The sequence below is a fragment of the Haliotis rubra genome, unplaced genomic scaffold (genome assembly GCF_003918875.1).
Source record: "Haliotis rubra isolate DU_JTF1 unplaced genomic scaffold, ASM391887v1 Scf679, whole genome shotgun sequence".
In the NCBI taxonomy this organism is placed as follows: Eukaryota; Metazoa; Mollusca; class Gastropoda; order Lepetellida; family Haliotidae; genus Haliotis; species Haliotis rubra.
In genome coordinates this window covers 425597-569775 of record NW_025767389.1, presented here as the reverse complement: position 1 = coordinate 569775, position 144179 = coordinate 425597, and the positions used below count along the sequence as shown (strand labels likewise).

The window sequence follows — 144179 nt, the reverse complement described above, 5'->3', positions numbered from 1 at the left end:
TAACAGGTAAACGCATAACAGCTCATTACTTTTAATAGCTAAAATGTTCCAGCATTTAGTGTACCTCATAGTCCTGTTTTACATCACGATCACTGGACCCTTCAGAGTTTTACCACTCCATATACCGGGAGGACAATAAAAGCAAATTATGTTATAGTGTGTGATGTCAAGACTGATCCCAGTCAATAGTAATTGCAGTTTTCATTGATTGCAGATTGATACGGACGTAAAGGCCTCTGAAGTTACACCTCTCCAATAAAGGACGATGGTCTTCATCTGAAAGACCAGCCTATTAAGTTAAGGTGGTCATCTCGATGCACCAACACAGACACAACGACACTTACATATGGGGATGAAATGGAGATGAAACAAAGTTGTTTCTAATCAATATTCTATGCTGAAGACGACACAATTCCTTATTTGTGATCAAGTGCGAGCAATTTGCAAGGATATCTCTCAGGAGGTTTGACCAATCGAGGCGAAGAGAGGACACTAGCGTCTGGAGGCGCATTTGATGGTTGACTGCCAAGCTATTAGATTAATCCATTATGTCCATCTTTTGTGAGGAGGGAACACAGAATGTCCAGATTCCATTACTTGCCACTGTAGCCCAATACTTTCATGGTATCATTGCCTTGTTTGTCTGTATGCATTGTAGCCTCGTCTGTCGTAAACGTTTGTATTCTGGAAAGTAAACGATCCAGCGTTTAACTTAAAAGTAAATTATCCATTCCTCATAATTATTCTAGCATTTGTTAGGTTTTATATGCTGTTCCGGTTTGTTTCTGCATATAAAAGTTATATCATAGTGGTATCACATGGTTAGCGGGCTAGAATGAGATTATCTAAAAACACTAACTTAACACAAGCACTTTTCTTTTTTGTGCAAATTGTTTTAGGATGCTATGTGTAGAGCAAGACATACTTATCCCTTTCTCGAACATCTGGTGTCATCACTCAATTTCAGTTATCCATTCATATATTTTCACCACTATCCTGTAAATAATCGATACTGGTTATTCTCTGGCGTTGACATTATTAACAGGAAAGCTGAATAGTTGCTTTCTAACAGAACTCATATTGAGATGATATGTGAAATGACACACAGAGTGCAATCTACAAGCATGATACCGCAGTCGGTATATCGCTCATATATTATACTGATGCCCCCCAAACCAATTCTCATGTCATGTTCGAGAATTTGGACGAAAACCCAGTGACGTACCAATGCGGTCGTGACATGAACCGTGAAGTGGTCACTCAAGACTGATATCGTAAACGTAAAGATTCAGTCCGTCATCTGACCCATCGGGTAAATGCCAGCTATCACCCACAGGCGAATAAGTGATAAATGAAAGCCGCATTCGGCTGATAGGTTCAGGATGAGAATGTGATCAGTGATTAGCAACAAGAGCACTGCTTATCACAAACGTCTCAGAGTGGAGTGGCACAGACGTCTGTCAGTTGCGCCTACATACCTCACCGTGTTCAGTGACAGCTCGAGGTTCCTCCTTGACTTTACAGCTGAATTGAGCCGGGTTTGGACAGCGGTGTATCATAGTACAGTAAAACAGATATTAATGGTGTATTCTGCCATGGAACTATATTCCATCCCGCCTTCAACGTAAAATCTTGCTTAAAGTGGAATGAAAACGTTTTCGTTTACTCAAAATAGGTTATTGGTGATACCTTGCTCCAGCACCCGGCCGGGGTGTGCCCGACAGTATTGACACATGTGCCTGAACGATGTTGTACTATTCTGAAGATTAGATGTTTGAATTCTTTCACTTTTCATTGAGGCTGTAATTTCAGCAACACATGCCCTTTCCATGGTTTTTGAAACCTCGATTTCTCAAACCAGAGGGTCTTACAATATATCACTCACCCCTGTTATCATTATTTCGTGTCTTCCTTTGATCGTATATACTTGTCCAAGGGCATCAGGATGAATGTAGACCCTGATTCTAAATACATTCAAAAGAGTCAGAATACTGATTGTTTCTCGCTGTGTCCCTTTTACGTTGATCGATGCTCTGGATGCTGATGACTGGATTGTCTGGTCCAGACTCGTTCATTTACAGACCGCCGCATATAGGGATATTATTGCTGAGTGCGACATTAACCAACCAACCAACCAACCAACCAACCAACCAACCAACCAACAAGTATTATTTTCTTTTTCTCGGTCAAGGGTCGATGGCCCCGTGGTCTGTGGTGTCCAAGGTCTGTACAGAGCGTGGCCACAGTCACATGTTGAAGTTTCTGCTGAATCAAACACCTATTATAACACAATAACACCATTGAATAGTAACATATGTTTCTTAGGTTACATGGTCAACAATGAACAAGTCTTTTTTTATCCGACTTGGAGTTGGGAATCGTGCCATACTGGAAACATATCTTAACCATACTAACATTTCTTGATGGTTCTAGACGTCACGAAAATGAGTGGCAAACAAACGAAGCGATATATCAGACTGGCACAATCTTGATTTTGTAAGGGAAGGTTCTCTGATTGAACCCTTCAGGATTCGGAAACCATATAGCAAACATGCCACCTCGCTTATGAAAGGTAGGGTTTTCATTCCCAGTACCAAGTTGTCAACATTGATCTTGGTGCCGCCTCACAGATTTGTTTCCTGACATTATTAGAATACCCTGGTTGGTTACCAATAACATAGCCCTTCTGACACCCTGATTATTGTAGAGTGTTGGGGTGGGGTTTGAGGGCGGTCACATTCTCTGAAAAGTTCTTGATGGCTTATACCAGGCAACGCTACCTGTGAGAAGTCCCATTCGCTGTATGTATCAGGGCCCTGAGCTGATAATGAGCTTAACTTAGCTGAAAGTGATCTGCCCAGTGACTACAGCTTTGAATGAGGTTGGAGTTGCTCCTTGAGAATCTCCAGCCTCTCAGTGAGTGGTCTGGCCCTGGCAATCTGCCATTGAGAAGTTTACTAGATTTTTTAATAGTCATGTATTCTATGCACGGCCTGATTACCACGGGGTGTAGTAGTCAGAGAGGTTCAGGAAACAATCCCCCATCATCTGGCTTCAACATGTTTTTTCACCTTCCTGCCTCACCTTCCTTTTGGGGGTGAGGGTAAGTGGCTGTGTGCTTGAAATATTAATTTCCTTCAAAAGGCTCAAAAGGCTTTAGGTATTCGCTACCTATCAGGGGAAACCTTTATGTAGTGGACCACTGAAAATGAGAAGGTTCCATCAAGTCAATTATATCTTCTCTGAAGTTGCAAAACTGACGCAGTGTGTGTTGGTAGTTCTACTTAGCAAGTTTTTTCCTTTTGGCAGCTCTGACCGTATGAGGCCAATGCATGTCACTTTCTCTCCTTGAAATGTTCCACACATGCACTGAACATATATTATATAGAATGATATCATGCCGCGCCACCCTTTTCTAGCATTTCTTACTTCAGGCGCTTTCAAAATCTATGAATTCTTTGTAAATGATCCTGACTTCCATCTTTGCTAACCCAATAAAAAATGACATAGAAACTCTCGTAGGGTCCTTTCTGATGACCTGGTAATGCTTGCATAATTCGTTTTTAGTCGTGTAGTGGATTGTGTTTCAAAGTAGTCCATGTTCCCAACAAGACGAACCACTTCATTCCCTAGGACATTAGGATTTACGGGTTTAAAGATCTGGCAATCGTGATGATATGTTAGTGTGGTTCGGTGAAGTCTGTATGAGATGATAAGCGACTCTAGTTTTTACGAAAAACATTCTGCGATCGAAATGGTGACATGTCAAAAGGCCTTAGCATGATCGTTTCTAGTACTGGTCATAATTTGCAGAAAATCTCATTTTGACACGAACACGAACAGGCGATCCAAAGCGAGAGATTGATACGTTGAAATCAATAATTATTACATTATATTACTTTATGTTATTATTATTCACCATGAATATGCAAAGCCCGAACTTGTTACAGAGTGGTGGTGTTGTATAGAGCGATATGCGCGTGTGTAGGGCGGAGTTGGGGGGGGGGGGGGAGAGACGAGAGGTCTATTTGCGCACAACACATTGACTTGACTTTATTAGAATTGCAAGGATTTATATTGCCAAAAGAATCGTTTAGATATCATAAAGTAGGCGTCAACATTATTAATATTCATTTGGATGCACATAAACATATATGATTACTGACAGCGGAAAGGAAAAGACGGAAGAATAACTTCTGCTCCGTGTTTGGGATTCAAAGCTTAAGTATACACTTTCATTACTGAAACATGAAATTCTATTCAGTAAAAAATAGATGAACATGACAGAACGTTAATATGATTTATAATCATAGAAATAATTGTGTCTCGGCTATTTGAGAGCCAATCTAAATTACATCATATATTCCAGATGGCGAGAAAAAATCTCAAACTGTTACAGGGGACAAACATACACATTCATTTCTCCTTCCTTTGTCGGTCGATTGAGTAAGTTTAAGCGTTTCCGCTTCCTGCAGTGGACCATTCCCCACATGGATGCAATGTGTGAAGCTCATTTTCGGGTGTCTCTCGACTCAAAGTTCGAAAAGTGCTTGCAGCAGCGTAAAATCAAACACACTCATTCACTGTTCCTGATCAAGCACCCCTTCACATCCCTATTCCCGTAGAACGCCCAAATAGTTGCTGGATATAGCAATTGTAATATGCATTGTGGTCACGAAGTGTAACTCTTTATTCGAAGGAATGTGGAAGAATCACTGTGTAACGTAAAAGTTATGAGAGACACATTACCTGACAATATTAAGTTGTTGATTTAGGATGTGTTTGTCTAACCAAGATCCACAAAACACAGCGGTCTGTTTGATGATGTTTGGGGAGCGGTGGGCGAGCTGTCTAAGGCGCCAGGCTAGTAATCCAGCGAGCTTGGAGGTGCCGGGATCGAACCCACCTATGACCGGGTGTAAAAAACCTTGGAGTCAACTTTGTGTGTTGTCACAAGCTCTAGTGTAGAGTACACAACCCTGTGCACTTAAAAGAACCCACGAATCCGTTGGTAGATGAATACGTGCAAACACCTAGTTGCCGGTACAGCAACGTGCAATGAACTTGGACAAAGTGCTGTGACTATGTGTCCCAGTCCACCCAGCTGTGAATGGGTACCTTGTAAGGATGGGAAAACCACATTTACTCGGTGCGCCTAGTAGGCAGCAAGAGTTGTATGCTCCCCAGGGAGTTGAGATTGAAAGACGATGTGCCGTTGTGATGGACATCCAATGATCTAGGGAAAACAAAGTGCCTTTGAGCAGTTGTACTGGATATCGGCGCTATACAAATGAATGTATGTATGTATGTATGTATGTATGTATGTATGTATGTATGTATGTATGTATGTATGTATGTATGTATGTATGTATGTATGTATGTATGTATGTATGTATGTATGTATGTATGTATGTATGTATGTATGTATGTATGTATGTATGTATGTATGTATGTATGTATGTATGTATGTATGTATGTATGTATGTATGTATGTATGTATGTATGTATGTATGTATGTATGTATGTATGTATGTATGTATGTATGTATGTATGTATGTATGTATGTATGTATGTATGTATGAAAGCATTTGAGCACCATTGAGCAGGGTCTCTACACTACTCTATCAAGGATTTTTATGCTTTCTCCCTCTTTGCACTAGAACTTCAGCATCAAGTTAACGATAATGCCCTCCTGTACATAGCAACAAGATGGAGGTCCTGGACATCTCCTATCTTCTAAAGACTCCCATGGTGTTCCAGGTTGTCACTCAGCACGACGTCCACTGAGAGTTTGGTATACATTTTGGGGGGAGCAATAATGCGGTTTCGTGGATGAGATGGTGACATCCAAATTGAACAGTGTGAGCTATGTTGAGGGGATGTCCCCATTGTAGTGTGGTCGAGCAAACCATATCCAGCAAGCTAACCTTTTGCTGGACATCCAATGTACAAGGGCCTGATGACAGTCATGATCAGTCATGCACACCAGTGACATGCACCATCAGGTTCCCCTCAACTTGAAGTCAATGCCTGTACTTCACGGACATATCAACAAGTTTTCCATGGACGCGTACGTTCTTTAACTCTTGCTTCATAAACAGTATCTGCTATTCGCCTCCATTTTTGCCTGATATCAGGTTAGTTTTCAGAAATTCATTTCCAATAATAATGACATGGATTTCAAACACAAACATTACAAGACGCATCTCATCAGACAGAGAGTTTGATCTTCATGTGACATTTGATAAGGGTTAAAAAAACCCACTATATTTCTCATTGATTCCAAATAGTTTCTGTGGCAATTACACAACGCTTTTGCATCAATACCAATGTTTTCACAGAAACCTAGGAATCAGTTGTATTAATTGTCAATCGTCATCTGGCATCTGTGGGATGCTTTTTCAAAGATATTTGTTTTTTCGGCGGTGTTTCCGCAAAGGATTCTAAACATGCTTCAATGCTTCAAGGTGATTCTGATGATCTCGATTTTAGACTGTTTAAAGGTAGATTGTGAACATATACAGAACATACTCTTATCACGTTCTATAGTCTCCAATGTACTATCTTTCAAACTCTCGTCTTAATGATAATGTTTTGGTGTATTTTTTAAGATAAAAAAATGTGACTGCAATCATTTAACAAGATTTTCCTAATATTTAACACCAGCCTTGCAAGCACTAAGTGCTTTGCATTAAATGTGTCCTTTCGGAGGTAGGAACCGCAGATGTTCCAGTGAGTGACTATGGCTAGTCCTGGGGCGGTGACGTAGCCTAATGGTTAAAGCATCCGCTCTTCACGCTGAAGACCTGGGTTCAATTCCCCACATGGGTACAATGTGTGAAGCCGATTTCTGTTGTCAACCGCCGTGATATTGCCGGAATAATGCTGAAAGTGGCATAAAACCATACTCACTCACTATGGCTAGTTCTGATACACATTCATGATGTTATATTGTATAATGTCCGCGTGCATGACTATCCCGTCCACATGTGTTCTGACAATGTATCTCGGTGCTGAGGAACAGTGATGCATAGGACAAAGCTCCAGTCCGAAGTTATTATCCGTGATGTGAGATCCAACTGTTGAGGGTTTACACCCCAAGAGTCACACAGAAACATAAGTGACTTCACAAGATAAATAGGTACCATGTAATTATATCGAAAATGATAATAGATGATTTTTAGCATTTTTATGAAATAGTTCATACACAACTGCACTTTTTCAGTTTGTGATAGATTTAAAAAGACATTAAAACAAGCTTATTTATTTCATATTAGAAATATTCAGTTCTTATTACTTCAAAGGCGTAATGCCTCAGTGGCTGAATTGGTAGCGGGCTCTAAATCGATAACGAAATGCCAAGCTATATTCAAATTCCATTCAAAGGATGAGGAAGTATTTTAAGAAATGTGTGGTATGTTATTGAGCGTTTTGGAGTTAGGACATGTTTCTTACCAGGGAGACAAAATAAAAGGGTTATAATTATCAGGAAGTTTGAAAAGACCATTTCCATTGGCGATCAGGCCATATAAACTGTGTTAGCAAGTATTTTTTTAGATAGATTAAATCGTATGTACCTCCAGCCAACCAGCAGATAGACCAGTGGCATAAAACCATACTCACTCACTATGGCTAGTTCTGATACACATTCATGATGTTATATTGTATAATGTCCGCGTGCATGACTATCCCGTCCACATGTGTTCTGACAATTGTGGCAGTGTTGTATATGTATATATTTGTATTTTACATATTTGTATATAGTCAATGTTGTAATGAAATAATGTACTAATTTTTACTGTGAAGTACAGAATAAAATAAACTTCTATTTAGCTCCTGGTTGACCTTTAATATTATTTAACTGCCTTTGGGTAGCTGTGGGGTTAGAATGCATAGCTTGGGTCACTCCTTTGTTTAAGACAGCGTACGCCTGATTGGCCTTGTTTAAAATACTAACGTTGAGCACTTCACCAGCACAGCACACAAGCCACTGTAGACTGAGACTGACCAGACATTCCTGCAGGTAAGTTATGTATTTTGTATTTCACAATTATGTACTTGCATATAGTGCTTAATCAGTTATAGTAAAATCATGTTTTAATAGTTTCTATATAATCAATATAGGTATAACCCCAAAAAGGTAATTTAACTAAAACAGTAAGTCTATACACAGTTTAATTCACCTAAACATCAGCTTTTCACTTTCCTATTTCTGTCCTTGAGAATGAGTGAGCGACTATATACTTTTTATCATTTATGCGTTTGTCTATAACTATGTATGTATGTTTTGAAGTGTTCCTAGGTATGTTGTGGGTCATACATGGTATGTGACCCGGTCTTTCAATAGTATCTATATTTGTATATTTATTTGTATTTAGATGCAGTTGACATAATCAACTGGTGCAGTCAGTCCGCGCCCTAGTACTAACCACAGGGTACGCTTATAACTATTTTTGTGTATTTATAAAAAAAACTAGTCTTTATGTATATCATATGTATACATAGTCAGTGTAGTTTACCCTTGAATATATTTGATAAATGTATTAGTTGACTACATTATACCACGTCATCCTAATGATTAAATTCAGAATATATATGAATATAAATATGAATTGTGATTATGATTGTGATTGTTATTGTAATGCACCCTTACATACGCATGTGTGTATATATCTATGTACTTATTGTTATGTATATGTTTCAGGGCGTTTGTTCTGACTTATACTCCTCCAATAAATCCTTAAAACTCAAACCCGACCCGTGTGTCATGATTGAACACCCCCGGTTACAAATGGAGCCCCCAGTGAGGATTTGGCAGTGAGTGAGCACCAACGTTGAACGAAGTACGCACCTACGCATCTCCGAGTTGGCGCTGAGCACGCGGTCTACAGTGTGCGGTACACTCAAGACTTCATGAACTGTTGAGTACAATGGCATTGTCTTCATCAGCTGTGTACATTACAAACGCGTAAATATCAGTTTACATACAGGCCTATCAACAACAGTGTAGACACTTGCATTTATGCATTTGTTAGCTAAAATGTGTATGCCGGCTTAGTTTTCCTCATGTACTACCTTTAGTTTATTTCAGTTTAACCCAGTATAGTTTAGTTTATTATAGTTTAGTTTAGTTTTGTTTACATTTTCAGGGTACCACACAAGAAAACGTTGTGATCAATCTGTCATCTTAATAAAAAGGCAATTGATGTTTATGTATGTACATGTGTTTGTGTGTATACTTTATCGTCCTTGATATATAAACATTTAGTTAGATACAATTTGCTGTTTATTTATTTCTTTAGTTTGAAAAGTTGAGTGTGAATATGTGGTCTGTGTGAATTATTCTCTACTTTGCCTTTTTGCACACTTTACCTAAAAGTAAGAGTAACTGCTTTAAATAATCTTTTCAACAAATCAACTTAGTCAACAGTTAAGTTAACTTAGGCACTCAAATTATCTGTTTAAACAGTTAGGCCAGTTGGTTACCAAGTAGTCTTTCTGACATCTTTCTGTAAATCTTGATGTGTGTGTGTGTGTGTGTGTGTGTATTGTGTGTGTGTGTGTGTGTGTTGTGTGGTGTGTGTGTGTGTGGTTTGTTAGGTTTCTGACCAGTTGACGAGCACTTTACCCTGCCACTCACCATCGTTTAATCCCTCCCGCATACTCACTAACCCAATATGCATGTCACACTGACTTATAGCCTCACTGCAGTGTAGCTTACCAAACATCATTGTTAGGGAGTAATACAATCCGTCCGTGCGCGTATATTATTATTTCTGTTCGCATTTACGCGTGCATTACACATCCATGACCAACCAATATAAAACTTGCGTTGATTATTTCGTTGCTTTACATTAATGGTAACCCGTTCACAGGCTTACCAATGTAAGGTACTTTTCGATTCTACATCTCCCTTCCTTCGTTTTCATTCGTTAACCTGCCTACTTTAACTATACTGTTACTCGTGGATCCTGTTCTCTGGGATCATGGAGTTTAAGGAAGAGGAATAGGAGTCTGTAGCTAATCTATTCCGGAAGCTTGGTATGGATCCAAAGGATCAATCACCGGAGGACCTCAAGGCATGGATCCAAGGAATGGCTCAGCAACCTGCTCCCTTATTAAAGCAAGCAAGACAGAACCACCTGCTCCAGTTGAAAGCAAAGCCCAGGCTGTGGCTTATCACCAATTTCCCAAACTACCTCTGTTTAGCGGGGATGAAACAGGAAAGGATGCTCCTTTTGACCTCTGGTCCTATGAAGTTGATTGTTTATTTCAGTCAAAAGGTTATACCTTAGACGTTATGAATCAGGCTGTCCGCAGATCTCTTAAAGGGGAGGCGGCTAGAGTGGCCATGAGACTTGGATCTACAGCTTCTACCACAGATTTACTATCCAAGCTTCCGAGCATCTATGGTACAGCTAGGCGTCGGGAAGCCCATATGGCACAATTCTATAGTGCAACCCAGAGGGAGGATGAAGATGTTGCTAATTGGGACTGTCGCCTAGAACATTTATTATCACAGAACATCATACTATAACCATGAAAGAACAGGATGAAATGCTAAGGAACATGTTCTGGAGTGGCCTGTAGCCAACAATGAAAGCTGTATCTGGACACAAGTTCGACTCACAAGCTAGCTTTGATGAGCTACGAATCTCATTGCGTGAAATAGCGTATGACATGAAGCGGGAACTAACCACGTCTGAGACAAAGAAGTGCCATGCTTCTGCTAAGATGGCCGTACAAGATGAATCAGTTTCCAAGCGTGATCTTGAGACTTTGACATCTGCAATAGACCAGCTACGAGAGGAACTGTCGGACATCAGGAAACGACAGGACACAGTTCATGTATATCAACATCAGACATCCCAAGCCAAGACGAGACAAGTCTTTTGGATGCCAACAGCGATGGAGGAGCCGAGCCCAGTCATCTCATCACTTAGATCTGCCTGGTAACTCCGCTCCTACCAACAGTCCTTACACAGAACATAGACTAAGGGATAAATCGAGGAATGATTCTTACCAGCCCGGTAGGTATGGGAGCAGCAAACTAAGATATGAGGATAGAAACTCATCTGGAGATTACCCAAATTATGCCAAGGACACTCGCAACAGCCAGGGAACAACGGCCTGTCCTACACCACCATATTGGGATCAGGAGGACCACCATGAACCGGTATGCTTTAGATGTGGATACCCTGGACACATAGCACTTGGATGTAGAGTGAGGCTTGACCACCTTCGTCGACCTTTAAACTGGCGAGGGCCTATGGGAAGGGGTCACCCTTAGGTTTATCACAGTGCCCCAGGGACACGCTACCAGAGGGACTTGTTGGTCAGGCTAATGAAGCAAGCATTACAGTTGACAATGTTAAGACCCGAGCCTTGTTGGACACTGGGGCTACCGTCTCGGTAATTTCAGAATCATTTTATGACAAGTATTTGCAACACATTCCCTTGGAGTCCCTCGGCAGTATGTTTGGACATTGAATGTGCTGGAGGAGAAAACCTACCCTACAAAGGTTTTATTGAAGTTGGAGTTAGGTCCATTGCGGTGGAACGGATAATGCAGAACCAGTACCATGTCTTTTCCTAATTGTACCTGTCACCAGATATAGTGCACAAGTACCAGTACTGTTAGGAACAAACATACTGAACTGTCTAAAGGAAAACTGTAAGCAAGTCCATGGAGTTAAGTACTTACAACAGGCAGCCTTACAAACCCCTTGGTATCTTACTTACAGTCATGAGCTTACAGGAACGGGAATTGCAACGCAATGACTGGAGATTAGGTTTCATTAAGAGTGTGAAGGACAAGAACATCTTGATACCATCTAACAGCACTGCATCAGTTAGAGGACAAGTTGCCAGAGTAGTTAGAAAGCCCACACTTTGTGCTTTGATGCAGCCTACTCCAAAGTCACGTATCAGCAAAGACATTGACATTGCCCCAACCGTTATTTCTTATGATGGTCATCCAGATGTAGTAGAGGTTCATCTCTTCAACGTGACAACCCGTCCCATAGTTGTTCCTCCACATGCTCTGTTGTGTGAGCTTCAACCCGTAACGCTTCAGGACCCACACTGTGAAACAGCTATGGACTCTGCTTCTATATTGAAGAATATTGAGATGGAGCGAGAAGGACTCTCATCTGATGAAATTGGTTTGGGACTTGATTTAATAACCAGGTTTAAAGATGTGTTTTCCAAGAATGATGAGGACCTCGGACATACTTCCCTTGTTTGCCATCGAATTGAGCTAGATGATGAGCGGCCATTCAAGCAAAGACGTCGTCGGATACCCCCCTCTATGTTTGATGAAGTTCGGACACATTTGCATCAACTGTTATCAGATGGAGTAATTCAAAAGTCGCATAGCCCTTGGGCATCTAATGTGGTATAAGCTCGCAGGAAGGACGGCAGAAACTAGTCAGTGTAGTTTACCCTTGAATATATTTGATAAATGTATTAGTTGACTACATTATACCACGTCATCCTAATGATTAAATTCGGAATATATATGAATATAAATATGAATTGTGATTATGATTGTGATTGTTATTGTAATGTACCCTTACATACGCATGTGTGTATATATCTATGTACTTATTGTTATGTATATGTTTCAGGGCGTTTGTTCTGACTTATCCTCTCCTTGAAACTCAAACCCGACCCGTGTGTCATGATTGAACAGCCCGGTTACACAATGTATCTCGGTGCTGATGCCCACTGAGGAACAGTGATGCGTAGGACAAAGCTCCACTCCGAAGTTATTATCCGTGATGTGAGATCCAACTGCTGAGGGTTTACATCCCAAGAGTTACACAGAAACATAACTGACTTCACAAGACAAATACGTACCATGTAACTATATCGAAAATGATAATAGATGACTTTTAGCATTTTTATGAAATAGTTCATACACAACTGCACTTTTTCAGTTTGTGATAAGTTTAAAACAAGCTTATTTATTTCATATTAGAAATATTAAGATCTTATTACTTCAAAGGCGTAAGGCCCCAGTGGCTGAATTGGTAGCGGGCTCTAAATCAATAACGAAATGCCAAGCTGTATTCAAATTCCATTCAAAGGATGAAGTATTTTAAGAAATGTGTGGCATGTTATTGAGCGTTTTGGAGTTAGGACATGTTTCTTACCAGGGAGACAAAATAAACGGGTTATAATTATCAGGAAGTTTGAAAAGACCTTTTCCGTTGGCGATCAGGCCATATAAACTGTGTTAGCAAGTATTTTTTTAGATAGATTTAATCGTATGTACCTCCAGCCAACCAGCAGATAGACCCATTGTGAATGAAACACGATGTTTCACAGACAGGCCCTTCCTTAATACCAATCTACGCAGACATAAAGATATGAAAATCATTTACGCTTATGAAATAGCCTACAGCAAGTAAGGACGTTTTTGTAGGTAGGTGCAATGAGGGAGATGTTTCAACTCCTCTGGAAGAAGAGGACATTTAATTTGATTTAAACATATGTTTATTAAATAAATGAATAGGGATTGGTGAACAAGTTGTTGTAGCTTATATCAACACTGCTCCCATACAACATATTACAGACATATAAACTCAGAACATGATATACATTTAGCTGGTGGTGGTGGATTTGGGTTTAACGTCGTCCTTGAGAATATTTCGCTCATATGACAACGTGCATGCGTGTGTATGTGTATGTGTATGCGGCTGCTTGTACTAGCCCAGACTGAAGCTGGTTTTATAGTGCTAGCCCACTGATATACCATGCCGCAGTGAAGCATGAATACCCCACTCGGACACATTATACTGACTCCGAGCCGACCAGTCTTTGTTTTACCCATTAATGCCGAGCGCCAGGCAGGGACCAACAAGTACCATATTTTAACGTCTTTTGGTATGACGCGGTCGGGGATCGAACCCGCGACCTTCCGCTCTCCGGGCGGACGCTCTAACCACTACACCACGGAGGCGGTCTACATTTAGCTGGACCTACCTAAATACTTCGAGTTATCCAAGGTTCGACACAACCATTTTACTTTGATACGTCAAAGTGTGACACAGTGGAGTTTGTCTGTACATGTATATTGTATACGTGGTGTCTATTAAGCGCTCCCATAATGGTATTGTCTTCCAAATAGCCTATGAAGGCATCATCTTTCTTAACATAGTCTTGAACGATGTTAGGAACTAGACGGACATGCAAAATCGTTATTTATATATATGTCATCCGACAATACTATTTTGGTTCCAAATGTCGAAGCTGTTGAATGTCCGTGTCCACTTGACCAAATGAGTTCTCTAAGTCTCTCCGTAAGCAGATAAGCGTGTCATTGGTTTAATAATGCAGAATCTAAAATTGGCCAGGAGAATCTGCGCTAATGTCAATTATCATTGTGTATCGTCCCAGACAGTAACCCATCGGCTTCTAGCAACAGTGCAAACGAGGGGAAACCAGCTACTGATTTGCGATGGAACAGGTTTAATGTGTACTACATCATGTGTTCTTTGCCTTGATGAGTCTTTTCTTTCCACTGACCATGTTCTCCCATTGTTAGATGTCCCAATCAGAATAGGACAAATTTGATGAGTTCCAACACATTGTATTTCACTGGAACTAATCTCGTTGCATATATTTACATACACGAAATATTTTGTAAACACAAAGAAGGAATTATATGGATATATGTTGCCATCGTAACAAATCAAAGAAAACATGAATTCTTCGTCTATTAGAAACCAAGATAAACTGCCAAACGTTGACATCGGAAATTTCATAGGAAAAGTGGATTCTTCGTCAGCTGAAATAGCATGATCAACGGACAAACTACGTTCACATCGGAACTTTGTAACAGTACACGCATCTCTATCAGAACGCATGATAAAAAAGTCTATGTAATATACCACTTCGTATCATATCATATTATGTTATCAAAATATAAAACTGAATGTATGTAAATAGTTTTGCATCTGCATCCAGAACTTGCAATGATAAGCCGACGAACGTCCAGTCTGGATTAAAACTAATGCACCGTTTGGAGGATACTGTCTGCAAGATATATTTCTGGGATTTTTCAAGTATCCCTTCATCAGAATAGTGCGTGTATACACAGTGTACACGAGCCATGCAACAAAACGTGAACAGGGGTCTGAAATGTCGGTAATGCTTTAAAAACTTGTTAGTGGGGCCATCAAGAATTGCATGGACCAGTAGAGACATATTTCTACTGGGATTTTCAAGGATTTTCAAGGACGTATAGGGCAGTTGTTTCGCCCGGCGGTAACAGTGTGTCCTGGTTAGATGTCCTTCCTGAGAAGGAATAGATCGTACAATCAAAATGCCTTGTGAATATTGAAAGGGTTTGTAGTATTTACTGACAGTGTTTGATTCTTCATGTTTCATGTCTATGTTTTCCCCGACAAGCAATATCCAAAATTCGGCTGAAGGTTTCACGAATACTAATTCATTCTTAGTATTAATAAGCAATCTGTTCTTAAAAATATTTAGTTATACTTGTTTATACTTCTCGATGCATTTCAATTACACATATCAACAGTAAGTTCAGATCAAACTGTCTCAGTCTGAAGTTGAAGTTGCATGCGAAAAAGCATTCCAGTCCATGACAGCTAACGTTTTACGTGTTAGAAGATCTTGCTACATGCTACTGTATAATTCACTAAGAACTTCACACACAATGCCATAATCAATACTTAGCAGGCGTGTATGTAGAAATTCCCAACTCTTGCAAGTGAGCATTGCACCAAAGATTGATGATGAATTATTAAAAACCCTACAATCTACGTTCAAGCTGCACCGGATATCAGGGCCTTATATTTATGAGCTTCGTCCCAAAAGACAGGATATAGTCTTTCATCTTCGCAGGCTTCTATCCTAACATAAAAACATGCGCAAAATAATTAACCCTTTTAGCAATATTCCAGCAAAATCAAAGAAAGGGACACCCGGAATAGGCTTCACGTATAATTGTATCCAACACTAAACACGATCGGCCATTTCTGCTGAAAACAGCCCTCTGAGGTGGCTCGTAGCCCTTGTTAGATTATACTAAACTTGATCTGAGCGCAATAGCACCACGTGATGAGAGGCTTGGCTGCTTGGTTGGTTTGTTGTTTAACGCCGCACTCAGCAACATTCCAGCGGTCGGTTAATAATCGAATCTGTACCAGGCAATCTGGTGATCAACAGCATGAACAACAATCTACGCGAGCCTGACCACTCGATCGCGTTAGTCACGTCTTACGACAAGCAAGGGCTACTAAAGACCAGTTCTAACCCGGATATTCACGGGTCTGATGAGAGGCAGAGCGAGAGGTACGTGTTGTGCTTGCAGTCACCTAGTAGGAACTATATTTTCAAGAAGAAAACAAAGTTTTCCTCCACCCCTAGGCACATTAGAATTATATTTGTTCATAAAATAGAAATGAATACTATTGAAGTAAATGTGAAACATTTTCAAGGCCCCTTCACTTGAAAGAAAATATTTTATGGCACTATTTTTCTACCAGTCTTGTGTTACTGTACATAACTTTGGAACTTTATAGGATAGAAAAAACGTGTATGAAGGGAAGTAACTCTTGAAAATATATGTGGCACCAATTTCCGAAATCAGCCTTGATAACTATCTCTTAGATAACATGCAACTTTTGTTAAATTTAATTTCAGTACTTAGAAAACCCCTATATCACACAGTTTGCACTTTGTTGGAAAGCAAGGTACAAACACCATAAGTTAAGGACACCATTTTTCGAACTCATTTTAGAGTTATTTTTAACTCATTCATGACCAGTAACATCTGTGTAAGTTTTGAGTTCTCTCATTTAAATAATTTTTGAGAAACCTTCACTTCATTTCACAGAATGTGCATTAATCATAAAAGATGGAGCAAGGGCCACAACGTTTTTAAAAAAAGATTGTGATTGGCTATCTTCAGACATATAACATAAAATCAAAATGTTATCAAATAAATGAAAATATGTAACAATTCAAAATATGCCTCTTAATCCCCATTTCATGTACCATGGCACTCGTCCCAAGCAGAAAGCAATCAAAGTACTAAACGATTCATCATAGCTATCTCATAGCTATTGATCATTATTGCAGACAAACATCACCGTAATGATGGTTCCAGTCTATGTATTTCATCTTATTGCTCTGTATCAGATTGCCCCGTATCACTACACAACTCAAATCTCTTCAAAGGGACACAGTATTAATGTAGTTAACAGACCACGGGCTCTGTGATGATATCTGACCTAAATCTGAATGCTTATATTCCCTATTGCCAGACTGCCCCATAGTGTAAGCCTTTTGGACACTATGGTCGTCTAAATGAACGTTCTCGAAAGGGCGTTGAGGGACTCTAATAGACTCAGGATTGGTTTGAGCACATGCCGTTGCCTGTAGCAGATCACGAAGGGGTAAATCTGATTTCGACTGATTTAGTCAATATTAATTCGGTTTGCAGCCCGATAGGCTGACCACGTGTAAGTGCAGGTCCCATTTCAACCTAGAAGACGAGATGCTGAAATACAGATGTAGATGTCAACAAGGACTATAAGAGGTAACCGCATAACAGCTCATTACTATTAGTAGATAGAATGTTCCAGCATTTAGTGTAGCTCATAATCCTGTTTTACATCACGATCACTGGACCCTTCAGACTTTTACAGCTCCATATACCGGGAGGACAATAAAAGCAAATTGGCGATTCCCCACAGTGTTAAAGTGTGTGATGTCAAGACTGATCCCAGTCAATAGTAATTACAGTGTTCATTGATTGCAGATTGATACGGACGTAAAGGCCTCTGAAGTTACACCTCTCCAATAAAGGACGACGGTCTTCATCTGAAAGACCAGTCTATTAAGAAGGTGCTCATCTCAATGCACCAACACAGACACAAAGACACTTACATATGGGGATGATATGGAGATGAAACAAAGTTGTTTCTAATCAATATTCTATGCTGAAGACGACACAATTCCTTATTTGTGATCAAGTGCGAGCAATTTGCAAGGATATCTCTCAGGAGGTTTGACCGATCGAGGCGAAGAGAGGACACTAGCGTCTGGAGGCGCATTTGATGGTTGCCTGCCAAACTATTAGATTAATCCATTATGTCCATCTTTTGTGAGGAGGGAACTCAGAATGTCCAGATTCCATTACTTGTCACTGTAGCCCAATACTTTCATGGTATGTGTTCATTTCGCCTCTGATTGCCTTGTCTGTGGTATGGATTGTAGCCTCGAACCTCTCGGAAACGTTTTCTTCTGGAAAGTAAACGATCCAGCGTTTACGACTGTGCAATTTAGCTATTCCCCATAATTCAATTCTAGCATTTGTTAGGTTTTATATGCTGTTCAGGTTTGTTTCTACATTTGAAAGTTATATCATAGTGGTATCACATGGTTAGCAGTCTAGAATGTCTAAAAACACTAACTAACACAAGCATCTTCTCCTTTGTGCAAATTTTGTGAGAGTCGGTTGCTATCTGCAGAACAGGACATGGATGTCTCTTTGGTGTCAGCACTGATTTTCAGTTATCCATTCATATATTTTCACCATTATTCTTTGGATAATTGAGACTGGTTATTCTCTGGCGTTGACATTTAATATTAACGAGAAATCTGAGTAGTTGCTTTCGAACAGTACACGCATTGAGGCATGTGGAAATGACATATATATGGAAACTTCAGGCATGCTCAGTCGGTAAATCACTCCGATATTTTACTGATGGCCTCAAAAAGCAATTCCCATGTCATTTTAGAAAATTTGGACGAAAACGTACAAATGCGGTCGTCAGGAAAGACTGATACCATAAACTGATAAACGTAAAGATTCAGTCCGTCATCTGACACATCGGTTAAATGCCAGACATCACCCACAGGCGAATACGTGGTAAATGAAAGCCGCAATCGGCTAATAGGTTCAGGATGAGAATGTGATCAGTGATTAGCATCAAGAGCACTGCTTATCACAAGCGTCTCAGGGTGGAGTGGCCAAGACGTCTGTCAGTTGCGCCTAAACATGTACACCTCGCCGTGTTCAGTGACAAATCTGTGGTGTCTGCTGAACCAAACACCCATCAAAACACACCGCCACCATTGAATAGTAACATATTTTTCTTAGGTTACATGGTCAACAATGAACAAGTCTCTTTTCTATCCGACTTGGAATTGGGAATCGTGCCATACTGGAAACATATCTTAACCATACTAACATTTCTTGATGGTTCTAGACGGTACGGAAATGAGTGGCAAACAAACGAAGTGATATATCAGACTGGCACAATCTTGATTTTGTAAGGGAAGGTTCTCTGATTGAACTCTTCAGGATTCGGAAACATTATAGCAAACATGCCACCTCGCTTATGAAATGTAGGGTTTTCATTCCCAGTACCAAGTTGTCAATATTGATCTTGGTGCCTCACAGATTTGTTTCCTGACATTATTAGAATACCCTGGTTGGTTACCAATAACAAAGTCCCGAAACATTTAAAAGTAAATTTGAACTTACCAGATTCTTTAAACGTAGTTTTTTTGTGATTTTAATTTTTGGCTAAATTCGACTACAATCGCCAGCGGCTGAAGGGATGATATAAATCCAGCTGGGGTCCATGCAGGTAGCAAAAGAACTGTAAGTCCCCATGGTCCCTAGTATGGTGATCTCCCTTCAGTTGTTCGCGATCAATAGCCCATTTTTACATTGTATTTCTACTTTTAAAGATATATGCTAACTAGTTTTAACTCATTTTGTGATAGTCTAGTGGTTTTACTGTCCTTCGTTGACAGGGTTTTACATATTATATGTATGTATTATGAATTTGGAACTAGTTTTAGTCACGATATGGCTGAAATATTGCCGATGTGACTTTAAATCTTAACTCACTCACTCACTTACCAATAGCATAGCCCTTCTGACACCCTGATTAATGTAGAGTGTTGGGGTGGGGTTCGAGGGCGGTCACATTCTCTGAAAAGATGAATGTATGTCTCAGGGCCATGAGCTGCTAATGAGCTTAACTAGGCTGAAAGTGATCTGCCCAGTGACTACAGCTTTTATTGTGGTTGGAGTTACTCCCTGAGAATCTCCAGCTTCTCAGGGAGCGGTCCGGCGGTGACAATCTGCCACCCCGTGGTGTAGAGTGGCTCAGGAAACAATCCCCCATCATCTGGCTTCAACTTTTTTTTACACCTTCCTGCCTCACCTTCCTTTTGGGTGGTGAGGGTAAGTGGCTGTGTGCTTGAAATATTAATTTCCTTCAAAAGCTTCAAATGGCTTTAGGTATTCGATACCTATCAGGGGAAACCTTTTTGTTGTGGACCACTGAAAATGAGAAGGTGCCATCAAGTCAATTATAACGTCTTTGAAGTTGCAAAACTGACGCAGTGTGTGTTGGTAGTTCTACTTAGCAAGTTTATCCCCTTTTGACAGCTCTGACACTATGATGCCAGTGCATGTCACTGGCTCTCCTTGAAATGTTCCACACATGCACTAAACATATATTGAAAAGAATGATATCATGCCGCGCCACCCTTTTGTAGCATTTCTTACTTCAGGCGCTTTCAAAGTGTATGATTCTTTGTAAATGATCCTGACTTCCATCTTTGCTAACCCAATACAAATGACATAGAAACTCTCGTAGGGTCCTTTCTGATGACCTGGTAAGGCTTGCAGAATTCGTGTTTAATCGTGTAGTGGATTGTGTTTCAAAGTAGTCCATGTTCCCCACAAGACGAACCACTTCATTCCCTAGACCATTAGGATGTACGGGTTTAAAGATCTGGGCCAAGATTTTCGAAGCTCTCTTTTCGCTAAGATAGTTGAAAGTTAATGTTAATGTATGGCGTCTATTTGCACACTACACATTGACTTGATTTTTATAGAATTACAAGGAATTATGTTGCCAAAAAGAATCGTTTAGATATCATAAAGTAGGCGTCAACATTATTAATATTCATTGGATGCACATTAACATATATGATTGCTGACAGCGGAATGGAAAAGACGGAAGAATAACCTTTGCTCCGTGTTTGGGATTAAAAGCATAAGTATACACTTTCATTACTGAAACATGAAATACTATTCAATAAAAAAGCAGATGAACATGAGAGAACGTTAATATGATTTATAATCATAGAAATAAATGTGTCTCGGCTATTTGAGACCTTCCTTTGTCAGTCGATTGAGTAAGTTTAAGCTTCCTGCAGTGTACCATTCCCCACATGTGAAGCTCAATTTCGTGTCTCTCGACTCAAAGTTCGAAAAGTGCTCAAACACACTCATTCACTCACTCACTGTTCCTGATCAAGCACCCCTTCACATCCCTATTCCCGTAGAACGCCCACATAGTTGCTAGATGTAGCAGTTGTAATATGCATAACACGAAGGAATGTGGAAGAATCAATTTGTAACGTAAAGTTATGAGAGACACACCGCCTGACAATATTAAGTTGTTGATTAAGGATGTCTTTGTCTAACCAAGATCCACATAACACAGCGGTCTGTTTGATGAAAGCATTTGAGAACCATTGAGCAGTCTCTACTCTACTCAATCAATGATTTTTATGCTTTCTCCCTCTTTGCACTAGAACTTTGTCCATCAGCATCAAGTTAACGATAATGCCCTCCTGTACATAGCAACAAGCTGGAGGTCCCGGACATCTCCTATCTTCTAAAGACTCCCATGGTGTTCCAGGTTGTCACTCAGCACGACGTCCATTGAGAGTTTGGTATACATTGTTTGGGGCCAATAATGCGGTTTCGTGGATGAGATGATGACATCCAAATTGAACAGTGCCAGCTATTCTGAGGGTGTGTCCCCATTGTAGTGTGGTCGAGCAAACCATATCTAGCAAGTTATCCTTTTGCTGGATGTATCATGTGCAAGGGCCTGATGACAGTCATGATCCGTCAGCACACCAGTGAGATGCACCATCAGGTTCCCCTCAACTTGAAGTCAATGCCTGTACTTCACTTCATGACTTGATCACTTTATTCACAATTGAAGGCCATGTGGCCAAGAGTACAACAGGTAATACAACATTGTCATGGTGTGTAGAGTTGAAATATAATTCATACTACTATTATTTTAACGTAGGTTTTGCTTCAGGAATATACATATTCCTTTAAGAACGATGACACTGTGTATCTTCATAAGGGCTTGGAATTTGACAATTGAAGGTGGGCTGTAGAAAAAGGCTGGAATACATTGGGATCTGCATCGGTTATAAAATGGACATATTAGCAACAAGTGATATTCGTCTTCAAGCACGTTTAAAGTACATTTGTTACAAACCTTTTCTTTATATGGGACAATTATCTTTGAAAAACGTTGTTTTTGTATATTCAAGTTATGTAATTGGCATCGGAATTTGATCAACATTCGCATAAGATCTTTGTTGAATGCGCCACAGGAAATATACAGTTCAGGTTCAAGAAGTGACTTAAATGTACTACAGTTTACCAAAAATGATGAGTTTCTTATTTTACTATTCCAGTGTTGTATATTAATATCTATACAGCGTTGTTTGAACTCAAACATGAAGTGATTGACATCGCCACAATCTTGGGCTAACCAGACATAGGAGAAACCTGTAGTAAATAGAAGCATGGACATGTCAACAAGTTTTCCATGCAAGTTAATTAACTCTTGCTTCATTAACAGTATCTGCTATTCGCTCCCATTTTTGCCTGATTTCAGGTTAGTTTTCAGCAACTCATTCCCAATAATAATGACCTGGATGTCAAACAGAAACTTCTCATCATACAGAAAGTTTGATCTTCATGTGACATTTGATAAGGGTTCGAAAGAACCAACATTTCTCATTAGTTCCAAATGAATTCTGTGGAAATTACACAACGCTGTTGCATGCATACCGATGGTTTTCATAGAAACGTAGGCATCAGTTGTCCCTTTTATCAATTGTAAATCGTCATCTGGCATCTGTGCGATTCTTTTTCAAAGACATTTATGCTTTTCCGCAAAGGAATCTTAATACGCTTGAACGCTTCAAGGTGATTCCGATGATCTCGATGTCTTTAGACTGTTTTAAAGGTACAGTGTGAACATACACTTTTCACGTTCTATAAACAATCTCCAATGTGCTATCGTTCAAACTCGTTCTTTATGGCAATGTTTTGGTTAATAAAAAAGTGCGACCGTACTCATTTAACGTGATTTTCCTAATATTTAACACCAACCTTGCAAGCACTAAATGCTTTGCATCAAATGTGTCCTTTCGGAGGTTGGAACCACAGATGTTCCTGTGGAGTGACTATGGCTAGTTCTGGGGCGGTGGAGTAGGCTAATGGTAAAAGAGTCCGCTCGTCACGCTGAAGACCTGTGTTCGATTCCCCACATGGGTACAATATGTGAAACCCATTTCTGTTGTCCCCCGCCGTGATATTGCTGGAATATTGTTAAAAGCGGTGTAAAATCATACTCACTCACTTTGGCGATGCATGATGTTATATTATATAATGTCAGCATGCATGACTATCCCGCCCACATGTGTCCCGACGATGTTTTTCGGTGCTGAGGAACAGTGGTTCGTTGGGCAAAGCTCGACTTCGAAGTTATTATCCGTGATGTGAGATCTGAGTGTTCACCCCCAAGAATTACAAAGAAACAAAACTGGCTTCACAAGACAAATAAGTGCCACGTAAATGTGTCGTAATAATGATAGAAGACTTTCAGCAGTTTATGAAACAGTTCATACGCAACTGCACTTTTCAGTTTATGATAAGTTTACAAGGACAAAAAACAAGCTTATTTATTTCATTTTACTGGAAATATTAAGATGTTTTTACTTCAAAGGCGTAAGGCCTCAGTGGCTGAATTGGTAGCGGGCTCTAAATCAATAACGAAATGCCAAGCTATATTCAAGTTCCATTCAAAGGATGAGTATTTTAAGAATTGTGTGGCATGTTATTGACCGTATAGGAGTTAGAGCATGTTTGTTACCAGGGAGGCAAAAATAAACAGGTTATAATTATCAGGATGTTTGTAAAGAACTGTTTCAATTTAATAAACTGTGTTAACAAGTATTTGAGAGATAGATTAAATCGTGTGTACCTCCAGCCAACCGGCAGACCTTTGTGAATGGTAAATTATGTTTCACAGACAGAGGTCCTTCCGTGATACCAATCTACACAGACATAAATAGATGAAAATCACTTAGGCTTATTAAGGAACCTACAATCGTCCAAGAATAAGGACATTTAGTCGGTAGGTGCAATGCGGGAAACAGTTCAACTCCTCTGGATGAAGAGGATCGGTAAACAAGTTGTTATGGCTCATATCAACGCCGCTCCCATACAACATATAACAGAAACATGATATACATTGTCATGGTTACAGAGAAAAACAAAATTTAAGTATGCTGAAAACAAATTGGTTTTATATGTATTTGTAATTTTATCTAAATCTATCAGATAAACACATGCATGAGCAATTTTTCAGCTACAATTGGTGAACCTGGAGAGTTAAAGGAATAAGGAACATATGGAGATTAATTGGTGATACGTTGTTTTTTTGTATTTTAAATACAAATTTAAGTTAATTGGTTTTGAAAGTTTTGAAACGTGTTTGTTTTGGGATAAAATTGTGGATTGATTTTAAAATTTTCATATTTTCATTTCATTTCAAAGTGAATCCCGTACAATATGGTGAGGTAATATTACCAGATAAACACCTTTAGGTGATCGCATGAATGTCATATTTTGAATGTTATGCACTAGGTATAAATACATGACAGATTACCCTGTTTCCCTGGTAATTATTGTCCTCCTGAGAGGGTATGTAAGTCCCAAAACATTCGAAGTAAATTAAAACGTTCCACTTTTTAATCGTAGAATACCTGTTCTTTTAATGTATGGCTAGATTTGCTAAATTGCTAACGGCTGAAGGGATGGTGTAAATCAAGCTAGGGTCCATGCAGGAAGCAAATGTACTGTAAGTCCCCATGGTCCCTAGTATGGTGATCTACCTTCAGTTGTTGGCAATCTATAGCCGGTTTTTATATTGTATTGTCATTTAAAAGTAACATATTTTAGATATAATTACTAGTTTCACATACATATCTGTGATATTCTAGTTGTTTTACTGTCCTTCGTAGACAGGTTTTTTATAATATACATATATTTCATTTCAATATCGAATGTTCTCGTCACCATATGGCTGAAATATTGCCGATGTGACGTTAAATATAAACTCACTCACTCACTGTTTCCCTGGTCTGTTATCACAGATCCCTTTCGGAAGGATCCCATGATTGGCATTGTATCGTATCTCGGTTTTATTGTTTCCGTTTGTTCATTGACAAACGACATTAAGCGATCGTTAAGTGATATGTTTCGTGACACTTGCAATCATTGGAGCCGATCTATCAATTCAAACTATTTCAGTTTCACCCATTTACAAAGGTGCGACGCTAATACCGAGTGCGTACTTACATATCGTCAGTAGGAAACTCTCTTTAAAGGTTGTGAGATTTCAGGAAAACATTGATATTGTTAAAGTACAGATGTTAACACAAATGCTTGTATCTACATAACGCCAAGGTGGGAATAATTAGAGTATAAGAGTTCTTTATATAGCAGTACATTGTGAATCTGCTGATAGACGACCAACTTGAGTCTAAGTAAATTTAGTTTACCTCTACTTTCACTTTGACTTGTATGGTTCTCTCTTCAGTCAATCCCATCCGATTCGCTTCAGGAACCATATCTGTGTGTCGTTTCGTTAAGTCTGCCTATCCTTCAACGTTAGGGTCATACAATGTGAGTTGCACATGTGGCAAATTAAGGCCTAACATGGAATGCGTTAATGCTGGTATTTATCTGAGTCATCAGGACAAATAATTCGAATCCTGACGTGTGTACAATGTGTAAAGTACGGAGGCGCAGTTGTGCCTAAAGCTGGTATTTATCTGTCTCATCGGGGCAAATAATTCGAATCCTGACGTGTGTACATTTTGTAATGTACTGAAGCGCAGTTGTGCCTAAAGATGGTATTTGAATCCCGACGTGGGCACTGTACACAATGTATGTGAGGTACGGAAGAGAAGCTGTGCTTAAAGCTGGTCTTTATCAGATTCATCAACCCTAAAAATTCGAATCCCGACGAAGGCACTTTATGTGAAGTATGGAAGCGCAGTTGTGCCTAAAGCTGGTATTTATCCGACTCATCAACCCAAAAATTCGCATCCCGACAGTGAAGCCCATTTCTGTTGTCCGACTCTAATATTGTTGGATTTATTGCCAACAGCGGTTTAAAACTGAATACACTCACTCACTCACTCACTCACTCAAGACCATACATAAGCACACCCATGCCATCCACACTCTCACTCACGTAAGCGTTGAAGGATGCAGTATTCCAGTTACAAAGTTGGCTAAAGAGAGTTTACATCACTAGCAGTAAATATTTCAATAACTCAACAGCGTGTACTAAAACTATAATTATCCGTGTCAGCTACTTACAGTTTCACACCTTTCCATAAAATACCCTCAACACAATTTTTAATGTCAGGACTCAAACCATTAATCGTTGACAGGTTCATAATGTGCCTTCTACCAAAACCAGACACACGACGGAAATGTCTAGAAAGCATGAACCTCCCTCGGTTGGTATCCAGGTGCTCTTAACTGAAGATTATTTGTTGCGCTAAACATCTCAACATACTTCACGTTCAGCTCCTATATTACTTAACATCTGGAGATCAGCCGTTAGGTAATGTCAGACAGCTTTCTGTATCCCCCTCCTGCTGTTAACGCTGAAACCTTCTCCGTTAGGTCCCTAAACAGAGTGATCCTTTGATGCCTTGTTTCAGACTTCTTGTAGGAATCAGACCAATAATGGTCCTATATCTGTAGGGCGCCAGACTAAAGTCTTTTCTTTCTGCTAAGCAATCGGGTTTTCAGCATGGTTCCGGCTCACAAGGACGTGCGGATTTTAACTGATCTTCTTTCGTCTGACTGTGTTGATTTTCACCCATTCATACAACTAATTGGCCTTTTAAAGATGATTCGTTACATGTTTGGTATCGGAACTGTCAAGACAGACGAGCTGTCTCGTCATCGAGGGAAAATCCACGTTTACTTTCATACCGGATTGTGTGTTAGGTGCCATTACCACAAAAAGCAATTTCATTCCGTAGTATATAGATATTGCGGGGAAAATAAATGCTATGAAATATCACGAAAAGCATTGTAGACATGTTAGATTATGCAAAACGTTGTCTTTATAAACTGTGTGAAAATTAGCTCATGTTCATATTGTGTTCTTTGAGTGTTGATCTATTGAGAAATTGTCAATTTTAATGACTTCTTGACGCTGGGGTAGCCTAGTGGTTAAAGCGTTCGCTCGTCACGCCGAAGACCCGGGTTCGATTCCCCACATGGGTACAATGTGTGAAGCCCATTTCTGGTGTCCCCGCCGTGATATTGCTTGAAAGGGATAAAAGTGGCGTAAAACCAAACTCACTCACTCACCCAAATGACTTCTGCACGAAGGCCTCAACTGTAACAGACCCGTGAAGATCCGGGGTAGAATAGGTCTTCAGCAACCCATGCTTGCCAAAAAGGCAACTATGCTAGTCGTAAGAGGCGACTATCGTAAGAGGATCGGGTGGTCAGGCTCGCTGACTTGGTTGACCCATGTCATCGTATCCCAATTGCGCAGATCGATGCTCATGCTGTTGATGACTGGATTGTCTGGTCCAGACTCGATTATTTACAGACCGCCGCCATATAGCTGGAATATTGCTGAGTGCGGTGTAAAACTCAACTCACTCCCTCACTCAACTGTAATACTGGATTGAAATAATGCCGTGTTTAAATTTGATTTAAAGTTTATAAAGATGATGTGTTAAGAAGCTCCTATTCCAAGCGGGTCACTGTATATAGATTGAAACAGAATTAGAACTGAGAAATAAACAAATTGAAATAAAACCAGTCTTATCTTGGTTTTGACATGCGTAGCATACAGACTAGTTTTTCAAAGTAATACAGATACGGAAAACACATAAGTGAAGAACAGTATAGAATTTACACATTCAGCTGGTCCAACGGTATTTAAAACTTGTTGGCATTTGGAAAATTGACTGAAGTCCAAACCAAGTTATCAAGTACATATCGAGACAATTAGTAATCAAACAAATATACACTTTTATATACTTTATACACGTATTTCATTATGGTAACGTGTGTGACATTTGCCTTGGAACCTATTATTCCCCGAGAGATATCTTCGAAACACATGCACGATATTTACCAATTACCTTCCGGCTGGTCCTTCCCAATATTAGTTTATCAAACACGCTCATTGTCTACTGGTCATCTGCGAGTCTCGTTATACAGACTATCTGATTGCATGCTATTTAGTATGTAATGCAGATATCGGTTCTCGTTATATCAGAGTCCCGTTGGGACTCCTCTTGAACGTAAGCTTGTCGAAAGAGGCGACTAAATGGGTCGGGTTAGACTCACTGTCTCGGATGATTTTGTATTCTTGGACATCGATGACGTTGTACGTTCTTCATGATATCAGTCATTATTACAAGCTGTCAAATCTGAGTGATTGAGTGACTATGGTTTTACGCCGCTTTTAGCAATACTCCAGCAATATCACGGCGGGAGACACCAGAAATGGGCTTCACACATTGTAATGATGTGAGAAATCGAACCCGGGTCATCGGCCTGACAAGCCAACGCTTTAACCACTGCCTACCCCACCGACCCCGTCAAATCTGAACTATAACCGGGTACATCAAATAACAGTGTAGGAGGGGTGCCCAACCACACGCGGAACATTTGAAAAATATATTTGATAAAAAAACACACCCCAAAATAGATTAATAAACAAATTAACTGCATTAATATAAATACTTTTAAACGAATTTTTCATAATTTCAGATGAATATGTCCAAAACGCAGGGGCGATGAAAACTTTGCGTTCATCATTCATCCCGAACATTACCCTACGTATGTCAAAACAACGCTTTTACTTTAAGTTACATCAAGCGTTATTGATGTCATGCCTTACAAACCATCATTTATGGCGCGAAGGAAAGTGGTTGAGAGATACCATTAGCCCACGACAGCTGCGGCATGAGCAAAACAACTCGCAGACGGGAGTCCTCCGACTCCCACGTTAATGTCAGTAACAAGCACCTTACAAAGTTGTCAATACCTCGCCCTTCGCCCTCGATTCATGGCGTTAGTTGCCGACACAGGCCATAATGCCATTATCCTAGCAGTGAACGACAACAGGCAAATATTCGCCTTGATCCCGTCACCCTAAGGGGTGAAACAGAGTTTACTTTCAGAGGGGAAATGGAATTTACTTTAAGGCTGCGATGTGATTCGTTTTCAAAGGAGGTAACAGAAAGACACAACTATATTGGTTTCAAACCGGCATATTATTCACTGACACATAACCACAATCGTAACAACATTTGCAACATGAAAGTTCATTTTCTTCCGTGTAATCAATTGTCCTATACTGGGCTAGTCTTCAGAGACGATGGAAGGTGGTCATTATGTGACCAAACTACATTCTTGATTAGACTATGATCCATGATGTCAATCTTATGAACCTAAACCACTGTGGGCGTTTTTGAGTTTCTGTACACAGTATGCATTACTTTACAAGCTATACGTATTCGTATTTACATGAAATGCATTCATTTTGCATTAAAAATCGTTAAAGTGTCAAAACTGGTGTTAATCACATCTTGAAAATCAACATTACTGACACATTTACATAAGTACATTTACGTACATAGCGAATGGTCAGAACAGAATAATGATCCCGGAAACATACATAATGTAATACATTACACAGGTCGATTAGGGCCATGCTGTCAAACTTACCAGCCCTAATAGAGCAAGTAATCAGCCTAGTTTGTTTCTGGTTTATACCTAGAATTCTTTTCAGTATTTTAAGTTTTATCCTTGACTCTCATGTCAATATTTAATGCAATTTAACAGATTGATCAGAAGCGCTAACCCAATCTGAATTGTCTGAGTCTGTCAAATTCGTATTTGCATGTTTCTCTCATGACTTGGTGTAACGTGCAAGTATCGGCATGACTGTGCCAGCTTTGAAGTGACCTGCAATTGTGTTCAGTAATACCCAATAATGAAGCAATTACAGATGAAATATTCCAATTACTTACTCTCATGAAAATGTATGAGATATTACAACAAGAGGCCAGTCTATATCAGAAGTAATATTAGCACGAGAAAAGTTCCCCGTAACCGGACTCTCGAAAAATATAGATTGTCTCTCTAAGCAATGACTGCACTGACAATACACTACTACACCAGACTCGTTTGGTGATACGATATCAAAGCAATTGGTCATTGGTTCTCAACAATACTGAAGATATAGGATGGAACATTCTCCATACATTTACAAATTATAGTGAAGACCATTCTTACAGTGTTCCAAAGTGCGTGGTGCATGGGACATTAAATTATATCTAACAACATGTTTTATGAATACATAAGTTAGCCCTAAACATTTGACAACCTCCCAATATCCTGTTAATGTCAATATTCAGTTTACATTGGCTGCAGACAAATTCAGGACAAAAAGTCTCTGATGACATGATTCATGTCGATCTCACACCTTTGGAATAATTGTCTATCAAGAGTTCTTTCCGTTCTTCTTTTAGCGCCTCAGTCTATCCATGATCACAAACCGTAAGGTATTGTACACTTTCCAACACCACTGGTGGCAACTTTAGTATCACAGCTTCCTGATCTGATGAGATTTATAACAATTTAGAGACTTCGAGGCTTACGGAGACAATCATCGTGGCACTCGCTTGCCTATTATCCTTGGCACCAGACCCATTTCTTGCGTTTCATTTGCCACAATATCCGGGAGTTCAGAACTTTCAATGAGTAGGCAAATGCACAGCAGCATTTGCTGGGTAGTTAGACTGGAAACTTCTACGGCATCATGTTAGGTTTATGTACAGGATGCGGTTTCCGTGACGTACAAATACATCATGATCAGGTCGTTTGTGGCCAAATCACCTGACCAAATTGGTTCTTGCACAGAATGCACAATGGACAGATGATATCATCAATGCCGTTCTAATGTGCACAACAATACTTTTAAACCGTTAAACCATATTTTGTGTAATCCCACAAAACACAACACAATGTGCTGAGATGACAGGTGATGCAGTGAATCGTTTAACTATACAAGTCATGCTAAGCTAAACGTACAAGTCATACAATATCACATTCTTATACACCATTTGGAACTGATACAGACATATAATGAACATCCAAATAGTATATTCTCCATTGTGGCTGAAGATCAGAAAATATAATTTGCTTGATATTACAAATTTCTCAAAAAAGAAAAGCTCTCAATTTTGAATAGATTTGAAACACTGTGGCATGACATAGTGAGTCCAACAAATGTCCTCAGACAGGACTGTGGACTGAAACCTTCTGATATGTTATGATGTACCTACGGAGCATCCTCTGGTACCTGATCCTCACATGACCCTATCAGTCTCACCATTACTGAAATGCTGGTAGAATTAATTATCTTGAAGTGGTCACTTTAGTCTCATTGGCCTCCTGATATGGACAGATGGCACCGACGTGCAGAAATAACGCTTCTCACGTCTCACCGAGAATCACCATCCATTTGACCACTCATCAGAAAGACAATTGCTGCAAACCAGAGTGTCTGTCAGCGTGCGCCGAGGGTCTTTCGATAATAAAATCACATGTGGTAACAATGTAGTTAAAGGAATACTTTGTGATATTCAGATCACATAAATCAAGAGCGTTGTCGTCGCCTTAATAAAATCTAAATTTGGGAGCTCTTGCTTTGTTTAAATCTTTTCTGTTCCTGACATAGATCTTCAGATATATAGGTCATTCCGTGTCATCTGTTATTATTTGTCAATTTGTCTATTTCAGAATCAATATTTGCTCAGGGTCGGTAACTTTAAGCAATCGAATCTAACAAATAGCCCTAAGATTGAAAGAAGGTCTTCAAACGTTCTTGACGTACATCGCGACCCGTGGATGACTGTGTTACTGTGACTTTTTAATGTCAAGTCCGTCTTTGCATCATTCGAGAATCCGTAGAAATCTGGTTAAACATGAGTCGTGATAGTTGCTGATAATGCTGAAAAGCCGTCTTGGTGTCCACCTTGAAGTAGATTTTCTTGATTGGCTAGACGACTGAGCAGCAATTCGCTGAAACACACGCAAGTGTGTCCAACGATCTCTGCACACTAGCCATACAGACTACTCAGCCTGGAGTGGAACAGACTACACTTTGGTGATGTTTGTGGAGCTCTGGAAGGAGTCTACTCGAGATACCATTGTATTGTACCGATTCTTCCTCTCAATGCTTCGGAAAAGGAGCTGAAATCCTGAAATGAAATTGTATAATGATTAAAATGTATAGTGAAACAGATATGTTTTGGGTCTGTGCCTGCTCGATACGCCTATTGACATCATAAGATCTTTGGTAGTATACGCTGAATCAGGAGCACATTGCGTTGCTATACCAAGCTAAAATCTATTAAATCATCCACTCACAAATGAATACAAGCTAACTACATTCATTCCATATACCTTGTAAGGATTCTGTGGGGATCAAGACTAGGGTCTTTTTATCGGCAAGGTGAAATATCTGAGTATGATGATCTCCGAATTTTCACAAAAGGATAATTTTACGATATAAATGCAATATAATTGGATAATGTTTGTCGTGAAGGTATGCAGGGTTTTTCTTACAATTACGAATATTGAATAATGACACTGTAAACATAACACCTAACAATACCGTGAATCTGAAACAAAATGAACATTTACAACATAGGTTCCTGGAATTCATTGATCTGTGGGAAGTTGCAAAATGTATTTACAGTTCCTATTCACATTGGTGATGTTCAAATATGATATGTATCTGTTCTACACATGTCTAAATGGTAATATATACACAAACTATGGTCATATTACCCTGACCTATTACCCAATGCAATTACGTACATAGCAACCTTTTCACGTCTAGGCGAGACAAGGGTCTGTGTTATATCTCTTTAACATTGTAGAACTCAAATATACATACACAGACAGATAACATACAAAACAGCCCCACGTTTTGAACAATTGTTGACACTGTGAATGATTTTCATTGACGACAGACTTTGATAGTGGGCGGGAAGTATATGAGCACAGTCATTATTCTTTCATACCAATTTGGGAGGAATGGAAATGGAAATATTTAGTTAACGAATGAGAAAACGAAAAGAATTAAAATTTGGGTGGAGAACTTTTCAATGAGTTGACCCCTGCAAACATATTCCTGAAAAGGTTTCAAGTTCAATATTTGGCGAGCCCATTGGGGGAATCGAACCCCGGACTTTGGCGTGACGAGCAAACGTTTTAGCAATCCTATCACTAATAAAGACATTCAAACCAAGTCACACTCGTTACCCGATCATGGGTCATCGTACCATCATGGGATCATTTCTGAATGCATGCATTTATTTGCTACCCAGATGCCAGTGGTTTCAAATAACTGATTTATTAGGCGCTGTGAACATTACATTGTGTGCTTTGCTCTCACTTTAATTATATGATTAAAACCGTATCCAGGAGACTGGCTTATGAAGTGAATCAAATATTTCCCATTTCACAAGTACCTTTATGTCAATGATCAGTTCCACATGGAAAAAGTTCCACAAGTTTCGTTAGTATAGATGCTTCGTCGACCAAATAACTTCAGCATAAATGTATCGTGGAACAAATATTGCCAGTGTAGATGTATCATCGTACAAATATCGCCAGTATAGATGTATCGTCGAACACATATCGCCAGTATAGATGTATCGGTGAACAAATATCGCCGGTATAGATGTATCGGTGAACAAATATCGCCAGTATAGATGTATCGCCGTACAAATATCGCCAGTATAGATGTATCGTCGTACAAATATCATTAGTATAGATGTATCATCGTACAAATATTGTCAGTATAGATGTATCGTCGAACAAATATAGTCAGTATTAATGTATCGTCGAACATATGTCCTCAATTTCAAATGTATCGTCGACAGGTTTTCTTGAAAGAGATGTTCCAATGAATAATTACCCCACCCCCACAAAAAAAACAGTACAAAGGAAAAACCTATAAAAGACACTACTTGACACAACACGTTCACTGATATCTAATATTATACATTTACGTCATCAGGAATGATATCCCTCACCTAAACACACTCAGAGTACACGACATTGCCATCATTTAATAATACTTCAAGCAAGAATTACAGTAAAAGCAATACCTATGCCAGCTTTGTTCAAAAACGTGTAGACATTACACGCACAAATGTACATCTGTAATTCAATCTTTAACTGGGCTGAGCAAGTAACACGACTAGGTGAAAATCGGCTTCATGATGACTCACTTTCATGATGAATCTTACATATTGCATGCTGTTACGTGTCTTCATGACCGTTCTTCCTTCCATCAAAACTAAAGTTTCTAACTGTGACATTTTACATGCATGAAAACAGTGTCGGATAGCACTGGAAGACAAACCAATATTCCCAAGCTTGGAAAGAGCATGGAAATATTTGGAAAGAGAAATGTTTCTTCCACTGTTGCCTGGGAATGTTTTCCCTCAAACAACGGAGTCACCACGCTCTAACCGATTAGATTTGAGGGAAATGGCGCAGTTAATTCTTTTAAAACACGCAATGTTCCTTCTCCAAGCTGTCGACAGTTTTCTTTCTCAAGTGGCAAAAAATATCCTTTGGCAGGTGATTGACTGACTTTATTGACGTACGAGGTTGTGATAGCACAAGAGATTCACGCTGGGTTGTTCGACTACGTTCGTGCGTGGTGGATATCGCCCACCTTCGAATCCCTGCCCAATATCATTCAGTGGAGAAACAGTAGTTATATCACTTACAAAGTTCAAGATGTTTAAATTTGGTTACACAGGCTTGAGAGAAATGTGGCTATGAACTGGTATAGCGTTGACACTGCTAACAACAGGAAGGAATAACTGTGCTTGATAAAAAATAGTGTCAATATAAATTAATGTGATTAATATAAATGTTAGCATATGATTAAGTTGTTCGTCTGTTTTATGATTTTTCATAATAAATTCATTGACAAAACCCATCGTTGTGAGAGAAGACAGAGTCAATTTAATTAAGAATGCCCGTGGTGTGTGATACGGCGTGCAACGGCGGTGCATTGAATACAGCAGATGATTGAATTCTGCCAGTGGGATTTTGTTCCAAATATCAACAAAACACAGGCCCAGCCGAACTCTTGTTACAGGTTGGTTCTGGTCATGCTGTAAACGTTGTCACAGCTCATCCCAGACATCTTCCATGGGTGATTGTGTGGGTTTTGTTTTTTAGAACTGGAATCGAACCCGGGTCTTCGGCGTTATGAGCAAACGCTTTAACAGCTAAACGACCCCACCGCCTCTGCTCCATGGGACGTGATCTGGAGACACAGTCGGCTATGACAGTACAGTGGTGATATGGTGCCTCAAAATGTCTATTACAACGCTTAATGTTGGGTTGGCATACTCCTGCATTAGTAATAGGGTTAACTGCCATTAACACTTATAACCTGTGCGTTGTCATGTCACTTTATACCATTACACCAACACCCAAACTAAAGACCCGTAAAGATCCGGGTTAGAATTGTTGGTCTTCAGTAACCCATGCTTGTCGTAAGAGGCGACTAACGGGATGGGGTGGTCAGGCTCGCTGACTTGGTTGACACATGTCATCGTATCCCAATTGCGTAGATCAATGCTCATGATGTTGATCACTAGATTGTCTGGTCCAGACTCGATTATATGCAGACCGCTGCCATATAGCTGAAGTATTGCTGAGTTTGGCGTTAACAAACCCAAACTAACGACATTGGGTAACTCGGCACAGACATTGTCAAAGCTGTTAATGTGCAGTTAGGAACCGTTAACACAGATGCACCAGCCGAATATGGTTGTTTTGTCGGCGTGACGTCACATGTGGACGACCGACCTCTGGCAAGTGATGGTTGTTGTTACTCTGTAGATAACATGCAAAAAGAGAAAATATTATGTTTCTAGGAACATAAATACGTCTGCCATCACTGTTTGAAACATATGCATTGGCAAGTTACACCGTGTACGGTTTATTTATTGATGAACAAAAGTGTTATTACGAGCACCTGATAGCTACACATGGACTGGAAACTGTTCACAAAGTCGTACACATTCAAATTGTGCACCTTGCACTGACACGCACAAATAATAAATAACGACATCGAGGTGGTGTTTTTGAAAATGGTATGTTTCATTTCACAATAAATTTCTTCGATTTAACTTTATATATAACACAGTTACATCTTACATCTGTATAATGATGCTTTGCGTTGAAGCAGATTTCAGCGGATTAAGGATGATTCTTAATTGGCCTCAGGCACCAATTGAGTAAACTGTTTCTTGCACAACTGTGAACAGCATTTCATAAATGGCATCCCTAATGGACGACCACGAATCGTTTTGGATAAACATTTCCTAACTTCATTCAAACACGAGCATATGGAAATTTTGTAACTACGGGGATGTCAAGACTACGTCTATATATACCAGAAACATTTGTTTTGTTCTGAAATGGTGTAATTTAGTCGAAATGCGTATTACGAACAAACACCCCTTTGAATTCGTTATAACCGTTGTTGCCTGTAGGTCCAAATGCCAACCCGTCTGAAAACATATACACTACCAATAGTGGCGCGGTGGGCGAGCGATCTAAGGCACCAGAATAGTGATCCAGCGAGCTTCAGGTGCCGGGTGTGATCGGGTGTAAAAACCTTTGAATCAACTCTGTGTGCAGACTCTTTCAGTGTTGTCACAACCCCTAGTGTGCAGTACACAACTCCGTGTGCTTAAAAGATCACACGAATCCGTTGGTAAATGACCAGATGGGGGCCACATGAATACGTGCAAACACCTAGTTCCGGTACAGCAACATGCAGTATACCTGGACAAAGGACTGTGACTATGTGTCCAAATCCACCTAGCTGCGAACGGGTACCTCGTAAGGATGGGAAAGCCACATTATTAACCTGGTGCGCCTAAATGTCTGCAAGAGTTGTATACTCCCCAGGGAGCTGAGATTGAAAAATACGATGTGCCGTGGAGATTGACATCCTATGACCGAGGGAAAAATAAAGCGTCTTTGAACAGCTGAGCTGAGCTGGATATTGGCGCTATACAAACGTCATATATATGATAACTACCAAGGAACTATTTTCGAAGATATCGAGTGAAACGACTGAGTTACTTCTCGTAGATCAACATTTGCTTCGATTTAAGATTCGATCATTAACATAAGTTTGCAAGATTGAGTGATAATCGTAATCCTTTCACGACAGGCCATACATACCTCCCACCGAAGGACCTGACAGGCAATTTGCCTTTCTGCCAACAGAATAGACGCAGCGAATCTGTGTAAACCTCTTTAGTATTTGATGACTGTTTACAGTCTCCGGGGCACTGTCCGGCCGTGATACCAACTAACACTTGACCCTTGTCCAGATTTGCGTTTATCAAATTTTTATTCACACCCTTGCCCGTCGGTCAATGCAGTCTAGACTCATGCTGACCTTAATCTAAAGTGTGCAAATCTCTGACTGGTCAGTTGTTTCTTAAAGAGTGTTTCAAGGCTAATTAACATTAACGAGACATTGAAACTACGCGGTGTATTGTGTCCATATATTGAATTTTTTAATGTCACAGGATAAACTTTATTGTTTAAGTTAATGAAATGTAGGACACGATCGATACTGCCACTGTCAATACTGGGTTGAATTATATTTCTTCGGGATTCAGATGCCATTAAATGTAACAATAGTCTGTGTCTCCAATTTTCAGAAGAGAACTCAGAAAACTAAATTGAAATTTGATATGGATATCTTGTTAATCCACACCGAAGATGTCTTCAGTGAAACTTACAAGTCCCTATTGTGTTACGTCATGTTTACACCAAGGATGAAAACAGATGCATTATGACCAAGAAAGAATCAGAGGAAGCTTTTGTCCACATAATAAGGAGGTATTACCTTTACATGAGGATGACTTTCGGCTGGGTATTATAGAAGCTTTAATTCAACTAAATAAAAAATGTGAATGCATAATATTTCAAAATAAATTCCAAAGCTGCTTTTATACATTTAATTCGATGATTGTGGAAAATCAATGTAATTGTGATTGCCAAGTGTGGATCATTTATATAGGATCAACTGACACCGAATCTGGCTATTCCTGTGTTCAATACTCAGAAATAAACTTTCGAACTGAAGTTTATGCAAATCCATAATTATATTAAAAACCGGAAACGATGTCAAATAAAAATATATATATTTTTGGACAGGATTCCATTGAATGCATGAACTTTTGATATTCATGTACTTTAATGACACCAATGACTACATGTGCATGTAATAGACATATGATTATATACACAATCACACTGAAGTACGACACCATAACGTATTAGATATGCAGAACACGAAACACCTTTCAGTTGTAATATTAACGAGGTACATGGCTCCCGACAACTGTCAGTCCGATACAAGTTGAATCTATCTTTGAATCGCCACATTGTTTCCAGCTCCAATCATATTTATCCATCCACTAGTCGATTATCTCGAACAACCGGTTCGCAGTAGATATATTATCGGTAAGTTTGGTGCAGCCAGGATAATCGTTCAGTTATCCATGTGTCATTTAAAACGTCGCCTCTCAGACTATCAATCACAAACATCAATTGACAACCTCTTGCACTTTTACAGCACAGACAGTGTACGTATCCATTACAAGGAGTTATCTATCAGTACTTATTTTAAATCACTGCTAACCAGTTTAAGTATCTGTAAACTTTGTTTTAACGCTGCATTAAACAATATTCCAGTTAAATCCCGACACGTCAGCTTCATGTGTTAAGTGAGTGAGAAGCTTTTGAATTTATCCCGGCGGGGACTTTGGGTGACATTGTACCCATGTGGGGAATCGAACCCGGGTCTTCGGCGTGACGAGCAACATCTAGGGACGACTTGGGAACCATAATAGTTTCCTGGAGATCCCAACGGAGGTAACTCTGCACAGCCACTTGGACGACTTTGCCTCCCGCGCAATCAAACCTATTCCCCACTCTTACACATATACACCACATGAAAAACGTTTAACATTTATTGTAAATCAAAAGGCGATGTTTTGTATTGTATGTGGAATACTTTGTGTTTGAAATGTATGCAGATGTTAGATTGAGAGCTATCTTTTACAGCAGAAAACCAGTTCAACTGGATTCATAAACACATGTGGGACATAGAGTTTAAATTAAACTATTCACACAAATCTATGGGTTTTTAAAATTTGTAAATAAATTCAGAAATACTTTTTGTGTGTGTGAGCCAAGTGACATGAGCTTGTGTCTCCGTGAATATATTATATTTGCGCTTTAAACGACGACCAAGAGTATCCATTTTGAGTCAATGGTTTTAAAATAGACATTAATGTAGTATGTAGCCTCACTGTCCAAATACATATAGAAATTCTTTAAAATGACAACACAGTTTGCAGTGACCAAACCATGGACCAAAACACCTTATTCATCATTTACACATATGCAGGAGGAGCAACGCAATATGGTAAAAGACGAATCGAATCAGGGATAAACAGTATATAACACCATGCTATTTCGGACAAGAGTATAATACGGAGATACCGTGTTACTTCACATGTTTGTGAAAGACGGGAGGAAACAACATATATAATGTTTACTTTTGTAAACTAAGCTTAACAGGTAAATTCTATGTCCAAATTTCACCTTATTTCAAATGACAACTGTTCAGGTTTATCCCCCTTCGCCCAGCTGCTCCGAAAACCCTATCAGATGTTGAGTTGAATATGAAACATATAGTCTTGTTTCTATTAATTGACAAAGGTGGAACAATCCATCTGGAATGGGATAGATATATGGTGTCAGGAATTTGTCTTAATTTGATATTTTTATCCAGTCGCATCTTCTGTTCTGCATCAGCAGCTGATCCAGACAGATATACGTCGTCCACATGGACACTGTAATCTTTTCGCGTACAACCTGTCTTTATGTTAATGTACGTCACTACATTCTGTTATAGATAACGACAGCCTATCACTTAGCATGCATAGCAGCCTACACCTATCAAGAGCAGTACTTTCGATTTTTCGTTTGTTTGTTTAATGCCACACTCGTCAATATTCCAGCTATATGGCGGCGGTCTGTAAATAATCGAGTCTGGACCAGACAATCCAGTGAACATCATGATGAGCATCGATTTACGCAATTGGGAACTTATGATATGTGTCAACCAAGTCAGCGAGCCTGACCACCCGACCCCGTTAGTCGCCTCTTACGACAAGGATGGGTTGCTGAAGGCTAACTCTTCACGGGTATACTATGAGTTGTTAGTACCATGTGTTGATTTTTGTGATTTGGCTAACAACAAAAGAAATTTTTGTGCAGAGACATTTACCCTTCCCCTCTGAATTAATTCTCAATCTTGGCGTTTCATGATGATGGCGGAAGATGATGACGTTGATGATGATGATGACGACGACGACGATTGTTATCATTATTGACAGTAGTAGTAGTGAGTGAGTGAGTGAGTTTAGTTTTACGCCGCACTCAGCAATATTCCATCTGTATGGCGGCGGTCTGTAAATAATCGAGTCTGGACCAGACGATCCAGTGATCAACAGCATGAGCATCGATCTGCGCAATTGGGAACCGATGACATGTGTCAAACCAAGTCAGCGAGCCTGACCACCCGATCCCGTTAGTCGCCTCTTACGACAAGCATGGGTTACTGAAGGCTCATTCTAACCCGGACCTTCACGGGTGTAGTAGTAGTGGTGGTGGTGGTGGTGGTAGTATATAACTAGGCTATTATGATCCACAGACACAGACGAACAAAACACGTAACCGATGATAATGATAATGAAAATGTGAAAGCATGCACCCTTCACCAAATCTACATGTTCTAATTCTGAATATATGAAATGTTTCTCGGTTGAATTTAGATGAGACATCATGAGACATGACATTACACAAAACAAGTGAAGTGTCCATGTTGTAGAATTAGCAAGAATATTAGTCCAAAACAACCCAACACAATGGCATTTCGAAATAGGGAATGAGGGAATGAACAATCATGCCTCCTGAAATGGTCAGAATTGAAAGAAAACCTTTTGAAAATAGGCAAACAAATTAAGATCCAAGCGTGTTGCCATTAAGTATTCACGACAAACAAGTATAAGCTTATATTCCAACAATAAAAGTAAGATGCTGCACAATTTATAACAACATGTTATGCGTTTACTTATATTCAAAAATGCACAGATGCATATGCTTAATATAGATATGCTGGAATTCTGGACCATCTACTTGTAGTTGTTTATATGATGTATTCTAAAACAATCTACATTTGCTTTCATATTGAAGGAACGATGGTGATTGTGTTGTCCTTTTAAGTCAAAACAAGCTGGCAGTATATCATTTGCAATGTGATTGACAGCCGATAATTTCTATGAGGTTTAAACTAAACTGTTATTCAACCGAGAAACATATGCAATGCCTGCAGGCCACTTGGACGACTATAATATCACTATATATACTGGACAGGTTTAGAAGACGCCTTGATTTACCTAATAAAATCTTTCTTCTGTTTCTCGCCTCCTTTGCACCATACTTCAAAAGAAAATTTCTTAACATCATAACACTTCAAGTATGTATTCTTTGTGGATTAAACGTTCAGTTATATTCTATAAACGAAATAGAATTGTGATTGATAAATGTTTTGGTAAAAAATGTTAAAAATTGATTTGTCTTTGGTTTAGTTTCTCAAACAATTATTAAAAATCTCAATTCACTGAAAGGGATAATATGTGAGCGAATTTTCTGCCACTGTTGAAAAAATACCATTCCCCAGGAATCGAAAAGATTAGTGTCTATCACGTTTTGTTATGAATATCATATAATGTTGCAAAAACAATTAACAACACGCCAGTAAATAATGAAAGCAGAACATGAAAAGCAGTTTCACATTAACAGCTGACGCAACAGACATCTCACATTTTCAAGTATATTATAGAAGTCGCCTTATGTAGGAGTTCATACAGATATACACGGGCTAAAGTAAAGAGAAACATATGAGGTACAGGTAACATTCCAGCCATGCATGAACGCGGAATGCAATAACAGAATGCCAAGATAGCTTGCAGTGCATAAAATATTGAGAACAGTTGTTATCTTGCGTGCACTTCACCCATACATGATATATTTCTTTATCAGTATCATCATTTCATCTTTTTCACCCAAACGCTATGTCAATAATGGGCTTTTGCTCTCAACTGTGAAATTAAGCATCCTCGATTGAATTTATGCCATATTTTAAAAAGCTCTTGGTTACGAACGCGAACAGACTAACTCATGCGTGTATCTGTCAAGAATGGAGGAATTGAAAAGGTTTAGTTCTTGATTGTATGTCCTCCCATTTTTCATAATGAAGAAATGTTCTATCAATCGCTTTGCACATACCTTTCTGGGCAAATGCATCTGACGCTTCTTGGACAAACAGACGCACATTTTACCTGACCAAACTTGGCAGTATAGGCGTTGCATCATCGTCAATATTTCACAGGTATGCAAGCAATACGTTCTTTAAATCCCAGTGATCAAATACAGATGCGTTGGAATGTACACCACTCCCTTAACCAACAAAGTAAGACAAGGCCATGCTCCAGTAAACAGAAAAACCTTCGACAGCTTGGACCAATGAGCAATGATCACACAAACGGGAATATTGAGCCACAATCTTGTGGCAAACTACTATTCCCATTCCTAAGTGTATGGCAAAGGTCGGGTTGCCACTAGAATTCATACATCGGTTGGGCTCATTTGACTTCTTTGGGCCCAGTGAGAAGCCTAATGGTTACAGCGTCCGCTCGTCACTCAGGAGACCCGGCTGGTATTCGTATGGGCACAATGTGTGAAGCCAATTTCTTGTGTCCCCCGCCGTGATATTGCTGGCATATTGCTAAAAGCGGTGTAAACCCATGATCACTCACTAGACTTCTGTGAGTTAAACACGGCCTTATATCTTCAGCTCACTAACGTAAGAAACGCGTCATTTCTACACAATGTATCTTACCGGTATGTACGAGTACAGCAGGAACGTAGTGTATACAAAACACGTGAAGTATTGACAATGGAGATGCATCACCGATCTGTGAGTGCACCTGCATAGCCAGACTGGTTACCATGGCATGTAGACTACAACAACAGACTGCAGCTTTTGTGCTGAGGCGGTGCAAATACCTACCCTTCTTAAAGTTGTCGTTGAAGCCGGCGTAGATCATGGGGTTGATCGCGCTGTTGACGTGAGCCAGATATCGGGAAAAGTACTCCAGTTTGGGATACCATGGCCCGAGCTGAAAGAGACCAAAAAACTGACCAGTGTACATTCCTAACCAGATACATGTATGTTTGTTGCAAAATATAATGTTCCACAGACGCCGGACAAGCATTTATGTGTCTCTTTCATGTTTACAAAATGACAAGTTTGGTCTTGCTTGGGAAAACATTGTTTGACACAAAGACCAACAGAAGATTGAGCTGGCATCCATAACATACTGGTATCAACCAGTTCATCTGTGAAGGAAAACCAAATTCTTTGGATAATCATCTTCTGTATTGCCATGAGTGCAGTTTATCTGTTTCACCTAAAGATTTGGTACCGTATTCGTAGTTTTTAGGATATGTCGAGCCTGAACCAAGCTGCTACCATATGAATAAGCACAATATAATTCTAATAGATAAAGCTGTGTGAATAATATGTATGGCTGTTATTGCTAGAACGGGTTATCGTACGTAGTTCTTACTACGTATCACATTCTTGTTTTGTCTGTACAACAACAGTGTTTAGGATTTGGTAAATCTAATCTATTTGACATCCTAACATAGTTTGGTTGGTTTGTTTAACGCCGCAGTCAGCAATATTTCAGCTGTATGGCGGTGGTTATATATCAGTAGCTGAACCAGATATACGTCGTCTACGTGGACACTGTAATCTTTACGCGTTCAACCTGTCTGTATGTTAATGTACGTCACTACATTCTGTTATAGATAACGACAGCCTCTCCATCAGCATGCATAACAGCCTGCACCTATCAAGAGCAGTACTTTCAATTTGTTGTTTAATGCTACACTCAGCGGTCTGTAAATGATCGAGTCTGGACCAGACAATCCATTGATCTTTAGCATGAGCAATTGGGATACGATACGATGGCATGTGTCAACCAAGTCAGCGTTACCAGCGTAATATTCTGGAAACGTCTTTGCCTAAGAAATCTCGTGTAATGTCCCAACAGGAGTCTCCAAATAAATGATAATAATTTTCATATCAAAGTTGCGCCAAATTCACACCCAAAATCATAACCCAAGCACTAAATTATTACCCCGGTCAATGAATCAGTGTGCACTCTGCTTCTTGAGGAGTATAAATCTGCCTGCAACATACTCCACACAAAATATAACAAAACAATAACGATAAACTAAAGAGATAAAAAAAAATTAAAACTACAAATATAAAATCTGAGTGAAGCTACGAACATGTTCCTACATAATACTCAGCGATCAACGTTGTTCAACCTCGGTTGATTTGTGACCTGTGTGTGATTTGCACTTGACCTCGATCCACAACGAACGCAACCACTAAAAGTCATTAAAGGCAAAGAAATGAAATCCGACTTGTATCGATGTATCTGGCAGTTCTATTTCTCATATTGATTGTACTGTTAAATCAATGAACTACAGTTTAAACAGAATGATTATTGTTTTACGCAGCTTTAAGCCTTATTCCAGCAATATCAAGGCAGGCGACACCCCGGAAAAGCTTCGGGTGTCGGGAACAGAACCCGACCTTTTCGTGCCGGGAGTGGACCCTTTAACCACCTGACTCCTTCACCACTCTTTAGAGAGAAGATTACAAGGTAAGTATATGTCCATTTTTGGAATTGCAATTACAGGTATTTTCAAAATGGCATATTAATTTCTTTGAGTGGCAATTTAGAAGTTTGGACGTACAATATTGACAACGGCACTAGAATCTGTATAGAAACACTCACGTAATAAAAGAAGTTGTCATCCTTCAAGTTTGTTCAATAATGGCGTACAATGTAATGTTCGTTTAGAGGATTGTTAATGATGCAATAACTTATTATAATAGTATTTTTCCCATTGACTCAAATGAATTCCGTTTCGTTTTCAGGAAGGACGAGGACATCGTTAACAGGGAGGACGTCTACATGTATTAGACAGGCTTTCCTTTCCGTGCCATGTACAGTAATTAAGAGTCTCAGTGAATGAGACTGGGGAGACTGCACTAAGAACGAGGTCGGCGTTATGTCCCCTGGTGTTCATAATTAGACTCGACTGTGGTTTGGCTGAGACAGCTGGCTTTAGCAGAGAAGAGACTAACACGCATCTTTAGGAACGTTTGTTAACTACAATGCGTTCAGTCTAAAAGGAACACTTGATCTGTTAACTGCGAGCATATTTCTCAGAAACAGACATGTCGTAAAATACAGCCATTTTTTACCTCTAGTGCGCTTTAAAATGTTAGTCTTTTCAAAGTGAGGGAATTTGGGCAAAAGGCGCATTCGTCAGTGTTTCTGTGATGACGCGGTGCGCGGGGTGTATCTGGGATTTGTATACTTGGCTATGGGACCCTGATAGCTGTTTACAACAGCGCTGGCCACTGAACCACAGTCCCCGAGCGTCCGATATTGAACAAACATTGACTGCTACTGCAGCAGAAATCACCGCAAACAAAAGTAACTGTCAGTTACTTCTGCGTACGTTTTGCTTTAAGATAATCATTACGACTGCTTGTCAGAGATAACTGCTTACTCCACTGAAGAAATGGCTCGGAATGCGGTTCGTGCCAACCAAGCTGTCATGCCGGTGTGTTTATGTGTATATTTTCACCACTGAAAGTGGTTACAGGGCTTGTTGTATGGTCCCTATTGCCACGGTAAATCATGCCACACGAGGTGGCACTGGTACACAAGTCTTCCTCGGAGGCTCACAGTAACCTTCAACTGACTGTCTAGACTTGCACAAGTTTCTAAGGTAATTATTAATAGGTTACATGATAATTTCTAAAACATATAGATAAATAGAACCCTTTGTATTTGCATCAATTTAGACATATACAGTAAAATCTCGTTTAATCAAATCAATCAATCAAATATTTTATTGTGCAAACGTTCCATACAGAAACATGTAATCGGAAATTACTCTTCCAAGTGAAAAGTCTGAAAATGAAAACGTCCGGAAAGTGAAAACCGGTCAGTCAAATCGACGCAGTGACATTGTTAATGATAACTATAATTGTGAGTGTCTTGTGTCCCGTACAGGCGTGAACATTTCCCTGTCTGTTCCTATCCGAGAGATGGGTTTTCCCGACCAACGGAGTTCGTCGTGATGGGCTTTCTCTGAATATACTCGTACATGTAGTGGAACTGGTGAAGCAGATGTATGCTTTTAGGAATGATCGTCGTGTGTACTAAAGGTGTTCCGGAAAGGTATATACCTTAATAATTCTCTATTTAAATGGAAATGAAGAACTATAATCAAAGACTCGTGTAACAAAATCGGATCGTGGTAAGACACTAGCTGAGACCACTGACTATGGGCCGCTGGCATCCACTTATGTAAATCTCCACATTGAGTGGGTGAGAAGTTGTATCACGTAGATGTTCATTACAGATAAGGTAATTACCGTGGATAGTTTGTCTGCTCTGTACTCAGAGTACATCAGGATGCCCACCAGTGGCCCCCAGCAGATGATGAATGACGCCAACAGCAGTACCAGCATCAAGATGATCTAAAAGACAAAGGGAAACTTTTAATACACAAGTAAAACCAACAAAGTCCTTTCCCAATATCATAACACTGATCCTTGTACGATTCAGGCTGAACATGGATTGGTGATTCATAAAACAATAGTGATGATACCAATTAACACCCGGTGTTCTGGGTAAGTGGTAATGTCGTCTTAGGTGTATTTTAAATATATCCAAACAAATCAATATGAATTAAAATGGAAATGAAAAAATATGAATGACTATTAAAGAGTGACTAAATGTGAGCACCATATTGTCTAACCCCAATGGTATCACGTGTCATGAAAATATGTAAAGGCAAGTCAATCGTTCACCAGAAAATGCAAAAACAAAACAAAAAACAGGAAAACATATGGAACATGTCGATATAGAAAATGTTATCATTTTGGTCACTGACACGTCAATTGGAAAGAGCCATCATAAAGTGTTTTTTAATGTTTTTAATTTTCAGACTTTGAATGCGTGAAATATTCGTAAAGAGAGCATTTTCGATTGAAGCTCAACAGTTCTGATATGTGGAAACAAAAGCTCGAAGTGCTGGAACACATTTTGCTCGACATGAAGGGGCAGTTGATTATTTTCTAAAGATGAATTCAGTCACCCTAGTCTGTCATACAGATCCTGAAAACTATGTATCGAAGAAAGACCATGCAAGTCTGGAACATGAGGCAAGTGTAAATCACCAGAGTTTCCGCCCCCGTTTCTCCAATACGTTAAGTAATACGTTTAGAGGACAAATATTTAGATTGTTCTCAATATTTTAATATGCCATTTGATATGAAAAGCTGTGAAAACTTCCAAACATTTAAGCAAATATTGCCAGCTTCCAAATACTGCTCCATTCCAGCCTCTCAGCATCTGAATCTCTCGCTGAGTGAAGCAATTACCCCCAATGAAACTACCAATAGCTGTTCCCCACAAACACTTGACCATTCAATTCAGGACTCAGAGGAACATTCAGGGTTATACTGTTTATTTAAGTCTGTGTGCATTTTCGAGTGGGTCTTCTTGGTTTTAAGCGTTGAATAGACATAACATTTGGGTTTTTTCCATGTATGGTCCATGGGTCATTCATTATCTAAAGCCAATGTATTTGGTTGCGACACTCAATCTCTTGCAGAGGCTTTCACGAACGCTAAGCACTATAGTTGTGAGACATCAGCTAAACAGATGTCCAAATTCATCCCATTAGCAGAACTATTTTTACGGACATGCTCTAGACTGGTTTTGCTTTACGTCACATTTACGACAAACAAAGACAGTTTCTTGTCGCGATTTAGTGTGATCTACTGCAGCTCACGAGTATGTTGGCCCTGTCCGTCTATTCAACGTTCCATTTGATTGTATAGGGTTCTATAAAAATGTCGACGTTGCAATTGGTACTTACTCTTCTTTTATGAAAACAGAAAACGGAGAAATCATGCAGTCAACTGTAGGAGGTAATGCATTGTAAGTGTGATGTAGCATTCTAATTATATTATTTTGAATATGAATATGCAATGTCTAATCTAGTCACGCAGTTTGAAATGATTAACTACCGAAAGGCCGACCCGTATCTTACAAGTAGGAAATGAATTGAAGTGATTTCAATGCCAGTCTGGGAGTCGATAAATTCCCACTGCCCTTAGTAGTTTCCGAGATCGCAGATTGTAGAAGTGGAACGTCTTGCTGCTAGCACAACGACTGTGGTGCAGAAGACACAGCATCCACCTAGGGAGAGGAAGGTCGGTAGTTCGATTCCTTGGCCGCGTCATAATATGGTACTTGTTACCCTATTGGTGCTCGGAATTAAGGGCATAACACATGTTCTGCTCGGTTCGGAGTCAAATACTTTGTAAATGCGAAAGTGTGATATGTCTGAGAGGGTTATCCATGTTAAACTGCGGTACAGTATTTGTAACTCAATAGCTCAAGTTCAATAGCTCTAGAACACTATATCCTGGAAGACAGACATGAACATCTAGTCTCGGGAATGAGTGAGTGAGTTTAGTTTCACGCCGCACTCAGCAATATTCCAGGCATATGGTGGCGGTCTGTAAATAATCGAGTTTGGACCAGACAATCCAGTGATCAACAGCATGAACATCGATCTGCGCATGTGTCAACCAAGTCAGCGAGCCTGACCACCCGATCCCGTTAGTCATCCCGTTATAGATATTATAGATTTATATGTGCTGTACTGGATATATATGATTCAGGATACGTATTACATGGAACGACTACATGGAACAGTGCGAGCATCCAAACACCCTTACGTGCATATATATATGTACATTGTTCTTGAACTGAACGTTAAACCCCATTTCCCTATTCTGAAACTGGAACATTCAAATTACAGCATGGGGATACATGAGATCATGTGACAGGGCTCTTACACTTTTAGGACTTGCAAAGGTCCAGATGCCCAATGGATAATTGAAAGACTGATGAAAAAGAATGTTCGGGCTTATTTTTGACTGGTGCGGGAAGGTTAACATCGCTATTGTCTATATAGCGTGGCAACATCAGTGTGGAATTGCGTCATAAATAATATAAATGTTTGGAATCGAACCCGGACTTTCGACGAAATGAAACACTTTAACCACTTAGCTACTCAACGCCAAATTTCTGTGAAGAACTGGAACAGGTTACAGGCAATAGTTTCATAAATGTACTGTAAACCCTATGTTGATCACACGAATGGCCAACTCTAATTTGATCTTTGCAATAAAAGAATATAGATATGAATCGCCCCCATTCGCTTTGCCGTACACACAGTTGCAAAACATGTAAGCTATGACTTGTACTCGGTTACAGAATTACAATGGGTTTTGTCCCGCTTTCTTGTGGTTTATGCTTGACACGTTCTCACTGAACACAATCTGATGAAACCAATTCCAGAAAGACATCGCTTATTTCATCTAAGCCTGAAATGAAAAAATAATCCAGGCATTACCTGCCAATTTGACAGTCGCATTACGGGCAGCTTAACTACAATGACGGGTACACATGGGCATATTAGTGCAGGATCCAAAGAAAGACATATTGGATATTTATAAGAAACATACATTTCCTTTTTGTTTGGCTTAGTCATTCGCCAATCTTTACAGACCAATACATAACACGACTTTTTGGAATGGAAGTACATGTCAGAAGCATATCACTTTTCTGTCACTGATAATGGATTTTCCAACAATGTTTGTCTTCCATAAAGCATCACTGAGCTGACAAAACAGCCTCTTGCAGTTCTATTAACGACGGAATTGCAAATGTTATTGGAGAATTCGAAAATAATACTGGTGTCATGCGACAGATGGCCTGCAAACATGATAACTACGTGGAAGACGATGTGGTTGTTTGTGTTGATGATGGGGGTTAATTGAGTGAAGGTAAAAACGCCCCAAAGATCTGGGATGATATTTGGTTTCATCACACGACGCAGCTCGTTGCGATGCCGGAGCTGATGAAAGATCATTTTCCCGAAGCGCTTTATTAGACCGACTTAAGTGAAGATTGGATGTCAGGTCTTGTTACGTCATGTTGGTCGTTGCTGGTGTTATCAATCTGTACTTTGTCTAGCCCAGACTTAACCCGTGAAGATACGTGTTAGAACTGATCTTCAGCAACCAATGCATGTCTTGAGAGGCGACTAACGGGTGGTCAGGCTCGCTGACTTGGTTGACACATCCCAATTGTGTATATCGATGATCATGCTGTTGATCACCAGATTGTCTGGTCCAGACTCAATTATTTACAGTCCACCGCCATATAGCTGGAATATTGCTGAGTGCTGCGTAAAACTAAACTAACTTACCCACTCACTCAAGCCCAGACTTATTGTGGTGCCAAATACAAGGGCAGAGGCTTCAGTATGGCAGCATTTTGGGTTGAAAAAGTTCACGGTAGATGAAACTATTGATAAGAATATGAAATTCTCTGCAATACCCACCCCCAATGACAATCATCGGTAACCATGTTGTCAAATCGCAGTGCTGAGGTGCACTCCTTGGACACAACAGAAACATATCATCGTGGGTTCGAATGCCGCCTAACGCCAAGTATGATTCCAGGTTTTTCATCACCATATCCGTGTTCGTGGGTTTCCCTAAAGTGGTTAACGACTCATTAACCCTATAGGTCGTGATATAACTGGAATACGGTCCAAAGCAGCATTAAACCCAATTCACTCACACAATGCTGCAATCAAAGATGTATAATTCCAACCACAAACGGATGCAAATACAGATTGAAATTCTTGAATTGCATCGTAAGACTTTTAATGAACCTATTTCTGAATGACACTTGCGCTTTGATTGTAGCTGAACTAAATTGCATGTCATCTCTATTCCTCTGCAGTATATATATAGTTAAGGCAATATTTCTACAGAAGCTATCTTATATAAGCTTTCCTCTACACTGATTACCACCACATCGACTGATGATTACGTTTGGTAGCATAATCAGTGATTCAGTACATTTTATAATGTTACGAGGGCTCCGTAAAAATTATATTAAACAGCATAACGATCGGGAAAATGCCGAGGTTCCTATTACACCGACTGATCCTGACACTTTATTATCATGAGCTCGTTAAAACATTATTCCTGGTTGATGATTTCATGTTAAGATTTTATGTCAAAACTACAAATGTTTTGGTCCGCCTGTCAATACATGGTTCTTAATGCCGTCCCATAAAATCATTAAACTCGCTCAAAGACTAACCAAATGAAATAAATGTCACCCTGAAACAACCTTGTGGTAGCATAACCTAATTATAAAGATATTGGTGCGAACAAACGCAGCGTGCAATGAAGGTCAAATGAGTGATAACACGCGTAAAAGATCATGGCGTGCAGAAATAATAATGATTAAATCCACGATTGATTATTGAACAGGGGCTATTTAGAGCTGTTTGATCAGGGTTTGGCAGTTGCCACTTTTGCCGTTTCCAAAATTGACGAATCAGTAAGGAAAACGATGCAATTTCCCTGTTTGACTTGCAACGTATGATCCCGTGTTTCCTTAGCAACTCACTTGCCTTTGCATGTGTTTGTGAAGCGTGTCACCGTGATTTATATACGTATGCTACAGAAGGGGTCATACAAGGTACTCCCCTTTCAGCAGAGATTTCGACATATATATATATATTGAAACAGCCATCACACATCCAGGACAAAGTCAAATGCCAAGTTACGGTAATTTTGATCATAAACATTGTCAGATATCTTCAAATTGCTGGAAACTATCGTCCTCGCAACCTCAATCGATAAATCGTAGATAGGGACAGTGGGAATCTCGTTAATCCATTCATGCGCGTCACTAATTAGATGACGAGGCATTTGGCTACCTTAAGAGAGTCATAGTCAATATCTATAGCAACGAAGACAGTTGCATGTTCGAGGTACACAAACTACAAATCATTACCTGACTGCCGATCCTTACACGATCTGAAACCATGTAATCAAACTCAATGACGACGTAAATGCAAACAACATTGATATTTCTTCAAATGCATTGTTTACAGGTTTTGACTTTGCGATTTCACCCTTAGTAAAAAATCCTTGTCCTCATACTATGTTTTCGCCGTATAAGTATTTGCAGCATCTTAAGTAATTATCATGATATTTCTTCTTTTTGTAATAATTTTATTTCTTTTCACCGGTACATGTTTTACAGCAAATGGATAGTTCATAGTTCAAAACACATAGTATCTTATTAAAATGGGTATGACAATTCAGTAGATGACGGTTATGGCTTTTACAGGAGATGTATTGTTCAGGTAAGTAGGCAATGACATATTGACCAGTATTTCGTGAATTTGGTGTAATCACAAGTTAAGGGTGAGGTATATCTGTCTATATGATATGCATTGGTTATATCTCTTTTGATATATTGGAAATGTGCTGGTCGTTTTAAAAGTTTGCTTTTATAAATGTTGAATTTAGTTGTATTTATGATCAGATTTACAACATCATTTCGCTTTTCATAATAGCCAAACAGGATATGTTGTTTGGTAAAATCTAGTTTTATTCCTGTTTTCTCCTCGATCCAATCTTCTAGTTCTCTCCAGATATGGCTAACTTTTGTACATTCGTAAAAGAGGTGTGTTATTGATTCAATGTCAGTTTTGCATAAGTCACATTTGTTATTATTCGTATATTTCATTTTATATAGGAGGTCGTTTGTGGGTAGTATTCTGTAAATGATGTTGTGTTGAAACCATTGTAGTTTGCTGTTTGCATGTGTGCGGAAGGGTATATAATGTATGGTTTTCCATTCTTGTTCTGTCAGGGTACATCTGAGATTGTTCTCCCATTTCCGAATGTGTTTTCTGGTCTTAATGTCGAACATGTTCGTGTTTAATGCGTCATAGAATATTCTGCAGCCTTTTTTCGTTTCACATACATCTTTAATAAAATATGGCAGAATTGGTGTCTGAAGTTTTGATTTGAGTTTAACGCGTTTATTTTTAACATAAGACTCAATTGATTTGATACTGCCATGAAATTCAAGGAAGTTTGTTTTTATCTTATATTTTTTCTTAAGGGAAGAAAGGTTGAGATAGTTTCCGTCGTTATCAATTAAGTCATTAATGTAGTGGATACCTTTGTCAGAGAAGTGTTTATAGAAGAAGGTGCTTCCTCCTATTCTAATGTTCTTATTGTGCCATACGATTTGGGAAAGGATATCATGTTCGTTTTTGGCATTATCACCTTTAGAGTTTAGGTATAACTCCCAGCATTTCAGGACATCCCTCCAGAAAGGATTTGTTCTGCGATTTGTTAATTTACATGTGAGGTTATCTTCGTTATTTATGAGGTGGTCGAGAGATGATCGCGTGGTATTGAAAAGAAATAAACAAGGGTTTTTGAATTGGGTCTTGAGTTCAAAAGTCGCCTAATCCATGATATTTTTTTAGAAGATATTATCTGCCTTATGTTTGGAGCTCGTAGTCCTCCTTCATCATATGGTTTTGTAAGTATTTTTCTACTGATTTTATCGGGTTTGTTTTTCCATATAAAACTGAAGCAGAGTGATTCGATTTCTTTGATTAGTTTATCGTTAGGATCTGGAAGCGACGCGAATAGATGGTTGAGTTTTGGTAAGATTAAGCTTTTTAATAAGGTAATTCTTCCTAATGGAGTTAGATCACGTTGTAACCATAAATTCATAATCGACTTAATGCCTTTTAGTTTGTCCTTATAATTTTTTTCGACCATTTCCGCCAGGTTGTGTGTAAAGGTGAGGCCTAAAAGGGTGAAACTTTTCTTTTCCCAGTCTAATTTCCATTGTTTACATAATTTTGCATCTGATGAGCGTTGTGAGCCTATCCAAAATAGTTGTGTTTTACTCCTGTTTATTTTAAGGCCTAAGAAAGCAGCGTACGTATCTAGTGTGTTAAGCGCACTCTGTACGCAGGCTTCATTACCATTTAGAATCAGCGTTGTATCGTCAGCGAACTGTGATATGAGGTATTCTGTGTTTTCGATTTTTATTCCTTTGGTTTTTTCATTGTTACGAAGCATTATTGCTAATATTTCTGCGCGTAATACGAATAAATATGGGGATAATAGGTCACCTTGTCTGCAGCCTCTGGTAATACTAAAGAAATCTGTTCCGAATCCATTAATAAAAATACTTGATCTGATATTACGGAAAAATGTTTCTATCCAGTGCTTGGCAGAGGGGCCAAAGTTAAAGAAACTCAAAACATTTTGTATAAAGTTCTAGTCTACCGAATCAAAAGCTTTTTCAAAATCAGTTAATAAAAGCAAGCCAGGTATTTCCATACATTCCGTATAATCCATTATATCGTAGACGAGTCTTGTGCATTCTCTAATATATCTGTTTGTTATAGAACCTTTCTGGTCTTCGTTTATTATTTCGGGTAATACTGTTTTAAGTCTGTTTGCAATTGTTGAAGTAGCTATTTTATAGGAGACATTTAACAGGCATATCGGCCTCAATTATTTTAGATGTTGTTTTGATTTGTTCTTTTTGGGGAAACAGGTTATTAGCCCTTGTGTCTGGCTTACTGACAGTGAGCCATTATTATAGCCAAAATTAAGGGATCGTATCAAGTATTTATGTAAATCTAGCCAAAAGAATTTGTAAAATTCAACTGTGAACCCCTGAAGGCCCAGGGCTTTTTCCGTTTTCATTTTTTTCAAGGATCGTAATACTTCATCGTAGTTAAGTTCTCCTTCTAAACTAAGTTTTTGTTTATTGTTAAGTTTTGGGGGGTTAATGTTTTCAAACAAGTTTTGCAGGTTTATGTTTTGACATGTCTGTTTACTGTAGAGGTTTTTATAATAATTATATGGGTTTCGCTTAAGATATCTTCCTTGTTTGTAAAAATCTCTTCTCTTTTGTTTTCCAGTCTAGTAATTGTTTTATTGATATAATTTCTGGTCTCAAGGGAGAGGAAGAACTTTGTTGGTTTTTCCCCCTTTTCTTTCCAGTCTGATTTTGATCGCATTATTATAATTCCTTTTGCTTTTATTTCGTTTATTGTTTCTAGTTCGTTATTTAATTCTGCTAACGAGTTTGAGATCTCCTGCTTGACACTGATGTTTTCGGTAGAGTCTAATTTGTGTTTGTTTTCTCCAATTTCTTGGTTTAATTATTTTTCTCGTTTTTCCCTTGACCTTTTTTTCTCGGAAGAGTATTGAATGGTTATGACCCCTAATCATTAACAGAATCGTTTCAAACAATAACTGATCGTCTATGTTGAATATGATTTCTCCATTCTCATCAGTTTCTTTTTTGTATTGTTCAATGGTATTTGAAATAATATTTTTGTTTTTTTAACGTAATCTTTGTCATAAAGGAGTGAATTATTGAATTTCCAATATTCTCTGCCTCTTTCAGTGTTTCAGTGTTGATCAAATTGAAAGGGTTATCCGATAGAAGTGAAAGTGAATGATCTGATCTATATGCTGAATCTAATCCAGTTATAAACATCGATATGTATGAATTTTTCTTGAGGTCGCAATGCGATAGAAGGAAGAAATCAAGTCAGGATTGCTTTATTGAAACATTTTTTGGAATTAGGTCCTATGTGAGCTGAGGAGACAGTGTTTTGTTCTCCAATTCATGAGCTGTTTTGTTTTATCTTATTTTCATATTCATTCGTAAAATGGGTATCTTGTAAGCAGTAAATGTTCCCCTGTTTGTTTTTCAGGTTTTGAAATACGTCTGCCCTTTTAATTTTGTTATTCAGGCCTTGACAATTACAGAATATTATTTTTAGTGATTCAGCCATTATCTACGGTTGAGTGTTGGGTTATTGAGTCTGATTTGTGCAATTGAACTATTTTCTTATTGGTGGTATGTACCGTATTTTGTTTAAAAGGAAAGGACTGAGAGGAAGGGTAGGTGTGCAAGGTATAAGAAATTAAAAGCATTACCTTATTGAATTTGGAGGGCAGTGATGTGAATCAGCGTTGCTGTATGTAGCTCGGAGTCTGTCCTAGGCTGTGTGTCTCTGAACTGTCGGTGAGGTTGTGCGATGAAGTCATGATGCACGTGCAGTTACGTCATCGCAGAGGAGGTCGTGTTGTCGATTTCCTTCATGGATGTTTTATTATTTTAGCTTGAGATGTTGAGGTTAATGAGTTGTTAATTGGTTTGGAAGTATAAAGTGGTACTATTAATACATTATAGTTTAATTATCGAATTCTATTTGAAGTTCAGGTTCTAGACATTACGCATGCGGATAGTCGAGCTGTTGTTTTGCTTTGAATTATAAATCAAAGTGCTTTTAATTTACAAGTTATAGGATAAGAAACTTTTTCTAAAGGTAGTTTTTAGTATTTGTTGTCGTTATTAAAAGTCTAGGTTAGGCTTGACATGTTTGCCAAGTATGAGAAGCTGTTATAACAAAGACATGATTTTCACTTTTATCCCCTCAAGTGGGGTAATTTAAAAACAAATTTCATGATTTGTTTGGTGTAGGTTGACATGCTGTAATATGTTGTGTTTGCTTTAATTTAAGTGTGTCTTTGTTTCATGGTAATTAGGAAGTTCAAAGTTGATTTGATAGTGTGTATTATTATAAGCAACTATATAGGTGATTCTAGTGGTATATTGTGTATTTTGATGGGGTTTGTTATTGAGTTCATGTATTCTGTGGAGATCTGTGTTAGGTTGTTGGTCTATCATGTCTTTTGTATATGGTCTATCATGTTGTGTCAGCTGTGTGATGTTGTGAGTTGGATTAGGTTTGGTTGTATTTTGTTGTATTTGTTATGATTGTTAGGACTGGATTGGACATGATTATAAGTATATATGGGTGAGGTTTTCAAATTTTGCCAATTCCCGTCCCGTGACATAGTATATACATTATTATGCATTACTATGTAGTACAAAATATATTCATCAAGCTATTGTCAGAGCCAAGTTAATGTAAAACAGCAAATACTCATGGTAGGACAAGCATATACATGCATACACATATCATACACATGATCATACACATATGCACATTCACATAATATCTGCACACACATAGAGATAATACATCCGTATAATATAGTATATACATTCCCTCATATACATGTTTATGGCGGTGAATGTGTCTGAGGCTTAGTGTTGTAAAACAGCAGTGAATGTATAGTGTACTTGTCAGTAGTGCTTACATATCATTATAGGTTTTAGTTTCATGGTATCATCTTGGTCAGATGTACCTTCGTCTTGTACAGTTTAGTTGTAGATCAAGGTATATTGATATTGAGTGTATAATTGGGCACACATGGGTATACATGGGTGCACAGGTTTGTCTTTGGGATGGTCCCATCAATTTGAATGTTTCATGGGTACATATTATCACCTTAGCTTTAACATTTAATTGCGGATTTTGACATTGAGTGTTTTAATGAGTATAGATGTATACACAAGTTTGTTTTGGGATGTTCCACCAATTTTAGTGATTTTGGGGTAAATGATATCCCCTTAGCTTGATGAATTGATACACAAAAATATATGGATTGATGAACATTCCTTATATACACATACACATGTACATACACATATATACGCACACATACACACGCGCGCACACACACACACACACCGCTATATAAGCTGAATGTATGTTGAGATATAATCTTATAGATAGGCACGACAGGCATGGATAACGAAGTTAGCCATGATGTTTTCAATTTACTCCAAGTTAAACTAATATCAATTGGGTACATATAGTTCGTGTGTCTGGTGTGGTAGAGTCAAGAGTCAGTACTGGGCCAGTGAGTCAGGGATGGGTACAGGCACTCTCCTCCAGGCAGTGTTCGGTTCGTCTGGTTGTTTGACTTCCAGCACTAAATCTATACCTTTTTCTCTCACTCGTGTGTAGAGACCCTTTTCCTTTCTTAGTCCATAGGCACTCTTATTCAGGACAGCTCTTATTCTTCTCATTGAGGTTGGTAAGTCAGTTTGTATATGTTTCTCTGTGCCGTAGAGCACTTTCTTAGCTTGAAACACATAGTTCCTGTCTTTCATAGAGACGAAAGCTGCTATCATTGTTGGTGGTCGAGTGTCTTTTGGGCGAGTGTCTTGATATCTTGGTTTCCGAAGTCTATAGACATTCCTAAACTGGATTTGTTTGGCTTGGTCTTCAGGGAGTTTTAAATCCTTTGTCATGAACTCACGTAGTACTTCTTCAGAGTCCTCTGGTTTTGTGTCGGATTCGGGTATGCCGTTAAAAAGGAGGTTGATTTTCCTATCATGCAATTCCTTTGCGATGATTTCTCGTTTCAGTAACCCGTATTGGAAATTTATGTCTGCTCTCAGAGTTGTTAAGTTTTCTTTGATGGTGCTGATATCCTCGGCGTTTGTCTCAATGAGAGTCATATTTTCATCAACTCTGTGTTTGATGTTTGCAACGTCGATTTCGATTTTGTCAATGGCCGCTTGTAGTTTAGTGTCTATAGAGTCCATTTTAGCGGGTAATGTTTTCTCGGATGCAAGAATAAGTTCTTTAATGTCATCTAGGTTTGTAGCTGCTGAGCGTGTAGCGCTTGCCGGGCCTTCTCTTTGCTTATGCGATGACATGGTGTTCACAGTTTTCGTGTGTGGTGGGTCGTGTGTTCGTGTGACGACACAGCTATGTTTCTGTGCAATATTTGAGGTTTATGACCTGTTCGCAAGGGTTTTGTGAAAGGTTCTGCTTGTAATTACCTCAGGACTCCATGCTGTGAGTGGGCTAGGTTGGGTTTTTCACATCACTTCTCTCTGTCTCACTTAGACCCGTTTACCCAACATGGCGGACCGGAAGCAAGGGCGAGAGACATTACTTGTGAAACTCTTGGGCTTTGAACATGTTAATTACGTATGGTTAAACGGTTATTTCAAAAGAAAATCGAAGAATTGACAAGTGTGTTATCCAAGGTGACCGTGTAGCACATCTGTATCAATATATCCCATGAAAATCAGCTCAATGAATTATGAAGGTCCCGGGCGTGAATATCATATTTTGATTTATCATGAAGCCTGAAAACGTTGACTGACATTCACATTGACATGGGGTGCAAGCACCAGTAACCAGAGCAGATTAACTCAATTAAAACGTCAAAGCAATATTTGAACCCATGGTCATATCTCTGCCAAACTAAAAACACCCGATGTCTTCTTTAATCATCCCATTATTGAAATTTAAAAAGGTCGCTTTCATTTCCTGATGGATAATTCATATGACAGGCACTAAGTATCAACACTGGCATGTTGATTAGATTAAGAGCTTTATTTAATATTGAACATCGCATCGGCAACATTTCACCCAAATGACGATCTTTAAAGTTTGTTTAGAACTGTCACACCTCAATCGATAAATCGTTGTGACTACGGAGCTATCTAATAATTCCGTGTTTTGTTTGCAATATATTGACTGTCCAACAAACGCCGTGATTCCCACTGCGTTGTATTACCCAAGAAGATGATAAGGGAATATGGGATCATGAAGTAGTTATGGAACAACAGTAAGTTAAGTGAGTGAACACCTAGCGGGCTACTATTACAATACTGTAAGATCAGGTCATCACTTATGCATTGTTCATTATGTTAATTACGACCATCTGTATTCAATATTTGTGACATATGTATTCCAACAGGAATGTCGTGTGGTCAAGGTGCTTGTGTCCATTTTTTAGCGTCCCACCCCAATCACTAAGGGATTATATATGATTATATACAAGATGAAAAACTCAAAAAGCCCTAATGTTTGATCCATGAACATCTTCAAAATTGTTCGGAATACGAACAACTGTGCCTTTGTACTCCAGTTTTTCAACGATTGTTTGAAAGATTAAAAGCTACGTAAACCCAGAATTTATCTCGTAATTCAGCTTTCTGATAAAAGCTACATTCTCCACTGTTAACTGCTGCATTTTGTTATTTATGGAATATGTTTTTAATTAATAACTAGAGAATCCATTTCAGGCTGGCATCGCCTTTGAAAGTCAAGTATTTTTACGACATTTACGACATCCATTTCCCTCTGTGGCACAACATGAAATCGGCGTTGTCACGTTCCATCTAACAGCATAATATCTCAAAATTAGCAATATTTTGAAAAAGGTTCTCGTTACTCTGAATTCCAATACTCCGACTTAAAACCCCAGAAAACTCGGACATTTGGTAATTTTGAATTCACAAAATCAATTTTGAAGGATGATTTAGGGGAATATGTTTGAGTTTTTGATCTTTCAGAACAAGGCAAAACAGATGGAATACCACAGCGCCATTAGAATGTCAAAATGTCCTGTTAACCTCGAAAAGAGAGAGCTGAAATATCGATATACCGATTCCATGCGTATATATACTGTATCACGTGCGCTATACATGTCAACTATTCATGATCAAGGACTGATAATGGCTCCTTTCGCATAATTACTGATCTGCATAATTAAAAACTAATATTTTTTTAGAAATATTTATGGAACTAATCACAGGTTTTGTAGTTATGAATGTGAATTACATTTGCTTTACTTCAACGTCTGTATGTTTTGGCTTATTGGCGAGGGTAAATGTCAAATGGTTGATTTAAATGCTTAAGTTTGACAATGTTTTCTAATTATTTGAACGTAAGCAGGTCGTTAACTCTCATTTTCCGATAAGATGTATGTGGCACACAATTCAAATTCGATCAAACACTTGCTCAAACCTTTTTTTTTAACTCATTTCATCCACACACATGTTCAAAAGGAGCAAGCTTGAGAAAAAGGGCAATATGCTAACTTCAACCTGTTAAACTCATCTAAATAGTTACGTGCTATTTAAGAGATTTTCATATGTTAAAATTTGACATCTCCCGGATGCCAAAAAGTCCTAACCCTGCCTCGTCCAATAAGAGGTAATCTAAGAGACGTCTTGTTGTGCTAATTAACCTGGGTTCACACAAAACCTCTCGTAGACGAATTGAGTAAATACTGTTTAAACTGGCATTCGATCCAACGCGTATCAGTAAGGATAGTTCATTGCCCTGTGTTGCGCGACAGGCTGAAAAACATGGATCTATTCCCAATATAGACGCGATGAGAGAGCTCATTCGTTGTAACACCGACGTGTCAATTATAAAACTCCGATAATACCCCAAGCACCCAAATCCTGCACTTACCTTGTATAAAGGCAAAATCCATCGTTCTCTGCAGCATCATATAACGAAAGGTTTACTCAAGGACTAGGAACTGGATCCCACTTACCCTTTTCTTAAGCTGTGTCTGAAGCCTGATGTCCTTGCTAATTCTCTCGCCGGGGACCTTTGCTGACCACAACGTCCAAATTATGACAGCATATGCCGCCGACATCAGTATACACGGTAAGAAGAACAACACAACACACACGATGGTGTAGTATATCTTCCTGGCTGGAATGTCGCTCATTGTTGAGTTTGAAATTGGATCTTTCCACACCACTACTGGCCAGTCATCGTCACACCATTTCTCCAAGTGGTTCCGCCATGCCCTCTCTTGTAGAACTCGGTATATAAGCATGGGCATGGCAATTGCCAAAGAGCACACCCATAAGGCCACGATGGTATATCGAGCTCGCCGTTCAATGAAATGAGCTTTCATAGCGAACACAATCCCAAAAAATCGGTCACATGATATGAAGGTCAAGGTGAATATGCTGGCGACAAGGGAGAGTACTGAAATAGAAAGTAATAGCGAGTTAGTGGTAGAATTTTACAACTGCATATAGCATTTCAGTGTACCTTTTCGAACACTTTCAGCAGAGTCATTGACTCATCAGTAGAAGTACTTATTGGATCTGAATCCAAATCCTTCAGCAGCCCCTTTCTTGCAAAGTTCAAAATAGCATTGGTTGGCTGGAAATCATATGATCCTTTCTGTACAAGATACAATGAAACATATCTGTTCTATATTTTCTAGTCATATAACTAACTGGACAGACAAACGAAGCAAATATACATCACATGCATGTACAACACAACCAGAAATTATTGAGAATTGAAAAATTGTAATTTTTTTTACTCATTACTCACGTATTAAATGTGAATATTAGCAGAACATAACTCCAGATTCAAAGACAGGTGAACAGTTAGTATTTTGTCAAGTCACCATGGGCAGCAATGCAGGCTTCAATGCGGAGGGGCATACTACTGATCAAAGAAGTTAGAAAGTCGTGGTCCATGCTGTCTCAATATCGGACCACCTCTTCTTTCATTTCAGCAATATTTGTCAGATTTTCCTTATTGACACTTTCCTTCATAAGTCCCCAAACATTTTCTACTGGATTTAGGTCAGGGCTATAGCTTGGCCATTCTAATAATGTCATATTTTGGGTCCGAAACCAGGCCTGTGAATGCTTTTGATGTTTTGGGTCGTTGTCCTGCTGGAAAATCCAAAACATTCCATAGAACACGTGAGCAGATCAAATAAATGTCCCTCGAGAATATCTGTGTACCGCTCACTGTTCACATTCCCTTCAAATACACAGAGGGGCGTTGCCCCTAACACAGATATGCCACCCCACACGTTAAATTTCGGACTGTACTTTGGGCGCTGATACAAAGGTTTTTCAGTTTGTTTGATCAAATATTTCAGTATATTAGGCAACAGCCACACAAAACTTTCATATGAGAAATTCACATTGTCCCAGTTAAAATTTCTATGCTGTAAGTACCAGTTCAACCGTCACTCCTTTTGTTCAGGTTTCATGATCGATGATGGAATTCCTCGACTTTTCTGCCAACCCATTGCATGCTCAGTTCTAATTTTCTCCTTACAGACAGCCACAGTTCCTCTATCAATCATATCTAGCCTTAAGTTTTCTCCTTCGTTTGTTTTTAGAAACAAGAATACCAAGCCGCCTCCTGTCACCGACATTCAATCTTCTGGGCCTACCTGCGCCTCCCTGGTGCTCAATGCCATATCCATTTGCAATATTTTTCAAAACAGGATAAACAGTGGACAAAGGGATGCCTGTTCTACTTGAAATCACTTTAGCTGATCTGCTGTCCTTGTTATAATACTCTAAAATCAACTTCCTCTTCTCTAAATCATCCACACTGAGGATCACTGAAAATGTCGTCTGCTAGCAAGAAAACAAAGGGGGATAACTCTTCAAAAACTAATGCAAAATGATTAACGGAGTTGTCTCTCTTGAATGAAACCACGCACTTGATAGCTGGTCAAGGTTGTTTATAATAGAAATCCAATTAAACATTCCTAAAACTCTCAATAATTTCTGGTCATACTATATGTCACAGTTAAGAAGGGACAGATGTGGCCATGTCTTTCAAGCGACGCAATTCACTGTGAAGAGTTGCGTCTCTTGGGCATGACAGGAACCTATGATCGTAGATTTCGAAAGTCGGTTCGTCCCCGATTATGTATCCAGGTTTGCTCTTTCAAGTTGTGACATGAGTAAAATGGAACCGTTATGACTCCAGATTTTCCTCACACATTTAGCTAACACGCTGGAGTATAACTGGAATACTGTTCACAAATGCTGTTGCGTTAAATTCAGCTCACACACTCATTCAAAAGAAACTATGTTTATCAATTATCGAGCCTTTTCTAAAGTAGTTCAAACAAGCTGAAGCGGTTGATATGTATAGTTATGCACACTGGATAAGATGAAGACACAGAAGCTACTGAGTTGCTTTAATGCCACTTTTAAAACATATAGCGTTACACGGGTTTCAGACCAATGTGACCAATCATAAAACTCGACAGCTAGGATATTGAGGTTATCAAATCGAATACCATAAATAGTACGGATCTGAAATTCGAACACATGTTCATCTCTGCTCAACTGAGCCATCAGCGTCCCCAACGGTGACGAACGAATAATATGATTCAAAAGGACTTCAAACGCAAAACATTCTATTTTAAATGTTTTGTGAACTCATTAACGTAGGTAAATGTTCCAGGTCGGTAATCAAGATGCATCAACGTAATGGAATACAAAGAAGTGTTTGTTAAAAATCAATGGCTGCATTCAAGCATAACAGTAATTCATGAAACACCTTACATGATTGGTATTAGGCTTTTAGGAGACTGCATTTATCTAATGATTTTTAATCACTGTCGTTTAATGTTCAAGGCCGGAATGATATTAGGTAAAAGGCTTCCAATAATAACACAAATGAATGCACGTGATTGAAGATTGAATAAAGAACGTTCGGAGACCTGACGTTGAATAATAGTATTAGCGACACGTTTTGTATGGTGCTCGATCGCTCATCTGGATCTCCTGGGGTCTTTTCGCATACTGGGTTGCAGATGCACAATTTTGTATCAATTCCATGATGTCATGACGATGATTAAAGGCTAAAAGGTGGAAGAAAAGCAGTGTAACGGTGGATAAAGTGTAATGGATAAAGTAATAACAGATCTTTTTCCCGGTAGTTATATTGACCTTGTCCATAACTATCACACTGGGGCGAACAGTGCTGTGAGCAAACGTCTTGTGAGGTTTGCGATCACTCAGTAATGTTAACAGAATGTTTCATTTATCACGGGGTTGGTGGGGTAGCATAGTGGTTAAAGCGTTCGCTCGTCACGCCGAAGACACGGGTCCGATTCCCCACATGGATACAATGAGTGAAGCCCATTTCTGGTGTCCTCCACCGTGATATTGCTGGAATATTGCTAAAAGCGGCGTAAAACTAAACTCACTCCTTTATCACGCTAAGTGCCTGTATGTAACCATGTTTCTCTTTGAAGGTTCAAAGATCATCACTTCAGCAAGTTCATACAAAATAGGGGCGGTGGGGTAGTCTAGTGGTTAAAGCGTTGGCTCGTCACGCCGAAGACCCGGGTTCGAATCCCCACATGGGTACAATGAGTGAAACCCATTTCTGGTGTACCCCGCCGTGATATTGCTGGAATATTGCTAAAAGCGGCGTAAAACCAAACTCAGTCAGTCAGTCAGTCATACAAAATAAACCTAGCTGGTTGGGAAAAACTATATATATCAGTCTATTCTAAAGTCGCCCCATATAATCAAATTGACATGTAATAACAACATAATTATGCTCGCAGGAACATAAAGCTCATAAATTGAACTACAAACACTTTTCTATTCATATTCACTTTTGTTGCATTTCAGGTAGCTTCGCAAACAGAATTAAACAATAACCTTATTGAAAAATGATCATTTAGTCGAGTTGACTGAACGTTGTTTTATGCCGCAGTATGAACTATCTGAGTTCCATTAGTGAGGCCTTGTTAAGAAATGTCAAGACAGGACACGCACCGAAGTCCAAGCACACATTGTAACCATCCAGTTTTCATTCTAATACAATGTATTACTCTGGTAATGTCATTATGCTTCACATAATCTTATTTAGGGACATATCCGTATACTTACTTCAATCAAACATCATTTTCAACTGCAAAAACGTATTTTGATTCATACCTGAACACATCACCATTCGTCATGTCATATTTTTGTGTTCTCAAAGAAGTCCAAATGAATAATCATCTTGTGATGAACCGCCATAATAAACAATACAGACGTTGTTACACATGAAAGTACCATGTCTTGCAATCATTATATTCATCCTACAGAAAGCGTAACGGCTGCATGACGAGGCGAAATGATAGAATTCAATGAAGGACGGGCCAGGCAGAAGAGGCACTGCTATATTTCTATATGTAACGGTTCTAATTTTAGATATTACGCGTGATCGGAATGCATTTGGTAGAGGGTCACATGTGCCTCTAACACAATTTAAGAGGATGAACAAAACAACGCAGAATGCAATTTTGATCAAGATTGGAATGGTAGTTTCAGCGAAGTCGTTTTAAGTGATATGCAATGGACAATGTATAAATAGACACAGTATTTAGTGATGCTATGATCGAGAGTTAGATCATCATTGTTTGGGTTTTTTTCTTTCTCGGCTGTGCGTTCTTTATATATTTTCTTGTCTGTTGGTATTATTTATTTGTTTGTTTGTTGTTGTTGTTTTGTTTCTTATATCTGCTTTGTGTCATGTATTTACATGGTGGCTATTGCACATTGTGTACTGGATATAATTTCAGCCTTCTAATCTCTAAGTAAGAGGTCTTTCAGTATTACAGTTTTTCTGGGATAAGTATTTTTTTAAATGTATCTGATGTATTCTGACTGTCAAAAGGAAATAACGGCTCATTGTGCTTTCACAAATTCTCATTCTTCGTGTAGGCATGTTTATGGAACGAAAGAATTAAATGTATTTAACTATTTTAAATGCACATAGAAAAAACGTTCAACTTTTGGGTCAGTTGGGTTTAATGATCTTACAGTAATTCAAGTGTATCACGACAAGTGGATGGAAAGACTGAAGTGATGCATTTGTCAGACATTTACAACTTTTGTAAAAACCACGAGCACGAGTATGGTGCTCAAAATCTGGGAAATATGATCGGTGCGTGCTAGGGTCGCAACTAATCACAGTCAATTGCAGTGCCAAAGACGACAAGGTCATCTGTACCACTTCATCTTTAGTAGAATGCATAATATACGTGTGTTTTTAGACATTTATCTTAAAATCGTACAAGCAGTGATTTTGGGGTTCACCAAAGTGGTAAATTTCTGACCTCTATCTCTTCCCATACCAAGCACACATGTCGTGATAAATATGTAACTGAACTCTGTTCGAAACGGCATAAACCAATCCCACTGGGTCTATTCATGGAGTGCTACTACAGCACGCAACGATGTTACAATACAGTGATGTCTTAATCAACTGCGCAGCCGAATATTCATTTTGCGTAGTTGCAATACGCCACAAGTGATAAGATGAGAACTTATATATTTTAACTTCTATACTATTGGATATGGCGGAATAATTTCCGATTTCACAATCCAACTTTTTGTCTTCACCTTCCAGCAAGTTTGTGATCATGTTCCCGACAAACACGTACACATCCAAATTGCACATTACATATGCACGTGTATACTGTAAATCACAAGTTTAAAATGAAGATGTCTTAATAAATTTGGAAATGGACATTACTATAAATTTTCATTTTCAGTAAACTTTAAATGAGCAACGGCTGTCTATTTCCGTTTGTGTAGACACGTGTATTAAACGTTTTTAGCATTTCAGAAATCGATGCAAACATTTGCTGTAGGAAACATTGTTCGGTTTTACCAGTTGTAGACGTATATGAAACTACTGCTATTGTACTGCTAAGATAGGGGCGTAGGCAGTAAACGCTATCCATCAGGGAAGCAGACAGTGCGGCTACCATGTTTTACCTTACAAAGGAAACCAACAATTTTTAACAAGACAGATAATGTTGTCATTTCACCAAATTATTTTGTTCCATCATATTTTTTTCATTACGTTGATAGCCAATGATCTTTTCATATTGTCGAGAATTTCAGGCCCAAATTATCCTTCCAGTCATCCGATGCTATCCTGTAATTTTGTAATGGCTATTTTGTACGTTTTTAATTTATGTCATTTACATCCATATAATCATTCTAAAAGGGTTGTCCAATTACATAAAGCGTTGTGGAATGATACTTTTAACTTCAAAGAGGGTATGATATGGGCAGAGATGTTTTTCAAAAGTAATTGTGCCTTCTTGACCGAAAAAGCACGTTGCCCTCGACAGCCATGTTGTGCGTTGTTCACACGTGATGGTTAAACCTCAGGAAAGAAATGGCCATTCTGAATGGGACATATTTTTTAGATTTTTTGTCTTCAACGAACGTTCGCCGGAGAAAACCTAATAGACCCCAATTATTAATCCGTGGCTTTACACAGTCACTTCTTCCTGGAAGAGCACAGGTCCATAGTTGTCAGTACTGATGCTCGAACTCGCAAGTTTGAACGTTCAAATATCATTTACAAATTGTAGGCTGCAAAATAACGTTTTCTCAACACGGAGACGTAGACGACCATAGCGTATGGTTGGCCGCTTTAGTGTTTCGGTAATTCATTTTTTTATATCAGTTTTTCTTGAAAAATATTTTTAGTCCATAACTGGCATCTTCCAAATAATAACATGCTGGTTTAATTGTTAATGTTAATCTGCTGTTTGTATAATACTTCTCATCATTTGGTTGAAGTCACTTTTAGCTTGATAACGATGTACGAATCTACATCGTAACGTCTCTCTAAGCAATAAACAAGAAGTTGTCATCCATAAAGTTGGATGTTTCAAGGTTGTACTTATGCACCATTTGAACTTGATAAACCAAATGAAAATAACTCTCCAACGTATGACTATATCTGGGGCGGTGGGGTAGTGGCTAAAGCGTTGGCTTGTCACGCCGAAGATCCGGTTTCGAATCCCCACATGGGTACAATGTGTGAAGCCAATTTCTGGTGTCCCCCGCCGTGATATTGGAATATTGCTAAAAGCGGCGTAAAACTAAACTCAGTCAGTCAGTCAGTATGACTATATCTTTTCAGACCTGACCCGACTGAACTTCCTTTACGCTTTGCTATCCAGGGCTACCAAAATATTGTTCATGGTGAGTGCATGGATAATGAGGTTATGTTGATCAGTAATCCGATGATTTACTGGTAGAGATTTGCCTGCTGACACAACCATTACAAATATATCCATTAACAACGGAATAACAATGTAAAGCCTTTAAGAGACTGATGATTTTTCGTGAGACAATAGTTACTGTATGCTTTACTTAATTTTATGTTTTCTGAAATAGGTTTCAGAAAGTGTGACCAGCTGTTGTATCCAGCTGACTGTGTGAAGTGCAACACAGTTACAAAGACACCTGATACTGTTCCAGTGTCGAACACACACAGTTCTAGGTCAATCTTATGCTTAACAAATTGCGTAGATCGATGCTCATGCTGTTGATCAATGGATTGTCTGGTCCAGACTCGATTATTTACAGACCGCCGCAATATAGCTTGAATATTGCTGAGTGCGGCGTTAAACAACAAACCAACCAACAATATACTTAACATAGACATCAATGCGTAGAGTATACCAGCAGATCGATGCCTTTAATTGCCTTTAATCAGAATAAAACATTCTATTGAATAGGGGTAGAATGGTCAATAAATAAAACTCAAATGTAACTTTACGAAACCGCATATGAACAAATGCTAAAATGAGCCGACCAGTTGATTTGAAGTCAAGCGTATGAACAGAAACATTTTAAAATTCTACCACAAAATGATTTTGGAATGTACTGGCATCAGTTCATTAGGAAACTAGACATTGCATTGGTGCATTATCGCTTGGTGACAATCACTGGATTGTATGGTCCAGACTCGATTTGTTTACGAGCAACATCGTACAGCTGTAAATATCTACTCATGATATATTCACAATTGTTCAATCGACTCTGCTTTTAGTAGTGATTTCTTATGGATGAGGAAATGGTTTTGTCCATTCTAAACATATAATTGCAATTAAGATGGCTTCATTTCTGACATCGGAAGAGAGTGAATGAGCTGGCTTTTAGGTCACCTTGAACAGAATGTCAATCACAAAACAGCATGTGGCAGGGAAGCTCACAATTATGCATGTCATAGATATTAGATAATAACCGTTAAAACGTTTTAAACGTTCCTGCTTAATTGTTTCAGTTCATTTTTATCATATCATGATACGGGGATTAGTTTATCCCATCGACAAAACGTCCTTCTTAATTCGAACCATTATCAAGAAAGGGTGATATTAGTACATCGGTAATGAATATGAAAACGGTTCTACATAATAACCCAGTTCTCGAGGTAAAGTTGGTTTGTTGTTTAACGCCGCACTCAGCAATATTCCAGCTATACGGCGGCGGTCTGTAAGTGAGTCTGGACCAGACAATCCAGTGATTAACAACATGAGCAATTTGGATACGATGTCATGTGTCCACCAAGTCAGCGAGCCTGACCACCCGATCCCGTTAGTCGCCTCTTACGACAAGCATGGGTCACTGAAGATCAATTCTAACCCGGATCTTCACGGATATATCGAGGTAAAGCAGTTGGTGTGACCTACCTACGTCCTGCCAATATAATCCCCATGTAACAATCCCCAGTACCAGTGTATTATCATTTGTAGACCAAGGTCAAAGATCATTCCAATCCAGTTCGTTATACCGGTTGCATGAACACTAACGCTTGTGCTGTCATCAAAGAGTGAGTGAGTATGGTTCTAACAATATTCCAGCCATATAACGCTGCTAACGGGGGACACAAGAAATCGACTTCACACATCACACCCACGTGGTGAATCGAACCCAGGTCTTCGGCGTGGCAAACGAAAGCTTTAACCACTAGACTACCCCACCAAATCAAAGATTTATTATGAATATGGAAAGATTTGCACACTTGTCTGATCAGCTTCAAATCTTACATGTGCCGACGTCGAATTCGTAATATATATTTTACTTCGACAAGTCATGATTGTCTGCTTGAGTCACTTTGCACCCAAGACATACATCAATTCGAATAACTTCAAGCCGTGATATAACTTAAACATTGTTTCAAGTAGAGACAAGCCAAACTCACTCAAGGTTGTAGAAAATAAACATTTCGTCCTTTACTTTAACAAAGTCTTACTATCTTCCGATGATTTCTAGAAATCGATGGCCGTCTTTCCGTATTGCAATTAAGATGGTTTCATTTCTGGCATCGGAGGAGAGTGAGTGAGCTGGCTTTTAGATCGCCTTGAACAGTACTTCACTCACATAACATCATGTGGCAGGGAGGCTCACAATTATGAACGCCACAGATATTAACTGCTTTGGTAATACATACAAGATCGGTATGTTTTCATCTAAAAGGGGTCAATCAGAGCGATTCCTGGAATCTGGGTCAAGATCACTTCACGCCCATGGAATGCAAATCTGCACTGCAAAATACTTTGCCACCCTTCACCTGGCATACTTATCGTCCTCAATAACATAAGTTGCCAATTATAAAAGTTTTGGGGGTCACGCAAGTAATAAGGCAAACACGGATCTTGCTCAATTGATGTCCCTTTCATTACCGTAAACTGATAAAGTGTTTCATGCAGAAACGCAACGGAAATTTGTACTGCTAATGAAATGATATAAAAGCTATCGGATTTATTCTATATCCTAACGACCAAAGCGTCTTGTTATCTAACAAGAGTAGCAATTTTCGTGCATAAATTCATGTCAATCCCTTTGTTGTTCTTTAGTGTCATCGAGGAACAAAGGCATCGTTGATGAAGTCCTTTGATTGATTCGTGAAGTGCAAGTATTTTTATTGATGGATCATTACCATCAATGAATAATGATTTAATTCCGGGGACTTCAGTAATTTCCTGTTCGTGTAAGCGCTTCTCAAGTCAGCCACTAAAATAGCAGGACCTGGGTAGCAGCTCCGCAGAAAAATACACCAAATTGCGAGGTGTTTCGTCTGGCATTGACACGAACGCGCACGTAAATTGTAGTGGTTTAGGCAGTCAATCAAGTTCGACTATGGTCAAATAGACAGTAGGCCTAATGGAGCTATTTTCATGCAGGAATCTATATTTTTTTTCCATTGGGGATGCACTGTTTAGCTTTAGACGTCCGTAATGTGATAGGCACGCTGTAGAATGGGCGATAACAACAGAAAACGAAATTCCTCGTATTTTAACTCCACAGCGGCGAATCAGGACATCGTATGGACCACATGAGTATTTTGTAACAGGAAATATTATTTTAGGGGCATTTATATCTGTGTGATCGCCTTTTGAAACTGCGAGATATATACAAACAACATATTTACAATTAAGTAGACGAGTACATGCTTACATAGATAAAGAGAATCACAAATAATGCTCTCTAGGAATTCACATACACTTGAGCCAAAGTACAGGTATAAGTCGGCGGAACAGCCTATGGGGTTGTCATGGTGCTTTCCCGAGGTCACTTATTCTTTTGCAACAAGGTTAACTGTTCTAATATCTTCAAAACAAATAAGTGGCGGTGGGGTAGTCTAGTGGATAAAACGTTGGCTCGTCACGCCGAAGACCCCTATGGCTAGTTCTGGGGCGGTGGAGTAGGCTAATGGTAAAAGTGTCCGCTCGTCACGCTGAAGACCTGTGTTCGATTCCCCACATGGGTACAACGTGTGAAGCCCATTTCTGGTGTCCCTGCCGTGATGTTGCTGGAATATTGCTAAAAGCGGCGTAAAGCCTAACTCAAGCAGTCAGTCAGTCAAAACAAATATTTTGCTTGAAACATATTTTTCATAAAGCATTTGCAATTTGCGAACCCATTCCCTGTTGATATTGGCGTGATGTTTAACAAAAGACATCTAAAACAGATGTGCAGTACTCGAACTCGTTAATCATCCTAATTTAGTATGTCATTGCTGGATAGCACACGGCGTGAATATGCTGATGGATCTAAGACGAGTTTGTAGACTGGAAGAGGCGGTGGGGTAGCCTAGTGGTTAAAGCGTTCGCTCGTCAGGCTCGATTCCCCACATTGGTACAATGTGTGAAGCCAATTTCTGGTGTTCCGCGCCGTGATATTGCTTGACTATTGCTAAAAGCGGCGTACAACTCACTGACTCACTGTAGACTGGAAAGTTAACCACTCGCCTAAATAAAATTCATGAACGATTCTTGTTCAAATCATATACATGTAGTGATGATAAAAAACATGAGCGCATCATGAACACTTTGATTAAATGTGAAAAGAAATATCGACACTAAATCAACTGATGATATCACGTTAATCAAATTGAGTCCACAGAGAATAATATTTTCATTAATTATTACGCTTCATGATCAATTCCCATTATGGTTTCATCATAAAACATTACAGGTATCACGAAAAGAAAGATATCGAGGACAAGGAAATAAATGTGATTGAGTGAGTTTAGTTTTGGTTTGGTTTGTTGTTTGAATCCGCCCTGAGCAATATCGCAGCTGTATGGCGGCGGTCTGTAAATAACCGTCGCCGTCTGGACCAATCAATCCAGTGATCAACAGCATGATCATCGATCTACTGGGATACTATAACATTTGTCAACCAAGTTAGTCGCCTCTTACGACAAGCATGGGTTACTGAAGATCAATTATAACTGCTTGCCATACAAAGGAACCAAACCAAGCTAAAGTCAACAAGAAAGAAGTTATGTGGACTAAATCCTTACCTTGTGCAAACGTGTTGAATTTACAGAAGAATGACCCTAAGACCCATCCATCCGTGAGGTCAGTAACGAGATGTACCCAAGAACACGACACGGCAACTAAAAGATCCGCAGCGGCCAAATTGACGATGTAGTAGTTTGTCGTCGTTTGCATCCGCTTGTTGCGTGCGACGACAAGGATGATAAGGACGTTACCGACGATGGCGAACGCAATGACGGGGATGTACGTGAGAGTCTTTAGGGCTATCTCCCAACTAGGCACGTTTTTAAACCCTAATGGGTAGTCAAAAGCGTCAAAAGAATCTGCATCGTAAGCCACTTCAACTGAGTTGCTGTTGTTGAAGCTGGATGTGATGTTTGAATAGAGAACATTTTGTGTTGTACTTGATGTGGTAATGTCATCAATGAATACCGTTGTATTAATCTCCATGACTATCTCTGGAATTCCCCTGCACGAATAAAGAGATGTCTTGGACCCAACAATCACAAATTCACTTGGGTGAAGCAGGTATATCTACGCCATCTTTACCTGAAAAATACAAAACATTGTGATAAAGAATTCAATCAAATAAAACTATAGCACATTCTCTTTGCGAATTATACTGTATGAAATCTGAAATAATGTCTTTTGTAACAAAGCAATGTGTATAAACGTGCAAACGTGAAATGAAACAAATGACTTGTCCTGAACAAACGTACTACAATGTGTCTTCTTTCATCAAAACAGACACTTCTCCATTCGTATTTTGAGACTTTAGTTCAGATCGTTACAATAAATCCGTATACAAATCAATATGTATACTACATAATAGCAAAAAAGAAATGAAAATACAATGCTGGTACATATTCTGAAAACATGAAGGCAGCATTACAGCTAATGCCATGTTGACTGTTAATATTAGATAACACTTTGAACTCCAGTTTGGATGATACACTGCATTGTGCAAGTAGGTGGACCCTTCACGAACACTAAATCGCTTTGTAAAAATTCCGAAACGTTTCCATGGATACACAGCAAATTGAAACAAATAGATATCTCACAGGATAAAGTTGATCATGAGCTTTGAATAGTGTCTTTCAAATGTATTCGTTAGTATAAGAGTTCGCATACGAAACCAGTAGCTATTTGAGACTAAGTCGAAATTGTTTTCATGGAAACAAACATAATTCAGAAACAAATCATAACGGCAAAAGGCGCCAGTGAGCAATGATTCGCAATGCGCAAGCCAGATCTGTGGATACGTAACAGTCAGACATATAGCTGTGTACAATGACCTAAGTCCATATGACACCAAATCCATATAAGTCACCGTTAATGATACCACACCTTCTGACGTATGTGTCTTTTCACTGACGTGTTGGTTCTGGTAATTTACCAGACAGATGTGTTAAAGTGACGTTCTTATTGGTTCAGGAGCGTGAGTGTTTTATGAGTATGGACTAAGCTGTCAGTAACAAGTATATGACACCGGCCTCAAGTGGACATTAATGGACATGTCGTGATGAGATGACCTGTGTGAACATCGTATTTCAGAACAAATGAGGTATCAACCTGCATGTCTTCATTAACAGTAGTTAACAGCTGCGTTCTGTAAAAAGTAATCATCACATTTCATTAACACAACGGTAAATGGACAGTTTCTATTTCTATCAATGTTGAAGGATATGGAATACGACCAGTGCCTGATAACTACGATACACTTTAGTTGGTTCGTGATTTCTGATATTTTGACATAACCTCATTACTCCAGGGCGATGTTTCCATGGATCCAATCTCCAATCTGTTGTTATCTCGTATTATTGGAATGTTTTTCCTTTCACATCATTGAAACGACATCTATGGGTGATAGAAGAGTTGCAATTTTACATGGCATCGGCAAATTGCAGCCATATCGCAAAGTTGAGTATATTTAAAAGTCTGTCGACAAAGGACAGTAACACAGTAAGGTCAGTATCACAGTTTAAATATATAATAAAAACAACCCAAACATAATTTAAATATAAAACAAACCAATTCAATATATCAAAATCATCTAGCAAAACCTAGGCTATACAGCACTAGCGCCCAAAGTTAGACCACCTTCCTGGGCATCAAGTGGACTTACGGAGTTTCTGCTTCCTACATGATTCCCAGGAGGATTTGGGGCGGTGGGGCAGCCTAGTGGTGAAAGCGTTCGCTCGTCACGCCGAGGACCTGGGTTCGATTTCCCACACGGGTACAATGTGTGAAGCCCATTTCTGGTGTCTCCCGCTGTGATATTGCTGGAATATTGCTAAAAGCGGTGTAAAACTAAACTCACTCACTCACTCCCAGGAGGATTTACGCCATCCAAACCACAACTATGAGCAGACGTAACTTACAAAATATATTTTATGGCATGTTTTTGTGTGCATGTACTTGTAATCAATTCATGTTACCAGGTGCAGGTTAGATTAAAACCATATCATATTTCATTCACAAGCTTATATGATAAATATGAGTATATATACTTTTTAATGATTGTTAATGCAAAACTGAATACTTCTTCGACAATGACAGTTATAACAGACTGAATAATCATGCAATATGAGATTTGGTCACTGTTGGTATACCAGAATGATTAATGTAGGCTATGTATATATATGATCTTAAAGGAGGAGGGATCATGAAACATAAATGTTAAAACCAGAAAACAAAAATAAGTTCTGTCGACAAATATCCTGTGCAAGAAGTCTGTAAAACAGAACACCAAAACACAAGAGTTAGTTTGCACGTGCTGTTCGTATAAACCCACACACATGCGTACGGTGCCATTCTTCATTTTCACACTTAAGGTCCATTTATCTCTTTTGGTGCTGTTCCTCAGCACCGAAAAACATCGTCGGAACAGATGTGGACGGGATAGTCATGCATGCTGACATTATATAATATAACATCATGCATGTCTATCAGAACTAGCCATAGTGAGTGAGTGAGTGAGTATGGCTTTACGCAGCTTTTAGCAATATGCCAGCAATACTATGGCGGGGACACCAGAAATTGGCTTCACACATTGTACCCATGTGGGAAATCGAACTCGGGACTTCATCTTGGCAAGCAGACGCTTTTATCTCTTGGGACTCAATATTTCGGGGTCAATCTTATTAATTCTGTTTATAATAGAGTTGTGATTAACTTCATGCATTCATTGTTTTTGTATGAACTCGTGGAGTCTGCAACACTTGGAGCGTCTCCGGAAGATAGTATGAATGAAGCGTACAGACGTCAGGGTGCAGCTGCCAATGGCTTCAGACTAGCAGACCATGAAACAGCCAATAATAAACCCAAATGTTGACCATCGACCCCATTCAGGGCGTCCGAGGTCAACGGAGCGATTGATCGAAAAGCAGGTTCTACGATATCGAGCTCGAACTGTGAATCAAACTGCTACATTAGGGACCGTTCATAATTTATTGCTAGGGGGGCAGATGATGATTTAATGGAGAAGCATGTACAATATGAATGAACACCCCTAAGATTTACAAAGTAAGGGACCCCCCTGGCGTGTCATGTACAAAATCAATGACCCCCCACTTCCCATAATTTTTAAGCATAATTTTTTTAATATTTTAGTGTACAAAATAGCTGATCCCCCCCTAGAACGTGTGTATCTTCCCAGAACAAAATGGGTGACCCCCCTTAAAATCATCATCACCCCCCTAGCCATAAATTATGAATGGTCCCTTATTTCATGAGGTTCCAGGCGTGTGCGTTAAGAAATAGACGATTAGAAATCTTCAACATGTAGCTAATCTCCATATTTGACGCCCACGTGTTGTACCACCCGTTGTACATCTCTTCATACTGGGAACATTACGTCATTGATGTATTCAACGTGGTACGTGAGGCAATAGACGCTTGTCATGTGACATGTTTCACTTTGCACTTCCTAGATAGACGTAATAGCGTCTGGCAACGTCGAAATGAACTTTAGGTTATTGTCCACAGCGGCATCGTGACACATTTTAGTGGTCAGTTGGTTGTTGAGCTGGGGAATCATATATGACTGAGTGACCCTCACACCATATTGTGCAAGGAAAGGTCACTCAGAGCACTGAAATTATATTAAAAGATGTACATCAGTATATAAAAATATCAAAACGATTCCAGTTGTTTTCTTTTTATACACCTTTTGCACGATAATATTTCCCCTGAACTATCTCTGTGTCTGTTTCCTGTAATTGGTTGTGAAGAATTTTTTAATTGTAAATATCTTTGGAGAGGGGTTCTTTAAGTTGTAAGAACGTGTGTCTGTTTCCTGTAATTGGTTGTGAAGAATTTTTTAATTGTAAATATCTTTGGAGAGGGGTTCTTTAAGTTGTAAGAACGTGTGTCTTTCAGCACGAACCGTCAATGCCAGCCTCCAGCGATACCACATGCACAGACTGAATTGTCCACGTAGGAGCAAAGCCTTCCTACGTCCATTGAACACGTCCAATGTCAACGTGTCAGCATCATAGTTCCACCGAGCATGTTGGCTGAATATGGCCAGGCGCTGCAAGAGGCGTTGGACAGACTCCCTCAAATCGCTCGTCGAGTGACATATGTTTGACAAATCAAAGCGGTATTACACTGTGCTGATTCAACATTTTTGAAATGTCCTATCCTGCCCTTTTCGTTCCTCAAGATCGTGACAACATCTATTGTCATATTCCACTGCCGATCGCAAAGTGTTCCCAATATCTTCTTAACATCCTACTACTGATAGAAAGTAGTATGTGTGACAATTTGGGAATTTTCTGGTCTGATTCCTGAGTATCAACGCTTTTAAAAACAGTGGAATTGTCAATACACAACAACTGCTAATTACACAAAGGTTACTTGTTGTTGTGTATTGACAATTCAACTTGCAACTCTATTATTTAGCATGAATTTTCATCATTATGTAATTAACTCTTCAAACTCACTTATACAGTACTCTCCCTAGTGTACTGTGATGTCACTTGCATTGTGACGTCATAACTCAGTATGACGTCATAGTGACGACGTCATAGTCCTAACTGCCAGTTCACCTGATGAAGGGACCTGGAATGGTCTCGAAACGTCGTGAGAGAAATTATAAAGAAGTTTAATCCATAAAAATATCTTGAACATATATATGCTTCATGTAAATACTATACATACCCTTGTAAAAACAACTCTGTGGTTTCCTATACATGTATATACCTCTGTAACTGTTGACTGTCATTCACCTGATGAAGGGGCAAGTATTAGCCCAGAAACGTCGTGTGTAAATCATAAAGAAGTTGCACAGCCATATCAAGTGCCTTGTATTACCCTGCCAACTTCTAAATGCCTATCAAACATCTGATCATATATATGCAACTCAACCGAACTCAAACTAGGAGTGAATTTTGTACTAATGCCAATGGATAACTTACATACATGCTTTTTAGCATATCTACGCATGAAGTCTGCTAGCTCTTATGTTCTATTTGATCGAGTGTACATAACTGAGGACACTGGAATTCCACATCGCATGTGACATATTGGCTAAATAGTCAGTAAAGGATTTGACGTCAGTGTTAATAGTAAACCAGCAAAATGGACAAATCCGTTCAATTCAAATTAGAAAACTTCAACATGTAAAGCAAAAGACATCAAAAGGGCTATAATAGCTAGCATTAAAACCATGCGTTATTAACACAAAAAATAATTCAACTGACAAATATTCATTTTAGAAGCCATTACCTAATAAGCTATTTAAAAACAATTGACCGCCTACACACATTCGTTGCTTGATAACATGAGTTACATGCAAGGCAAGACCGTCACCATCAAGAAAAACTTTCTTCACGGGGAGCCTTTCATCACAGAGCAGCATTATATGACAAAAAGACAACAGGTTACAACCATACCAATCAGTCTGACAAAACCACAATATTTTATGAACCTAATAATTAAGTCTGCAAATTCAAGACGTCGAATCTGGCAATATGATATATCTGCTCCGTTTAGCCGAATAAGCGTGGTTTATGGCAAGCTAATATTAACGTCTCGCTGGTTGAAGTGAATTCAAAAAGACACCATTAGCGTTTTATCTCTTTTCAGATCCCAGTCTCGGGAGATCAAAGATGACGGCATTGTAATTTTCAGAGGTGCAGTCGATTGTGGTACGCGCGGTGCCTCCCTAAGGTCAACTCTCCAGTAGAATCTACGAGCAATGACAAACATAATGCAGAGAATGTTACTCTTGAGACTTGTCACACAGAGACACAAACAAAAAAGGTTAAATCAACTTTCTCCCCACAAAGGCCTCAAGCAAGAAAACATGTAGTCGATCAGAATAAAGCGACTGACGTTCTAAAGGCGAGCCTTCATTGCGTCAGATCTTCCTTGACTCTTACCATGATGGGCGAGAGGATTAAAAAACAACAAAATGAAAGCTTTGTCAGCAGTGCAGAATGTCTTCAGGAGAAGTGTTTTTTCAGAGTCTTTAAAAGTCATTTCAATCTCATTAGAATGTAGAGCAAATTTAAATGTAGCGTATATCACAACCTGAGGTCATATGAAAGTGAGCTAGCGTACACTGCATAGGATCCTCAACATAAAGAAAACCATAAGGGCAAAGTTGATGAATGTTACATTGTCGTTATCATTGTCGTAATTGCTACAATAATTGCTCTTTTATGAATTTGTACTACCACTCTATTTTGTACTGTTATTTTGTAGCGATACCTTTGTATTGATTTGTGAGTGAGTGAGTTAAAGTTTATAGTCACAGCGGCAGTATTTCAGCCATATCGTGACTTAAGGTAGTTATATATTCATGATAAATGCGAAAGTTTTAAAAACCTGTCGACGAAGGACAGTAAAACCAACTAGTATATCACAGTAATAAGAAATACAACGAGCATATAGGATTTCAAATTAGGACAATATAATATGAAAGGGCTGAGAATCGCAAACAACTAAAGGTGGATCACCTTCCTAGGGACCAAGGGGACTTACAGTACTTTGGTTACCTGCAAGGACCTTAGCTGGATTTATACCATCCCTTAAGCCATTGGCGATTGATTTGTGAATTTAGTAAATGTTAGAATACAGTTACAGCACCTTTGTTGTTTGTTTATTGGTTTCACATCCAGTTCTTTTACTGATCCTGGTTAATGTTTTCTAGTTTCAACTTGAGAATCAATACGTAACAATATTAATATCTAATGTAAGCTGAGCTATAAGTTACCACTGGCGTTTTTGAGCCTGAAATTTAATATGACAGCTACAGACTAGTTCAGTACTGCAAGGGATTAGTTAGACTATAAGTAGGCAGCCTCTCTCATCTCACATTTCATCAAAATACGTAGAAAATGAAACACTTATAATAATGAACATATATAAAGCGTCAATATCCACGCACTTATGCATGCTCAAAGCCATTATTACTAACACTATTACCCTGGTTACTCCAAGGTGCCTGTGAGGCACTAGAAGTTTATCAGTTATATGATGTATCCCACCCGGTACCCATTCACTGCTCATGATTTTTAAACATCTATTTTTTAAGCTTGACCACTGATTCATACACTCTATCTTCACGTTCTTGGTTTTTTAAACACCTGGGTTTCTCTCAAGTGGCTTGAGTTTAACCATTGAAGAACAGAAGTATCGGAGATGTTTATTCAACGGACTGTTATTTTAGTCAGCTGCGTCCGGATTACAAAGCATTGTTCTCAGAGCAAGTTGCTTGTCGGAACTATTAGTTTAGTCCGTAATTCGTAATTGAGAGAGTCCAAGTTATAAAGCAAGCTTTAATAATAAATTTTTAAATTAAAAACAATTTTGATGGGACTCAGATAGTAGTCCGGATTACGGAGAAACCCGGTTTACAAAGAGTCCGGATTAGACAGATTTCACTGTAGTATTATCGCTGTCTTGCTGTTATTACTGCTATTCTGTTATATCCTGCCAATCTAATGCCATTGCATTTCTGTACTTCGACTCTATCCGTGTCTTAGTAATTCGTGTTAATTTGTTAATTTTAAAATACAATTGTATCATATTTGTTTGTATCTCCCTGGATACATGTACGTTTTCATATTTATTTCTGGGTTAACTTATTGTTTCAGTTAAGATGCACGGGTAACGAACTCCAGACACTTAAAAGGGGTCTTGACTTACCTTAATGAGAGCAATCTCTATGAGCTTAACTACTGTTTGAGAGGTATTTCATAAATACTACTACACTGAGTCTGCAGGGAGCGTTGGAAGGCACGAATATTCACTCCAGGAACTTGGTGGGTGGCATACATTCATGAGAGCTCTATTCTGACGAGTGAGTATGTTCGGTTTGAACAGTCTTTCAGCGAGATATTAAGGTGCCGGCTTGGTGTGAATGGTAAGCCTGGGTATTAACTGATCTTCAGTAACCCATGCTTATCGTAAGAGGCGACTAACGGGTTCGGGTGGTCAGGGTCGCTGACTTGCTTAACGCATGTATCCCAATTGCGTAGATCGATGCTCATGCCCATCCTCATCACTGGATTGTTTGGTCCAGACTCAATTAATTACAAACCGCCGCCATATAGCTGGAATATTGCTAAGTGCGGTATGAAACGAAACTCACTCACTCACCGAATGGTAAGCCCAAAGGGATGTAGGTCTCTGGCATTTACCTCTTTGGTGAAACACACATGCGAGAGGACAAACATGACCCAACCACTGACCAGTGGTCTCTGGAACGACCAAGGAACGTGGTCGCGGACGACTGGGTCATCATACCTACGTGTTCTTAAACATCTTAGCATTTAGAAAATATATCTGATATAACCATTCAACCAATTTGTACAAAATTAAACAACAAGTTATTGAGTCGAGAGCATGAGGAACACATAAAACCGTAATAAATATCCCCTATCAGCAATATTTGTGAGAGAAGCGTATGATCATGTTACGCATATCCACATCAAAATATCAGTTGATCGGTAGATCAGTATAATCCCAAGCCAGTATACATGGACTTCCAGATAAAGCACATAAAACCTGCCATTATTCATTATGATACTATAGTTTTTATTAAGATGCCAGTCTCTTTGGTGATGAGATAACAATTCATTTCTCCGACTCAGGATCATTCCACTGTATGACTTTATGTTTGTGCGCTGACAATTAAAGCAATGTGTTACACAAGGATAGCAATGTAATGCGACAGGAAAATAGATGTCTACCTATATACATAGGAAATGACAAAGTATCAGAATGATCTTTTCCCGACTCAGGAATATTCCACTATATGACTTTATGTTTGTGCGCTGAAAATGAAGGTGATAGGTTACGCAATGATAGCAATGTAATACGACAGGAAAATAGATGTCTACCTATATGCATAGGAAATGGCAAAGAATCAGAATTATCTTTTGCCGCTGTCACATACGATTACCCTTCGGTTTGATCTATAGTGTTAACGCACTGGCAATCAGCTCCGTTACTCACGATCCAGTAGCATTGATGACCTAAGGTCGGGACAGTGTTTACTGTGCAATGGTTGCAACAAGTGGCGATTATTACGGTTCATCTCTCGCTTCTAGACCAAATCAAAGTAATACCCCAAGGGGAAGCCCCACGTGTAGTAAATACACCAGAAATCATTCGAACAGGAACCATTTTAATTTGCCTCTGACACATTCATTGCAAAGGCTATGGACTTTAAGGTTATGTGCTTCCAAGGCTCCATTGAGAGGCTGGGGAAATTATGACTCCCTTACTACAATACCAGATTATTAAAGCGAGCGGGTTTCTTCATTTCACCATCCAAACTACAGCGATTATTACAGCTCTGTTGACGAATCATTACTGTAACTCAAGAATGTTTAGATACTCCTATGGAAGCAGACCATAACTATATTAAGTATGATCATATATTTCCCGATAAACGAACCCAACGCAAACATGTGAGAAGAATGAAAAATGATGAGACCGAAGCATTCTCGTCAAGGCGCTGTCTTTGTGCACTTAAATCTTGTAGAATACTATAAATTGAATCTCGAACCTGCAGCGCCCATTGAACGTTGTTTGCAGTATGCGCTACGTCAACGACAGCATGGTATCTGTAGCACGAGCAAACAGATATCGATGCCTTAGAAACAATCCTACTTCCTCTGTCAACGATGTTTACTGGTTTGGTGAAACTCATGAGCAATGGTTACCTCCTGGTAAAGCAAGGATCATGATCAGGTTGAATCAAACGGTTATCAATAATCATATTATTCTGGTACGTCCAAATGACGTGGCTCGGTACTGTTGTAAGCCTTTCTGTTGAAAGCCTAGTTATGTTACCATATGGAGCTTCAACAGATTTAATGTTATCCCTACGTTAGACCTGAGGCGTCTCTCTTTCTAATTTTAAGCCCAGTAACTTCAACATGGGTTGCTATTGCTGCTTCATCGTTATTGTTATGGTTGTTGATAGCATGAGGTAAATGTTAACTGCATGATTTAGTGAAGTGTTTCTTTGGCAAAGAAATCACATCCCAGAACTCACGTCATCGGATTCCTGGTTATAAATACACTGGTGTGGCACGCCTCTCTCATAATTGTCAAGATGTAGTTGAAAATGAAACATTTTAATTTTTGTGAGTCTCTCTCTCCCCTCTCTCTCTCTCTCTCTCTCTCTCCTCTCTCTCTCTCTCTCTCTCCAACATGAGAAAGGACATAATGGATCCTAGTCACTTACCTTCTATTACCCGCACCATGTCCAACCGAAAGTAATTTTATCCATCTATGTTATGTTTGTATATTTTAATATGCAACCAGAGAAGCTTCAACCAGAGAGGCTTCAACTTACTCTGACGCAAATGCAGCATCGAATTTGAATACAACCCCTCTAAATGTCACTTGCTTGATATATTCTAAAGTGTTTCTTAAGCAACACAATCACATCCCAGACTTCACGTAATGAGGCTCTTTGTTATAAATACATTGTTCGAAGATTATGATGTCGTTCACAGCAGCAGTACGTCATATTCAATTCATCTTCTTAAGTAGCAGAAAATCAATACGTATGCCCAGATTTCTTCGAATTTGTCTATCTTCCCTGTGGGAGAATGCTTTGGCAATGATCCGTCAAATTAACTTACCTTTTTCAGTCTATTCAATGGCCATTAAGCGTTTTCTCATCACATTATTTCTCCAAAACACGCTCAGATTAACGTTTCTTTATGGAAAGGTATAAATTTAGCCGAAGTGCATCTCGGGGAGATTATTTATCATTGTCGAGTAAACACTGCCTGGTATATTCTCTATACAGTTCTGCTTTTGAAGCGAAAGGAAATTGGGTTTGGCAGACGTGTGTGATGGTTTTGTCAGCGTAAATCAAGCAGCCTGCCCGCTGGAGTTATTGCTGCTACTGTGGACATAAACGATACTATCAGTATTTGAGAAAAACTATGGTTCTTGAATTTTAATCACCCAATGTGCATCCAGCTTTCACAAACACAAACCATGAAGATGGCGGGTTCTTCTTTGGGGAGATCAGAAAGGTTGTGTTGTCTTGCTTTCAAGGATAACGAACAGAATGTACTGAATGTATAATTTATTGGGATTTTTGACATTGTGATGGTGCATTGTCTCGTGCGTAGAGTCATAGTCACAAATCAGTTGGCAGCGTTGGACTCGTGTCTGGCAGCTTGACTCCTGAGAGTTTCTAGGACGTCCGTCCTGCCCCATTACGACACATGTGGCCTCGACTTAGGCAAGTGAGTTTGTTCCAAATAGTCTCTGTTCACCAAGCAGTGAATGGGTACCTGTTGGAATAAGATGGTCATATGACTGTTAACCGTCTAGCGCCTCACAAGGCAGCTTGGTTAAACCGGCGTAAAAATGTCTGCGCTTTGTGCATAGCATGTAATTACCACTACTGAGCACCACTTTGTTATTACCACCACTTTGAGATGGTTATTTGGTGCTTTACAATCATGTAGATTATAATCTAAGATATACTTTGGCAAATGTCTTAGCTCAGATCGCAGGGGGAAACTGGGGGTATTCATATTTACAGTTATAAAAAAATGAACTTTTCATAAGTATGTGTCCATTACAGTTAGGTGAAGTCAACATGCTTCTACACCCTTATGTTGACAGCACGTGGTATGCTGTAGATTAAACTTGGACTGGTTACCGAGGATTTCCCTTTTCCTCACTTCTCGAAGCGCACACAATATGAAAAGGCAGTTCCCCGTTTTCCGGAAACCTTTCAAATGCCTTCACCTACATTCGAGTTTCCTGGTAATTTTACAGATGTTTTTAGGTGTTTACTTAAAACACACTTCTATATTTGTATGGGAAGGTTTCCGGAAGGCGTCCGTGCCGGAAATATTCCCGAGGCAAAGTGGGAATGTGGCCGGAAGGTTACCGGAAAACGGAAACTGGTCTTTTCATGTTGCGACAAGGTCTCATTCATCCAGCTACATATATATACACTTCATCCGTTGCTACCCTACGCGTGCTAAATGGGGGAAATTGGGGGTTTAGCACTGGTCAGAGGAATAAGGTGATGCTCTAGTGATAAATCTTTGTTGTGAAAGTCCAAATTAGGTCGGTATTGTCTTATGGAAGCCAAACGTCGACCAGCGTTTATTGCAAATACACGATCTCAATGTTGTGAGTTATTGAGTTTTATCTTTACTCCTGTTTTACCAAAATTCCCGCAATATATCACGGCGGGGGACACCAGACATTCTCACACATTGTACCCATGTGGGGAATCGAACCCGGGTCTTCGGTGTGACAAGCGAACGCTTTAACCATTAGGCTACTCCACCGCCCCTACCTCTATGTTGTATACGTCACGATGTGTAATAGCGTTCTTAACGGTATCTTCAGTGACCATCTGCAGCTTGTCGTAAGAGGGACTATGGTTGTTGTAAGCGGCGACTAACGGGATTAGACTTCGGCGTTCACGTTTATGAGCCCTCTTCCAAATAGTAACACGCGTACCAAGGACAAATAAGGTAAATCTGCATTCTTCCGAGAACAATACACGTTACCGTTATCTACCGGTACCTACGTTGTCTGCAACATTGGCGTCCGGCTGGCGGTCACTCAAACGTGAAATTACACGTACAAAACTCACATGAACTGCATGAAGTCGATTGCGAATGGTCTTCCTGGAAACTTTAATACTTGCAGCCTGCGGTAAACAGGTCGGTTGTTTGATCTTGAGTCCTATGTCCAGCGTTTTAGTATTTGTTTTTCTTTGCAGAGTCTGTTTGACAATTCGTAACCGCCACACATCAGGGATATTCGTACTCTGACTCGAAGCCTGTAGCCTGTGTTGAATCCACATCATTGTTGAATCAGATTGCAAAGTGTGTGTTTTAAACACCTGTCTGAGTAACCGAGGTCGGCTGACTGAATTATAAAATTTCGAAGAAAATGTTAAAGCACTCCATTCACCCTTCTAGCATCACCTGTTACATGTAAAATGAGTGTTCCCAGAAGGTGATCATACTTCAGTTGTAGTTTTTGTATGTTGAAACATCTCGGTTTCAAGTCTCTTGAACTTGTGAAAACTAATTGATTTCCATGCATCTGAAGATTTCTTAACTATCTCAAAGGAGCGTCGAGTACGATCTGCCGGAAAAATTAGTCATATTTTATTCAGACCTTGTTAACCTCCAGCTTACCCCTGTGTGTTAACTATACTCTTCGACAGCGAAAATAATTCTTTTAAATTTAATTTGTTCAACTCCAAAGCAACGGGCGCCTTTTAAAATGAAGACGTGTAATCGATCGTTCATTTTTTCTAATGTTTGGTACTTAAACTGGTGATAAATATTTCATATATGATATAATTTAATTAATTAATTTTTACAAAAGTGGTAGGAACACCTTTCTTTGTGTGCAGAGGTGGTCCAAATCGTTATTAAATCTCCCGGGACTTTGAAACAACTTACTATCATAGACAAAGTATAACTTCAATTATCCACCATCACTTGTACTAGATGCCAGAAAGAGCTCTGTTGAATTCATAACGTTCCACTTAAAACCATCTGCATTGAGAGCGGTCTTCATAAACGATCTATAGATTCAAATAAAATGATTGTCTAATGTACATGTTCCTGTGAATGTATGTATCCACAAGGACACATTTCCCGACAAAAGAAGTTTAACTGCCTCTTCACTCACCCGGGCTCTTAACTCGATCTTAGTGTTAAGACTGCCCCAAGCTTGTGTTAAAGTATGGGAATTACTATCATCCCAGCGTTTAGATCGCTTTGTGAACCGGGTCCCACAAACGTGGCTAAAAGTCAGAACCACTGGCACTAATCAAAAGCGGTATTAATATCTTGTTATAAGAGCAATTTTCCGTCTTGATATCAATAGAGATATAATTACAATGATAAAATCATATTCGAAACAGAGATCTAATCAACGGGACTTCTTGTGTATGCCTTTTGTGGACTGGCATACGCGAAGGACCTCCAATTTCACACTGAGAATACAATATAGCACTGAGAGACACGTACTTAATTAAGTACTGTAGGCAAACCTTTAGCACGACATCAGTACACTGTTAGTACATGTAATGTCTGAAAAATTCAATTTCCGATCTCTTTGGATGACGATTTTCATCTTGAATCACCATGAAAAAGTAAACTGATTGACATGACGATGTCTAACACAGTGCCCCCATAAGAATTCCAACGAAACCAACAAAAAAAAACAAACAAACAAAAACCCAAGAAAACATCAACAAATAATACATAATAAGTTCCATGACACAAGAAGGATTTAAGTATTTATTAGAAAATATGAAAAATGTTATTAACTAAACGTAAAATATCAATATCATTAATAATACATATATGAGAATGTCCAATTACATCGCAATCAATCACGTAAATGCATATCTATACTTCTTGCTATTTAAATAGTACTGGCAAACGTCAGAATTAGTCTTTTCCAGTTCCATTTCTGCTAGAATTGATGCTGTCCCTAACTCATCGCCTTCTGATTACGTAAACGGCATAGCGATCCAATTAGCACGTAATCCAGGGATTTAAGCAGAGCTCTAAGGCTAGGATTTCGCAGGGCTCAGAATGCTCTCAAGATTGACAAATAGAACCTAAAGCTGAAGCAACAGACCAAGGTATCCTTTATATCCGCTGGGTCTCACGCAATCATGGTTATCTTCAAGGCTTGTTAAGAAAGCATTTGTATGCATCAGCAATAGAGAGCTAGATAAGCCAAGAAGATCTCTGAAAATTGCTTGTTATGGTGATAGTATCAGTTTGATTTTTTGTTACGAAGTGTCTTTTTGAACAGGATATTATTACTCCTGAAGAAGAATACATATATTACAGCAAAGAATCTCCAGTCGAACTCAATTCGTGTGGTGATTTAATATAATAACAGACAGTATACCTTAAGGACACACGTTGAAGCTATTTTCTATTTTCATTTTTCGCAATAATTCACGCATATTGCATGATTTCATTGAGTATGATTTGAACCACTTTAATGCCGTATATGCCAAATGTAATTTGTCGAGTCGGATCATGGATACTAGCTATTTCTGATCTTGACGTTTCACATTAACAGTATATTATGCGTGTATGTGTGTGGTTGACCAAAGCAGGTTTTATAATGCTCGCCCACTGAGATACCATGCCACAGTATGAAACATTCCGTCAGGCAAGGTATCAACAAGCGCCATCTTTTAACGTTTTTCAGTGTGACTCAGTCAGGGATAGAACCGCCGACCTTCATATCTCCATGCAGACGCTAGATTTAGATAAAAAACACAGGTCAATGTAACTGAAAATAAACCTTCATGTATACTAAATAATCAGATTCATTACATTCCTGGCCGAAGCCAAAGTGTGCTAATAAAGAAGATTCATCCAATCGTATTTTCGAGAACATGCTATTCAAAACGCATTAATCGTGACAACAAATAGTATTTCCTACAGTTAAGAATACAACAATAATGACTCGTTTAATAAACGCAGTCGCCTATCTAACCAGGAATTACCATAAAAGCCATGCCAAACCTTTCTTCAACATGAAGACATGAATTGGCTGCATTGATAACCATTTCATGACTTATGCCGGATTCCCTAAACTAAGAATTGCAACGTGTGTCCGGCAACACGTCTCAAGTAATCCCAAGATACCTCACATGATACGAACAGGAAGTCAATCACGCCCATTTTCTCTTCTGGGACCTGTTAGCGAATATATATAACCATAGATGCTTAAAAGAAAACCATCTTTTGCTTTGATTCATATAACGACATTATCCGTGGTTTGTGAGTAGGAAGGTGGGCAAGTTTAGGAGTCTTTCATGATGGATTGATATAAAATAATGAATCCCCGAGTTTATGTGCCGTTATTAATGTTCTGCCGACGTATGCCACAGTTGAAATGGTGCACGCTATAAACTTTTACACTCGTGTCAGTAGGCATTTAACTTGTAATAGACATGCTTTCAATTTAGAAATGGCAATTTTAAATACGTCTTGGTCAATTATGCCTTTCATTACACATGCACCGCAGTATATTGCAGTGTGGTCAGAAAAAGCAGTTCTTTCTATTTCTGAACGAAGCCTTAAATTTTCCGTTTTACTTCAGGATATTTATAAATTGAAGTTTCTAGAATGTTGACGTTAGCACTCCGTTGTACACAACGTCTTTTTAAACGACCGCAGCCTAATTACGGAATTTTCAACTTTTCGGACTTCAAACACAGCAAACAAAAACATCGGTGAGACAACCTAAAATTAAAGCTTTCCTCTATTGAAGGAATGCACGTCATATTACATTATAAAAAAATGTGGTATATAGAAAGGGTTCTTCAAGCCTATGTTGTTTCGCTTACAGAACGGATATTAAATTGGTTTCGGCGAAACACTGTGGATGGGAATGAGGTAACTCATTTCTATTCCAAGTAGCACAATAATGATTATATGTACGAATATATCGAGTGCATGTCATGTTTTATCACAGAGACGCTGCTGAAAAAAAGAAAGACCTATAGCGATCAGCAATTGATAAAAACAATGTCTGAAATACTGACACTTAAGTGATATTCTTATAACGATTGGCTTGGTCATCCTTTTAAACATATAATGAAAGCCAACAATTCACGGACGCCCGGACAGAGGTTCTACTGTAACATTTAATTACTGTACATCATAAAAAGTATTGAGACAAATGGAATTTGTACCGTGTGGAATCCCAAAATGTCAGCGGATACATTGTACTTGAACCTTTGCCATATGACTTTTCAATTACACCACTGTCCCTCAGTACAAACTGGAGGAAGAACTTCATTCTTAGAACAGTGGATCAGGGATATTGTTACATCTCTATCATCAAAAGTTCAGGACGCCTTGTCAAAAATGGAAGCAAACGCCATCGAAAGTCAACTGAAAAAGATCTAATGCAGATCTTCATTATGTATAACCTATAGGCAAGAAGTAAGCATTTCGAACGGCGTCAATCGTGCTCCAATCCTTGCTGATCTGTTTCTTTATACACGCAAATCGGAATTTCTGCTCGGATTGGCACAATCAAAATCTGTCCAAGACGTTTAACTTAAACTTTGAATAACCTTTAGCCATCAAAACTTCGTCAAACAGCTCTACTCAAGTAACGGGAAGAAAACTTTTCCAACAAGGGATTGTCTGTGAATATATTCTGACAGTTAGTTCTTGCAGGATATCACGACACTTAAGTCTATGTGCACTATATGACAGTAATTTTTTCACCTGTTATCTGGTTTTCATTTTTCTTCCGAAACAAGAGTTGTACTTCTTTGCCACTGGGTTTGATAGAACTAAGACAGATATAACCTTGGTTCCAAATTAATACAAAATCAGCAACGAAGATTTGGTTTAGTCATGCAATAACGTTTCGTTTCTAAAGATCGTTTAATGACAGAAATGAGCTCCACACGATAACTGGCGCACACATACATGCATAGTATTTTTCAAGAACAGAGTAACCTCGGACCAGTCCAACTCGATGATCCTGCGTGTGGAATGCAGATTTCCAGCTCCACGGAAACAGGAGAACTTAACTGGCCTTTGCTATACCCTGTGTGGAATCGAACCCAAGTTTCTGAGTGACTGTAATCAGCCACCCATTGTAATGTAGATAACAATAAACAGTTGGCCAAGTAATGACTATATAAGTATGGATGCGTCTAAATGTATGCGTCTAAAGTATGGATGAGACGAAAGCTAGAGACCGATCGTTTACTCTATTCGTTGGGAGAGGTATTCATATGACTTTTTGATGTGTTTGTTTTAAACATTTGTGCGCGCTTTGAGCATGCCCCTTTGTGGTATGGAGTATTGCGCAATATAAGTACCCTTATTATTATTATATGAAATGAATAAAACACATTTTTCAAGCAATACTGGAAAATATGCTTTGTCCTTAGGGTTTGCAAAATACTGAGACACTACCAACCATGGGTAAATATAGCATAAGTAGCCATAGCCATGCTACAAAATGCTGTTCGTTGTCGTGTTCTATTAAATGAGGATATGATTCATATCTACTCGTCAGTAGATGTAATATAAGTATAATATTCACTATATTGTCAAGTAAGTGCTGGCCTTTTTGCTGTTTGAATTTGTTACCGTGTTAGGATATGTAACCATTTCTGCATATATTTTTATATAAGTAAAGAAATATTTCTTTGTTTTGTTGTTAAGCGTCGTATTAATCAATCTAAGCAACTAATAATATGACAATGACTGATACTGGTTCATAAACATATGCTTTTCATATACATGTAGTCAAATCGCACAAATGACTGTGCCTTCATCAGAGATTTCAAATAATTATGGAAATGTTTTGTGCTTCTCGTTGCAGTCAGCTAAGTCTCAATATCCGATCCATGTAGTCCAATGGGTTCCTAGGGTCCTGTAAACCTACCCAAAGTCCCCATGGGTGTGATTAATAAATAATTATAACACTTCTACAGAAGATCTATTAAGCCTTCAATAGACACATAAATGCACTAGACGTCAGCTGTTATTTATAATTCAAACGTTTAATCACGATTTTATTAATGTACATGCAAGCGTTACAACAATAACGTGTTATTTTCGTTTTAATTAATCTTGCCGATCCAGACGAACGCGATTTATGTGATCATGAACATATCTGCTTGTCTTTGGTGTATTTCTGTCCATCTTATTTAAGGTCTTAATGACCATAGTAAAACGACCAACAACACACTGCGGTTGTGGAAACATACATTCCGATCACAGCGTAACGACTACAAACGCGCAACACAAGTAGCCTTAAGAATAATTCCAGGTTCTCAACAAGACTGGTACCCTACAGGGAGTAGGCTAGAGCCGTGCGTTCCCCGAGTGCTGTAGTAATGACGGTTAAGTATCATACTTCGGAGCGAAAAGCGACATGAAGGCTTAACTGAAATGAGTTCTTCTTGGTGTCTGGCGCTGAATCCCCAACCTCCCAAGCCGCCTTAACAACATCCAAACACACACATGGAGATCACAGTATTCAACACAGTAATGTCTACCCAGCCGCTTCACAACATGCTGAAGCAGCTTGCATCAACCTATTTAAATCATCTGTACCAAATTCTAGCGTATTGGCACGTCTCTCTTTATGGCCGTTAAGTTGCAAGATTTATTCTGATGCTGACTTATAGCCACATAGCGGTTTCTCTTGATCTGGTAAAAAGCCTGCAATCAAATACTGTTTCATACTTCTTACGCCGAAGGAGGGTCAATTGTTTAGTCATTTACATGTCAGGCAACGAATTCTGAGATGCTAAAGTATTAGTAGTATATAGGATACCACTTAATTAACCCAATTCTTCCTATTTGTATCGCATTCATGAAGGACGCCGTAATTTCAAAACAGTGGGAATCACGTTGAAACTTTTTGTGCAAAGAACCGTAAATATTGTCGTATGTTTAAAGTGTTGCTGTAACCTTTCCACGAGTAAAAAATGAAACTAATTGCTTTCCATTGTCTCCTTCGTAACTTTACTTTCACGACTTTCAAATTGACATTTTCCCATTCGACACACTGACAATTCCGCAGTGCGGCACAGTTCCCCATGCTATACTCGTGATTTATACTCGGTCCCTAAACGCAGCCGTAACTATGAACAGTGGTCAGATCAGACCTTGGGGTGGAGATCACACTTGTCTTAAACGTTTACCGCTTTGGCGAAATCTACACGAACATGTGGTGATGACAAACTAACGATTGTAACTGAGCTGAATTTGAAACTATGACTGCATTTAATGCCAGACGAAATCGTTCACTAATGTCTATGTAAGAATGGTATGCACGTCATACTTAGACAGTTTGACATATGCCATCATAGAATTCTTACCCTTAAACACAATCTTACAGCAAAAGTATCATTGTCAGAACTTTGTTTGGCGTATAATGGGAGGAAAACATTATTTACGTAAGTAAATATGGTAAGGTATATAATTCTAGACAATTTCTGTTATCGCAACTTTTATCGCAAATTCACGTAAATGTAGTATTTAAAATCGTTGTAAAACAGACATTCATACATCTATGTTGATATCCACATTAAGGTAAATATTCACATCCACTTTGATATCATGTATCTAAAGATTCACCTCTTTAGATATTCACATCAGTGCAGAGATTCGCCTGTTTCGATATTCACATCAATTTAGAGGTTCGCCTCTTTGAGATAATCGCACCAGTGTAGACTATCCCAAATATATAGGTTATCATCCACACAAATCACATTCTACAAATTAATAATCACTTTAGAGTGCTACAACTAGTTTTATATGTTGTTGTCGTATCGATAAGACAAATGTCCACCCTGTCTGACCCGTCCGAGAGAAACGAGGAGAGTAGACTGGCTAATGAATCAGGAGAAACACAAGGGTATATTTTAAAATCGAATCTCAACCATAAGTCAATAACCCGCTCATCTTGTCACTCTCCAGGGTCGAATTCACGAGTAATTGGCCATGCTACAAAGAAGTTACTCATTCATTGTTTCATCTTCAACTGAAATGAGGAGAACTTGATCGACTTCTTTCTGTCCAAGCGCCATGTTTTGAGACTCAAGTGAACCACTTCTAATTATTGGTTTAAACAAGATCAGGAAGTTCTCGAATTTAGACGATTGTTCTTTTTGCAGCAGTTTCCTTTGGTAAAAGTTGCCTGAAGGATTAGAGAAGGACAAAATTAGCACCTATGTGTCATTTTGTAATTACTTTGTAATTCCTTGTGAAACCCACTTAACGAACACTGCATACGACTCACGTGTTTGTTTGTCAAGAGTTCGTCACTGTTCAAAAGAACTTACACATCTTCACAAAGCTAGTTTCGTTCATCATGATTCCATTTACACGTAACATATCAACTACAAAAGAATATTGTGATAGGGAAGACTTGGTATTTTTCTTTCTGCTAGCGCTGTTACATGTACTTCTTATTCCAGGCCTCATGGCATCTGGCAATGTGCAAACTGTAACTTCTGTCAAGTTTGGACCACATTTTCCAAGTAGAAAATGTTTTGTGTGTATGTTGGAAGTGATTTATTCCAATCTGATATGTCACTATTTAATCTATTTAGATCCTTTGCTAAAAACTGATGTGAACTGCATTTCTTTCGATAACACGAAAGAAAAAATAATGCCTCGGAAACTTGGAAAGGAATGAGATTACATTAACACCGACAAAATCCTTCCCATAACCATAAGAAATATCAACTAAAGCAAAACTACTTGTCAAACAATCCGAACGAGATGGGAGAGTTAATAGAGACTCTTGACAAATGTAAGGACAATTATTTTCAACGTCTTTACTCACACATCTCTTTAAATCGACAGCTGAGGCTTTTGTGATCTAAGTGAACACGTGAGTATGGTTTTTCTTTCATCGATGTTGCCAATATTGCAACAATATCACGACAGGGACGCCAGAAATGGGTTTCACACTTTGTACACGGGTAAGGAATCGAACTTGTAGTAACGAGAGAACCACTAAGCTACCCCGCCACCCAATTTGGTCGTGGAGATGGCTAACAACAAATCATTATTAGGGCGAACCTTTTATGCTAATAAGTGAGCATTGTATCATGGCAAGCCTCATGAAACCATGGCCTTATCTGAAGGTATTGTACCGTATACCCATATACACTGATCTGGTAAAACACACAGAATTATTGTCTTATGTTCCTATAACAAATGGCGTTCACGCCTCATCAAGATCCGTAAACAAGCTGATGAGATCACGTAATGGGTGTTCTTTTACGAATAATAAGTAAACTGTGATTGCCATATCATTGACCCATCATATCCCATAGACCCATGCGATCTTTCTGAGACAGGAAGAATAACTAATTTGAATGTACACATATCTTTTGGCGCATATTGAGCGTAAACGGAGATTATGATAAGTAAACTTTAGGATATACAGTGTCATGTTTCTGCCGAAGATTAACTTACACAATAAGATAAAAAGGCTTGTGAACTGTGACAATATGTGACAGGTAGCAGTCCAAGACAAAGGCTGACCGACGTGGTAGCGCGCTTTACCATTAATGATTACCACTAAGTCTTTCATCATGGTATGTGATGAACTAATTCTAATCAGAATGACACAATCAAACCGTACGGGCTCAAAATATCGGCTGCACTCTTCTCTACGCCAGTGTAATATTTCTTTACAACAAAAACGCGACGAAAACAATATCCATATGCAAATTGATACATTTCCATTGAAACATGTCCATTGTATTATTTCGAGTTCGTCATGAGCATATATCAATCAGTGACAATACTAGAAGGGCTTCTTATTGTGTTCTGTTGGTCTGAACTTATGATCAGTATGCTTGGGTATTACTCGAGCTTTGAAACTCGCAGTAGTGGCGCTCAGAAATATGTTAACAGCCACAGGTAAAGTGCATATTTGCCTGGTGACATAGGCCTGGGAAATCTGAAACGAAACGGGGATTCTGGAAGACTAGGTTTGATGCGCCATCGGACCGACGGCGACGACTGTCCTCAAGCTGTCGCTGCAGGTTTGCCTTGCTCAAACTAAGCTCCATTGCTGACTATAATGCCAAACAGCAACTTCACTCAGGCAATTCTGCAGTTTTTGTTAAAAAATAGAAGACACCTGCCAGGTATAGATGTTTAAATCTATTTTTATGGCTCTATATCTAATCCATATTTTGAGTTTCAGTTCACTCTGACTGGTACTGTAGATATTTTAGTAGATCTACCTGTTTCTTCCCATGTGATACCCATGGTCCCTAATTTGGTGATCTACCTTCAGTTGTTGGCGATCTATAGCCAGTTTTTATATTGTATTGTCCAAATAGTGCTATTAGGTTAAATTTTCCACACTAGTTTTAGTTGTAATTGTGATATTCTAGTTGTTTTACTGTCCTTCGTCGACAGGTTTTTATATATATATATCTATTCCATTTCAATGTCACATATGTTCTCGTCACGATATGGCTGAAATATTGCCGATGTGACGTTAAATAATAACTCACTCACTCTCATGTGATGCATCATACGACGGGACTGCAGCCGACATATTCTTGCAAAGACCACCTGTCCACACCATTCCTTGTAGATACACTTAGATGCGCCATGCTTCCCGTAGGACCGTGACGCGACCCTGCTTTGGGAATGCATTAATGTGTTTTTGGTGCTTCGCTTCAACAGACTGTGCTCACCACATGTTAAAGGCTACACACATTGTGGACTAGCGGTGCGTGAGTTCATAAACACGTGTATGGTTCCAGGATCTGTTTCTGTTGAAGTTTGCGCCTGCAATATGGAAATAATACAGTTTTGGTTTGGTTTGTTGTTTAACGCAGTACTCAGCAATATTCCAGCTATATGGCGGCGGTCTGTAAATAATCGAGTCTGGAGTCCAGTGATCAAGAACATGAGCGTCTATCTACGCAATTGGGATGCAATGACATGTGTCAACCAAGACAGCGAACCTGACCATCCAATCTGGTTAGTGGATCCTCACGGCTAGCATGGTTGCTGAAGACCAATTTTACCCATAACCTTCACGGGTCTAGTCACTCTGTAATACACTTTCAATGACTTACTAACATTCAGATGGATACATTAAATGCGTATGCCGTAGAACCTCAAGTCAACATGAGCAGATGTTAGCTATCACGATATATAGGTTACCGTTACGTTAAGAACACCATGACATGAGGAGAACGCTAACTGCATGTGACGTGACTAATTGCTGCACACAGTTGGCTTATGTCTTGATCTAGACGGGATTAGTACATAATGTGCTGACAGAAACCATAAAAAGTACACGCCTCGCCTTGAATCAAAGCCCAATGTAAACAAGCTAAATGAGAAGCCAAACATATTCTCAGGCGGTCGGTATGACTTATCAGATTGTTAGAAACGTTATCTTTTCGGCCTTCCAACAAAACATTTGCAAGTCTAGCAAACAAAGTATTTTGGGGTAAAACGAATGAAAAAAGCCCCCGCCCCCTCCCACATATACACTCATGCAATAGCATTTCAATTGGTCAGTTTCATACTAAACGGATTTTGAAAAACCGTGTAACGTTCTTAAAGTCTACTTTTACTCGTATTTCAAATCAGCAATGCAGTAATGTATCATCTTTTGACGTTGTACTCACAGTTTACATTTCCCCGTCACGTTTATGGATTGGTATATGTGAATCCTAAAACTTCCATAAATAAGACGGTATATTTCAAGCTAAAATCAGACATGACGTATATACTACTAGCTAATGGAAAGGGTAAGTCTTCCTTATTGCTGTTTCTATGAAAGCTACCGTTCAAATGTTTCAGTGTTACCATTGACGTATCTGGAATGTAAATTGAAAATCTGCCACAGACATATTTATTTAAGAAAAGAAATTTTCCAGAAACATTATTATCTTGTTGTAACAGGAAGAATAAGTAAACTTAGAAGCACAAATAACTCCATTGACGTATATTGAGTGTAAATTGACATTTTCATAAGTAAACTTTAGAATAATGAGCATGATGTTTTCGGAACTATGACATTGTGTATTAGGTGTACATGTATGATGTGAAGCATTCTATTTTATTAATGATGTTGAAAATATCTATTTTCGTTTGTTGTTTAATGTCACACTCTGCTATTTTATGGTATTTGACAGCGGGCTATATGCATAGAGTCTTCTCAAACAAACCAGGTATTGAAACTATGAGCAACAATCTACGTTATTTAGTGAGTGAGTGAGTGAGTTGGGTTTTACGCCGCTTTTAGCAATATTCCAGCAATATCACGGACACCAAAAATGGGCTTCACACATAATACCCATGTGGGGAATCGAACATGGGCCACGTACGGCGTGACGGGCGAACACGTTATCCACTAGGCTACCCACCGTCCCTACGAAACTCTATGATATGAATACTAGGGTTCAATCGTATTACAAGCAAGAGTTGTTGGGTTCAAACGCTCACTCCGATGTATCAATACATTAGCTCATTTCTCTCACTACATGTTATTAAGACACAACTTGCGTTTAATCAACTTTGCTGTTTTCCAGTAATTGAATTGAGATGGCTATGCCTCACACCATGGTGGCGCTGAAACACTTGCATGCATGTTTTCAAGACGTGTTCGCTGTTGTTCGTTACTGGTGTTATGTGAAACAGTTTAACATGTTATGTGGCAAATAGCATATTCCCTTAACATGCTATTTTTACATGACGGTATATGTCATACACTGGAATATGTAAATGTAAGGAATTTTAGTTCGGACAAGTAGACAACGTTATAACTAATTTGTCATTTAAACCGTGACGGCATCATTCGAATTGGAATAAAAGAGACAAAAAACATTTCTGTAGTCATAAAAAGTCGATTTTAATACGAATCTGGCTGTATTACGTGTATCTGTTAATGGATTAATGCAAATAGTGATGATACCAGGTGTTCGTGATGAATATTATAATGTATGGTTATTGACATACGTTGATTAACTATCCCAGTCTACGCAGTTGCTCTGATATGATGATATGAGTTAGTGAGTTAATATTCAACGTCACATCGGCAATATCTCAGCCATATCGTGACGAGAACATATTTGACATTGAAATAGAATATGTGTATATGATAAAAACCTGTCTACGAAGGACAGTAAAACAACTAGAACATCAAAATTACAACTAAAACTAGTGTGGAAAGTTAAAACTAATAGCACTATTTGGACAATACAATATGGTTATATGAATCAGATAGACACAGTATATTTCTTTGAAGGTAGATGTTAGATGACGAACATGGACCCTGGTGAAGCTGTACCAAATCCGGTTTTGCTTGTATATTCTTTATCGCCGTATTACAGCTATACATTGGTGGATTGCCAAATACAGTCCATTAATTGACATCATAAACATCGACCAACGCAATTGGGAGACGACCGTATGCAGTAATTGCCCTTAACCCTGAAAAACTGCAGGCCCTAAGGACCCAGAACCATAAAAAGTTGTGGGTCCAGATTAGAATGTGTAGGCCCTATATTTTAGGTACAAATTAAGTAATTCTCAGAAAACAAAACATGTGACAACTAACAAACTGAGTGAAAGAGTTTAATTTAACTCTAGTGACTGACTATTCTTCATTTAACAAAATCAACATCCATGTGAAGAACTTAGTTATTGGGGATGAAAAAGCTGTCGGCCATAAGGACCTGCAGAAAAGAAAAGCAGTGGTTTTCAGTCGGCTTTCAGATATTCATAGGACTGCACAGCGATGCCTTTGACTAAAGGGTTACCCTTACGCCGAATACAGCAGACTATTTAAAGTTGCCATATCACATGATCTCATACGAAAGATATTTCCTTAATGCTTTGTCAACATAAATATGCCCACAGAGTGCATTTGATATAAAACAGATGTTTCTTTTCAAACGACCGTTCCCGACATCGACGTTTACGACCGTCCCCGACATCGACGGTTTGCACGATCTATATTTCCCAACCTTAAGGGTATCGAAAGTATCACAATTGCTTAAAGCAATCCAGCTGACGAAAGGCTTGCTGGTGTCTGTTTTTCTGCAGTTTCATCGTTATATGCTATAGTAACGATCTCTTCTAATTAATCCTTTTCAGCTCACTGTCATGCCTGGAACGCAATGACAGGAGACATGTCACACTCGGTATAACTTGTCCATACAAAGAGGAATTCGCATAAGTACACTCGTTTTTACTTAAATAAGAAGAGTATAAGCATCGGTATACGCACACAAGGCACCAGGAATGCAGTCCACACGACGGAATAGCAACACCAGGTACAAATAAGTAAAACCAGATGCTCACAAAGGCAACCGAGCTCGGTTGGGTTTACCTGGCGCTTCCAAGCAATAACGAATTAGTCCCAGCCAATGTGCAAGTTGTTTAGACCATAAGGCTAATAGCTGCAACTGTTTGGTGCAAATATTAATTCACACAGCAACGCTTCTAGGGCAATTATAACAAGTACGTTTTGTTTATGAAGATGCCAAGTTCAGCAGTGTAGAGTGGTACATGGATGGAGAAATTCACGAAGTAATTCTTATCTTCAGGGGGAAGCATATATATACATACATGCATGCACGCATACATACACACGAACGCACGCACATGCATACATACATACATACATACATACATACATACATACATACATACATACGATACATACATCGATACACACATACATCGATACATACATACATCGATACATACATACATCGATACATACATACATCGACACATACATACATACATACATACATACATACATACATACATACATACATACATACATACATACATACATACATACATACATACATACATACATACATACATACATACATACATACACAAACATACATACATACATACATACATACATACATACATACATACATACATACATACATACATACATACATACATACATACATACATACATACATACATACATACATACATACATACATACATACATAATACATAGTATTACATATACATACATACATATTATTACACATACATACATACATACATACATACATACATACATACATACATACATACATACATACATACATACGTACATCGATATATCCATCCATCAAAACATACATACATACACACACACACACACAGACATACATACATACATACATACATACATACATATACATACATACATACATACATACATACATACATACATACATACATACATACATACATACATACATACATACATACATACATACATACATACATACATACATACATACATACATACATACATAGTATTACACATACATACATACATACATACATACATACATACATACATACATACATACATACATACATACATACATACATACATACATACATACATACATACATACATACATACATACATACATACATACATACATACACACATACACACACACACACACACACACATACATACAAACAAACACAATCAAGTTAAAGGTTACATTTGTATTGTAATGGTTCCAAACCTCTTTTGCGTAACGCTTTTAACATTTTTATATAACGATCTTCGTGAGACAACGAGATAATAATATCACGAAACTTTTGCGGACGGACATTTGAATTAACACCTAAGGATTACTGGTTGACTTTATCATATTCATGTACATTAAATGCAGAACAAATTATCTGAGATTTTAAGCTCGTCAGTCGGGATAGCTTTAACAATATGTTACTGGCCCGATTCACAATCAACTAGCATTTGGCAAGCGGGCCAACAGCTATTTCGAACGCTGGTTCAAAGGCAATATACAGTAACTACATTTGGTTTCGAATTACAGAATACGAACCCAGTAAGTTGTTTTGGAACTGTTGTAACACACCTTGAATAATTTATAGTTTTAAAAGAGCGTATGGGGGAGCATAAATGCTCGGACGTTAGCTATTGCTCATGACGACACTAATACACACAAAAAGGAAAAAATGCCGTGAGCACATAATGTCAAATAAAGCCGAAGTTCCATTCAAAGCAAGTACACCCACTGTGACAAAGGCCGACTTTGTATGACGATCTGTAATCGTTTTGTTCGGAATCGTCTGTCGCAGACAGGTCACCAGGAGCACGCTCAGGTCCAAGTGGGTGGATCAGGAGGACGGGAAATCACACAGCGATAAATTTCCTTTCTAACTGACTCTCCCTTTCATCAGATAAGGGGGAAAGATACCTGCTGAGAACATTTGGAAACCCGTGCCATCGATCTGCTTCAGCTATGAATTACTGCAAATGACACATGAATCAACTGGAGGTATTCTGATGTAGGATTAAAAACAACAACATTTCTCCTTCTTTTTGTAAAACAAGAACAACCTGCAACAGCTATCTATAAACATTGTGTGTTCGTGTCATCCTTAAATGAACGAAAATGCATTAAAATGATGAAAGCTTTGATAACCTACCGACCTCCATTAGGATTCTTTACCTCATACGCGTTTCATTTGAAAGATATGTCACCCCAAGATAAGATGCTCTGTGTGATTTATCAGTGGATGACATCAAGTTAACATAAAAGGTGCAGCTCGTTGCTTGACTAAAACATCAATATTTTGTATGTGTCTGACAAGCTCGACCTAATAATCCTAGTAACTAGCGAAACAGAGTCAGTTTAGTCCTCTGTTGTGATGATAACAATGCTATCGTACGATCTCTGTTCCTGAACATGTTTCTTGTGCACTGTGATGGCAAGGCGGCAAGGGGATGGATACACACATCACCGGAATAGTTTGTTTGTGTATATCGGCTTTGAACCTATTACCCGAACACTGTATCCTCTTTTGAAGACTAACTGTTTTTCTGAAACAAACAATGCGTCTAATGCAAAGCATACCATGAAGTAACGTATAGGTCCAGAGGGAAATGCTCACGCAAAATGCAAATCCTTATCGGGACAGGATAAGACAGCCATGCCACGCCAGCACTTTGATCATTTCCTCTGGGCTATCAGTGATAGCTTACAACGCTTATATGCTATACATGTATTTATTCATGTTACGGAGCATGGTTGTGGTTTTAGGTTACATGTCACTTTACGAAGCAATCATTTAGGTAGTTGCTGAAGGATTGGGATGGTGGCTTGAGATTGTTGTCAGCCATTGAGAGGAGATAGAACTGTCTTTCTCGCAACGACCGTCTCTCAGACAGGGGTTGTGAAGGCCACACATCCGAACTGCGTGCATTTTGCTGGGGATTAACGCCACTTTGAAGTATACTTTTGGTATATCACTGTGTGTTAGCTTGTGGGTGGGATGAAATTTGGAAATGATGTGTCATAGACATTAAGATTGCATGGAGCCTACGTCATAAATATATTGACGTTAAGCAACGTTGATCACGGAGAGTCCTTGGGACGGTGACCGTGTTTGGTAGATTGGCTCCAGAGAGTTCCTTGGACTTCAGTCCTGCCCCACGTGACACATGTGGTCACACTTTAGGCAGGTGAATTTGTTCAAAACTGCCTCTGCTCACCCAGCAGTGAATGAGTACCATGTGGGATAAGTCATATGACTATTAACCTTCTAGCGCCTCACAGACACCTTGGAGTAACCAGGGTAATAGTGTCCTAGTAATAATGGCTTTGAGCATGCATAAGTGCGTGGATACTGATGCTTTATAAATGTTCATTATTATCAGTATTAGTTTTTTCTACGTATTTTGATGAAATGTGAGATGACAGAGGCTTGCCCACCTATAGTTTAAATAATCCCTTGCAATACTTGACTAGTCTATAGCAGCTAAGGGCTATCCGGGGTAATAATGTCAATGAAGTTGTACCTATGCGCTTAGAGCAAGCCCGTGCGACATGGAGTCCAGCGCCATGTAAGTGGCCTTATTAACATGAGTTATGTTCCGATAAGGCAAAAATCATAATCAGAGGGACTCGAACCCACGATCATAGGATCCGGGCACGCCCAAGGGACGCAGCTATGAACGGCGAATTTCAGCGCTTCAAAGACGATGACCACCCTTGAGCCTTTCTATTGTGAGCCCAGTAACATCCACACGGGAAGCTATTGCCTATTGCCGCTTCATCGTTATTGTTATGGTTGTGGATGGCATGAGGTAAATGTCAACTGCATGATTTAGTGAAGTGTTTCTTAGGCAAAGAAATCACATCCTAGAACTCACGTCATCGAAGTTATAAATACACTGGTGAGGCTCTCTCACATAGAGATGTAGTTGAAAATGAAACATTTTCATTTTTGACTCACAGACTACTAGAATGCCGACCAAGGTTAAGATGTAGTTGCCTTAACGTTATGTGTGATCAACTGTATGTCTCTCTCTCAGGGGGCGGTGGGGTAGCCTAGTGGTTAAAGCGTTGGCTCGTCACGCCGAAGACCCGGGTTCGAATCCCACATGGGTACAATATGTGAAGCCCATTTCTGGTGTCCCCCGCTGTGATGTTGCTGGAATATTGCTAAAAGCGGCGTAAAACCAAACTCAGTCAGTCTCTCTCTCAGTCTCCCTCTCACTCTCCCTCTCTCTCCTTCCCTCTCTCCCCCCCCCCCCTCTCTCTCTCTCTCTCTCTGGGATGACCACTTGCCTACTCCAGCGCCACATTTAAGCCAACCGCATGGAATGTACACACTTCCATTTGCCAATACAATATTGCTATAACGATGACATGTTTTTATCAACTAGGGTGCCAAGCTCTACGGCATCAAATCAGCTCTGCGCACTGAGGGTGTACATAAGCTGGAAAATGGCATAACAATTTCTATGGAATTTGCACAATGCAGCATATCACCGTGTCAGATTACTCAATACCACGACAAAGAAACGTAGGACACACATAGTTTTCTGATCGTACTTCAATTAGTCTCATGACAATCACATATATCACACTTGTGTCAGTGTGCTAGTTAGACATGCTCATTACATCAGTGACAACACGAATTATCCATTTAGGGACAAGAACTGCTACTATTTAGATTACCTCAATTCTTGCCTGACTGTCAGTCAGGAATGCCACAGAAACAAAGGACTGGGTGTACATCTTACCAATGACTATACAGAAGCGTTCGATACACGTTTGCGTCTTGACGTTGAGTTGTACCAGAATATGTGGGTGGCGACTCATTTTAGTGTAGTTCCTAGAAGAATGTACGTACTAACCATGCACTGATGATGATGATGATGATAATGATGATGATGGTGATGATGATGTTTTGAAAAAACCCAGCAATGTAGATATGAAATGGTAGTAGTCACTAGGCAATACCTCATAACCAGATTGTGGTTCAAATAAGGTGAACACTTTTTCATTCAAAGAGGGTATGGTAAATAAATATTACCAAGCAGCAATCAATCTTCAATTCGAATACCATGAAATTGTCAATATTATTTGTATCCTATGTAACACATACTCATTTGTAAAAGTTATAGACAATACCAATTATGACTTTCAAACGAACATTTCCTCCAAACACATTCCAACTTTTTCATGACAAAGAATTATTTAATAAATGAAATTGAAAAACAGGCAAACGAGTTCACTGATGAGGAAACCGATTCCTGTGTTCCAATATTAAAAGAAATAACAAAAAACGGACACACTTACATAAATCCGTATCCTCTGCGAAAGCTCCTATATCCCACAGCACGTTAGCTGCGTCTGTCGAAGTGAGATGATCGGCACAACATCTACACAAACCGACAACATAGGCAGATGCGTGCTTCATTCTTCTCGCTGGCGATCAATGGACTTGACTTCGGTGCAGGGCTCTACTCATTGGCTGGCACTGCCGTCATCTTTCACACCTAACCAATCTCCTCTATGTAGACTTCCAGCGCTGATAAAGATATTTCTTATCACATTATCTGCTAGTACAAGGTGGAAGTGATTATAGTTCTTGTTGATTTGGTAAATAATATTTAGATTCCTTGTTTGAACAGGATATTTCGATTTTGGATTACATGAAAAAGCACTGGGAGAGGACTGACCATTCTGATTTCCACGTCCGATTTAGCATCAAAGGGGTTAAGTACCTGAATAGTTTGCTGAAGTTGTCGTGATGGGATGATCGACGTTCAGTTGTGGTTGTGCTGCAATCGGGGCCATCATTCAGCGGTCGTGATCTTTACAACATTACGATTTGGGCCACTATTGAATGGAAAATTGACATTTTCTGTATTCGATTGAGCTAAGAGGTAGAATTTGCATCAGTTTCAAAGGAACTCAAGGAAATGGAAGGATCGGGTATGTTGCATTATATATGACGTCACAGCGTTTAATCACGAACGCCACATGAATCAATTTTCCAAAAGAATGTTTTGTAAGAATCTGTAGTAATATCAGGGCAGTAAACTTTTTAACCACTGGAAGTTGATATATATGGATCATTGGTGAAAATCAGGGTTAATATAAGCCTTCAGGTACGGTAACCCAAGCCTGTCTAGGTGGGTCTAATAGTCAGACTTAGTCGATGTATCGTATCTCAATTCGATTGATTGATGCTCATGATGAAAATCACTGAATTTTCGCGTCTCGGCCCGATCATGCACAGGCCGCTCATTTATTGCTGAAATATGGTCGAGTGTGACGTTGAACAAGACACTGTCTCATTTTGATGCAGTACAAGGTTGGTTGGTTGGTTGGTTGATTTGTTGTTTAACACCGCACACAATATTCCAGCGGCGGTCTGTAAATTATCGAGTCTGGACCAGACAATCCAGTTATCAACAGCATGAGCATCGATGTACGGGATACGATGATATGTGTCAACCAAGTCAGCGGGCCTAACCGCCCGATCTCGTTTGTCGCCTCTTACGACAATCATGGGTTGCCATAGTTCTAATCCGGATCTTTACGGGTTGTTGCAAGTACAAGGACAGATGCTATGCGAACTTGAAATTATGAAGCATAGACGCTGTAAGGACAAAGAAGACTGTACATCCTCAGGGACACTGGGGCCAACTCTGGACCAGGCAGACCAATTAGTGAAAACATCAGCAGCAGTCCTCAGGGCCCCGTTCCACAACGCGATCGTAGCGCTAAGGAGATCATAACTCCGATATATTGACATTGGCCTACGATAGTCCTAGCACCAAAATTGCTTTGTGGATCTGGACCAATTGTTTTGATACTTTCAGCAGCTGGGGGTCCAGAGTCGATTAATTTACAGGCCTCTTATATAGCAGCTATACTATGGCATTACCCAGAATGGCGCGGTGGGGTAGCCTAGTGGTTAAAGCGTTCGCTCGTCACGCTCATCCTCACATGGAAACAATGTGTGAAGCCAGTTTCTGATGTCCCCTGCCGTGATATTGCTAAAATATTGACAAAACGTAAGCGGCGTAGAAAGTCGCTCACGAAATCACTCACTACTCAACAGTTAGTACAGCTCTTTTTTCGACAGAATATAAGAATATCAGTGTTTTCATAGTTGTGCGGATATAGTGAATGAGTTTAGTTTTACGTAGCTTATAGGAATATTCCATGAAATAATATCACGGCTGGGTACACCAGACATGGACACATATTGTACCGATGTAGGCGTGACGAGCGAATTGCTTATCACAATCTCAAGATAGGTACCAACACAGATGTAGGTTTAGGTTAAAGTTTTTGTGTGTGTTCCATCTGGTCTGAACAATCCTATATGATCAGTTTGGTTATCACAAGCTCAAGATAGATACCAACACAGGATACCGTTTTCTATGGATGTGTTCCATCTGGTCTGAATGATCCTATGTGATCATCTCAGTTATCTCACACTCATTTCATTTCCTGTTTTTCCTGTCCCGGCTTAACCGGTTGGGTAATTCCTAGACCTCACCTTGTCCTCACGCCTCATTTAACATACCTCTCTTTATACAAGAATGCATTGTGGTTCATCGCAACCTACACGAAGGTTCCTTTGTCTATTTTCACCTGGACGGATAAATACAGCGATCACTGAGCAACTAATGGAGCTTATAACCTTTGGGAGGCACTCTGTCAGTTCCTGTCAGTTGGCGCCATACAAGACCATCCATTTTGGTAACTCAGTAGAACATGTTGTGGTTCTGCTTGATCTGAAGGTCAGTTTCTTTAAATTCAGTTTTGTGAGACAGACATATGCAGCATTGTATTTGATATTCTCGGTTTTGTGTTGTTTATGTTTTAGTTTAACGGCGCTGTACCAGAGAGGCGATCGTTATGGATGTGTGTCTGGGTGATGGCCATGTATACGTCCATCATAGATCTATACATCATAAATGCATATATAACAGAACAGTAAGCTGCATTGCTCGTTTGTATAGAGACAGGATGTATTTCAAACCACTTCTACAAAACGTATGACAGTGAAAGGGGGAGAACTGTTTGATCATTATTCACGTGTTTTGTCAAGACATCCACAATGTGCAGCGGGATGAAGCAAGACAAAATATATTTCAGCCAGTAAACCCACCACTCCCCATCCCTTATATCTACGGAAGATTGCCATTGTTTGGATGGCTTCAAGGGTTGTTGTCCAGTGTGAGCAGTGGTCATCTGTGGACTAGTAGTAATGGCCAGACAGTTAGAATATCAGTTTCAGCCAAAGATATTCCGATTATTTCACTACGAGCATGTACACGATTGAATGTGGACGAGACGAAATGACATAAACAAAAGCCCATGTCTTCTGTGTACAATGGCATGCACACAAACAACTCCTCTGGCAAGCGTGTGGTATTGAAAGGTATTCTACCGTTTAATGCCCATTGGATGAGGTTGTGTGATCTGAGCCATGAGAGCGTAAGTAACGGTTACCTTGGCAACACGCTGTTTACTGTACGATTTTCTGGAGTTTGAAATGACTATTTGGGTAAAACAAGCGTAAACACCTGGTGTCGTCGGGATGAGCTACAGTTACTGTACATCGGGATTGTAGCTTTCGGGTTTGTGTTTGTTACTTTGCATATTGGGGCGGTGGGGTAGCCCCAGTGGTTAAAGCGTTTGGTCGTTACGCCGAAGGCCCGTGTTCGATTCCCCACATGGGTATATGTGTGAAACCCATTCCTGGTGTGCCCAGCTGTGATATTGATGGAATATTGCTACAAGCGACGGAAAACCAAACTCACTCACTTATCATATGAGATGCGATTATAGCACCCTCGCAGATATTTTTGTTGAGTGTAGTCTCAGGCATGTTAGAGGACTTGTAATGATATCGATGAGTCACGTTGTACTGCCATCGCTGTGATATGGACTGCAGGAATCTAAAGGCTCAGAGTTGGGCATTGCTCTGCATACTCGTTGATCTTTTGGAGGCGATGTCTTAGAGTGGGAGCAATTTGATAATCCTTTTGCACAAAAGCTATGTACTTGAGGTCATAAAGGTCCGATTCTACAGGACGGCCAAAGGGGAGGTTTGGGTAGTCTTGTGATTAAAGCGTTCACTCGTCACGCTGAAGAGCCGAGTTCGATTCCCCACAGGGAACAATGTGTAAAGTCTGTTTCTGGTGTCCGTGGTATTGCTGGAATAACACTACTGCGCTGACTTTACCCTCAGCGTCTATAATGGCATGACCTGACAGAATCAAAGTGAAAAACACGTTCATAGACTCTGAAACGTCTTCATTAAACACCTGTGCTTGATCAACTACCTGAATGCTGACCCCATTGTTCATGTATATAGGTGCTTACGGGTACCCTTGTGGTTTAAGCGATCGTTGGTAACTTCGAAGGCCCGGGTTCGGTCCACTCACAAGGCCATAACAGGTGAAGCTAATTTTGCTTTGTCCCCCGCCGTAGTACTGATAAATTATGGATGAAACCGGCGTTAAAACCACAACCACGCACTCACAGAATACGTGAGTGGAACACACCTGCATATCCTCATGAGAGTTTGAACACACAGAAATGTGATCGCAGTACCATAACATATCAAACATTGTTCTAAATCAATATCACCAGTCACTGCAGTGTATCACCCAACAACCCCCACCCACACCCCTGAAAAGTAAAGTTATCTTCTTGAGATCACCTTCGATGGATCTGCAAAATCGTATCCGTGGACTAGACTGCCCTAAGATCGATTATCTTTTCGTGAAATTATTCCCCTCTTGTCCAATTTCTTCTGAAATGATTTGCGCAGTTATTTAAAGTGACTTAATACATTAACTGATTTGTGCACTGTTTTCTGATTCTTTAAGATATTCGAGCTAGTCGAGTAGGTGAATTTTGTCTAGGTAAATATCAGAATCGTGACAAATATAAAATTCAATCTCTGTATTTTTAACCCAGAGCTTTGAGTATCTACACACTGACAGACACATCGACTTTGATACTGAGGGTTTAAACTAAAGAAAGCAAAAGATCGATTGAGATGAAATACACAAAAATGGTCTTCAGCGAAACGCATTATATTTTTATCATTTCGAATAAACATCTTTTACGATGTCTTTGTTATCGATAGTAAATTTAAATGCTCTGTACTTTATGAAACGAACCCGTTTGAATTAAAAGAAACAGTTGTTTGCATGTCTTTCTAAACATGCAGATTATGCCTACACCACTTCAACTATATCCACATTCACCCGTGAAGAACCGGGTTAGAACTGTTCTTCAGTAACCCATGCTTGTCGTAAGAGGCGACAAACTGGATCGGGTGGCCAGGCTCGCTTATTTGGTTGAAATATGTCATCGTATCCCAATTGCGTAGATCATGATATTGATCACTGGATTGGCTGGTCCAAACTCGATTATTTACAGACCACCGCCATTCAGCTGTAATATTGCTGAGTGCGGCGTTGAACAACAAACCAAACCAAAATTGTATTATTCCATATGAAGTTGATATTACTTCCATAGGATGAGTGGTGCAGTACAAGGATCGAGAGCGGAAGGTCGCGGGTTTGATCCCCGACCGCTTCATACCAAAAGACGTTGCCTGGTGTTCGGCATTAATGGGTTCAACAAGGCGTCGGCTCGGAGTCAGTATACTGTGTCTGAGTGGGGTATTCATGCTTCACTGCACTCAGTGGGCTCAATAGACAGCTTGAGTTCCTGGAACCATGCACGTGCACGTTTATGATACTCAAGCACGACACCAATTTCACCTCACCTCCCTAGACAGTAAGTTCCTGGAACCATGCACGTGTTTATGTAGCTTGTAGCTTACAATATGTGGTTAGCACAGTCTGTTGAAGTCAAGCACCAAAAACACATTAATGCATTCCCAAAGCAGGGTCGCGTCCTACGGGAAGCATGGCGCATCTAAGTGTATCTACAAGGAATGGTGTGGACAGGCGATCTTATCAGTCCCGACGCATGATGCATCTCATGGGAAGAAGCAGGTTAATCTGTTAAACATGCCTACAAATCTGAGTAAGCTGAAACTCAAAATGAGGATAAGATCGATTAAAAGTTTAGTTTTAAACGATATCTGACGGGTGTCCTTTATTTCTGGCAAAAGTAATGCTTACCAGCCAAATAGTAAATTGACCTAGAAAGGCAAGTGGTCAAGTGACCTAGTGTGCTAATACGTTAACGATTCAGTGACCCAGGACTATATGTCTTATAACCTCGTAAAGAACCAGAATTGACATACATAATTGGTGCCCAATTAAGTTCATTTAACTTTATAATTACGCTGGGTGGGCGGGAAACCATCCTCATTGTTAGTCTAGCTATTGTAAAATGTTCATGAGGAAAGGTTCTGGACATATGGGCAATAAGTTGGCATCCCCAAAAGCACTAACTGTGCTATCCTTCTTGTTCATGTGTTCATTTCTAAGATTGGGAAAATGGAAACAAGGGAATTTAACTTGTTATTATACAAACTTTATATGTGTCCATGACCTGATATCGTTCAGTAATGGTCAAATAGCCTCATTACTTCCACTGATCTACCGACCTGAGACTGAAATAAGAGAGATAAGTGAAACCGTTTTATCGGTCTTTTTCTTTCGATCTATCCATGCATAAAAGTAAGAGTGACAAAAATCTTTCCAAAAGGTCGTATGACAAGAGAGATGACTTCAGCTTTCTAACCGTCCACTTTTCCTATATAATGAGCTATACAATGAAACTACAAACAACCAGCGCGACCCACTAAACCAGTTATCAGTGTATATGTGTTAATAGGGCATTCAGCATCTTTGTTCGTGTGCAGCTGTATTGGTCACCGACTGATAAGGGTTCACATGGTCCTCCGTTGCCCTTCGTGGTCGCTCTGTCATCAATAGGTAATATTAGTGCACATTAAGGAAAACATGAATCGCAGCATTGTATGAGGTCACTTGACTTATATAAGTAAACCTCACATCTTTTACTGCTTTGTTAAACTAAATATTAAACCTAGATACGGTATCAGGTATGTTTATTTGAAACTAGAGGGCATATTAAGTCATTCATTAATTACCAACGACAAGACCCCTAGAGCCTTTAATTTGAAATAAATGTATATACAGTATTTTCCTCACCCAAGACATCAGTCCTCCACGACACGAAAAAGTCCTTATAGTGATTGTTCACTTAATGTCCTACCATGTCCCTTCTTTGATTATGTTGTGATTATTATTTGAGGTGAAATGTAATTGAATTGAATTGTAATTTGCATGTTTACTTATAGATTTCTTTAAGGTGAAACGTTTCACGCGCGCTCTTGTATCCTGGAGTATGGTCCGAATACAGGAAGAGGATTTTTTATTTTACCCAAAGTAGATATAATATATATAGAGTAGTGTTCCTGAAACTTGGAAAATCTGCAGAGATTTGCACGTGTGTTATATCTCTCTTGCTTTGATTCTACATAAGCACGATATATCAAACGGTCTTTATTCTCCGAGTACTGTTTCAAAAAGCATAAACCACGTATTTAAAATATATATATACATTGACAGAGATATCAGATTGTTTTTGTCAAAAAGGCAAAAGGTAGTATTTTTTTCTAAAAGTTGTGCCCAGAATAGATTTGTTGAGTATATAACGATAGCGTTTTACTATAAGGAATAACACTGTGCTATAATCAGCAATATTGAAAATGTAGTGTCTTCAATACTGTAAACTGTTTCGAAGGCCGCAAGGAACGCATGTTTCTTTAGAATGCCATTACAAAATGGTGTCTGTGGAATGTAGGTAAAAGCGGCAGAACACTTTCCATAATCATAAGAAAGATCTGCCCATTGAAAGTCCATTGTATGGTCTCAACAAAATCAGAGCTTAAAGTGTTTATGTGTCAGTATGAAGTGTAGAGATAACGTTTACGAAATCTCAATGTTATATAATGTTGATAATGATTAATTGAAGCATGCCAACTCCATGTATGCTGCACTTCACTTTCACTCATTGCAAGGATAACAACAGTTCACAAAGAACTCTAAGCTTAATGATCAGGGTTAGAATTTGTCTTTAGCAACCCATATTTGTAGTAAGAGCTGACTGACTTGATCTGTCGGTCAGACTTTCTGACTTGGTAAATGCATGTAATCGTATACCAATTCCGCAGATCGATGCTCATGATTGTCTGGTCCTGACTTTGTTTACAGATTTCCGTCAGATAGCTGGACTCTTGTGGAATATGGCGTTAAGCCGCAAACAAACACAATCGAATCACAAGACATTTCTGACCCTACGCCAACGCTTTGGGAAAATTCCATTGTCCATGATAACCATTGCCATTCTTTTCGCGAACGTGTTGTGGTTTTCAAACTAATGTGTCACCGTCTGCCCGTCACTGTTCGCATAATGTGCAAGGGCACTAGGGTTCATGCAGTCGGGATACCGATCAAAAACTTGCGTTGACGCAGTCCATCATGTGTCGGCTATTCGACTAGTATAGTTCTGCAACTCTGAAGATCCTTTTCACCTGATAACCCTGAAGGTTTTGGTTTCTGAAACATATCCAGTCACGCGTGCGTGCATGTATGTGTGCGTGTGTGTCTGTTCCAAGAGCAAAACGCCAACTCAAGGGAATATCAAATATCTGCTAAATCACATTCTATAGAACGTAAAAATAGGAAGAATTTATCAATGTTTCCCGAAAAAGATAAACATGTCCTGCTCTATCGACTCGCACCCTCCAATCTCAATATGTCCATGGACACAGGAGAAACAACTGAAACTAAAGAACCCTGTTAAGGTCATAGCTTTGTTAATTGCGTAAAATAGTATTGCACATTTGTATGACAAGCGATGTGTCAAAGGCCTATTAGGATTCAAGGAGATTTGGTGATAAAATTACGCAAACTGCTCTTCATCATGTAATGTGTGAAGAAAGACTAAAGAAAAGTAATACATTCTCAAGGATTCAGATGGCAGGGAATACAGATAAAACATATCCAATGTTGTGCAAAGTTATGCCCTTCAGATGAACCAGACCCTTAGATAAAATGGGCATATATGTATCTCCGTCACATGAGGAGAAAGATAGTTCTTAACAATATGTCCAAATATAGGTAGGCTCACCCAGCACTGATTCCACAATAATGTCTTCAGATATTGGCAACTGTGTGAACTGATCCTCTCCTACCAGTAGCACCTTTCGTGGTTAAAATTCCAAGTGATGTACTCTTATCCCTCGACGTGCTTAACGATCGTTAAGTCTAGGAAATAGTTTTTTCAAGTTATTCTAGAATCAGCCAATCAATCCAGAATGCCACACAAATTCAGGAAGTATTTTTAACGATGTAACGAAATGGTGAAATATTTGAGATTTGAATATGCTTCTCATGTCAAATCCACTAATGTAATGATAGTATGTAACTTGTGCAGTAGAAACCTAACAATGTAGAGACACACATAAAACTGATTACAACCAGAAATGAATCAGCACAAACTGAACAAATAATTTCACAGACTAGACAAACCGAGCAGCAATCAGCAGGAGGGACATACAGATGAGCACAGTCTTCTGATATGGAATATTACAAGACAGAATATCACATTCCTCTGAGTATGTTCACGTGGTCTCAATTGGCCCTCGAGCTAAGGCGATTCCCACATAAATCAAGATTCGTTTAGGCAAGTGGCCAACGTGTTGGACTGCAGACATGAATCCAATTCTTGTTCGTTTATGGGGTCGGTCTACTTTTCACGCGAATTATCTCACATCTCGGATCAGACAGATGAAACCGCTCCGTTTCTTTTCGCATGGGACCGGTAAGAGCAAAACGATAGTTTTTTCCGGACCTGTTATCGTACACTTGCGTATCCAGCTACACAGACTTCTGTTGCTGATGAGGAATACGTTATAGGGAACGTTTATGATGGACAAAGTCATAAAACAAACCTTTCCACCAAAGCCATGGATATCCAAAACAAATAGATTGTAATCACGCGCCACCGTCGCTAGAACTCGTACACGCCATACGAGTTAGAGTGTTTTTATCTGCGATGTTGCTGTACGTATGACGCCAGAGGCTTGATAGCCTCCTATTGATGACCTAAACCTTGACAGATGCTACATATACAGTGAGAAAATTGGCTTGAACACTCTTGTTCTAATGTTACAGATATATCAAGGTACATCTATGTATGACTAAAGCATGACAAACCTGTATTTTCAAGCCACAGTATTGTAGTTGTAATTGTTGTTTGAGTTAAGTGAATGCCTCTCTGATGAAACCAATGAGTACATGGTGATTGCATGGCAATCCCAATCGGGGCATATTTGAGACTCAAATTCCTATCAGCGGAACCTGGTACGTCGACTTGAAATAGCTGTGTCTTTTACATAGTATGCCATGGACGCTGGTATGCCATTTTATGTTTATGGAATGCGATGCCATATTTCTCAAGCAAACACGTACGCCTGTTAAACATTAGAGACCCACAATTTAGTAGCATATATACTCCATCCAGCAAACACAATGGAACACGGTTGAATACAGTCCAGAAAAGGACTTCAGTTGTGCAATGTTTGTAAGAGTAAGCATTCGTGAGCAGAACTCGTAAATTCATGACATTAGCACGTTCAATAATTCTACAGCAGCGTTACAATGTTAAAATCTTTACTTTTTGAATACAGAACATTTTTCATGGGCAGCATTAAATGTTCGTGAGAGAACGGTAAAATGCCACAGTAAAATAGTAATGAATATTGATTCTTGAACCATTCAGTTACGATATATAACACCAGGTTTAAAAGTGGACAGGGGGAAGCTGCGATACTGCAAAAAGCAGCATAAAACCACCCTCGTCATGAGTCATGATTAACGTCGGTTATACTGTTCCCAATCTGTTAATCTGTTTGAAAACCTTCCATGATCTCATTTCAGAACATAAAGATGTTGTTACTTTTTCATCCACATTACCCGTGTAAATGAGACGTGATATGAATCTCAATATTACCAGTAACAGAACCGAAGAATGTCATTTCTTTAGACCTAAATTGAGCTAATAGATCTAAATTGAGCGCAGTATAAATCGACAATCGAGTTCTGGTTTCCCAAAATATGTTTGGGATTAATGTCAGCAAAGTAGACTTTGTTTTTATCAAGCCAAGACAGTGTTCGAAACATGTGATACAAATATCTTAAAGATCGGTACCACATTGTAAGAAATGATATGTTGATAAGATATCTTGGTTGGCATTTGCCTTGAGTCTTTGTCCTGAATTTCCAGATCATAGCTTAAATCAGCTATCACAATCAGTTTCTGTGAACATTCAAGGGAACCTCAAGGGTTTGAAACATTCCTCAAAGTTGTTTTGGCCATGTTTCAATCAGAATATTTGAAATTAGAAACCAATATGTTTTAAGGACAGCTAAAAATTAATCGGTTTCTAATCATATTTCAATATAAACCACTCCAGGGCCCACAGTTGTCTGCAAGCGATGCTGGAGCAAGCGATGCTGAGGAGTCGACCTGACCTGATCTGAAGTCTTGTAGGTCCATAGGTTTGAGATGGTCTGTCTACGCTGAGGCCAAATCATGTCAGTCTTTTCATTCTCTTGTCGTCTATAGTGGCTTAAAGCAATGCATGTGGAGTACCACTGATGTGGCTTTTTAAAGCCTACAGTCATAGGATTCACCTCAGGGTGATACACAATTTCATGATGCTCGTGCATTTCATGTAGGATGCATTTTAGCGATACACTACAGACGTGAGTGTAACGTTACGCTTTTGTTAAACGTTTCTTTTTTTAACCGTTTTGTCGTCGACAAATGACATAATACAGCCGTCTCTTCAGGAAATATACATATGTGAATGGATATGGTCAATAATGTTACATGGAACACTTTCATGCTTTCATATGCAGCGCTGTTAACTCCGAAATTAGTTGAGAATGAAATGTAGAGTGTACACTGATCCATTGACTGAATTAATCATATGCAGCACTTTGAACATATTCCAAGTGAATTAGCTTCATTATTAATATCCAGGTTATCTATTAAACTATTTATTAGATATTTTGTGTGACACATGAGGAGACGACGTTTGGAATTCAACCCAAATGCTAGGCATACAATCCATGTTATCATGGCACAATGGTCGCTTTTCACAAATGGGTCATCTTTACTCCCCCAAACCTCTGGCGAGTTACTTTCAATTTAGTCCCAAAACATTCGAAGTAAATTAAAACGTTCCAACTTTTTAATCGTAGCATACCTGTTCTTTTAATGTATGGCTAGATTTGCTAAATTGCTTACGGCTGAAGGGATGGTGTAAATCCAGCTAGGTCCCTTGCAGGAAGCAAATGTACTGTAAGTCCCAATGGTCCCTAGTATGGTGATCTACCTTCAGTTGTTAGCAATCTATAGCCTGTTTTTATATTGTACTGTCATCTATAGTTAAACTGTTTTAGATTGTATTTCTAGTTTTAAATTCGAATCTGTGATAATCTAGTTATTTTACTGTCCTTCGTTGACAGGTTTAAAACAATTTACCATTAATTACTATGTATAACATTAATTGTTCTCGTCCCGAAATGGCTGAAATATTGCCGATGTGACGATACATTATAACTCACTCACTCACTTTCAATTTAGTGTTTTAGAAGAACATGATTATCATGAACAGGAATATAGCGTATGGTGTGTCTACAAATTTGATACCATTAAAAGTGTAAAATATTTTTCGTGTCAGCAAAATTTGTAGTTAAGATACGATAAGATATTGTATTAAATTTGAGCGGCATTCCATTCCAGCGATAACTAGTGAAATGCATCACACATCATCTTTGTACCTTTGTATCTAACGTATAAATTTGGAAATGACCTCCTCATGTCTAACTTCTTGAAAACTGACACCTTGAATGTTGTAATTAACTTATCAAGCATATGTAACCAATATAAAATGCCTAACAAAAGCATGATTCTATGAAAGCGTACTGATTGCTTGGATACTCACCCCCATGTTCGCCCATAGAGGGGACGGACGTATAGCCTTGTGGTTGAAGCGTTCGCTCGTCATGCCGAAGTGTTAGCGTTCCATTCCCCGAATGGTTACAATGTGTCAGGCCCATTTCTGGTGTCCGTCGCCCTGATATTGCTAGAATATTGCTCAAAGCAGTGTAAACTATACTCACCCACTTACCCGTAAACAAGATTCACCAACTCCCTGATCTACAACACTTATATGTAGAGGTGACGGTATCACAAGAGCACATACATGCTACCGTTGATCCATCATGTACACATCATTGGGTACACGCAAGGAAAATTCCTAAGTGCTTTCATACGAATTTAATATAACCTAATTAGCCAAACGACGACGCAGCACGATTTATCAGAATAGCACAGTGGACATTAAATAGACAACACTGGATCCTAAGTAAACTCGCCTTGCACTTGCTAATTGCTTTACATGCGTTCCATAACGGTTTACATGACTTAGTGAGGGCCTAGGCTTATTTAAACACATGTCGCACAACAACATCTAATGGTCTGCGTAACACTACACAGCAAATCACGAATTAGAAGTAGGAAGATAAATTAAATCATTAACAATATAAGCCATTCCGTACTCACTGACAATGTCTGCTAAAAGCGTCCATAATACGATCTGGTCTAAGTGATCCTATATGATCAGTTTGCTTATCACAATCTCAAGATAGGTACCAACACAGATGTAGGTTTAGGATAACGGTTTTGTTTGTGTGTGTTCCATCTGGTCTGAACAATCCTATATGATCAGTTTGGTTATCACAAGCTCAAGATAGATACCAACACAGGATAACGTTTTCTCTGGACTTGTTCCATCTGGTCTGAATGATCCTATGTGATCATCTCAGTTATCTCACACTCATTTCATTTCCTGTTCTTCCTGTCCAGGCTTAACCGGTTGGGTAATTCCTAGACCTCACCTTGTCCTCACGCCTCATTTAACATACCTCTCTTTATACAAGAACGCATTGTGGTTCATCGCAACCTACACGAAGGTTCCTGTTTCTATTTTTCACCTGGACGGATAAATACAGCGACGACTGAGCAACTAATGGAGCTTATAACCTTTGGAGGCACTCTGTCAGTTCCTGTCACTTGGCGCCATACAAGACCATCCATTTTGGTAACTCAGTAGAACATGTTGTGGTTCTGCTTGATCTGAAGGACAGTTTCTTTACATTAAGTTTTGTGAGACAGACAGAAATAGTATAGAGGTTGATACTCCCGGTTTTGTTTGTTTATGTTTTAGTTTAACGGGGCAATAACAGAGAGGCATTCTTATATATATTCGTACTCTATGACCTTTTTGTTGTCACGATATGGTTGAACTATTGCCGATGTGACGTAATCTTTTAACTCACTCATTCCATCATATATGCATATATAACAGCACAGTAAGTAGTATTGTTTTTTTTAGAGACAGGATGTATTTCCGGCCACTGCCTCAAAACGCATAACTGTGAAAGGGGGAGAACTGATTAACTATTATTCACTTGTTGTGCAGCGAACAACTAACTTTGGGGGATGAAACATATATTTCAGCCAGTAGCCCCACCTCCCTCCCCATCCCGAATATCTACTATCGGTTCCTCGGAAGATTGCCATTGTTTGGATGGTCATCTGTGGACTAGTAGTAACGACCCTAGTCAGGTGTAAAACTCCGGACCAGACAGATACATTTCAGCCTCGGTCAGATATGTTCCAGTTATTTCACTACGAGCCTGTAAACGATTGGATCTGGTCGAGACGAAATGACATAAACAAAAGCCCATGTCTGTGTTCAATGACATGCACACAAATGACTCCTCTTGGGAGCGTGAATGTGGCATTGAAAGGTATTTTACCGTTTAATGCCCATTGGATGAGATTGTGTGACCTGAGAGATGAGAGCGTAAGTAACGGTTACCTTGGCAACATGCTATTTTCAGTACTACATGTATTTTCTGGAGTTTGAAATGACTGTTTGTTCAAACGCCTGGTGTCGTGATTTTACAATGTCTATTGAACAACAGTTACTTTGCATTCGGGATTGTAGGTTTCGTTTTTGTAATTGTTACGTATCATATGAGATGCGATTATTTCTGTGGAGTGTAGTCTCAGGCACGTTAGAGGACTTTTAGTCACATCGATGAGTCACGTTGTACTGCGTACTCGTTGATCTTTTTGGGGGCGATGTCTTAGAGTGGGAGGAATTTTATTAACCTTTTACACAAAAGCGGTGTACTTGAGGTCTTATGGTCTGAATCTACAGTTATCTCCTTGAGATCACCTTCGATGGATCTGCAAAATCGTAACCATCGACTAGACAGCCATACGATCTTTTACAAATATTCCACTGTTGTCCATATTCTTCTAAATTGATTTTCTCATTTAAAAAAGTTATTTATAGTGACTTAAATAACTGATTTGTGCAATGTTTTCTGATTCTTTAAGATATTCGAGCTAGTCGAGTAGGTGAATTTTGTCTAGGCAAATAGTCTAGGTAAAAACCAGAATCGTGACAAAATTCAAATTCAAATTTTTGTGTATCTACACAATGTACACTGACAGACACATCGACGTTGATACTGAGGGTTAAAACTAAAGAAAGCAAAACACCGATTGATATGAAATACACAAAACTCGTCTTCAGCGAAACGCATTATATTTTTAACATTTCGAATAAACATCTTTTCCGATGTCTTTGTTATCGATAGTAACTTTAAATGCCTGTCACCGTTAATGAAACACATGGTGAATGTTCTTAGCTCACAACGTGTCCACGAACCCGTTTTAATTAAAAAAACCCAGTTGTTTGCATGTCTTTATAAACACGCAGAATATGCCTACACCATTTCAACTATACCCACATTCACCCGTGAAGATCCGGGTAACCCATGCTAAACGTAAGATGCGACATACTGGATGGGGTGGTCAGGCTGGCTGACTTGGTTGACACAAGTCATCTTATCTCAATAATGGTCAAATAGCCTCTTCACTTCCATGATCTACCAACCTGGGATAGAAATAAAAGAGTGAAACCGCCTCATCCGTTTTATATTTCGATCCATGCAAAAAGAATTAAAGTGACGAAAAAATCTACGCGAGGTAGTATGCCCAAGAGATGACTTCAACTTTTGCCCAATGACCAATACAATGGAACTACCAACAACCAGAGCGACCCACTAAACCAGTTGTCACTGTATATGTGTTAATGGGGCACTCAGCATCTTTGTTCGTGTGCAACTGTATTGGTCACCGACTGATAAGGGTTCACATGGTCCTTCGTTGCCCTTCGTGGTCGCTCTTAACACAAAAGGTAATATTAGTGCACATTTAGGAAAACGTGCATATCAACATTGTATCAGCTCACTTGACTTATATAGGTAACCCTCACATCTTTTGCTGCTATGTTCAACTAAATATTAAACCTAGATACGGTATTAAGTATTTTGTTATTGGAAACTAGGGGGCATATTATTGATAAGTCATTCATTATTTACCAACGACAAGACCTCCAGAGCCTTTAATTTGAAAACAATGTATACAGTATTTTCCTCATCCAAGACATCAGTCCTTCACGGCACGAAAGAAGTCCTTATAGTGAGTGTTCACTTAATGTCCTACCATTTCCCTTCTTTGATTATGTTGTGATTATTACTTGAGGTGAAATGTAACATAAGTTTAAGAGTTTGCACACTAGTATTTACTTTTATCATCTAATGGAGGGTGTTATCGGTGCAATAAGCAATCTGATAAACTTGGTATCCAAATCTGATAACTATGCAAATAACGTCAATCCACGAACTACTTTCCCCAAACTCCATACACACCATGCGAATCCTAAACGTTTTTAACATTTCATTGATGACGTTGTCGCGAGCTTACATTGTTTGTAAACAAACATGGCTGCCCCCATTCTCAAAATTGGTGATTCTGTAAGAATTGATCACAGGGTTCTGGAGTCGTTGCTGCAGTAAATGACTTTGGAAAACATGAAACGGAGTACTTCGTTCAAATTGAAGGTACGGATATGAGGCACGACTGAAAGGCAATCGTCTAAGAAAGGTACCAACCAAGGATTTCGATCTATCGATCACAATACAGACGACGAATAGATTCCGTCAGGTATCAGAAACTAATACTGATGAGGTGATTACCCGCAATTAAAATTGAAACATTGCCGGGAAAACCCTTCCCGATTTTGTTCTTTATAGACAGAAAGATCTTATTTTAAGCATGAGTTATGTTTGCACTGTATTAGCGACTAGTCACAACCATATGCTACCGTCATCAACGACCTTCACCTTGGTGTACCGCTAAGTGTTCTTACGCAATGCTCGATTCTCTTCATATAAATTCACGTACGATTTGCTTCTTTTTTTTTAGAATCAATTTAAGAATGACATTATATGATAAAGAGATTATTAACCTCGTGTGTTTCCGTATATATTAGGAATAAAAATATTGTATTATGCTCGCCAAAGGCTCGCATAATACAATTTCTATTCCTAATATATCATATTAATGATACGCAAACACACCTCGGTTAATAATTTCTATATATATTTCTTTAAGGTGAAACGTTGTATCCTGGAGTATGTTCTGAATACAGGAAGAGGATTTTTCTATTTTACAGACGTCTAGGAATCCAAAGTAGATATAATATATATAGAGTAGTGTTCCTGAAACTGGAAAATCTGCAGAGATTTGCACGTGTGTTATATCTCTTTTGCTTTGATTCTACATAAGCACGATATATCAAACGATCTTTGTTCTCCGAGTCCTGTTACAAAAACCATAAACCATATATTTAATGTATATATATGACAGAGATATCAGATTGTGTTTGTCAACAAGGCAAAAGGTAGTAACACGTCACAATTTAATTCTGGACTCACAAAAGTCTAGAAACTCTCCGCACTGTGGGCACTTTCTGACAAGGGATTTGACCAAATTAAACATGCAGTTGTTATGAATATATGCCAAGGAAAAAAACCCGAAATTTCTTTTTTTCGAAAACCTTAAATTTAAACTTGCTCGCTCATGGGCCGGTCCATGGGCGAACAGTGGCCCATGGGCGAGAATGTTTAATTTCGTTCAGAATTCATGTTTTGGAGGTTGTAAATGAATGAGTGTATGTTTATAAGCATCATGACACAAATTTCAACTCATTCTGACTTAATTCGACTAACTTAGGGCGATATTAAAAACTCGCCCATGGGCGAAAAATATGTTGGCCCATGGGCGAGAATGTTTAATTTCGATCAAAATTCATGTTTTGGAGGTTGTAAATGAATGAGTGTATGTTTATAAGCATCATGTCACAAATTTCAACTCATTTTGACTTAATTCGACTAACTTAGAACGATATTTAAAATCTCGCCCATGGGCGAAAAATATGTTGGCCCATGGGCGAGATTTTTAATATCGCCCCATGTTAGTCGAATTAAGTCAAAATGAGTTGAATTTGTTTCATGATACTCATAAGTATACACTCATTCATTTACAACATCCAAAACATGGAAAAACATGTATTTTGAGTAAAAGTAAATATTCTCGCCCATGGGCCAACATATTTTTCGCCCATGGGCGAGATTACACAATGGAATCAGGAATAACACAATGCTTTAATCAGCAATATTGAAAATGTAGTGTCTTCAATGCTGTAAACTGCTTTGAGGGCCGCAAGGAACGCATGTTCCTTTAGACTTCCAGTACAAATAATGTCTGTGGTATGTAGGTAAAAGCGGCAGAACACGTTCCATAATCATAAGAAAGATTTGCCCATTGAAAGTCCATTGTATGATCCCAACAAAATCAAAGCTTAAAGTGTTTATGTATCAGTATGAAGTGTAGAGATAACGTGTACGAAATCTCAATGTTATATAAGGTTGATAATGGTTAATTGAAGTATGCCAACTCCATGTATGCCGCACTTCACTTTCCCTCCTTGCAAGGATAACAACAGTTCACAAAGAACTCTAAGCGTAACGATCCGGGTTAGAATTTGTCTTTAGCAGCCCATATTTGTAGTAAGAGGCGACTAACTTGATCTGTCGGTCAGACTCTCTGACTTGGTAAATGCATGTAATCGTATACCAATTCCGCAGATCGATGCTCATGATTGTCTGGTCCTGGCTTTATTTACAGATTGCCGTCAGATAGCTGGACTACTGCGGAATACGGCTTTAAAAAAACCAAAAACACAATCAAATCACAAGCGCATGTTGCAGCAACAGGTTTAAAAACATTTTTGACTTTACGCCAACGCTTTGGGAAAAATCCCATTGTCCATGATAATCACTTCTTTACGCGAATGTGTTAAGGTTTTCAAACTGATATGTCACCTTCTGACTGTCACTGTTCGCATAATGCGCAAGGGCACAAGCTGAAGGGTTCATGCAGTCGGGATACCGATCAACTACGTTGACGCAGTCCATCATGTGTCGGCTATTCGACTAGTATAGTTCTGCAACTCTGATGATCCTTTTCACCTGATAACCCTGAAGGTTTCGGTTTTCTAAAACATATCAAGTCACGCGAGCATGCATGTATGTGTGCGAGTGTGTCTGTTCCAAGAGCAAAACGTCAACTCAAGGGAATATCAAATATCTGCTAAATCACATTCATGAATGTTTCCCGAAAAAGATAAACATGTCCTGCTCTGTCGACTCGCACTACTCCAGTGTCAATATGTCCATGGACACAATAGGAACAACTGATACGAACGAACCCTGTTAAGGTCATAGTAGTGGTAATTGCATAAAAAGAGTATTGCACATTTGTTTGACAAGCGATTGTGTCAAAGGCCTATTAGGATTCAAGGTGATTTGGTGGTAAATTACGTAAGCTGCTCTTCATCATGTCATGTGTGAAGAAAGACTAAAGAAAACATATTCCAAAGGCTTCAGATGGCAGGGAATACAGACAAAACATATCCAATGTTGTGCAAAGCTATGCCCTTCAGATGTACCAGACCCTTTGATAAAATGGGCATATCTCCGTCACTTGAGGAGAAAGATAGTTCTTAAGAATAGGACCAAATATAGGTAGGCTCAACCAGCACTGATTCCACAATAATGTCTTCAGATATTGGCAACTGTGTGAACTGATCCTCTCCTACCAGTATCACCTTTCGTGGTTCAAATTCCAAGTGATATACTCTTATACTTCGACGTGCTTCACGATCGTTAAGTCTAGGAAATATTTTTTTTCAAGTTATTCTAGAATCATCCAATCAATCCAAAGGCCACACAAATTCAGGAAGTATTTTTTTAACGATGTAATAAAATGATGAAATATTTGAGATTTCAATATGCTTCGCCTATCAAACCCACTAACGTAAGGGTAGTGTGTAACAAATAAATTCACAGATTACCAACTTAGACAAACCGAGCAGCAACCAGCAGGAGGGACATACAGATGAACAGGGTCTTCTGATATGGAATACTACACGACAGAATATTACATTCTTCTGTGTGTGTTCTCGTAGTCTCAATTGGCCCTCGAGCTAAGGCGATTCCCACATAAATCAAGATTCATTTAGGCAAGTAGCCAAAGTGTTGGACTGCAGTCATGAATTCAATTCTTGTTCGTTTATCGGGTCGGTCTACTTTTCACGGGAATTCATGACAAATAGTTATTTTTAGAGGCTATTAAACTTTTAAGCCACAGTATTGTAGTTGTATTTGTTGTTTCAGTAAAGTGAATACCTCTCTGATTAAACCAGTGAAAACATGGTGATTGCAATCGGGGCATAGTCGAGACTCAAACTCCTATCAGCGGAACCCGGTACGTCGACTTGAAATAGCTGTGTCTTTTACACAGTATGGACGCCGGTATGCCATCCTATGTGTATGAAATGCAATGCCAGATTTCTCCAGAAGCCAGATGTCAGAAGCACGATGGAACACAGTGTACAGTCCAGGGAGGAATTTAGTTTTGCAATGTTTATAAGAGTAAGCATTCGTGAGCAGAACTCATAAATTCGTGACATTATCACGTTCAATGATTCCACAGCAGCGTTACAAAGTTAACATCGTAAATGTTTAAATAAAGAACATTTTTCATGGGCAGCATATATATAACACCAGATTTGAAAGTGTACAGGGGGAAGGGTTCGATTATCCACAGCGGTGTCTCCAGGGGTTCCCTCCCAGTGAAATTGCTGCAGAGAAGCAGTGTAAAACCACCATCGTTGTCGTAGATGCATTTACATGAATATTGAGTCATGACTACCGTCAGTTATACTGTTCCTATCAAAACTTCCCAATCTGTTAATCTGTTTGAAAAACCATCCAGGATCTCATATCAGAACATAAAGATGCTATCACTTTTTCATTCACATTACCCGTGTAAATGGAACGTGATTTGAATCTCAATATTACCAGTAACAGGATCTAAGAATTTCATTTCATTAGACTTTGTCTAAATTGAGCACAGTATAACTCGACAGTCAAGTCCTGGTACCTCAAGATAAGTTTCAGATTAATGTCGGCAAAGCCAAGACGGCGTTCAAAACATGTGATACAAATATCTTATACATCAGTACCACATTGTAGGAAATATATTGATCAGATATCGTGGTTTGGCATTTGCCTTGAGTCTTTGTCCTGAATTTCCAGATCATAGCTTAAATCAGCTATCACAATCAGTTTGTGTTAAATTTCAAGGGGAGCTCAAGGGCATGTACACATACCTCAAAGTCCTTTTTGTCCATGTTTCAATCAGAATATTTGAAATCAGAAATCAAATGTTAGGAGGACAGCTAAAGATTAGTCGGTTACTAATCATATTTCAATATAAACCACTCCGGGGCCCACACATGTCTGCAAGCGATGCTGGAGTGCCTTGATCTGAAAGGTGTAGAAGTCTACCTAAGGATATGAAAATAGTTCCAGCGGAAATGACACTTTCGTCATCTTCATAATGCTTGTCAGGCAATCGTTTCTTCAAGTGTCGAAACATGTGTAAAACTGACATTGTGACACGTTTGATGAATACGAATGAATTTAAAAAATTTCAAACCCACAATCGTGCAAAGCAGCTGTGGCAAAATCAGACGTGTGGACCAGCTAATTGTTCTAATGAAACAGCACATCTTCAGTGAGTTTTCAACAACGTTTAGATTTGATGTTCCCTTCGCGATCAGATCAGCGTAGTAACTGCCATGATTGATGATCAGACTTTTGGGGGTGCTGTCGACCCATAGGATTCCTATGGAATCCCAGAATCATGGCCTGCGTCAGAGGTGGAGACTTTTGACGTTTCAACTGCTTTGATTGGTGAATATGTTCCAGCTGAGAGCGTTAAACACACAATTTATATCGCTCACCATTTCTGGACTGCTTCAAAACGACGTTCATAATCACGAGAGATGAACCTCGAGCGTTTCGGATCAGAAGACTTAGAACTAATCGTGCTGATACATTTCCTTCGCCCTGGTAATTCCTAGCAAGTTTGAACAACATCCCGAGTATATGTATGTGAAGTGTGGTGAGTGGATAACTACATATTTATCAACGTTTTCTTTAGTCGTAGTTGTTGAAGATCTCCTGGACTTGGATCATCTAGAGCCCCATGCCATTCCCTTTAATCTATACTCCCCATAAACAGTGAAAAAGAAATGTGTTTCAAATTTCTGAATTTGACACGATGTTGAACTTAATAAAATGAAAATCTTTCATACTTAAGCGCAAAATCGTTCAGTCATTCCCCGTATATGCGATTAGTTCTGGCCTTGAAAAGACAACTCTTTTAGGTAACAAAAATACGTTATTTCAAGCAATTTTCCAAGAGGAGTGTACACGAAGTCAGAATTCTAGACGTCAATTATCTTGTAACTGTTACTAATTATATATACCTTGTATCATATCTAATATTCCCACTATATTTAGCTATTATAACATGTATTAAGCTTTATAACATATATGAACACTAGATGAAAAAACATATTTGAAATAATTAGTAGGTGGACTCGTGAATGTTTCATTGAAATATGTATCTATATATATGTATATATATGTTTATTATGCTACAACAGAGAGCCTGTGAAATAGGTTTATACGCTGAGTTGCGTGCCTTTCTCTGCCAGGATCCTACATCGATCCTGATAATGCTTCTTATCTCGTGTTCCCCATACTCGCATTAGAGTATCTAACTGACATATGTTATAATTCACACTGAAAGAATGTCCAAAGCTCACTAACACACTTATATCCAGTCACGAGAACAATAATCTGTGTCTTGCTAACTATCACCCTTTCCCTTACCTAACATAGCATGTAAACTGTTAGGATGTTTCAAAGTTTATCACTTCAAAACAAACAATCACAGGCAGGGTGAGTTTTTGGGTAGGAGTGGTTCGTTCCTTCCGCACTTCAAAACACACATTGTTTTTTTTACTAAAGGATGAGCCAAACATAGCATATATCAGAATGCAACGGAGTCTTTTGTACATATACTTTCAATAAATCAGGCTTACTTATGGCAACGGACATATGTGGATGGGTGAACAGCTTGAGCATAACGCCTGAGAGTTTCTTGAGAGCATTTGGGCTTCACACTCAAAACTGAATCTCATGATACGCACAACGTCTCTTTAGGAAATATACCTCTGTAAATGGGCACCCCACAGGTTGACATGGTCATTTATATTACACTTAACATGTTATACCTTCATATGGATCACTGTTAACTCCCTAAGGAGTAGAGAATATCCAGATTATCTGTTGAACCATTTGTTATATATACTATTCAAAAAAGGAAACGCATAACCCAGAAATCTGTTGCGAAAATGTTGTATTTTCAAACATGTATAACCTCGTCCAAAATAGACTTTAGTACATGAATTTGTACATCAGTATAGAAGAAGAAATGTCTATACAAACAAGTGGATAACTTTAGATAACGGAGACGTTGAGCGCGATGGTGACGACGTAGCACGGTCCCGACGTCGGGTCTCCTGGCTCTCAGTCCAATCTTTCTCAACCTGTTCCGTACAGTTTGACCGGATATCCTCCGAAGTCCAGGCATCCAGGCTGCTGTGCTCTCACCCGTGGCAGTACGAACACGCAAATGTAGTACCCGGATGTACCGATCTTGGGCTGCAGTGGTGACTCGAGGCCTGCCTGTACGGGGACGGTCATTTGTTATACCTGTTTGGTTGTAACGATTTCCGAAAGTAATCTGGATTTTTATAGCCAGACAGTACATGTTCTTTGATGCACAATTTCAACCGGAAGGTGATTTCTGTTGCATTGTGGCGATGCCTTTTTAATCCTTGTAAGAAATCTCATCAAAGTCAACAGTTTCAGGTAAAGTCTCTTTTTTAATTACTTGTGCAGTTGTGTAAAATCATGTTTCAAGAAAAAGATAAGGTTTTTTTAAACAATTCCAGACATACAATCCATGTTGAATGTCATAGGAAGTAATCGCTTTTCACATATGGGTCCTGGTATTTCTGGGCAATTGCGATGATCAGCCCCAGACCAACGTGCAGCTTGTTATGGCCGATGTTATTACATAAAGATTTCCGACCTTCGTGAATACTAAAGATTATGCCAGGCATTTGTCATCGATCCTATACAAATTGACGCTTTGTTATATAACATTCTGTTTCCTGTATGGCAAGGTATGGTTTATACACGCAAGAACTGAGCTCTCCCAATGACATTTACGATTTCAATCACTTGCCAATTTGATTTATTGCCTTTATCAAGAGAGCGCTTCTATATATCATTTTGATACATTGGTTAACATATCAGTTTACTCTACATCAACAAAGGAATGCATTAGTCGCAAATGCATTCATTTTGAATGCAGAAATTAAGGTAAAAATTACTTAATACTTCTTGAAGTGACGGTCAATGTTAAGAGAAGATAGCATTCATTAAGTGGGACAGGGGCAAGTGAGACATGTTCAAGAAGACAAATCAATATCACAGCATCTAATCAGAACAAGCTCATTTGAGCTATCAAGTGCAAAGCGAACACAGTGATTGGCAGGTACATTTGGTATCCCTCCGCAAATACATGCAGTTGGAGTCAACAGGATGGGTGATCGCCACTGATGCAATGACCTCAACCTAAGGTCGAGATGGTGACAATTGAGGCTTCAGACCTAGATTACCCACTGTTAACCAATGTATCACGTGGATCGAACAGATGACAATTTGTTTGGACGTTTCCGGACCTGTTTCACCTCATCAGATAAATTCCAACACTAACACCACGGGCTAATTTCATGTGCAAAGCGCTTTCATGTGCTCCAAATTTGGATGCTAGTTTTAATAGCTTGCTGGGACCTTATTGATTATTTACCAAAATATTGGTGCCATATCGTTTTCTTTCCCCGGAGCTTATTCTATAACAAAAATGAGACAAACAAAGGCGTTTTTTTTGTCGGCATTATATACTGTTAATTACCGATATTTATCCTTTTTCTTATTGGTTTATCTATATCTTTAGATGTACATGTACTGACGGTATTATTTTCATTTCAGTAAATGTAGATCGAATGCGTAAAATAGGCCTAGGTTCCCTTCGGCAGAAACAAAAGTGAAACTGAAGCACAAAAGTATATATACTCTCCAAAACCTCTGGCGTGTTACTTTCAATTTAGAGTTTAAATTTTTTATTATCATGTACAGTAATACAGCATAATGATGTGTCAGCAAGTTTGATACCTTTAAAAGTGTAAATTGTTTTTTTCGTGTCAGCAAAATTTGTAGTTAGTTATACGATAACATAAAGTATTGCATTAAAGCTGAGCAATGTCTCCTTGTGCGGCATTCCATTCCAGGAAAAATAGTGAAATAAATTGGTCATCATCTTTGTATCTATATGTATCTTTCTATCTAATGTATGAATTGGGAAATGACCTCCTCATGTCTAACAAAAAACGTCTTGAAATCTTAAAGACCTTGAATGTTGTAACGGTTTCCCGTATCAAACAACTATAACTTATCTCAAAACAGCCTAACAAAAGCATGGTTCTGTAAAATCGTACTGTATGCTTGGATACTCACCTCAATGTTCGCCCACAAACGTCTTGAAAGCTAATTGGTTTAGCTTTTTCTGATGTATAATAAGAATATTTATTCCCCCACACCTCTGGCGAGTTACTTTCAATTTAGGTTTTCGAAGAAAATTATTATAATGTATTTGAATACAACGTTCGATCCCCTTGAAAAGTCCAAAATGTTCTTCTTGTCAGCAAAATGTGATACTATGACGAGAAGTGCTATGTTAAAGTTGTGTGTTCATGTGCGGCATTCCGTTCCAGGAAATGATTTTAGGTTTCCCTTCAACAGTAACCTACAAACAAGAGGTTTAAAACCAATGAGTTTAGACCGTTTAGAGGTAAATGGATGGCATGCCAACTTCATGCTGGAGGAAAGCACGAAATAATGCTAGCACTGATCTTACCAATGCACCCATTGACCACTTCAAACCCAAGAGCATGGTTATGGTGATCATAAACCCAGAAACATGACCAAGAAAAATGAATTGTTGAAACAACCATCTTAGGTGTTGGACCTGCTTTAGAAGCGAGATAATCCTGACTCAATGCAATATGGTAGTGTTATTTTAGTGGGTCGTGGTTTGTCGTTAACGTCATAATAATATAAATTACGTTTCTCTCCCATCGCCACCTAAGCTTATCTTAAAGGCAGAGTCGATTGCATGATTCCGACTGCATCATGTGCATGCGTTTATGAGTCAACATCAAATAGTGATTTCACGATGTGTTCCGAAAAAGTAATGGTATCATGTTCCACGGATGACACTCGTCATAAAGGTAAGGCAATTATTTACCTGAAGAAACACGGGAATATATCATGGTAGAAGACAAAGTATAGTAATGAATTGGACATCATATTTGTATCTGATGTATCAAATTTGGAAAAGACCGTCTGATGTTTTACATAAAACTTCTTGAAACCTGAGCCTAAGAAAAGCATGGTTCTGTAAAATCCTACTGTTTGCTCGGATACTCACCTCCATATTCGCCGACATTGGGCGGTGGCGTAGCCTAGTGTTTAAAGGAGAATATTAGACAATTGCAATAATTTGCTGGGTGAAAGATGAAGTCATCAGAAACATGTACCCCAATTCTTATTTCAAAAATATGGTTTATTATGTTTTTATAAACGAAACGAAAACAGTTTCTGTTATCTGAGCTTCGGCCATTATGCACCTGGAACTCACATGACCTTTCCGCTCGTGACGTCATATGTGACAGGCGTCCGCCATATTTCCAAAGAACAAGCGCTACAGTAAGGGAGCGTTCATAATTTATGGTTAGGGGGGTGATGGTGATTTAAAGGGGGGTCACCCATATTGTTCTGGGGAGGTAGGGGATCATCAATTTTGTACACGTTTCTAGGGGGTAGGTGTCATCAATTTTGTACATAAAAATAAAAAAAATTATGCTTTAAAAATATGGAAAGGGGGAGGGGGATCATTGATTTTGTACATGACATGCAGGGGGGTCACTTACTTTGTACATACATTTTAGGAGGGGTCATTCACATTGTACATGCTTCTCCATAAAAATCATCATTATCCCCCCTAGCCATAAATTATGAACGGTCCCTAATACAAATCGTGTTGTTTCTGTCGTTTTTGTAAATGGTACGATGGTGTATTCCGTTGCCGGGGGATGCACGGAATCATCGAGCAATGGAAAGAGCCACCATTTCTTCCGTTTTCCAAGTAAAGAGACAGATTTAGGCACGATAAATGTTCCGATCATTTCAAATTGGATGCATATGAAAGAGACATGCACACATGGGGTATGAAAATCCCAAAGCTAAGCTAAAGAAGGAAGAAGTACCCACGAGATTCATTTATACTCCATCATTCCCTGTTACAACTTACTGTCAGTGGTATTTTGTCAACTTTGATATTATGTTCTTCATATAAAAGTATATACATACTTATGAGTTTACTAATGGAACATTTTTCAGAAATTTTACTCCCTAATAACTTTTATATAAAGAACATAATATCAAAGTTGAAAAACTATGCATTTACGGCATATACATTGTATTTAATCATTTTAAAAAAAATTGACCAAATTAGAATGAATGACCACATTTGCTGGGGCATTTTGTAGCTGGGGCAGTTCGACTGGTACCCATGAGATATATATATTCATTATCAAAATCACTCATTTGACACAAAAGGAGCTGCAATCACATTTCAAAAAAATAATTCTTAGGGACTGGTCATATTTTATAGGGGTTGGTTTGCTGGTTGGAGCTGTATCACATTTTGCTGACAAATAGTATTCATTTGAATATATATGGCCTTTTTCAAATTTATTTTGACCTCAAGCGGTGCCTCCGTTTCGCTTGATTCTTCTTCTTCATCTTCACTGGAAGATTGTCTTGCAAGAAGTAAAATCGGATCGTAATAATACGGTCTAACATCCATTTCAGAAATGACATCAGGAACATCTTTTACTGCTTCAGAATCCAAGGACACTGTTAAGTTCTGAGGTAAAATCAAAGAGGAAGAAGCCATCAGCAACCGGCACATATGACGTCATGTCACGTGATACCCCTTTTGATCATTAACTGTCGGGTGTTTCCGTAATAGGCGGAAATATGAGTACGTTTTTTGTGTTTTTATTGCTATTTTACAAACTTTTTGTTCAATTTTATTCACGGAATGTGACGTTTAGAACATCCTTTACAATATATCAAAAGTTTTGTTTTCGTTCGTATTCTACTTTAAAGTGTCAGATTCGATGCACCAAATTGGGTATTATGTGTGAAGCCTATTTCTGGTGTCCCCATCGTGATATTGTTGGAATGTTGCTAAAAGCTAGATGTTGCTAGAACTCACTCACTCGCAGGAGTTAAACAAGATTCACTCACTCACTAATCCACAGCACTATGTAGAAGTAACGATATCACAAGAGCACTCTCTATCGTCGATCCATCATGTACACATCATAAAGCACACGCAAGGAAAATTCCTCAGTTCTTTCATACGAATTTAATATAACCTAATTAGCCAAACGGCGACGCAACAAGATTTATCGGAATAGCACAGTGGACTTTAAATAGACGACACTGGATCCTTGGTAAACTCGCCTTGCACTTGCTAATTGCTTTACATGCGTTCAACAACGGTTTGTATGGCTTAGTGAAGGCCTTGGCATATTTAAACAACATCTAATGGTCTGCGTAACACAACACAGCAAATCACGAATTAGCAGTAGAAAGATAAATTAAATCAATAACAATATAGGCCATTCCGTACTCACTGACAATATCTGCTAAAAGCGTCCATTATTGTCTCCCGCCGCAACGCGGAACGGGGGGACTATGTATTCAGCAGCGTCCGTCCGTCCCGCTTCTTGTTAACGTGGTAGCTCATGAACTGTTGTACCCAATGTCTTCAAATTTGGTGACAGCCTACATTGGGCACCCAGACACCAGTTTGATTTGGGTGACCTTGACCTTATCTTCAAGGTCACCACGACACTTTGGCCACTTTTCAAACTTATCTAAATGCGATATCTCATAAAACATTGCACCCAATGTTTTCAGTTATGTCGACAGCCTACATTGGGTGATTATGCAGACACCATTTCAGGCATCTTGTATGTGACCAAAAAATAAAGTAGGAAATATAGATATTCCATTCTTTAGCGGCGGGAGATACTGTCATATCAGTGGCAAACACTTGTATGATTTATACCATGGCTTAAGAATGTGTTTGAATCACTGTGATATACGGTGAAACTATGTGCTTTAGACAAGGTGAATGCATTAGGAGCATGCATGATGTTTCACCCCCAGAGCGCCTTCCTGAAAGCGATCTTGGCGCTATAAACGGTCTTACGAGCTTAACAAGTTGCAGTTCACCTTTTTTCTTAAAATAGAGGCTTTCCAATCGGACTTTACTTTATTTTTATATATACTCATTCAAAGAAATATGGGAACACTCATTTACTTTTTGATAAGTTATAAACGCCTATTGAAATCAAAGCAAAACTATTGCTTTACGATACTTTATCTTTTATTCCATGAATATGACAGTTGTTTGAGAACATCATGAGCTGTATAGCGCAACAAATTTCCACGGAATGACGAAGGGGCAGTTTGCAAAGTCACAGAGTCAATTGCAGATCAGTAGTGCGTGTGTCCACATCTGTTTCTAGAGCGTCCGCCCGGAGAGCGGAAGGTCGCGGGTTCGATCCCCGACAGCGTCATACCAAAAGACGTTAAAATTTGGTACTTGTTGGTCCCTGCCTGGCGCTCGGCATTAATGGGTACAACAAGGACTGGTCGGCTCGGAGTCAGCATAATGTGTCTGAGTGGGGTATTCGTGCTTCACTGCGACATGGTATCTCAGTGGGCTAGCACTATAAAACCAGCTTAAGTCTGGGCTAGTACAAGCAGCCACACATACACATACACACGCATGCACGTCGTCATATGAGCGAAATATTCTCAAGCACGACGTTAAACCCAATTTCACCTCACCTCACATCTGTTTCTGACACTTTCTGCACATCTAGCCCTCATCGACCTCACTAATGTCCTCAGTGATGCCTGTTGTATTGCCTGCCACTCCTAAATCAGAAATCTTAACACCTGGTCAGCCTTCTCTGGTGGAGGATGATTCTGATGGATACGCCTACCTAAGATGTCCCAGACATGCTCTGTGGGAGCAAGGTCTAGGGAATATGCTGGCCACTGCATCCTCACAACACCTCTTTGATTAAAGAAGTCTGTAACCACATGTGCCCGATGTGGCCTGGCGTTGTCGTCCTAGAACAACACTTGCGGTCAAGTGTCGTTAAGTGATGGAATGACAAGTGAACGAGGAATATCATCTCTGTACCGTAAACCAGTTAGGTTCCCACGAATACGGTACAGAAGAGTCCTGTGATGAAGACCGAAGCCACCCCACACCATGACGGATTCTCCACTAAACCGGTCACGTTCTCATCGTGAAAGCGTTCTATTCGCCTTCTGAACACCCGTGCACGACCATCATGAAACTGCAAATTGTATCGGGACTCATCGGAAAACAACACCCATGACCACTGTTGACGATTCCATCGCAATGAGCCCGACACCATACTTCCCGTGCTGTTCTGTGACGAGGACGTAACGGTTGTCTAACAGCTGGACGTCTGTTATGCCAGCGGCACGTAAACGGTTACGAATGGTCTGGGCACTGATGTTGACATTCGTGTCTTTCCATAATTGGAGGCGAAGAGCATTTGCTGTGACGAATCTCTGCCGTAGAGCTTAAGTAAGGACATAATGGTCATCAGCATGTGACGTTGAAGGAGGCCTTCCTGAACGTGGCCGGTCCTGCACCCTCCCTGTCGTCTGAAACCTTTCAAAAAGTCAATGAATCACAGAGGGGGATTTCTTAAGACGTCGAACAACCTCATGAATCGAAACGCCATCCTGAACCCACCCAATCGCCCTTGCTCGATCAAATTCACTCAACGGTTGTTGCCTTGCCAAAATTATCAATGACACTGTTGTAAAGAGCCCAACTTCTTATACCCATCCACGCAAATGCTTCATTAGGATCATGTGTTGCACGTGCATGGTTGCATTTGTGTTCTCTGTTCCCATCCAGACTAAGGATCATGATCTCAACAATGAGCATTTTTGGCAAATTTTTGTCATTTTTTTCGGTAAAACATAACCAATATGGCTGTCATAAACCGTTAAACTGCATTTGTGAATGCTTCCGGCGTTACTTAACCGATATTGTTCAGGATAACGGCTAAAGTGAAACATTTGGATGCTACAATTCCTTACTACGTGAACACTATCAAAATAGCAGGTGTTCCCATATTTCTTTGAATGAATATAGATTAAGCAATCGTGATACCGGAGGAAAATGCATTCCTCACCAAGAACAATAACAACAGTAAATAACTAGGCACAAAATGAACATGGCCCTGTAATACAGTTGTTAAGCCTATTAATTCATGTATAACAAAACCTATTGCATATGACTTGAAAATTTGAAAGTATTGTTTAATTGATAATGCAAATTACTGAAACACAGGAATCAAAGCGATGTGCATAAAGTAAGGTTTCATTGAAAAAAATAGTTTTGGGCAGCAGTATCGTCGTTTCTATTTTATTTGTATTTGCATGTTTGGTTTGTTGTATATTACCATAAAAATTATAATACGTTAACCCCACTAAGGACCAGGCTAACCACACCAGGGTGTGATTACCACGCCGATCTCAGCAATATTGCAGCTATATGGTCTGTAAATAATCGAGTCTGGACCAGACAGTCCAGTGATCAACAGCGTGCGCATCGATCTACTCAATTGGTAGTGAGTGAGTGAGTTTGGTTTACGCCGCACTCAGCAACATTCCAGCTGTATGGCGGCGGTCTGTAAATAATCGAGTCTGGACCAGACAATCCAGTGATCCATATCATGAGCAAGGATCTGCGCAATTGGGATCTACTCAACTGGGATACGATGACATGTGTCAACTAAGTCAGCGAACCTGACAACCCGATTAGTCGGCCCTTGCGATACGCATGGGCTTGGTGAGGATCAATTCTAACCGGATGGGTCAGACTAACCATTGATGGGTATTATGAAGCAGTCAGCGACACCACTATTCCTCTACATCGTATCATATCGGGTCACCTCGTATAACGTTTACATTATATAAAAGTATTTGTATTTGCATATTTGTATTTAGATATCCTTCGGAAAAATTGAATTTCAACGACAGGGTATTTTTATTAATGCTGGATGTAACCCAAAGTGCAAGCAGAGGGAATAAGCACGACACAGTATTCAACGGCATTTGTGAATCCTTGTACAACACTGACTGACTGAGTTTGGTTTTACGCCGCTCTTAGCAATATTCCAGCAACATCACGGCGGGGAACACCAGAAATGGGCTTCACACATTGTACCCATGTGAGGATTCGAACCCGGGTCTTCGGCGTGACGAGCCAACGCTTTAACCACTGGGCTACCCCACCGCCCCTCCTTGTACAACAGTCAGACACTATATATTAGAATGAAAGAGTGAGAATAATCCCTTCGCCTTTACCAAATTCAAGCTAAGCCATTACAGAGGAAATGTTTACATTTGGAAAATCGAGCTGGATCTTATGCGTGTCTTGCAAACACAATGGTATAAAGGATACAGTAACCGAGAATGTAATTTAAATGAACCGTCTTAAAATGTTTTGTCAACACTAAATGAGGCAAATTTCATCGTACAGATAATGTACATGATAAATCAACTCGATTCCAGTGAACCTACATATACATATCCTTGGGTTTAAATAGCTTCATTTCAAAAGAATATCCAGTTGGAACACTCGTAGATTAATTGAAGCAGCTGTAACCGAGAAACGGAAGACAGTTAAACCGATGGTATTTCGCATGCATCGATAAGCTGTGGACTAAAGTGAATGCATGGCATTTAATCAAACCGAAGTGACTCGTCTAAATACGGCGTTGGGTAACACGATGTAATCCTGCGATGAGTGATCGCCCTGTGGTCTTTCTGATGCGACAAAGACAGTTATTAATGCCGACGTTATAGAATTATCCTCTCTTGAAGTGCGAAACATGTGTATTCATGATTAAATGGTTAATGGCACGCGTAAATTAAAGGCAACACTTGTATCGATGTCAAACGGTGATCGTACCGAACTGATAGAATTTAGACAACCTTGGAAGAACTGACTTCAGCGTTATGCCAGAGCAGTTAATATGAAGTTTCACAATATAAAATAATAGACATTGTACTGCACTTGATGCTTTCATTTTCATCACTGTATTATAGTGTGTGAATATTCATATGAATGAATCTTGTTTACGGTATTTTGTGCAATATTCCTGCACATAAAACGACACGTCGAATACTATTGATATATTGTTATCATGCTGGGACCAGAACCCATTACAGGTGAAAGCCTTAACCACATGGCTAAAGAACACGAATATCAATGAATTACCATAACGGATTTACATGTTTCATACAACCACCTTGTTCAGTGGTCAAACAAATGTGTCTCACTGTTATTTTTGAGACAAGAAACCACTTCAAAATATGATTATTACTATAAAGAACTACGTGCTTCTCTTACCTCGTTAAGAGCTATGGTAGAAACACATCAAGTGTGTTTTATCCTCTGTGTCCAAACAGTACCCTTTGGTTTCAGAAGAACATACAATAGAGTCAGATTAAGTGCTCTCAATCGAAAATTACTGGAAAAGATTTTCTACCAATCTGCGAATCAAATAGTCAGTTTACATGTGTTAGCAGGAGGAAAACTGACTATTTGCGTCAGTGCAATACGAAACCTCGAAGAGCATTGATCCCGTCCGTTTATGTATCGTTAAGAGAACTGATATTACCCATCAATGGCTTTTACATTCACAAGAATCCTACAATGTCTGATGAAGGACAAATGCCAACTTGTCTCAGATAATCAACTGTGAAAATGCCACATAATGAATGTAATAAAGTGGCTTATTCTGAAATATTGAATCAAGAATGTGCTAGTTTTTTGACAATGCAATCGACAAAAAGAAATACATGTAATGTGAAAGGAATACTTACCAGATGCATTGCTGAACAGCGTTAAATATACAAATTTTGTTCTTGCAATAGTAATATACTGAGTCAAAAAGAAACTTCACAAAATGTAATTTGAAAAATAATGAATAATTGTTCTCTGATGATACATCTATGTATCCGAAATGGGGTCCCTATCTTTCGACTCTAGAAAAAACGTTAGCAAAACCCACTCAAACCCATCCATTCCTCGTGCAAATGACGTTAGTGCCAAATCAGGTTTTGCACGTGCAGTCGATCACGTGATCTTCGCATGGAAGTTTTCTTCATATGCACGTGTTTGCATTGGCCTCAAGAATTGAAAAAACACTTTTAAACCACAGTTCTAACGGTACTTGAAATGCCACGATTGTCAAATGTGCAACGTGAACGTGCCGTTGGCATGTTGCAAGCGGGAAGATCAGTTATTGACGTCGCAAGAGCAATGGGATGCAGCCGTCGTACTGTGTATGACTTGCGAGGTCGTCTACAACAAACTGGCACCACTTCTGAATGCCCAAGGTCGGGTCGTCCACGTGTGACGTCACGAGCAGAAGACCGTCAAATCGTCTTACGTGACAGATTTCTGCTGGCTACACGAACCAGGGCTGAGATGTTTAGAGGTCGACTGTCCTCACAGACCATTCGAAATCGGTTGCGGGCTGCCAATCTCCATGCTCCATACCCATGTTTTGGAACGGCGGTGTAGCCTAATGGAACTGATTATGGCACTGTCAGTGTATCGAGTACATCACACAGATCTCAGCAATGAAATAATAACAAATTAACCATCTTACCATCTCTTGTTCTTTTATAGTGCCCTGAAGATAAGATTCAGTAGTGAGGTACATGAACCAAAGCATTTGGGTATTTGGTTTTTAACTCCAATGCATCATATGATGGATTTTTTTGTGTCTTCATGGGGATCTATCTTCACAAACAAACCTTTTCCTCATATGATAGTAAGCAGGCCGAATGCAAATCTTATAAAAGAGTTAAAAGTGCTGTACTGAATCAACTTTGTATTCAGATGATGCTGTCGTATCTATCTCTATTGATGTTATGGTGTTTTGATGGAAACTGCAATGGTCACCATCACGCTATTCTATAGTTTGCAGACGTGCAAAGCTTATCTTACAGATACGGTCCTCCTGAATAATAAATGTACGTTATTGATTTAATATAAAACAGGAAAACATAGGGATTCATTTCATCATATACTGTTTTATAAGAATGATCATGTGTTTTGATCCTTTCAGTTTTAGATTTTTTAACCATAGACACTCTAGCCAGACGAAACTGTGAAAAGAATAACGGATTTTAAGCAATATTCTCATGTAGAGATTCCAAACGTATATAAACGGATTTAATTTGGTGACATAGCCAAACCTAATATCAAGATGTCTACATTAACCATTTACACGCCGAAGTTTGAAGTGCAGTTTCTTTCGTTCTCAATGTTAAGACTTATTGTCTTTGGCACTTTGATATTGACACCTCGTGAGATATAAAACATTTGATCACATATTCCTGGAGGATATAGCTGTCGCATCAGAGGATGCCATGGTTGGTAATCAAAGTCTCCTTGACTGAAACTACAGTTTTGACATTGATGGCCATGGAGATTTCTATGGACACTATACGATGGAGAGACTTTATACTTGATGAGTGATTAGCTAGCCACTTGATGTCATTGTATTGATTCGTGAATGATGAAACACGTGTATTCATTATTCCACTTTTAAATTATCTCGAATCACTCGTCGTGAGCTCGAATCCGAGATTCACTCAAATATGATTCTTGGTCTTTTCCATCCAATCATAAAATCATGCACTTTATGTTTCACATGATTCTGTTGATTCAGTGAGTTCTGAATAATTTCATATACATCCCCACCAGAGTTCTGTCGAATACCGTGTATTTGGACTTGTCTCGACAATAATCCATAAGCATATAAGAAAAACGTTTACATACTATGCATATTAATGTCACCATATTCATATCAACGAAACAGTCAAAACACTCTTCTTTCATTATACATGCATATGTAAAGTGTCAACAAAATATTAAAAATTACAGGCTTATAAAACCAAAACAGCATTATCTAGAACCGGACTAAACCCATTTGGAAAATAGAGTTATAAGTCTATGCGATTAGTGCCCTATGCCAACATGCAAATTGGCAAGTAACATCAGCATTTTTGACACACATAGAGAAATACAATGTCTACGTTCAAATCAGAAGAAAACGAAATCTGTCTCCAACACTTAATTACTTTCCCACTCTCTTTGTATTTGATGTTAGCTAAGAACGACTCTAGCCCCACAAAGCGTCAATACAGTAGTCGGTCAAGCCTTACATCTGACGCTATATCAACAAATGTCAAGAGGGGAGAACCTCTGCAGTCTGTCTACACTGTGGACGTTCAACACATGTCCATTCAACTCAAGAATAGACCAACTGAGAATAAGAAAATTAATTTTGGCACAAGCTAAATGTTGAAAATAGTAGTTGCGACAACTGGCCTCTCATTCTTGTTTGATTTGTTGGGGAGTTGAACAAAATCACTTTTGATTGAGCATACGCTGTGCGTGTTCAACCGTGATGCCATGTTCCATACATTGCCCAGGTTCACCTTGTGTGGGTTTTGAATTATTAGGTTTACAAGACCGATTCACGTAATTTGATCTTAGATAGTATGATTATAAATAGGTCATTTAGTTATGTGTGATTAATTATCTAAAGTACTTATTCGAAGTAAATGGTAAACTTGGATTGCCTTCAGTCTTACGTTTTAGTCATGAAAAACAGTATATTTGTGCGAGGTATTAATTTGTTTCTACCGTATTTTATCTTCGGAACCAAGCTGTACACACGTTGTTTGCATACAGTATAACCATGTATATGCATGTGGAAGCATTCTTAAAATTATGATTACAGTTGTAAATGATGTAAAATTGTAAACCAATATTCACTCGCTCTAATTGGTTTTTGCACTTGTGTATGACCTGTTTTCTGAAGTCCATGCCTTTTTGGCGTGACTTTCAAAAAGGCTATATTCACAATAGATGCATTTTTTATATATTTATATAGCTGTAAACAGTAGACCTGAAAATTATAGCCATACCTTTTACTCACACGAAAGCTCCACAAGATTTTATCTATGGATGACTATAAAAGGTGCCAGATGATATTGATGTCATCGAAAAGATACCGGAAGTGTATCCTGCTCAACCGGTTGTATTCGTCACAGAAGAACATTTACGAAAGTCTTGTTTAACTTGTGTTTATTTAAATCACAAGTTATATACGAATGACGTTTTTAGTAAACTGAAAACATATTCAAACACGATTTAACCACGACTCAATTTTAACGCAAAATCATACTATTGGTCCTGATCCTCTTTTTGGAGACGGAACCAACGATCACTAAACACAACTTGTTCCTGCTAGTATTAGTAAACATACCCCATTAAATGGGTACTGAATTAAGTTAATTTGGGTGGGCGTGAAATTCTCCTCTCTGTCAGTCGTGGATGTTCAGATCATTTCAACAGGGTTTCAGTTTACACGAGATCTTGTTGAACCAACATCACTTTTTACCCAGCACTCAATTTTCTGTATAACTAGTTCTTAAATATTGGGGGCGGTAGGGTAGCCTAGTGGTTAAAGT

General features: G+C 39.1%; 1 protein-coding gene across 1 annotated transcript; it reads right to left on the bottom strand.

Moving 5' to 3' along the window:
• Positions 1–29417: 29417 nt before the first annotated feature.
• Positions 29418–106302, bottom strand: LOC124257961 (neuropeptide FF receptor 2-like). Its single transcript, XM_046692035.1, has 6 exons — positions 106189–106302; positions 73559–74084; positions 61704–62149; positions 46905–47009; positions 43443–43551; positions 29418–32430 (listed from the first exon to the last, which is right to left on the bottom strand). The coding sequence occupies exons 2-6, from the start codon at positions 73983–73985 to the stop codon at positions 32327–32329; spliced, it is 1191 nt and encodes a 396-aa protein (XP_046547991.1). The 5' UTR covers positions 73986–74084; positions 106189–106302; the 3' UTR covers positions 29418–32326.
• Between the last annotated feature and the right edge of the window lie 37877 nt (positions 106303–144179).

Coding starts and splice junctions, on each gene's coding strand:
- LOC124257961 (XM_046692035.1), bottom strand. CDS start 73,985: ATGGAGATTAATACAACGGTATTCATTGATGACATTACCACATCAAGT. Junction 62,150..73,558: donor ATTCAACACGTTTGCACAAG/GTAAGGATTTAG, acceptor TTTCTATTTCAG/TACTCTCCCTTGTCGCCAGC. Junction 47,010..61,703: donor AGACACAGCTTAAGAAAAGG/GTAAGTGGGATC, acceptor TTTGTCTTTTAG/ATCATCTTGATGCTGGTACT.